The 144179-nt window shown below is 40.3% G+C and overlaps 1 protein-coding gene and 1 pseudogene across 2 annotated transcripts; one reads left to right on the plus strand and one right to left on the minus strand.

Moving 5' to 3' along the window:
• The first annotated feature begins 5220 nt into the window (after window positions 1-5220).
• Window positions 5221-81778, plus strand: LOC113201496 (centromere protein O-like; annotated as a pseudogene).
• Window positions 81779-126298: 44520 nt separating this feature from the next.
• On the minus strand, window positions 126299-141264 carry Mtx3 (metaxin 3). 2 transcript variants are annotated; one of them, XM_026415262.2, is made up of 9 exons: window positions 141183-141264; window positions 140632-140701; window positions 140179-140255; window positions 138762-138854; window positions 138119-138301; window positions 137897-137973; window positions 137250-137407; window positions 135927-136015; window positions 126299-132026 (listed from the first exon to the last, which is right to left on the minus strand). In XM_026415262.2, the coding sequence occupies exons 1-9, from the start codon at window positions 141261-141263 to the stop codon at window positions 131916-131918; spliced, it is 939 nt and encodes a 312-aa protein (XP_026271047.2). In that variant the 5' UTR covers window position 141264; the 3' UTR covers window positions 126299-131915. The 2 variants fall into 2 exon arrangements, with proteins under 2 accessions (XP_026271047.2, XP_026271049.2); XM_026415264.2 differs by lacking the exon at window positions 135927-136015 and having other exon boundaries at window positions 131941-132026.
• Between the last annotated feature and the right edge of the window lie 2915 nt (window positions 141265-144179).

Raw genomic sequence — 144179 nt, forward strand, 5'->3', positions numbered from 1 at the left:
ATGACTCTCAAATACACCCGTGGAAAGGATAATGAAGTCTGGCCCTGTTTGAAGTAAAGGCGTGGCCTGTGACTGTCCTTCTCCACCCCGCCACAGGCCACTCCTGGCTGGCCTGTGCAGACTGCTCAAGCAGAAAGAAGTCAGTCTTGGCACCATGTGGCCCTGTGTGGCACCGTGCAGTCAACCGTGTTGATGAACTGCAGGGAACATTTCCGCTGGAGCTTCAGGGGCTGTCCTAGGGGTCCTTAGGGCTGTCTCATAAAAGGCCATTTCTGTAATCAGTGTTCAGTGAAAACGAACCGTTTTCATTTATAGAAACAGCGAAGCCACCTGCTATTTAAAGACCCTCCTCCTCTTCTTCCTCACCCCAGGGCTGGATCCACTTCCAGCTCACCGCCTCAGCCAGCTGGGTCCTGTCAAAGTTCCAGTCGCCTCCCTGGGAAACATGAATCTCCCTGGCCATCCATGCCCTGTGGACTGCTTTTTATATTCTGCCTGGAGTCTCAGCTATGGCCTCACCCACAAAAATAGCTGCAGCGAGAGTGGTCAGCTGAGGAGGAACGAGGTGTACCGGCTCCAGGGAGGAGGAAAGCGATGATGAGCCTCCTTCGGGGTTCCCACACAGCCCTGGCTGAGTCAGGCGCTGACAGCTGAGAGGGCGGAGAGGAGAGCAGAGGAGAAGAAAATGCTTCAGCAGAGACGGGAGCACAGGAACCCAGAAAGAAAGGAGGGCCTCCGAGTAACAGAAGAGGCGGTGAAACCAAACCCAGATGCAGCAAAACCTCAATTAGCCAGCCAGCTTGGGGAATGGGGCATTTTGGTTAATGGAAATTTCTAGTTAACTGTAAATGAAGCCAAAGTCTTTTTTTTTTCTCTCATCTCCATTACAGATGGGGAACATGGGGTCTTACAGCATCTCAAGGGCAGCAATCTCAATGTGAATACAAATTTTGCATGGTGGTAGAAAGTCTCCCAGTCTGGCTGATATATATATATATATCAAATTCCTCTGATGATCCTAAAGCCAAACCCCTGATATAAACTTGCTTTTTCATATTTTTGACCTGTCTTAATCATGGGTTACAAAACAAGTTATGGAAGTTTCATTGCATTGTATACTCCTAATTCATACTTCAAAATTTCAACTCAATATCTCTTCCTCCATGAAGCCTTCCTGATTACTTCTTTCCTATTCCTGCCAGGCCTCCCAGTTATTTCCCTGTCCACTTAGCATGCTGTGTTTAAATAATTTGTTAACATGGGAGGTAGTGGGCAGATGGTTGAGGGAGGCTTCAGCTATGAGTCTGCTTGTTAAGAAGCTGAGCTCCAAGTCTTTGCTTGTAATAGCAATCCATCCCAATGACTTGCAAATTCTCAGAAGAAAACAAGTCATGTTTCACTGCCATACCTTCACATCATGGCCAGAGACAAGGAAATGAGGGAGGGAAGGAAAAAAGGAGGAGAAATTCTATGAATGAGTTAAAATATTTAATAACTATATTAAAGGAAATATAGTTTATAGGCATGGTGACCATTTAAATTCTGAGACTTAATCCATGTCTGTTTTTCTCTGATCCACAAAACAATGTGCTTCCTACAATATTTCTGAGTTTTGAAACACCTCAGGAATGAGCTACTTCTCTTTGCCATAAAATAATAATATTCCCTAAATGTGCCCTGGAAGGTAGGGATTCAGTGGAAGTTTTAGTGAGAAAATCAGCCAAAAATTATTGCTTCAAACTGACAAAGTGTCAGATCTTTGAAAATTGAACCTCATGATAGGTTCAAGACCAACCAAGGCAGAGGGTCTGTCTATTCCACACTCAATGTGTGCAGAGTCTGTATTCAATGGTTCATCATAAAAAGTTACCAACACAATTCTCACGAGGCCATGATCTGTTGCTAAGAGTGGAAAATCAGGAGTAAAATAAAATGGGGGCAGGACGCCGGCCTTGTTTCCAGTTGCACAGCCCATGTCTCTGGGCTATGAGACAGCTGCCTGGCCACTGGTCCTTGGGGCATTTGAAATGGAGAGTTTCGGAAGGAGTAGGCAGATTATCAACTGGGGGATTAGCTCCATCTGCCCTGAGCTCAGTGAAAACCTTGTGTCCTTCCTCTTCTCTGGACCTCCTGCTGGTGTCTGGCCAACAGCAGTCTCATGTCCACCTGGACATGATGTCAAATCTAATTTAAGCCACGGGCCTGGTGATCCTTTCAGTGGCCCTCTGGGAAGGCTGTTGCTTAAAAATGGGCAAATAGCCCTCTTACTCTGTGGGTTTTACAGATACAGGGATGCATGGTGAAGGCCTGCTCTAAGGGGTTGCAACACCTTGTCCTTTAGGATTCCTAGGATAGTGCTGGTGCCAATGCAGCAGACAACTGTCCACTCTGTGCATCAGCTGTGTGTGCAGTCCTTCACCCTCAAGCATGAAACAGGATGCATGTGGGACATTTCCTCGATGTGTCCTGCTTCCTCTGGACTCTGGGAAGGCAGGGCCTGTTCTTATTTCTGTTGAATTCTCAGCATCTAGAATAGAACCTGACAAAGGGTAGGTTCTCAACATATGCCTTCAAAATGAACATCACGATTCTATTTCCAGGATTCGTTATGACTGGATAGTCTGGCCCAATGTCCCTTTGCTTTTTTATAGCGATGAGATCATTGAGTGTCCCCACAGTTCGCAGTAACTCACCTGTTACTCAGCTGCTACCTCCTTGGTGGGAAGGCAGGATCCTTCTCATGCCAGCAAATCAGAGCAAATGAAGGTTCAGCTTAGGCCCATTTGGACTTAATTTAATTACTCTTTCCTCCCTCTTTATTTTCTTATGCTTTCTCATGCCTCCCTCTGTCTTCTGGGTAAGGTGTCCAATCACTTTGGTTCATCCAAGTCTGAAGAATTTTCCAGGTTGCAGGACTTTCAGTGCTAAAACCAGAAGAGTCCTAGACAAATCTGGATGGGTATCATTCTGTACCACTTTTGCTTTCCAGAAATATTTAAGGAACCATGGTATGAACCTTGCTCCAAATTAGACCTGGGGTCATATCAGGAACTAAATACAATCCTGCCCTCAGCAATCTCACAGCGTATTGATGGACACACAGTAGGCAAGTCATTAGGAAGTACCAAGGAGAGGCACCAAACTCAGACGGAAGATGAGAGAGAGGATGAGATCAAATTAGAAGAATCTTCCTTCAGGAAGTGGCATCAAAGGACATCAGAATCAAAAAGTTTTTTCAGATTAGTCAAACCCATCCAATCCTGGTCAGGGAGACTGAGGAGACTACTTTCTTAAGGAGTGGGAGGCTATTCTATAACAGCATTCACTTATTGGGGTGGCGTAGTACTCCTGAGAAGTCAGAGAAGATCCTTGGGGGCTGTCTATGCTGTATGTGGTGCAGTATCACCCAGACCAGGCTGGCGTGTGTCGACTGGTTGTACTTGGGAAAGCAGAACTAATTCCAGGGCCAACCTCCTTTGTTCGGGAGCAGAAAGGCTAATTGCATTTCCATCCCTCCTCATCAGTGTCATCCCTCCATGCTGCACCTATGTCCACCTTCTCTATTTCCAAAACATAAATATAAATAAGGATCTTAGCCACACCAAAAGAGAGATCACTTCGATTCCTTTCTTTTTGCACCTCAGGTCTTGATTTCCATCCTTTCTAGAACATAAAGACTGCTGAAGCTGGGGTTGGAGTCACTAGTGCCATTGGGATAGAATTTCAGATTTTGTGTTCCACATCTCCATGCAGGTAGATCTTGAGAGCAAAGTTGGGTGTTCAAGACCCCCATTCCATCCTAGGTGGGGTTCTACTCCCAGCCTACTTCTCGGGTCAGTCTTCTCATGCTTCTGTTAAAATTGGGATAACATTTGGTGTCTTTGATTTTGCTGGCTTTAGAGACACCCTGCTCTGGTAATCTCTGTTGACCACAGTGGTTGCTGAGATGGGCACTAACATATCAATCTGAATTTGAGTCTTGTAGTATTCATTCAGTTTCATATTGGACCAAGCTACTACCATACACATACCAACAGTGCAAGCCTAGGGCAGCCATCATGGCTCCACTCTATGTTGGCTTGGCTGCCCGGTGAGAAGTGGACAGAGTGCTGCCTGGGAAGTTTGCTTATTTCCATGGAGCAATCTGTGCTTAGTGATGGATCAGGCCTGTTGGGTTTCTCCAATTTTACTGGGTCCGCTATTCTTTGTAGCACAGAGTTCATGGGAATAATTAGAAATGATGTTTTGTAATCAAATTTAGAATTTTTATTTCATTCATTCATTTATTCATTTATTTTTTATTGTTTCTCCTTGCACCACATCTATCTACCATCTACCTATACCTTAACAACCTATTCTCTTCTGACTTGCACAATGGAGAGGGCTTGGTATGAGCAGAGGGTGGGATGTCTTTGTCAGGCAGGGAGAAGGCTTCCCAAGAATCTTCTTCAAGAGGACGAGTGGTCACATCTCTGGCCCCCAGCTTGGATGGCTGTATTATCTACAACCTGCTAAGCTATCTTAGAAAAGCCCAACACTACAGGAGGGGGGTCTGAGTTTCATTGTTTCAAGGACCAGAAAGCCCTTCACAGCCTACTCTTTTTATCTGCACAATAGCTACTAACTCTGTGGAGTGGCCCAACTTCCCAGGACTGAGGCCACCAAGCCAAGAGGAAGAGAAAGAGGTGGAAGAGGAGGAGAACAACTTGGATAACTGGTTAGTTGCTCCTTTCCAAGCTACTGCATCAAGAGGATAAATCAAAATATGATGAACTCCTTTTTGCTATTGAATATATTTTACCTTCAGTAAGAAATGCCATTCTCTCTGCAGGAACGTCCCGTCCCCTTGATTCTTTGAATTTCTTGTAGAACTGCCTATCAGATGCTTTCCCCTAGAGTCCCCCTCAATGTCAGTAGTCTGTGCCCATGGATTCAATAATCCATCAAGATATTGAACTGGATGTGTGGCATCACGCTCCTATTATTGGGGAGGGACGAGAGGGGCAATGCACAGAGCATCCCTGTTCTTGAAATGTGTTCAGTTGTGATTGAGGCTGGAGGATAAATGAAAAGAGTAGGCTGAAGTCATTAGGAAAAAGGTTTAGCCACTGAAACAAAGCTCAAACTCATGGAGCAAAGGGCCCCACAACCCTGGCAGAGTCCTGTATCAAAATTAAAGTGCCTTTCAATGAAAATAACTCAAATCTATGTCATGATGCCATGTCCATGGACGGCATTGATGTGGAAGGGGAGAAGGAATATGCCAACAGTAATGATGTGGTCTGAGCATTTGCTCAAATGCCATGCAGACATTGATTAGGTTACTGAAACCTTTGTTCTGGGAAGGTCTGACAGTTTTGTGGCCACTGGCCTCTTGGGTTGATTGGTAGCAGCTGCATAAGCGAGGTCAAGAATTCTGGAGTTTCATTCCAGAATCATCAGCAAATTATGCAATGATCATTTGCTAGGTGAGATGTACCCTAGAAAGAAGTGGGGAGCAAGGATTCCATGTGTTTACCATCCATGCAGCTTAAACTGGGGTTTGTTTGTGTCTCTCCTCATTCCACAAGGAGCTGAGTCATCTTAGCAGTTGTATTTTTGTGTAACGTTATTGATGAGAGCACTGTGGCTGGTGGGTTCCTTCACTGCTCTCCTACCCAACGCCAGGGACTGCCTCATATTCTGACTACATTATCTCTAATACTTCAGGAAGGCCAGGAAAGCGGCCTTTCTCACCTCCTGCCCCATTGCCCACCCTTCTCCATGCTTCCCGTGGGTGCATAGTCAGTCAGTGACAGGGCTGATGTCATGATTTCAAGTGATTTGGCCCAAAGACAACACCTACTCCCTGAATAATATCCATGAACACTTAACACAGTAACTCGGGTGAGTCACATTTTCCCTCTGGATGTGATTTGCAGATGTCGGGATGGAACCTCACCAGGGCTTCCTTCTGAAATGGAATTTCCAGAAAGCAGCAGACGAATGGCAGAACATCCTTCCCAGCAAAAGAAAAACTTCCTATAGCCTGGCAAGCGCTCCCATCCCATGAGTGTAAGCAAAGCTTCCAAAGAGATCAAAAGAATAACTCAGAGAAAAAGGATGGAAAAATTCTGTTATGGAAAGATTAAAATGTACATGTTTTCCCAGACCACATTCTCAAATACTGGCTTATCTGATTCTCACAGGAACCTGTGGATAACTGAGAGAAGGGAGAAGGGGCATCAGTGGCTTTTGTACCAGGGCATATGACTAGCAAATGACTGGAAGTGACCCAGGTCACCTGGTCACTCCTAGCACAGCACTCTCCACCTCTGCCTGCTTCTAGCATCTGGAGGTGGGCCATCTAGAGCAATTCTTTTCTTTTTTTTTTTTTTTCAGAGAGAAAGGCATCTTTAAAAGAATAACTAACAAAAATTGTATCAAATAAACATGAAAAATAAAGTGTTTTTTATATATATTTGAAGCTTTTTTTTTCTTTAAGTTAAAAAAAAAAAAACACCTGCTGAGGAGCAGGGAAAGAGGACAAAAATAAATGGAACAAGACACATCCGGAGTGTCACACATGCCCAAGACTTACATGGAGTAACAGCCCCATTGTGTGGCTTGTTAGAATACAAGAGTGTGATTATGTCTTCACAGCACTAAGTAGAATTAAGGGTAGCATTTCTCCTGGGGCCTGGTGACACTAAGGATAAAATTTGGGCCAGGGACCAGGTCCCTGAACACTGCTTCAATCAGGGAGAGACATTGTTTTGAAGTTGTCCTGCCTCAGTTCTGAGCCATAGTGACTGGACAGCGCATAGAAGCCAAAGAGGGAGAGGAAGCAAAGTATACGGAGAGGAAACCCAAGCCTCAGCCCTTCAACAGAGGCTTTAGGCCTCCTTGGACATTCCATTACCAGAAGCTTCACACAGGCGGTGCCTGGGCTCATCCCAAACCAATGGAATCTGAATTCTGGCGTGGGACCCAGGTGCTGGTCTGTAAAACTCTCAGGGTGATTCTAAGGTGCAGTCAAGGTTTAACAGCTTGGTTTAAAATATTTGTACAAAAAAACTGGTCGAAGAAAGGAAATAGGTCTGAAGTTAGCAAACATTGAATCGAGACTGGGGAGACCACTAAAACCTTCCCCTGGAGAATAGGTTGAGAACAAAGAGGGAGAGGACTCCTGCAGCCAGAACATAGGACCCGTGTGGCCAAAGATGATCTCTCTTTGATAGCACTTCTGTGGACAAAAACAAAGCAGAGCTGAGGGGCTTCACTGGAAAGTTGAGTGCAAGAACCTCTGTAGATTCTTCTCCCTCACCCTCTGCATAAGTCAGCTCAAAATGGATCAAAGACCTGGGATTAGACCAGAAACTGTGCAACTCCTAGAAGAAAATATAGAGTTAATACTCTAACATATGGGTACAGGCAACAACTTTCTCAGTAGAACCTCTAAAGCTCAGGAAATAATGACTAGAGTTAATAAATGGGATGGCATTGAATTAAAAAGCTTCTGCACAGCAAAGGAAACACTGAAGAATGTGAAGAGAAAACATATAGAATGGAAGAAAATCTTTTCTGGCTACTCTTCTGGCAGCCAGAATATATAAAGAACTCGAAAACCTAATACCCAAAACAAAAACCAAACCAAACCAAACAAACAAAAAAATCCCCAAAATCCAAATAACCCAATTAATAAAGGGGCAAAGGAACTAACTAAACACTTTCCAAAAGAAGAAAATACAAATGGCCAAAATATACATGAAAAATGTTCACATCTTTAGCAGTAAGGGAAATACATACCAAAGCTACACTAAGATTTTTATCTCACTCCAGTTAGAATGGTAGCCATCATGGTTACAAATTATAATAAACACTGTGGTGGGGTGATAAATTAGTAAACTAGTACAAGCACTATGGAAATCAGTAGGGAGTTTTCTCAAAAGACTAGGTAGGGAAATACCATATTACCCAGCTATACTACTCCTCAATATTTAGCCTAAAGAATTAAAATCAGCATACTATATTGATACATGCATTCCTATGTTTATAGCAGCACAATTCATAAGAGCCAAACTATGGAACCAGCCTAGGTATCTAGTAATGAGTGAGTGGATAAAGAAAGTGTTATATATATACACAATGACATTGTCTTTAGTCATAAAGAATAATAAAATTATGTTATTTGCAGGAAAATGGATGGAACTTGAGAACATTATGTTAAGCAAAATAAGCCAAACTCAGAAAGTCAAGGATAGTATGTTTTCTCTTATATGTGGAAGGTATAGAGGAAAGAGGAAAAGAAAGTTGTTGAGGGCATCTCATGAAATTCAAAGGGAGGTCAGTAGAGTAGAGGAAAGAGACCAGGGGAGGGAGGAAGAGAGGGAAAGGGGAAGTACTATGGAATGATATTGGTCAAATTATATATTTATATTATGTACATGTATAAATATGTAACAACAAATCCCACCTTTACATGCAACTGTAAGGCACCAATAAAAAATAGAAAAAGTCCTATTTATATTTCTCTAATCCTTTTTAATGAAATCTAGAATGGTTTTCCATATTTCTTTGTGTTCATGCAAATTTTTTGGTGCTTTATAAATTATAAGACTTTTTAATGGCACTTGTTGGTAAATGGATGGATCTGGAGACTCTCATGCTAACTGAAATAAGCCAATCCCCCCCAAACCAAAGGCTGAATGTTTTGTCTGATATATGGTTGCTAACACACAAAAGGGCAGGGGGTGGGTGATGGATTGGAAGTTCAGTGGATTAGACAAAGGGGAATGAAGGGAAGGGAGGGGGATGGGAAAAGAAAAGACAGTGGAATGAATCTGACATGACTTTCCCGTGTACATATATGAATATACCACAGTGAATCTCACCATCATATACATCTATAAGAAAATAACTTAAAAAATAACTATGAGTAAATGGCAGAAAGATCAATAGAAGGAAGAGAGCAGAGAGTGGGGAGAGCAAAGGGGAAGTGGAGGTACTGGGATCTGAATTAGAACAAGATGCACTCCATGTTTCCATAATTATGTCACAATGGATTGTTCTGTCATGTATAAAAAGAACCAATAAAAAAATAAATAAATTGTAAGACTTTTATTATTCTGCCCAACTGCTTTCAATTAACAAAAGAACATCTTTTGCCCTTCTGCCTTAGCTCATCTTTATTCCAAATGATACATCTGGAGAGCTGGGAGAAGGGCTCTGAGTCTCCCTCTATTTAGGTCTCGGCCTCGCTTTGCCTTCTACAGTCGCAGTGAAGGAGAAATTCTCACACTCTTGCATAAAACTCCTAGGATTCTCTTAAAGAAGAAAAACATCCTGGCCCTGAGTGGTCTAGCCAGGCACAAAATCCAGCAGAGGGGACCAGACAAGCCCAGAGAAAGTGGACAGGAAGAGGGTCAGATTGGAAGGGCTGCTCTCAGAGAAGACAAACAGCAAAAGTGGGGAGGAAAAGTCCATTTTCCGGATTCATTCTGAGACTGAATCAGAAGGAGGAATTTCTCCTTTTGTAATTGCTTGAGTTGAAGGTGTGAGATTTCTTTTTAGGTCCATGTTGACATCAATGCCCTGCTGCTGATACACAAGCCCAGTAGCCATGGGTATTATGACCCTCCACACAGTCTGCCCCTGGGGTGCCCCACAGGAGCCCCAGAGGTGGGTGGGCTTGCTGCTTACTCGGATCCCTGGGGTGCCCCACAGGAGCCCCAGAGGTGGGTGGGCTTGCTGCTTACTCGGATCCCTGGGGTGCCCCACAGGAGCCCCAGAGGTGAGTGGGCTTGCTGCTTACTCGGATTTTTTTCTTTTAATATATATATATAGTTGTCAATGGACCTTTATTTTATTTATTTGTATGTGGTGCTGAGAATGGAGGCCAGTGCCTCACATATGCTAGGTGAGCGCTCTACCACTGAGCCACAACCCAGCCCCCTTACTCGGCTTTTATTCCTTAAAGTGTAGAGTCCAGTACCTACTCTGGTAAGAACTGAAGTGGAGTAGAAACTTGGTGACCCAGGTGGAATGAGCAAGAAGACATGGCTAGCGTTGTCCACGGGGACTTTATGGGCCATATTCCCTGCCTCTGCCAGGAAAGCAGCTTCCTGCTCCTGCCACTGAGGCTCATGGGAACGCTCTCTGTAAGCACGGGTTCAAGGGGTGGCATTTCCACACCCCTTCTAAGCTCATTCAAAAAGAGGGCAAAGAAGGGCAAAATCTACTAGAGGAGTTATTTTTTACTGGAAGTAGGTCATATTGATGGGCATGAAGAAGGAAGAGAGTGCTGTAGAAGCCCTCAGGAGAACAGGGCCTCCTACTGGTTCAGGGCTATGATGGAGGATGTACTTGACCCCATAGCCACTGAGATGAGCCATTTCATAGCCACCATGTCTTAAAATTCATCCACATTAAACTTGATAAAGACCTTGTTCTGCAGCTTGGTGCCAAATGCTCATGGGAACCCTGGACACTTGCTCCAGAACTCTCTAAAGACACAGTGCATGCCTGTCTGGTGTCTAGGTTGCGGACAGCACAAGTTTGGAGACATGCACACCCACTGGAATGATCTGTCTTAAAGGTCTCCTATGATAGCAGCCTGTGTATAATTCTGAAAAGGCTGATGTTTGCGGTCATCACGTACCCCATGAAGAAAGGAGAATGGTAGGTTTAATTGGCAGTAGAATTTGGAAGAGTTCTTGACATTTAAAATCATAAGCCTTGGAGTTACATGACAGGAGAACCGAGAACAGAAGGTGATCTCATGGTCTGATCGCGCCCCTTAGGCCCAGGGCTGACACATTCTGGAGGCAGTCAAAGGACTAAAGTACCAGGTGTCACTGCTTCTCAGAAAACATAACTTGGGATCCAGGGAGAAGCTTTTGTGATGCTGAAACCCTTTGGGGAAGGCCTGTATCACTCTGAAATTTGGTGTCTAAGTGGGCTTGAGGACAGGAATTTTCTGTTGCGAGGAAACAGTAGGCCCTGAGTCAGGTTTTGGACTGCCTCTGGAGCCGCAGAGAGTTTGCTAGCTTCTGAACAAAGCATCCTGCATGTACCCTTAGGAACAATGATTTGGAAGCTTACGTCTCTCTTGCTCAGAGTTGGCTTTATCTCCCCCCTAGCAATATAAAAAGTTTCCAGTCTGCGTCTCCCCTGCTCTGATGTTCTTGATTAATCACATTCTGAGGGACAGCTTGGAGCCTGGCCTGGCCTGAGCTGTCAGTGAGAGGAGGCAGATATATTGGTCAGAACAATTACAAAGATGGGTCAGGGCATTAGAGGCTTTGGCTGCAAGTGCTGGCGATTAGGTTAGAGTCCTTTGGACAAGTGGATTAGCGCTGGCCGAATGGGCTCACCCAGACAAAGGGAAATAAAAGACAACTTTAATCAAGACAGCCTCATCTCCCAGCCAGGAGGAGCGTCAGTGCCTAAGAATGTCTGTTCTGGGACACAGTGGTCCAGCCCGCCTCCTGAGACAGGGCTCCGCACCTGCACTAGATGGAAACATGGTCAAAAGAGGGAAGCCTAGGAGGCTAAAATCTAGGACAGCCTCTGTGGCTTCTGGAAGATTCCAGGTCGGTGAAGTGAAATGTACTTCTCATTTGGGTCCAGATAACTACTGGATCCCATGTTTAGGAACAGAGATACTTTCAAGCAATTCATGGGGCTGCCAGGAAATACATGGTTAGTCTGAAGGTTGAGTTGTATTTGGATTGACCATGACTTTTAAGCTCTCATGTAAGGCCTGGCTGATTGGCCCTTGTCTTTCCATACTGGGTAAAGAAACTTCCAGGAGTGGGCAGGGGCTGCAATGTGTTGCCTCTCCTGCCATGTTCTCCTCCTCCTTGATGTTTCTGGAAAGAGGACTCAGTCTGGTTTCCTTGGTCTGCCTGTCGCTTTGATGGAAACACAAGGACCTTTAGAACAATCAATAATAATTCTTCTTTCTGGTTGAGGAATCAGGGAGAGAAAACTGGTCCCTCTGTTTAGAGACAGGTAGGATTTAGGCCAAAGTTTCTCAAAGTTGATAGCACCTTATGATCATATGGGGAGAGAGATTAAGAATATTAATATCTGAGGTCTGAGAAATGAGGTATTTCTCATTCAATTGTCTGACATGAGGCTTAGGCATTCCTACTCTTTCTAAATCTCTCTATGTGATGGTAATGTGTGGTTAGGGCAGAGAAGCCCTGATTTCAGGTTCCAGCTCAAGGGAAGTTGTATGTTGCACATAGATCCTGTCTATTTAAATTATGACCTCCTAGAGCCAGGACAGTGCCCATGGCATGGCCTCTTCTCTCACAGAGCTTAATAGAGAGCTGTACACATGGGTTCTCAGTAATAATTAAATACAAGTGCTTAAATGCAGAGACAGGCGGTATCATTCCCTTAAACATCTCATCCCTGGAGGCAGCGACTACTATTTTAAATGTGCTGCAATGCAGAGGCCCTTTGGGGAGCATCTGGGCCAGCTGGACCTGTCACAATAAACTCAGCACCATTCGAACTGCTTAAGAAATGTCTAGACAAAAAAAAAAAAAAAAAAAAAAAACTTCCAACTAATAAAAGATAGAAAGTATCTAGGGTGGGTTTTTAAAAAAAGTTTTTTTTTTTATGTCAAATCTCTGATGAAAAAAAAAAAACCCAAACAGAAAAGCCTTATCTTAGGCAGATTATTTGCTTCTATAACTTGCTGGGGAGGACATTCTCATTATCTGGTTTTCCTTTGGAAAGTTAGACAATAGTGTCACTTGTCTAAATACTTCTGGAAGGATTCTCCACAATTGTCCCCTGATACTAAGATCTTAATACTTGTAGGTCTGAGTACTTCCTTCTGATAAAGAAGACTTATTAAGGAAAGGGATAAGATCACCAGTCAACAGAAAGGTAAACAGGAAGAATAAGTCAGGAGAGGGTGGAACCGGAGTTCCAAACCTTCCAGTACAGGACATCTAAACAGCACTGTCATCTACAGATTTAATTTTTTTTTTTAAAAAAAGAATGACACAGGGGAGCATTTTGGACTGTAAAATGTAGCAAACACAACAAGGAATGACTACAAATCAAGAATTGATTAAAAGATGAAGGGAGCTTCACAATGAAATGCTTAAAATACCATGAAAAGTAACATCTTTTTCTTTCCTCTTTTTTCTTTTCTTTTTCTCCTTTCCTCCCTTTCTTCCTATAAACACTAATAGAGTTAAGAAAGAAAACTCAGAGTCCACATTTACTAAATGAGGTCACGACTTAATAGGGCTAGTAGGACATGGCGGTAGAAGCTCTGGCACAGGTTAGCTTGTGAGATGTGTTCAGAGTGAAGGGGGCCTGGGAAAGGACACAGGATGTTCCAGAGGGGAGAAGAAGTATTCACCAATGAAACTGGAACAGGCTCAGAGTTTGAAAGTACATCTAAGGCCCTTTCCTCCAGAGTCACTCTCAGGATCCTTAACCAATCAGGCATTTTGTGACCTTTCTTCGCTATCTCTAGTCATTCTGTTGCCAAACAGCCCCAACATTGTTAGGACAAGCAACAGACAAAACCTGTATTAGTCAGTAGTCCTCAGAGCTGCCTTGGGTATGAGACAGAAAACTGACAACCTGGCTGATGCAAAAGGTGATTGAATGCTCATCTAACTAAAATGTCCTGGAGACAGATCTGGCTTTAGGCAAGGCTGGATGTAGAGGCTCAAATGACACAATCCACTCTCTCCCGGCTGGGCCTTCCTCAGTCTTCTCTTCCTGTTCAGACAGGCTTTCCCCTTGTGAGGGCAAGACAGGCACTCTAGCTAAGAGCTTCTATCTGCTTAGTGACTGAGGTCAAAAAGAGCATCTTTCCTACTAGTCTTGGGCAACTCTCATAAGCCCAGCTTAGGTCAGGCTGGGACCCAGTCTCATCACTGTGGCCAGGGATGGAGTATACTGAGAAGCCAGGTCTGGGTTACAGGAACACCCCTGGAGTTGGGGGTGGGCCAGCTCCCCCAAAACCACTGAGACTGTGTGTCGGGATGCTCCCCAAAGTAAAATCAGGAGACAAAGACCAGAAGCAGGAGAAATAGGTGTTGAACTGCCCAAACCCCCAAAAGTCCACTCCAGTTCAAAACACATACTTCCATAAATCATAAGTAAGAAAATATTCATGGTAAAAAAGTAAAGGAGAAAAATGAAAATTCTCCCATAATTGTACCACACAGATGCACAGATGCAATGAACGTTATTTCTAAAATCTAGAATGTTTTTATTCAGTGACCCCATTTCTGCCTTCCTTAGCCACAGAGCAGGATAAACTCCCTTCAAAAAGCTGGGCACAGCCCTTTGAGTGTGTGAACATGGCTCTCATGTTCCTTCCAACTTTTCTTTTCAGCCAAATGTTCAACTGTGCCTCAGTTGTCCTGATTTCAAGACCACCCTGTGTTGTGGATATGATCCACCTTGGGGCTTGCTCCAGTTTGTCCATTCCTCCTTGACATGACTTGCCCAATCAGACCTCAATCCCTGGCCAGCATGGGTGGGCAACGGGGGTATGGCCATTTCCTTTGCCCCACATACCTCATCTCCATCACAAAACCTACCATGACATCCACTCTCTTGGCTGCTTGTTCAGATGGAGCCCAATGTCCATCCAAACTCTTGAAACTCCCTCTGCTGGTTCAGATGGAGCCCAATGTCCATGCAAACTCTTGACACCCTAAATAACCTCCAAGACAGTCTGCTTTCCTCATTCCCCCTCACTGAATTCACACTTGCAATGTCAATGCAGAATATTATATGAGTCTTTGCTGAGCTTTTTGGTTAGTTGTTCTGTTTTGGTTTTGCTTTCATTCCAGCATGAGAGGATGTTTTCAGCTCCCTTCTGCCATTCATGGGACAGCTCTCCCTGCCAGCTTCGGACCAGAGGCACAGTGACCTGACATGTGCATCTCAAGTGAAGGATGGCTGGGCCCAGTCAAGGGCTGCAGCACACCATCTGGGTGAGCAACTTGAGTTGGTATCCATCAGTTCATCAGACCTCCTGGGTATGGTGGGGTGACCAGCTCAGCAAGCTGGAACTGCATACTGTCTACTCAGTACTCCCCTGCCTACACACCAAAGCCAAGAGATGACCTTTAGACTGGGTTGAAAGTGGGTGAAATTTCAGTGGTGATGGGGAATGGAAGGGGTTTCTGGGTGTTCCACATTTAGAACACTAGGAAGAGGGGACAGGTAGGGAAGAGACAGATCATGCCAGAGTCCTGAGGGCCTAAATGTCAGCTAGAGGAGCTCTCTTTCTGGGAGTCAGAAAGGAGTTATGTCATTCAAGGTTTGTGGAACAGAGCCTGACAGGTTCAGAACTGACTTGTAGGAATATCCTGGGTGGCTGAGCATGGAGAGAGGACTAGAATCTAGATAAGGGCAGTTAAAGCTCAGAGTCAGGACACACGGGGCTGAGCAAGGTGAGCAAAGGGAAAGCATTTTGAAGACAAAACATAAAAGTCTTGACAATTGTGTGTGTTGGGGGTGAGTTGAGAGAAGGGTCAGGGTGTAGAAGCACAAGAGAGAAAGAATAATTAAGGATAACTTCAGAGTTTCAGACTAGGAGAAACTGGAAAATGTTAATACCTTGATCAAAATTAGAATAATCAGGAAGAACACTGTTTTGGGGTGGGGGGAGAAGAATTAGGTATTAGGTAAGTCTTTGGTGTTAATGGGATTCTAATGATGAATGGTAGGTGGTTTAAAAGGTGAGGGTGGGGGTTTGTGAAAAGCTGGAATTGGAGATGAGAATGTGCATCATTATATGAAAACGAGAACTGAAGTTACAGAATTAGTTGTGTTCTGTGTGGAGGGGTGTGTAGAAATTGATGAGGGCTCTGGACAGGCAGGATTCTGCAAGTGGAAATTCTTTTACTAGCATCAGCATTATGTGCATGAGATTGGAGGATAGCAACAACAACACAACGCTAAAGTCTGAGAAGGAGAATGTGGGAGGAGACCTGAGATACTGCAGCTTAATCACTATAATTAGTCAGAATTTTTTTTTAAATAAGTGATAAGAACTCAACTCAAATTGGTTTAATAATAAAAAATGAATATATTGATTCATGTAATTGGCAAGTTTCAGTTGTCCTGGCTTGATGAATTCAAGGGTCAAAGAAGTTGAGACTTAATTTTATTCTGTTTTATTGTGCTTTCTTATGTTGGCTCAGGAATCTTCTCATGGTGACAAAGTAGCTATTGGGAGCTCCATTCTGTCTTATGGAGCAGGAAGGAAATTTCCCTCCAAACCATTCTAGTGAAGGTCTCTGTAAGTCTGGCTGACCCTGGCACAGCGACTCTTACTTCCTCACCTGAAAACTGGAAAATGTTAACACCTTGATTAAAATTAGAATAATTAGGAAGAACATTGTTTTTTTTCGGGGGGGGGGGGAGAAGAATTAGGTATTAGGTAGGGCTGGGGATGTGGCTCAAGCGGTAGCGCGCTCGCCTGGCATGTGTGCGGCCCGGGTTCGATCCTCAGCACCACATACCAACAAAGATGTTGTGTCTGCCGAGAACTAAAAAATAAATATTAAAAAAAAAAAAGAATTAGGTATTAGGTAAGTTTTAGGTTTTGGTGGGATTTTAATGATGAATGGTAGGTGATTTAAAAGGTGAGGGTGGGGGTTTGTGGAAAAGCTGGAATTGGAGATGAGAATGTGCATCATTATATGGAAATGAGAAGGGGGCAAGTAAAGAGAGGCAATTCAGAGCATGGGTGGGTCATGGTGGAGGACTGACACAGTCCAGCACAACCAATCTCTGTGGCCAAGAGGTTGTTAGGCTCAGTGTTTAGAGTTAAGTCCATGTTTATCTCTGGAGTCACAAGTGGAGAGAGGGCAACACCTAAACCATATGAACTGAAAATTGGAGAGGATTGGTTCCCTCTAGGAAAACTGGGGTGCTCTTCCAAGAAGAAAATGGAAGGAGAGCCACAGAAGTGATGACTATCTGCAACAGAGGTCAAGAGAAGCTCAAGGAAGAAGTTAGAAGTGGTCAATAGTGCAAATAATCCAGAGAGGCTGAAGAAGGTAAGTGAATGGTCATAGACTTTAGACAGGCAACTGAGTGACTTTCTGAAAATTTCTGAAAGAAAACAGATTTACTGGGTGAAAGGGTGAATGGGCATAGAAACACTGTAAAAGCATGAATTTGCTGTTTTAAAGGAGTCTACCAGTGAAAAGAGGCAGAGACGAGCTTGGCCCCAATTCTATCCCACAGTCTCTGAGAGAGCGAGGCTGTGTGCTGGGCCCCCAGACTCTGAGATTAATAATTCCCCATCCATTTCCTCCAGAACCTCAGAGTTTAGAAAGCAAGAAAGAATCGTAAGTGAATAAATTATGGGGAGAAGGAATAATGACTCCAAGGTTTCTGAGTGGGAGAGTACAACTGTGAGAAGCTGACACTGAGTAGGGGTTGTCATAGAAGAGAGGATGACCACACCAATCCAGGGGTATCGGGGAAGACTTTCCACTGAGGTAGCACCTGAGCTGGGTTCCATAGAATGAACAGGAAGCAAAATGGAGAAAGGAGTGCAGGGAAAAACCCAATCATTTCCTTTAGAGGCTCATGGGTGAATATTGCTGGAGTAGAAAGTACAGGAACAGAGAAGGGCAGGTGCAGAGGACTTGTGTGATATGCTGAGGGGTTAGGGTTTTGCCCAATTGGTGTTGGGCAGGGGGCACTGAAAGATTTAAAGTTAAGGCTACACAGTGTCAGATTAGCATGTCAGAAAAAAAGGGGGACAAACGAAGAGGGGGCAATTCAGAGCATGGGTGGATAATGGTGGAGGATTGACACAGGCCAGCACAAAGACAGGGTCAGAAAAAAGGGGAAGCATGACCAAGAGCCAGGGAACTGAGAAGACTTGGTTATTATTGTTTGGGGCAGTGAGAACGGACACTTTGAAGACAGGTGATGGGGCTCAGGGAATGACCCAGCCCCTGGAGAGGGAGACCAAGATGGAGGCAAGGAAGGGATAATGGGAGGCAAGGAGAGTGGGCTCCAGCCAGTTGGTGGGGAGACAGGCTGAGCATTGAGTGGGGAGAAAGGATGGAGAGTATGGATGAGAACTGACAGTGGGGAGGACAGGAGAAGTGAGCTTCTACCTGGGAAAGCAGCACCATCACTCGGTGGAGTGCATGGGCTTCCTGTTTTCCCCTGGGTCAGGAGGATGGCAAGAGAACCAGTCCATCACAGAGTCAGGTCAGCTCCACAGGCTTTGCCCCCTTCTCTAGGCTTTTCTGCCATTTGCCAAGCAGAGGTCTTCACTAACCCCACCAGGGGGCCGGTGAGGCGGGGCGCTTGTCAGAGCCTCGGGGACCCCAGGAGCTTCTTCAGACTCTTGCCCACCCTGGAATCCAACTCAGGGGGCCTAGAGTGGCACCCAGGAACTAGTGTTTCCAGAAAATTTCGTAAAGGAGGTTCTGAAAAGTATCCTACCCACACCGATAGTTAAGAATCACTGAGGTACACAGGACTGAGTCCCGGAACTGGAGATGATGTGGGGGAAGATGGATTAGAATGGTTTGCAGAAACGGGTGGGCGTCAAGTGACTCAGGAAAGGAGGACAAGGAGAGGAGGTGGCTGTGTCTGCAGGCGCTGGAAAGAGCAGGGGCTCCGTTGTCGGTGGATCTGCCTCTCAAGACCGTTGCTAGGGCCGTGCCCACCCCTCCCCTGTGCCCTTTGTGTCACTTTCCCCCTTGGTGTTCACTTTAGCCAGTGGCAGCCTGCATCAATGTGCAGAGGAACAAAATACTAGAAGAGATTCTGAACCATCAATGCCGAGCACAATGAGGATAAGCAGGCCTTTCTGAAGTTTCATGGCCATTCTTGTAGAGGTAAGGAACGTGTGGGGAAGAAAACCCCCGAATTATTGACAATGTCAAGGCCCTGGGAATGCTCAGAAGCGTCGCAGTTCGTGCGCAGCACTGCCCTCTGCTGCTCACAGTCAGACCTGCAGCGGGATGGCAATAGCTTCTTTGACTTCCTGAGGGGACCATGGAGAAGACAGGTGAGTTGGGTCAAGTCACGTGTCATCATGAAATCGAAAGGTATGTCTCTTTAGGTACAAACTGAGTTTACAACTTTAGGTTTGGAGATTTTTTTCCAGTTAATTGTGTTTCAATAAAGACAACTCGTCTAGGAAAAACATTCAGGCCCTGAAATTTTCCCTTATAAAACGTTTTCATGTATTAGTAACCATTGTATTCCCCTGGAGATAAGCTGCAGAAAAGTAGAAATTTTTTTTCCTGAGTTTGGCAAACTTTCAGATAATGTCTAATAATTCTATGCTGTTAATAATAATGGCCAACATTAACATTTGTAGTCATCAGAACCTTCTGGGCATTACATTGATTTCACAACAACACAGTGAAACAAGAACTATTATAATCTACACTTTACAAATGAGATAACTGAGGTATAAATACCATGATTGGTAGAGCAAGGAATTAAACTCAGAACTACTATATAGTCTACTTGTTAAGGTCATGTCAACTACCTTATCATACAGACTCCAAAATTTGTAAATTGCTCCAACATCATAAATTTTTATTTCATACTCATGCAGTGGTCCTGAGCAGGGGTTTCTTGCAATTGGATACCTATCTGCTTTCACACACTGCGATGTAGAAATAAGATCCCTCTGACTTGTGATCTGCTAGTATCTGGTTCTGGTCATTTCCATACACCTCTAGCCAGTCAGAAGAAAAGAGCTTGGAGAAGGCACTCTTACTTCTTAACCTCTGTGGCTTACATTTCCATGGCAAGAACAAGTCCCTTGGCCACACTTAGATGCCAAGGGAGCTGGGAAAGGTAGTCTTTAGTGGTTTAGCTCCTCCCCAGCACCAACTCCATATCATAGAAGAGAGAGTGGGGATTTCAGTGGTTAGCTCACAATTTCTGCCATACCTTGACTCAGTTCTCACCTTTGGGCATTATCCCAGGAGAGTACTGCAGCAAGTTCCTGAGACTGGGGTCTTTCAGAAGTAAGTCATTTGTAAGGTGTTTTTCCTGCTGACAAAGCACTTTTGTACCTATTATCTCATTTAATTGTCACTGTTCCTATGAAGCAGTTAATTACTTTTATTTCACAGGTAACAGAAATAAAGCTAGTCAGGTGTTTTGCCAAAATTCTCACAGCTGGGTCAACTGATTATTTTCATGGCCAGATCCTGGAAACAGAGTGGCTGCTGCTAAGCTTAGGTAGGGCCTGACCAAAATGTTTTATGGAAGAGTGAGAGCAGTAGGCTGTGAGCAGAAAGGAATTCTAAAATTGGAGCAATGGTAGGAACAAAGAAAGGAGTAACAAGTAGAGGCTTCTAGAGAGACAGCAGGTTCTCCAAGTTTTCTTCTCAAAAGTCACAGAACCCTGGCTTTACACCTCACAATTTGAAGATTTACACTGCAGAGTTTATGTACCTTTGACCATTCTATGATGCTGTTGATTGCTATAGATTTTTTTCCTTCTGGGAGATTAGGAAGGGTCTTCACTTTCTCTCCCACCCACCCCCTCCCACTTTGGACTTATCAGCATCCCTGATAACAATCTGGTAATAAGGAGGGGCCTACCATTATTTTAATTCTCACAAAGCTTTCATTCTGAGTGAATTTAAATGTTTAAAGTTTTACTTTATGTTTTTATACAAAAAAGGAAAATAATATACAAATATATAGGTTCTCAACAACTAAATTAAAATATGATCATTTTCCAAATATCTGTTATTGATTTCAAAATTAATTTTGTTATATCGGAGAATATACTTTGCTTGCTTTGATAAAAGGAAAATTTCTTGGTCCAATTAAATGTAGTAGAATTTATTTGAGAAAAACAAAACAAATTTGCAAATCAAGTAGCTCCCAGATCCATATCAGGTTCATTTTAAAATATTTATTTTAAAGATATAAAAATTTTTTAAAAAATAAAAATATTTTAATTAATAAAATAAAAACATAAACACCATACACATTAATACCATGTGATATTTCTATATATAGATAGATAGTAATATTTAAATGAGGTTTAACATATTATGGTTTGGATCTTAAATGTCCCTCAAAGGCTATGTGCTAAATATTTGGTCACCAGGTTATGAAGCTCCTGGAAGATAAAAGAACCTTTAAGAAGTGAGACCTAGTGAAAGGAAGTTACATCTTTGGGGACATGCCCTGTCTTCTCTCATTGGTTTCTGGTCACCATGAGAGAAGTGGCTTTGCCATTCTATGCTCCCTACCATGATGTTCTGAAGTCTTACCACAGGCTCCAAAACAATAGAATCAGCTGACCTGGACTGAAACCTCTGAAACCATGAACTAAAGTAAACTTTTCCTCCTTTAAGTTTATATCTCAGGCGTTTTGTCATAGTTAACAGAAAGCTAACACACTCATCTATCTCTTCAAACATTTGTCATTTCTTTATGATGAAACTTTCAAAAATTCTTTCTCCTTGTTTTTTGAAATGTATAGTACATAATTGTTATTGCTTTGCTGTGCAATAGCACATCAGAACTTCTTGCCTCTAATTATAACTTATACCCACTGATCAGCCTCTCTTATAAGAGGGGCCTTTCTGCCCTACAGAGCTGGTTCTGAGAACTCCAGCCGACAACATCATCAGACAGCATTTATAGTAAACACAAAGGTGAGAAATAGAAAATAACTAATTTTTTTGCAGCCAGGTAAATGAACCAGTCAAATGATTGCCATTTCCTTAGTAAGCTGGCTGTCACTTCAACTAGCCAGAGCTCAGTTACAGTGATTAAACTTTATAATGGTCTGTTGGACAAGTATAAATACAGTCTATCTTGGGGTATGTTCTATATGTTCTTGGTAAGAATGCTCATTCTGTGTTGTTGGGTAAAGTATTCTATATAACTACTATTCAGGTCAAGTTGATCGAGAGTGTTGTTCAGGTCTACTAGATCCTTGCTAGTTTTCTGACTACCTGTTCTTTTGATAAATCTCTGACTATGTAATTGTAGATTTGGCTACTTCTCCTTTGAGTTCTTTCAGTTTTTACTTCATTTGTTTTGAGATTCTGTTGTTAGGTGCAAATACATTCAAGATTGTTATGTCCTGATGAATTTAATCCTTGGTTTTTATGAAATGTTTCTTTTATCTCTAAATTAGTTCTTGCTCTGAAATCTGCTTTGTCTGATGATAATATAGCCATTTCAGGACAGTACATTTTCCCCATTTTTACTTATAACCTATCACTGTCTTTTTATTTAAAGTGGATTTCTTGTATTCTGTTTTCCATTCTAATTTTTGTTCCTTTGTTTTCTACTTCATATCTTCTTTTAGATTATTTGAACCTTTAATATTGTTATTTGATTAATTTGTTTTTAATAATTAATGTTCTATTTCAATTTATCTATTGATGTTCAGGCTGTATCTTTTTAAAAAATCATTGGTGCTGTAGGAGTTAGGTATACATACCTAAACTTTCATCTCTTTAGAGGTAATCTTGTACCTCTTTAGGTAAAATATAGAAGCCTTAAAACTCTATAGGTTCCTTTACCTCCCTTCCTACACCTAGACACATCAAATTCTCCACTACACAATTTTATGATTTTTTTTTTTTGCTTTCAAAGACAGACATATTTTAAGTAACTGAAGGGGACCAGAGTTTTACATTAATACAGATATTTACTGTATCTTGCTCTTCCTTCATTCTTTAAGTTTTGAGTTTTTCTCTAATGTCATCTCTCTTTGGTCTGACAACTTTTAGCATTTCTTTTCAACAAAGTTACTGGCAATAACTTCTTGTGTTTTTCCCTCATGACTGCAGACCCCATGGGACCATGACTAGAGCCCACCTTGGGGTCAGAGGAAAAGGGGACCAACTTCTGAAAACTCATTTCTACAGTCCTCCTTTTCATTTTTACTCTCTTTTTCAATCCACCTGCTTTTCTTTATTCTTCAGAGTTCTCAGGCAGTTATCATCTGGTTTACCTAGTATTTTTGTTATAATCAATGGAATAGTCTATAATGGGTTTATGCTATTTTGGACAAGTCCAATTCCTTGGTATTTAGCTTAAATTTCTTATTCCTACCAATTTTAATATATCACATATTCATTATCTTTCAGTTTTAAAATATTTCCTAATTTCCCTCGTGATTTTTTTCTTTGACCTACTAGTTAGTTACAGGTGCCTTATTTAAGTTCTAAATATCTAGAGCCTCTTCAGATATATATTTTCAATATTAAATTTTAGTTTAATTCTGATGTAGTCACAGAACAGATTCAGAATAATTTTTAGAAATATTTTTTAGTTATAAATGGCCACAATACCTTTATTTTACTTATTTATTTTTACATGGTGCTGAAGATTGAACCCAGTGTCTCACACGTACCAGGCAGGTGCTCTACCATGGACTTAAAACTCCAGCTCCAATCAGAATAATCTTAATTCAAATTAAATATATTGAGCTTGTTTTATGGTGAGTACAATTGTCTGTCTTCATAAATAATATGTGGAACTTGAAAATAATGTGTTATTCTGCTGTTTTTGGTGTGAGGCTTTATAAATGTTAATTAGATCTATTACAGTTCAGTTCTATATTTCTACTGATTTTCTATTTGCTTGTTTTATCAGTTACTAAGAAAATGTTGAAATTTTGTGTTTCTTTTTTTCAGTTTTGTTAGGTTTTTGCTTTATATATTCTTTTAAGTTTTTTTTTCAGTGTACAGTTGGCCTTCTGTATCTAGGGGTTCTGTCTCTGTAGATTCACCCAAGAAATAAGGAAAACTATTGGGGAAAAATTGTGTCTGTACAGAAAATATACAGACATTTTTTCTTGTCATCATCTCCTGAAAGATACAGGATAGCAACTCTTTATATAGCATTTACATTATATTTGGTATTATAAGTAATCTAGAGATTATTTAAAGTATATAGGTAGATGTGCATAAGTCATATGCAAATAGTACACCATTTTATGTAATGGACTTTAGCACCCACATACTTGGGTGTCCACAGAAATGTCTTAGAATTTTTCCAATATATTCATCCTTCTTAGATACTGAGGGACAACTGTGTGTACATACAGATTTCTATCTTCTTGTTGAATTGATCATTGTATTATCATGAATTTTTATCTTTGACAATAATCATTGTCTTAAAAATCTATTACATCTAATATAAATATATTCATTCTAGTCCTTTTTCTTTGGGATTCTATTGTTTCTAATGAGAAAACATAATTTTTATCCTTGTTCCTCTCTATGTAATGTGTGTCCAAGTGTCCTGTATGTGTGTTTTCTGGATACTTTGAGATTTTATTTTTTATATATTTTTTTCCAGTAATTTCATTATGATACATTTTGGAGATGTCTTCATCTCATTTGAGTTTTGATGAACTTCTTGGGTTTGTGTGTATATGGTGTTTATCAAACTTGGAAAAAGACTGGCCATTGTTTCCTTAAATATTAATTCTGAAAAATATTGCCCCTTTCATGGGACTCCAGTTAGATATGACAATCCACAAGTTACTGAAGCTCTGTTTTTAAAGATGTCCCCCCTCCTCTGAATAATTTTAATTGTTATATCTTCAAATTTACCGATTTTTTCCCTGTAGTATTTAATCCCTGTTAAGCCAACCAATGAAGTTTTTCATTCAAACAAACCACTAATTGACCTAATACCATTTTTCCTTAATATTTTTAAATTCTACATTTATCTCATACTAAATTCTCCCAGGCATTTGAATTTAATGAACTTTCTATTCTGTTAGAAAGATATAGTCATGCTCTTTAAATTTTTGGCATTATAACTTAATATATGTTAATGTACATGTCAAAATCTAGTAGAGTTAGTCTTTTCTTGATTCTTTAGCTTTTCTTCCTATTCTTATTTTTCCACAAGACCTTTAAAGTCAGCTCCTCCAATTAAAAAATAACCCTGTTGATATTTTAAGCTTTATATTTACAAGGTAACAAGGATAATTAACGTTTTCTATGTCACATCTTCCTATGCATGAATGGGGTTGTCTTTTCCTTTTATTTTTCAAATTTTCTTTTGCATCCTAAGTAGCATAAAGTTTTCTTTATATAGGTCTCAAATATTTCTTATTTTCAGGTATTTTATGTTATTGTTGTGGCTACTATAAATGAGATCTTCTCATTATAATATGTTCTAAATGCCTTTGATTTCATATAGAAAAATGTTAATCTCCATGTTAGTTTTGTCCTAACCATTTTACTGTATTCCATTATTGTTTCCTTTTCATTTGCTTATATTTTTTCAGGTGTATGTCCCAATACCTAGAAGTGGGGCTTTATTGAATTTGCATGTTCTTTTTCATAATGTCCTGATATTGCCTGTGTCTTTTTTTTCTTTAGTTTTGAATATTTTAAACATATTTATTTTAAAACTTTTCTAGTTATCTCATTTTCTGTAGTTTATGGAGCATCAATTTTTCCCAACTATTTAATCTACTGACTTTATTTCAATAGATTATGTATTGAAATAAAACATAGAATTAGACATGCTTTGCCATGAGCTCATCTTCAGTACGGACAGTTTCCTGTTGAGTCCCACAAGCCTGTCTTTTGCAGGCATCTATATGATTTGGTTCACATTTTCCTCTGCTGGGTGCATTCTTAGATAATTTTTATGTTTATTTTTTGACTATAACTTCCCTTAGTTATGGTTTGGAGGATTTTTTGACTATCACCCACACATGGTACAATTTTGGAAGTTTGATTTCTCAAGGTCTACTCTTCCAACACCCACAACACGGGCAGATGGTCAACTTCCTGCCGCATCCTAAGACCAGTGGGCAGAGTTTTTCTAGTCCTTATTTCATGAAGGGAACATCCCTTTTTGGCTTTCCGATTTATTCAAATAGGTCAGTTCTGCTTCTTATCACACATAAGCCTAAGGCCTAATCCTCAATTCTATCCGTCTTAGATTCCCATCTTCTATGCTAGCCCCTATTTCTAATATTCCTACAAACCATTTGTATTTAGCACCTACTCAATTTTATGTGTTTAAATTTCTATTGAGAATTTTCCTTGCTTGTGGTTGAGTTTGGATAGGAAATGGTGAGGATAATAACAACACCAGCAATCACATTTTGTTATTATATTTTGTCCAAAATTCATATGGGTTTGCAGTGTATTGGGAAACTTCCCACATCAGTTCCGTCTGTCTTTCCTGGTCCTTCAAGTAGTTTAAAGGATACGTGCTCTTTCCTGTCAGAAGCAGAAATACTTAACCTCGGGATATCTTGGGCTCCAGAGTGTGAAAAACAAACCCAAACACAACAAAACTAACATTTATTGGGCACTTATTTTGTGCCAGGAACTGAGATTATTTTCTAGCATATAAAATGGAATAAAGTGGGGTCACTTTCTTATAAGGCATCCCTCTTCATGCACAGGGTAGGAGATCAGTTGGCTGTACCATGATAAGTTCTTAGAGGAAGGCAGGAACAGTGCATTTGCAGGGAAATGTCTGAAGGTCCTGTGTATGACTGTGAAACAGAGATGACTGTGCACCTGTTTTCTTCCTCTTCCTCTTCTCTTTCTCTCCTTCTGCTTCTTTTTCTTTTATATATCCTTGTAATAAGAAGGAAAAGGGGAGGTAGGCATCAGGAGGTTGGCGAGAGAGCACTGGATTGGAGGGTCAGGATCCTTGGCTAATCAGCCCTAGGGCTCTCAACCCAGCTGCCTTTCAGATGTGCCCACCTGAGGTCCTGACCTAGCAATTTTGGAGTGGGCCCAAGCATTTATATATCTAGACACTTCTTTGGGTGATTTTAATGTCATGTTGGGATACATAGCTACTATTGAAAGCAACATCACACTGTCTCTCAGCACAGGACTCTCATTTTTCACTTCATTTGAAAGTAAACTTCCATGGACCTCTGGAAACGCAGGCTCCTCTGCTCCCACATATCCCCACTTTGGTGTACACATTTCTACACTTAGAATTAGGCGTCATACTCAAGGAAAAGCCAGAGAAAATCTGAAGCTATTGAGAAGCGACTGGGGCCATTGAATTCATTTTTGGGGCTGCCATGACAAAGTACCAGTAACTGGGTGACTTAGAGCCACAGAAATACATGACCTCATTATAGGACTTTGGATATATCTTTTTAATCCTCATCCTTTCTGTGCCTCAGTAGCCTTAACAGCAAAGTTGATAATTTTCAGATCTGGAATTCTATTCCAATACACGATAGTTGCCCAAGAGAGGGCTATTTTTGTAACATTTGTTATTGTTATTAATACCATTATGCAATCTCACTGATTTTTCGAAGCTTAGATAGTATTTTCTGAGAGAACAGTTTTAGTAAGCTCAAATAACAAGCAGACTAGTTTTTCTGTCCTTCAGTGCTGTCATTTGGCTTCCCACAATTAAGTAATGATAATTGATGTAACAGCTTAGCCAGTTAGATGACCTGCTTCTACACATTGTGTTATGGAGTGACTAGGCTGAGTTTCGTGCTCTGTGGAATCTACCTTATTGATTTATAGTCACATCAGTAGTGGGGGAGGAGGTAGGCTTAAGAGCGTGAACAGTAATTGTTAGTGAACCCCGTTGGAGGATGACAAGGAGGTACTAAAAGGCCAAGGTTCCAAATGTTTCTCATTAATTATCTTCAAAACAAAACTCTCAGCCTAAAAGCCCTAATTAGGGAGTAGCACATGGCTTAGACAGCCGTGGTGGTAGATTTCCTGATGTACTGGTTTTCATTTTGAGAATTGGAGTCGAGCAATGGAAAAAAATGTGGATTCTGGAGCCAGCCAGACTGGGCTCAAAATCTGGCTCTCCCACTGACCAGCGTCAGGACAGTGGGCAAGCTACGGGGCCACTCTGTGCCTCAGTCCCCTCCTCTGAAATACAGAGATAATGAAAATAATGACACCTACCTCACAAAACTATTGCACAGATTAGATCAGTTGAGACGTGAAGAACACTTGGAACTGGGCCTGGGTCCTATAAATTTAAATGATGTAATTATTTGCACTAAGACAAGGACATAATCCATAAGAACAAATTTCAAAGAAAGTTGAGACAAATGTCAGGCTTGTGATAAGATTTAGGGTGTGTGTTGGCCATTTCTGAAGCCCTTACATGGCACGGTCTGATTTTTCCATGTGGAAAGCCAGCCTTGCGTGGAGCACAAACCATCCCAGGTGGCCAGGTCAGCAAGGACTAAATGAGGGTTCTAGAGTCGTCTTTCAGGCCTGACCCAAGGACATTGAATTGGGCAGCTCATGGCTCTCTTTCCCTTTTTCAGTACTGAGCCTCTTTCTTTCTGCTCTCTCTTTCACTCCTGTTCCATTTCCTCTGTCCTCCCCTTTTCCCTCTCCCCAGGCTAGATCTTCTCTACATCATCTTTGTAGCCCCATATGCAGGTCTGACACAAGCCCCCAACTTATTTCAGCCTTGCCCATCCCAAACTGAACCCTCCTGTTCTTCCCTGAAGATGGTGGAGACTTGCCCATGAGGAGCCTCCTGGATCCCAAACTGAAAAAAGTCATCACAGGTCACTCTTGGGAAGGGGTGGGTGGCTGCTTGGGTTAGCTGTTCTCCTGGCAAACTCCCCGCCACCACCCCCCCCACACACATACACACACACACACATACACACGCACACACACATACACACACACACATACACACACACACATACACACACACACACACATACACACACACATACACACACACACACATACACTTTGCTCAGGGCAGCTTTCGGAATGCAAACATGCCAGTTTGGCTTGACCTCTTATTAACTGGGACTCAGGATTTGTGTCCATTTTGGTTTTAACCAGAAGAACACGAAGCGTGGGGTCAACTGTGCAGAAGTAAGAAATGGGAGCAAAGAGATTAAAGCTGTGTTTTGTTCTCATGGGAAAGTTGGATACTTTGAGAATATTGAGTCATTATTGAGCCCTCCTCATTATCTCTGCGAAGGAGGACAGAAACAACCCATCGAGGGCAAACTGACTCCTGTGCCTCTTTTAATGAGTTCTTCGCAATTGGATTTAGGTACTCTCGTTTTTTACTTAAATAATTTTTATTGACCTCTGAAAACATGAGCTTCTCTGCTCACACATATCCCTCCTTGTATGTCCACATTTTCACATCTGGAACTATGAGTTGTACCAGTGACCAAAGATGCACAAAGCAGAACCTGACGAGAAGCCCGTGGGACCACTGGGTTTGTTTGCTTGGTCTGCACTAATGGTGCCTTAGAATGTCAGAAATGTACTGTCTCACAGTTCTGGGGGATAGAAGTTTGAGACCAAGGTTGGCAGAGCCAACCTCCCTCTGAAGGCATGAAGGAAGGTTCCATTCCTGGCCTGCCTCCTCGTTTCTGGTAGTTCCTTGGTGTGTGGTGGCATAACTCTGATCTCCACGTGGCCTTCTCCCTGTGTGCATGTCTATGTCCAAATTTCCCCATTTTATAAGGATGTCGGTTACATGGGATCAGCAGCCTGCCCCACTCCAGACCGAACTCATGTAGCTGGGTACATCTGTCATAACTCTGTTTCCATAGAAGCTCATATCCTGCGATGCTGGGAGTTAGGACTTCAACATCTGAATTTGGGGAATACAGTTCAATTCACGACAGCCATAGCTCTGTCCTGCAGACGTGATTCCATGGAATCATGAGGAAGTGGTTTTTGCACAGACTGTTCCATAGCACCACACTTAGGTGTTCCATGGCTGCACTTTGGATGGGATTACCCTGATACATGTGCTTGAAATCATTCAATGTGCCCAGAAATGTGGGCAGTGGCTTGGAGACAGTGTAAAGGTTCTGTATTTTATCCCAATGGCAACTGCGGTGGGGCAGGGTGGGGAGAATTGAATCTTTACAAACAGGAAAAGGGTGATCAGACTATAAAAGGATGGGTGAGAAGTCGGTGATAAGAAGTATGGAGGGGGGGAGACAACGCTGTTGTAATTATTCAAAGAAGTGGGAGACCTGAGTATACCTTCATAGTGGTAATGGGAATGTGGGGCAGATGCCTCAGAAAAATATCTGTGATTTATATATCAGGGTGCCTAGAGAAGAGAAGCTTACACTGTGTGTTATTTTAGCAAGGGAACTGCCAGTTGGAGATTGCTGGCAAGGAGAACTGTCATTTGGGTTTCCAGAGATGGGCACTTTAATTTTGGGATAGAGGCCTTGTGTTCAAACAAGTCACCAGGATAGACCATCTAGTTACTCCAAAACAATGAGTTATTCTTGGAATAAATGGTAAAGACATCACAAACCAGAGCATGGTGACTGCAGAGTGAGATGTGAAATGGTAAAAAATTTTAGAGAAAAGTGTTCCTGGATGAAGGTTGCAGATGGAATTATTGGTATCCCTATGTATTAGTTTACTCTTGGCTTCTGCAAAAATAACTACCACAAACTTAGTGATCTATAACAATACAAATTTATTTTTTTTATGGTCTTGTAGGTCATAAGTCCCACAAGGCTACAGTCAAGGTGCTGGTGTGGCTGTATTCCTTTCTGGAAGGTATAAGACTCTTCTTCCACTTCTAAGGCCACTTGCATTCCTTTGCTTGTGGCCCCTTCCTCCACCTTCGAAGCCAGAAACACAGCATCTCTCTGGCCCCTTTTCCAACATTATGTATCTTTGTATGGCCCTCTCTTCTGCCGCCCTCTTCTACTTTTAATAATACTTGTTATTACACTGGGCTCCCCTGGATGGTGCAGGGTGCTCTGTTGACCTCAGTCAGCTGATTAGCATGCTCATGTCCATCTGGAACCTTGATCCCATTTGTCACATACCCTAATGTATTCATAGACTCTGGGGTTTAGGGCATGTATATCTGTGGACACTATTATGCTGCTTCCATAGCCTACATGATTTTTTGGCATTAGTATAATGCTGAAATGCAAGGTGGAGTAGTATGGTTGTCTTCTCTGGGCCTCGGTGAATCAAAGGGTCTTTTCTTTAAAGAATTGAGGGTTCCAGATCCAATTGTGCTGGGGTAGCATGAGCAGGTCTTAGACCAGGAGAAGGAAACAAGGCTTCCTGCCTTTTGGGGTGAAGGGTTTGGAGGGGTCTAGACTCACTGTTGGCTGATTATTTCCAACGAAGTAGGGGCAGCCTGAGAAAATCTAGACACAACCCTGAGGATGGGGTTTGGAGCCTCAGGAGGAACACAGGGAGTGTTATCCCCCAGATATTCAGGGAACATCACCATCTGTCCTAGACAGGGGAGTTTCTGGGAAGCGATGTTGGGAAGGGTCTAGGGTTCATGCCCCCACTCACAGTGAATCTTCATGTGGGCAAAGCACATCCTGGAGAAAAGAGTCACAAGTGAGCTCCAGGTGAAGCGGGAGGCTAGGAGTGCAGCTATGGAACCACAAGTAGCCAGTGGGAGTGACAATTGCTTGTCCACTTGAGTTGATCCCTCAGGGATTCCCATAAATGGCAGAGAGAGATGCTGGGTGGCAGGCTAGCTTTCTGCTAACCCCAGGCAGATGGGAATGTGAACAGTAAAGAGATAAGTCTTATTTTAGGCCACTGCAGCAGATATCCAGGTTTTGGTTGGAAGGCAGTTCTCCAGAGTTTTGAAGTGAAGGGGCCACAGGAGATGGTTGTAGATGAGGAGTTTGGCTCATTCTCAGATTTGCAGCTGCAAAAAGGAATGGAATCTTGGTGTGTGGGGGTGCACTTCTGGAAAGCCTGAGGTAGAGGCGATGCATCCATTTGCCTCTTGTGTCTGGGCCATGCAGACCTGTGACTACTTGTGAGAAACCTGTGAGGTCTTGGGGTTGGAGTTGCAAGTTAAACTGAGCACCAGCTGGAGGTGAGGGGGATGAGCCTATTCACACTTAACAGGGAGAGGTGTTAGTACAAAGGCACCCTACTCTCAGGAAGTGGGGCCTCCCCGTCTCTCCCAGGGCTGTAGGAGGGAGTGAGCTCCTTATTCAGGTTCCATTTTCAAAGGGAGGTACAGTTTCTTGGGTGATCTCAGCAAGGTGACTTTTTGATGAGGGCTTTTTGTTCTCCTGAACTTCTCACCTTCCCTTTGTACTATTTCCTCACCATCATGGCTTATCTTTGTCCTTTCTCAGAGGAAGGGTTTGGATCAAACTGTGCACTTCATATTGCTAATCTTCTTTAACTAAAAGAAAAAAGAAAGAGCTGAATTTATAGATGCAAACACCTAGCCCACGGTTGTCCCTAGAGTTACTTGTTCCTTTAGTCCTGAGGGTCCAAATGCATATTGGGGAAAATACCAAATGGTTAATGGGTCAGTGATAAGCAGCTTCCAGTGGCTATAATTCCTTCAGGTTCTGGGAATAGTGAGAGTTAACCAGTCCTCAATACTGGCCCCAAAGGGCATTTTGTTTTGGGGTGTCTTTTCCTTAGGCCATGTCTAGTTGTGCCTTCATCTCTAATTTGCTCATCCAGCTTGCTGTGTCCTGTGAGTCTCTACCCTTGAGGGACTGAGCAGAGACAGGTGCTGCTCTCAGGAAATAGCTGCTGAGAGGCAGTGTGTGAGTGATCCCAGACCCAACCTTAGCAAAAGGGAGTGGAAGTTCTGTCAGAGTTCAGAGAGGGTAGAAGGGACTATAGAGGGTTTGAGTAGTTGCAAAAAGACTTTACATTTATTTTATTTATAATTTTCATCATTTTTTAAGAGAGATATTTATGCTATATTGCTCAGGCTGGTCTCAAATACCAGGGCTCCTGTGACTAGTCTCCTGCTTTAGCCTCCTGAGTAGTTGAAACTTTTTTTTTTTTTAATTAGCCCTTGAAGGATTGTCTCAGCAGAGAAATGTCTAGGACACTTTAGATGGAGTGGAGAGAGCCTAAGGGATATGGTAAATATATTTGGGATATAATTATATGTATGCCTGTGTGCACATGCACACATAATAGTTATATATAAATGGGGCAAAATGCAAAAGGTTAAAATGATCAAAGTCTCCTTGTCTTCTTGTTCCTTATTACTCAGTTCTTTCCATAGAGGCAAAGTTAAGACAAGATTAAACAAATACAGCTGGGCATGGTGGCACATGCCTGTAATCCCAGCAACTTGAAAGCCTGAGGCAGGAGTATCTCAATTTCGAGGCCAGCCTCTGCAACTTCACGAGATCCCAAGCAACTGCCTGAAAATAAAAATATAAAAGGGGCTGGGGATGGAGCTCAATGGTTAAGCACCCCTAAATGTAATCCGCAGTACAAAACAAACCCACAAACAAACAGCGACCCCCTCCCACACACACCCATGGCTGGAGGGTTGAACCATCTTTTAAGAAGTATCAAACATGCATGAGTTCATTGTTTTCTCTGCAGTGCATTATGTGGCAACTCTTTCCAACCACTAAATCCTCATGAAGGAGACTTCACACACCATTTTTTTAGGGACCAAATTCCCTTCCCAAGATGCAGAAAATTTGAGACCAAAGGTAATTATATAATGTTAGCCACACTTGTCCCCACCCAGGAATCCAGAACAGTCTCAAGAAGACTCCGGGCTCCCACAGGGTATGGGTTGTGGGTTGGTGTCCAGACTTAAGAAACTGGGAGGCTCTAGCTAAATTTAAATGGAAAAGACATTGGCTCCTGTGGAGACCAGGGCAGCCTGGACCAGAGGCAGGGCTGCCCCTGTCCCAAGCTGATGAGCAAGGCGGGTGCCCAGGGGACCCAGAGAACCAGCCCCCATGGCACTGACAGGAGTAGGTTCTGGAGACCGTGGGGAAGAAAGCTGAGCACACAGATGCTCTCCAGTTCCTCCCAGATGGGTTTCCTGACCAGAAGAGAACTCCCGCGTGGAAAGGTTATAAGGGAAAGATTCAGATTTTTCTTCCCCTGCTGTGAAATCAATTAAAAACAGGATGGATACAAAATGGTTTTATAACCTCCTCAACCTCCTGGCTTGCTTTCTTTTTGGGGTTGGGCCAGCCCAGAGTGGAGAGAGACAGGAGTCTCATGGTCTGAAAATTCTGCGGCAGTTTAAATAATAGTGACCTATTGCTCCAGCTCTCCTCAGGGGACCCGAGACTGGAGGAGGAAATGTCTCCCTGGAAAACAGACAGAGGAAGGAGGATCCTGTGGAGAAGGGAACAAGAGGGAGAGGCCTGTATCCAGCCTCAGCTTCTGCTGCCCCCAGGTTCCTTCAGAATCTGTCTAACCTGAGTTGGGGCGGGGAGAGACCAGTTTTCAAAGAAAATTTATTTCCCACCGAGTAATTTAAAGAGCTTGTTTTGCTTTCACATAATTGCTTGACATCAACCAACATCAATAATTTTCATTCCTACTTTGATCTATAAAAAATGATAATAGATAAATTTTATTGAGTACCATTTTGAGTCAGGCACATAGTTAAACACCTTGCTTAAATGAACTCTAATTCATATAACATCACTGAAGATTAAGTAATATGTTCTCCAATTTAGACAGAAGGAAAATGAGGCTCAGAGAGGCTAAATAACCTACCCAAGAGCAAACAGCTGGTAATTGGAAAAACCAGAATCCGAATCCAAGTCTGCTTCCACTCTCACTAAGTTGATGATGATGATGATAATAATAATAATAATAATAATAATAGAGTTCAACAAATTAGAACTGTTATTATTGTGTGCCTGATATTTGGCGTATCCTCCTAACAAACCTGTGAGGAAGGTTCCAAGCTCCCTTTTACGGAAAAAGCCATAGTTAAGGAAATAGCTCAGTGTCATTGAGCTGAGTTGGTGAGGTCTCGCCTTGAAGCAGGGTCTTTGGGTTCTTTAATGTCAGCATTCCGTCCAAGGAAGCCATGAACTTCAGGAACCTAGAAAGGTGTTTTTTTGTACTGGGTGCTTCCAGTGGGTACTCTGAGACCAGAGAGGGGTCCCCAGCTTGCTGTCCCTGGTGAGCTGAAGCTGAATTGGGCTGAGAAGAGCAGCCTCTGCCAACACACATTGTTCTCAGCAGCAAGAAATGTTTCCCAGCGCCTTGGCCAACTTGGCTGCGGCATCTTAGACATCTTGAGGGACATAGTTTTAAGCATCTTTAAATGGATCGACAGACTTCATTGTCAGGACATGCTGCTTCAGACTGCAGAGCTGCTCACCTTTTTCCCAATGAAGGGTATTATCTGGAACTAACTGATCATTTCAGAATCTGGCCACCTAGGGTTCTATTTGTACACCCGATGCAAAATCATGTGAATGAGCTTCCGTGGCTCATCCATCCCTCCCTAGCTATCAGACAGTTCCTATCTTGGTTTTGGCATCTCTGTCTTCTCTGAACTTCTGTTTTTCTAAAGCTTAGCCTCTCCAAAATATCTTGGAGAGTCTTGAAACCCTCATCTTCACTTACTTGCTCCTATTTTTCCCTCACCCTCAAGTCTATATTCCATAAACAATAGCAATGGAAAGACAATCTAAGGTTGCTGGCATTGAGAAATAGCCAAAACATTTTCATATCTATTATGTGTTTTAGGACTCTTAATAACCCAAAGAGAGAAATCAGTATGAACTTAGGCTTGTAAAAAAAAAAAAAAAAAAGAAGACTCTGTTAGTGTCTGAAGCAGGACTAGAACATTGTTTCCCCCTGGATCCCATAGTCCCCGTCTCTTTAGCTGCAGACCCTATTATGAGATGTAGTTAGGGAAATAACCACTGTGACTCAGGAACATTGTTTCTGTTTCCCTTGAAGCCCTTTTTAGACTGTTCTAGAAACAGCCTGAAAACCATAATACCCATAAAAGTGAAGCTTATATCTTGAACAATACATTCCAGAAGTCTCTCATTTCTTAAAACCAAGATTGTCCCACAATTTGTGGCATCTCACCAGCACCAGTGACGAGTTATTCACTCGACAAATGCTTAGTGAGTTTCTTCCTGGATTGTAGACATAACCCTAGCCCCCCTACAGTTCAGAGGGTGTGCATGGTGGTAGCAAGGGGGGTCACTGAATAGGAACTTTTAGTAAAGTTCATGCTGTGGAAGCAGAAAGTAGGGATATCCAGGAAAACCCAAGGTTTGAGATGGCTTCCATGAGAAAGAAACATTTAAACCAAGACTTGAAAGATGAATAGAAGCTGGCCAGATGGGAAAGAGGCAAGTCTTCCTCCAGGTGCGGCAGTTTTGAGCATGAGTCTTGAAGACTTCTAAGATCAAAGAATTTAGCTAACCAAGGACCCAGCTGCTGTGCTCTGCAATCGGTTACCACATCTGTGCCAAGGCCATCCTCCCAAAGGCAGCTCTCAGCCAGTGACTGGGTGTTGAGACAGGGGTGCTAGGGCAGCCCATTCCTTAGAGGCCATGAATACTCTGATGGCCAATTTTGAGTCAAGGATGCCCCTGAAGCCATGCTGAACTTTTTTTGGTTGGTGGATGGTCTAGGGTGTTTCTCCCTAGCCTTTGTCCCTTCTCTCTTTCTCTTGGCATCAGACTTGCTCTGTGCCCTTGATCCAGCCCTTCCATGGGAGTAGATGGCATTCAACAAGAAGTGGGTGAGGTGAGCCAAGGACAAGCAAAAGGGAAGGGGCTCAGGGCAGACCCCTGCATGCTCTTTTCTTCCAGCAGGAGGAGGAAGAGTCAAACAGGCAAAGCAAACAGTTTACTCCAGGGATTATTCAAGACTAGAATTCTATCCCTTCCTTTAAAATTTCAAGAACAACTCTGACCGAAAGCACTCCATTTCAGGACAGGGTTCTGTGGCACAGGGAAATTGTTTGCAAAGTTATCTTTTATTCTACACACAGGAGCTTTTTCTCTCCCCTAACATCTTTGTCCTTATGGTATCATTAGAAGGTGACTCTCCAGGATCTCATATTGGCAAGGCAATGCCAACTCTGATTGAGGAGAAGTCCAGGCAGGCCTCTGACTAGATTAGCCCAGTGCCAGGTGTGCTATGTTGGCGGCAGAGACTGCCGCATCTGCATCTGATGCTTCAACTTCTTGGTCCACTAGACGCATGCGCAGAACGCCCTGCTCTGGCTGCCACGGGTCACTTGGCAGATCTAGTTCTCATTGTGCATTAATAAATTGATTTTCCGGTTTTACTTTAAAAACAAATAGAAGAATAACATTAGCATCAAGGGAGGTTATCAAAGAGGGAAAGAGTTACATAAAAGCCACATGCAGCCTGTGGGTGTGAGGTAGAAGGTAAAGCAAGGGTTGGATTGGGGCTTTTAGGTGGGCGTGGCTACCCCAGTCAGGGTTTCAATGGTGCCTTTCAAAGCCATTCTTTATCCTGTGATGCCTGGGGGCTAGGTAGGAGTACCAACAGAGAGCAATTACAGAAAGAGGGGGAAATGACCCTGCTGGTGATCATTTGAAGAAGTATTTTTGGACAAATGAAAGGAAGTACATCTTTACACAGGCTATATTCTATAAATGGAACCCATTACCCCTATAAGGTGCTCAAGACAAAAAAAAATTAAAATGGATCCCAGAAGAGGCCACAAAAAGTCATGAATATTAATTGTAATGGTTGTTAGGGTCAATCCCTGAAGACCAAGTCACTATGTTCCCACAGAAATGTTGCTGGTGGCAACATAGAGGAACCATGTCCTAGCCACAGCGAGTTCCTGGAAGATTTCTGAAACACTGAGTCTACTTTCTCTGTGCCATACCTTTGCCACACTGAAGCCAGATTTACAGATAGGTAGTTAGTGGAGTTAGGTAAATCGGGTCTAATATCGAGTAAGATAAAGAAAATGGAGGCCATTATTGAGAATGGAGTCCAGGAAACCAGAGCAGCACTTGGGGAAATTGAAATGTTAATGTCTCCAATGCCCAGAACCCATCCTAAGGAACTGTTAATGAAACAGCTCCCAGAAAACGGGAAGTGCTAATCAAAAGCCACCCCAGGTCCTTCCTGCCCAGATGACTCCTTCAGCCCACCTATCCCCCCCTTTTGGGTCTTCCCACCTGCCTTCCATCACTGAAAGATAAAGGGAAACAAAAGACATGAATGTGGAAAAGCTGAAAGAAGACCTTAGCTATAAAAAAGGGAAGACCTCCCCCTTCCACGAATTCTACCTTTCGGGTCCCCTTCTTCCTCCGGGAAAAAGTCTTTTCTACAATCCCTTAATAAAGCTTCTACTTTCCACTGTAAAACTTGTCTCAGCGTGCTTCTTTGGTGTTATACTTCAGCATTTGGGGAAGCAAGGACTTGTTACCTGTAAACAGCGGTAACAACACTGTTGCCTTTAGGTTCCCTTGCCATTCCTCTAGGACTAGCAAACTTCTTCTTACTCTTCAAGATCCCGTTCAAATGGAGCCTCTTCCAGGAAGCCTTCCCTGACTTACCAAGGCAAGGCTGCTAACACTGTGAGGTTCAGCTTCCTCCAAAAAGTGAGGCTGGACTGGGTGCGGAAACACACCTGTAATCCCAGGGGCTCTGGTGGCTGAGGCAGGAAGATCCCAAGTTCAAAGCCAGTCTCAGCAAAAGCGAGGCACTAAGCAACTCAGTGAGACCTTGTCTCTAAATAAAATACAAAATAGGGGTTGGGACGTGGCTCAGTGGTTGAGTGTCTCTGAGTTCAACCCTGGTACCAGAAAAAACAAAAAAAAGGCTGGAAGGCAGGTGATTTTCTCAGGGTTGAAGTGTTCCTCAGACTCCTGCCCATTTAACTCCTTTTTAGAAGGAATTTTTTGATTGATTAAAGAGAAGAGAGACATTGAGCCCTATCTTATGCAGAGACCTGTGAGGTCTTCCCAAGCCCTGCCTCAACCCAGTCCCTCCCTCCCTCTCCCCACCACCAGGGCAGAACATGTCTCCTCAAGAGTTTCCTACACAAAACATACATACAACATCTCCTCCATTGCATCATAGTTGTTTGTTTGCAAGTCACTATGCCAACCCTGACTGAGGAGTCATAGTTATTTACTTGCCACAGTTCATGTTTTCTTGCGTTTCCCACTTTGTGTTCTCTAGTCCAGTTCACAATTGGACTAGAAACTTCTCCAAGGCAGATATTGTCCCTGATTCATGTAGCCACATCATGGAGATTGCCCCTGTGCAAAAAAATGCATGTTGACCGAGTGTTGAGCTCTATCAACCTGAGACAGTTAGAGATCACCACAAGGATAAAAGACAAACACAGTCTTGGACCTTAGTCCATGGTGTAATTTTTCAAAGATGGTGTAAGTTTTTCCCCTCTGCTCTCCTACCTTAATTCATAGCTTGTTAGTTGCTAAAAGCTTGGTCTCGGCCTTAGCCACTTCCCTTAAACAACCTTATCAGCTTCAGAGACTAGGAGCATCATTAGGGATGCTCTTGCCAGGAATCTCAGAAGACAAAACAAACCAACAAAACAAAACAACATCAAAGATAAAAACTGTTGAGAAGCCATCAAAATGGCAAGTTTCCTGGGCACTTGTTACTTGCCACGATTCATGTTCTCTTTCATTTCCCACCTATGTGTGTCCTCTTAATAGTTACAGCAGCTCATCCTTGTCACAAGACAGGGATGTTGACAAAGAATGCGGCAACAGTATGAAAAACCAGCTTTTGGCTCCAGAATGACCGTCTGACCGTGCCTTCCTTAAAGTTCAAGTGTGAAATGTACCTAAAATAACATTCCTAAACCTTAGCTCCCCTTGCAAACAGCACTTCCACATGAATAAAACTAACTCTCTCCCTTTGTCCAGGGAGGCAGCCTGATACTCTCCTGTCTCCCTTCTCTTTTGAGAAGCTAATAATAGCCTTGTCTCTGTGTTCCTTCACCTGACTTGTTTTCATTTCTCCCATCACCAAGTCCAAGTTCCTGCGTCTGGCAAACCAGTCGTGGGTCTCACTGCTCATAGCATCGATGGCATACTTCACGAGGCTCTGCTTTGGATATCAGTTGTACAATACTGTTCTTCCAGGACATATGCCTGTTTGTCTCAGCTAATATACAAACTTGTCTCCAAAGTGGCCATCTGTGTAGTTGAAATAAAGTAGCCAAGAGGCTTGTTGAGTTTTCAGTGTCTTTAACTGTGTCTCTCGGATGAGTGAGCCAGTTCCCCAGAAATCTGGTCTAGAAATATTGCCAATGCACATTCCAGTGACTTTGAGATGTTAGAAAAACAGACATATCACCTTCCAGGCTGAAATCACTGGGAACTGCATTTTAATGTTCGATTTCCTTCCAGATCTTTAGGTTGTGAATGACACACAGTCTGTGGAAACTTTATGAGATCACCAATAAACCGAAGTCCGAAATTTTCAAGAAGCGTTTAACCACAGATCAACCAAATGCCACATTTTCGTGTTTAAAACAAAAAAGGCCTCAGCAAGCAAAGCTCTAGTGATCAACTTGCTGTCCAAGGCAAACATTATGAGAGGTCTACTCTGATTCATACGGGGAGAATCTGAAGGTGGTGAATTACAGGGAGAGGAAGGGAAGCAGGAACCCTAGAAAATAAGGGGAAATCAGAAAAATGAGGAATGAGGGTCCTGATAATTGATTAAACAACCAGCCCTGGAGAAAAAAAATCCTGAGCTCAAGAGCCTTGGTTTCTAATCCCAATTGTAATATTTTAACTTTCTGGAAAATGCCAGTTGTTGATTTAAAATAAACATCTATGTACTCTATCAATTTAAAGGAAAATACAAAGTGCTTTTGAAGGGAGTACATGCAGATGTTCATTTGTTCCTCAGACAGTTTTTAAATAGGTAGTATGTTCAAGGCCATCTGCTGGACCCTGGAGCTTTGGCATGGAACAGGGCTGGGGTTGCCTCGGCCCTCTTGGGGTTTATAGCCAGGCAAGCTCAGGTCCTCAAGAAGTGCAGAGTGATGAGGCTTTTTTGTTTTTGTTTTTGTTTTGTTAGTTTTTTTCTAGCTCTTAAATTTTGACTTTATTTACACAATAGAAGGAAGCTCTTTACCATTTAAAATTTCTACTGTAAGATTTATCATTGTCCCAGAGCTGGAGCTGATGAAATTTTGCTTGGGATGTCCAGAGAGTTTCATTCATGCATAGTGAGGAGACTTGATCTGTTCCTGAGGGCAGGGGAGATCTCCCTGAGGAACCTGAGAAAGTGATTTTTTTTTTAACTCAGTATTGAGGTGGTAGAGAAAAGATGGGAGATCTCTTAAGAGTTGAAGATTCCAGAATTTCTGGAACCCAGAGCAACAGGAAAAATGTTGAGAGAAGACATGAGAGATAGGTAGCGATAAAACAAAAATATTTAACTACTGAGACATGAATATAAATTCACAAATAATGGCATAAACTCACGATTTTAAAACGTGTTTCATTTTATTCTCTAAATATGCTAAATTATAGATAGTCTCTTCCTAGGAGATTTAAGTAATAGTACAAATTGTTCATCGACATGATTTTTTTGTTGTTGTTTGTTTGATATAACTTCCCACTAGATAAATGATACCCCTGAGAAATGATAAAACTTTTCCAATGATTTTCCCTTTCAGTTGCTGGGCATTAAGTAGCATGTAGACTCAGGAGGAGGAGAATTCACTTAACTTCAATAGCATTTTTTCAAGATGCTTAATTTTCTTTTATTATTGGCTGGACTAACAGCAACTACACTAACAAAATTTCTTAGCCTTATAATACTGTCTTAGATTTTTATCTGTTCACTCTCTTGATATTGACTAAATCATGAAAATTTTTATTTTGGAATAGCCTACTTCAATTTTGCATCATCCTTGGGCTAGATGAGAGTTTCCAGTTGGCAGTTAGATAGTGAGCTGGAAGTTTAGAATTTTGGCTCGTCCTCTTCAGTTTTTGATGACCTCTCTGCACTTCAGTTTCGTGATATATGAAGTGGAGATTATTATATCTATAGTCCTCCACTGAATGAATATACATTTAGAACAGAGAAGGGCTAGTACTCCATACCCATTAGCTCTCGCTTTTAGAAATAAAATTAATGCTGTACATGCTCATGACAGGTGAGCCATTGCACCAAGCTCTTCGAATAAATGAAGTGTGGGAGGCCATCCTTGCAGGTGATTTGAGTTACCTCCCTGGCTGGGTGAGAGGCGCTTAGACACAGCTGTGTCAGAGCCATTCCCCACCCTTTCCCAGGTCCCAGGGCTTGTCCATGCAGAGGCGTGCCTGGCCACTGCCCTGAAGACCCAATTGTTGCCCTTGACCTTGGGATGCTGCCCCCCTTAACCTTCATTGGAAGGGATTTTCCCAGGAATTTTTTGTTCCCCAATAAAAGCCCACTCCTGGCGTGTTCTCCCTCTCTCACTAGTCTCTTCTGTAAACCTCGCCACCACGTTAGGTGTCTGGAGGCGGGAGCTAGGAGAAGCCGCCTTGGAGCTGGTGTTAAAGGTAATGAGAGTCTTGTCTCTTTAATTTAAAACTCCCTAGCAATTTCTTATGAACCGAACCTTCTTTCATGAAGCCAGCGCTGGTTGCGTGGCAGAATGAAGAATTCAACAGGGATGAATTTCACACTGATCTCCAAAGCATCCCTGTGGGTACTCATCTTTCTCAAGAGTTCTAGCATTCCTGGAGAAACCCTGCCTGCCTCCTGACCAGGGTCTGTATGGACCATACTCATCTGCTCCCTCTCTTTTTACTGCATACACTGGGGACCACAGTTCAACAGAGCTTCCAGTTCCCATGTATGGCCAGGTGAAGGCAACTCTGAGGAAGCATGGCAGGTGGCAGTAAGTCACATCCTCAGAGGGGCCTGGGACACTTTTTGTCAGGGATAACATTGTCATCAGAGGTCCGAGGAGTTCCCAGAGAAGGAACCCTGACTTTGAACAAATGGGGTTCTTGGCTTACATGACAGAAAAGAATTTCAGCACATGCCAATCACAGTCAGATACAGGCTAAGATTTATTCAGGAAAGCAGAGACGTTCAAGGGAGAGTGTGGGCTATCTTGAGAGTGAAAATCTTTGGGGGTCAAGCAAGGAATACACAGTCAAGGGAGAATGCAGTCAGTCCATCTCCAGAGCCAGAAACAACAATCAGTTGGTGTGGGGTATTAATATCTACAGAGGACAGTAGCTAAGGCTGGACTAGAGATGGAGTAAGGGTGGAATTACACAATTTCATGCCAGTTTTCCCAGTACTTGTGAATTGCCCTCAGGTTACTTTTTGCAGGCAAGGATATGGTTCAAAAGAGCATGCCAAGGGCACAGGCTGGGTTGCTCACAAATGCTTGCTCTACATTTCAAAGGTTCAGGGGTGTTCCCTGCATTTTAATGGTTCATGGACACTTCTCTTGAGATTCAATCTATCTTTCCTTTTCTGTATCCCCAAATTTCTATCTCAACATCACCTCCTTACCATAAGATTTAGAAACTCTCTGGTTAGGGGACTTCACTGGGGCAAGTTCTGGAGTTTGTAAAACATAGCTGGCATGCTAAAGAACTCTGGAATGATTTCCAAGCAACACCCACCAGGGCGGGAGCACCAAGATACAGAGGCATGAGCCAACCCTCTCCTGGTGGAAGCCCATGAGTAGTCCAGGGCCTTGCTTTTAAGAGAACTGACTGATACAAACACCAATCAATCCAAGAGATTCAGCATTAACTCTTCATTTGATAGTGAAGAGGTATGAGAGATAGTTCCAAAGTGTGGAAAAATTTTAGTATTTAAGCAGATGGTCAGACTAACTATACAGATAAACTCAAGTTGACTGTTAACCTTGGAGGTTATACTAGTGGCTCTGGACTCCATCTGAAGAACATGCAAAACCACAAGGGTTTTAAGAGATCTGAGTTTTTTTATAAATTTATCCTACTATAATATGAAGGACAGGTTTATAAAAGGAAAGACTGGAGGCAAGGAACCCAAGGATGCTCTTTCAGAAGTTTAGGTTGAGAATGAGATTTATATTATTATCATGGCTTGACAATTAGTTAGATGTGGGGGGTAAAAGAAAGATTAGTTAAGGATGTTTCCTGGAATCCTTATTTGAGAAATTAAGCTGATTACATCTCCATTTGCCATAGCGCCATAGGGAAACCAGGAGTCAGAACACCTTTGTGGGGCTGGGGATGTGGCTCAAGCGGTAGTGCGCTCGCCTGGCATGCGTGCGGCCCGGGTTCGATCCTCAGCACCAGCACCACATACCAACAAAGATGTTGTGTCCGCCGAGAACTAAAAAATAAATATTAAAAATTATCTCTCTCTTTCTCTCCTCTCTCACTCTCTCTTTATAAAAAAAAAAAAAAAAAAAAAAAAAAAAAAAAAAAAGAACACCTTTGGGGAGGAGATACAATCAATTTGGTTTTGGATATGCTCAGTCTAAGACATATTTAGGCAAAAATCCAGTAGACAGTTAGAGATAGGGGTGCCATGTTTTATTTCTAAAAGTAAGAGCTAATGGGTATAAAGTGCCAGCCCTGCTCTATTCTAAATGTATATTCATTCAGTTGAGGACTATAGATATAATAATCTCCATTTCATAGGCCTGACCAGAGATGACCACTTTGAAATCCTCACACAAAAAGCGCATGAAATTGCAGAGAGAAAGAATACAGAGTGACAAAGAGATGGGTCAGTTCTAAGTCACAACAACACATAGGGAACAGGTAGAAGATGAGGTATTATAGTGTTTGGGGAAATCAAACTATTGTTCTATAACCATAGGCAAGAGCAGAATATGTTGAGGAGGGTCAGTGGGCCCTCCTCCTCCATTCCTACCTTTAATGCTGCCTGTTTTGTCTTCCTGGACAGGTCAAGACAACTTTTACCAGATTCCCTCACAACTGAGGACTGGATACAAATTATATTCCATCAATTATGTTTACCACTCTTGCCCTAGAAGATGGAACTGAGGCAAAGGTTATATTCCCAATGTTTTTAGCCATTTTCTGTTGGCAGATATGACATCAATGATGTGGAGCTTTTCTACAGCCATATCTCAGTGTCTAGTCATTAGTTTTGTGGCTGCTCAGTTGCATGGTGGTGGTAGCAGCTTTCTCAGACTTGGATGTAGCCATAGCAGTGTGTCTGAGTCTTTCCTATATCTTCCTGATTCAGGCAAAGGTACCACCTCCCCTGGCAGGCCAGTTGTGAGGGGAAATTGCTGGAGATGCAGCTATATCTCGATAGCTCCCAACAGTTTAATAAATATTTGATTCCTAGATTAAAACCTTCATAGAATACCCAGAGCTGTTGTGTTTTTCTTATTGAATCCTGATTAATATGGAATATTTCAGGAAGGGAATAACTTATTATACTAAATACTGCGTATAGAGCAAACAACTTAAGAACTAAAAATGTCCACTGAATTTGGGAATGTAGTTTATTGGTCGTTGGTAGCAAGTAAAGCATACTGTTACTGAAGCTGAAAGGAATATGTGTAGCACTTAGTCCTTCAGACAGTCCTCAAAATTCTTGCAGGTCAATGTGGAAATGTTTTGAGGAAGAAACACTGAAGTCAGGAGACTTAGGTTCTGGTCTTGATGCTCTTACTATCAAGGTGTTGAACTTGGTATAGTCGTTTAACCTCCCGTCTTCTCAGCCGGGTGTCCATGCCAGAGCTTGCCCCACACTAGTGCCTCCTAATCCTTTCTCCAAGCTTCTTTCTGCACACAGCCTCCTTAACCCCCCAGAGCTTAACAAACACCAGATGGTGGTGGCTAAGAATACTCAGAAGGTTCAAGGATAGCAGAAGAGAAGCAGAAAAGATAAACTTTAAAAAAAGATACTAAATTATACTTCTAGAAAACATTAGCTATGCACCTCACAGAGGGTCTTCATCCCTGGTCCTTTTAAAACTTTTTAGAATATTTGAAATTAAAAAGGTTGCCCAGGCTGCCCTTAAATTTGTGATCCTCCTGCTTTAGTCTCCTGATTAGCTGGGATTGTATCCAGTAGACCTTGTCTTTTTCTCTCTCTCTCTCTCCACATTTTTAAAACTGGTACATTGTAGTTGTACATAAGGACAGAATTTGTTATTACATATTCATACATGCATACAACATAACAATATTATTTGGCCAATATCACTCTCCAATACTTTTCCCCTCCATCCCCTTCTTCCCTACCCCCTTGGTCCCTTTCATCTACTGATCTCCCTTTGCTTTTCATGAAATCCTCACACCCCTCTTTCTTTTCCTTTTTCCTCTCTAGCTTCCACATTTGAGAGAAAACATGCAACCCTTGATCTTCTGAGTTTGACGTATTTTGCTGGATATAATGGTTTCAAGTTCTATCCATTTTCCTGCAAATGACATAATTTCATTTTTATTTATGCCTGAATAAAACTCCATTGTGTATACATAGCACATTTTCTTTATCCATTCTTCCATTTATGAACACACAGGCTGACTCCATAGTTTGGCTATTAAGAATTGTGCTGCTGTAAACAGAGATATGCATGTATCACTATAGTATGACAACTTTAATTCCTTAGGATAAATCCCAAGGAGTGGTACACCTGGGTCATATTGTGGTTCATATTCAGTCTTTTGAGGAACCTCCATACTTATTTCCATAGTGATTGTACTAATTTACAATCCCACCAACAGTATAAAAGTGTTCCTTTTTCTTCCCACATCCTTGTCAGCATTTATTCTTGATGACTGCTATTCTGACTGGTGTGTAGTTTTTATTTGTGTTTCCCTGATTGCTAATGGTATTGAACATTTTTCATGTATTTTTTGGCCACTTGTATTTCTTCTTTTGAGAAGTGTCTGTTTAATTCATTTGCATATTTATTAATTGGGTTATTTGGATTTTGGTGTTAATGTTTTTGAGGTTTTGTTGTTTTTTCCTTTGGTACTGGGAATTGAACTCAGGGACACTTGATGGCTCAGTCATATCCCCAGCCCTATTTCGTATTTTATTTAGAGACAGTGGCTCACTGAGTTGCTTAGTGCCTTGCTTTTGCTGAGACTAGCTTTGAACTCTCAATCCTCTTGCCTCAGCCTTCCAAGCTGCTGGGATTACAGGCATGAACCACGGCGCCTGGCTGTTTTTGAGTTCTTTATGTGTTTTAGTTATTAATCCTCTGTCAGAAGAGTAATTAGCAAAAATTTTCACCCATTCTGTAGGTTCATTTTTCATATTCCTAATTGTTTCCTTTGCTGTGCAGAAGCTTTTTAATTTGATGTTATCCCATTTATTAACTTTTAGGGGTCTTATTAAGAAAGTCATTGCCTATACCTATATGTTGGAGTGTTGACCCTATGTTTTCTTCTAGGAGTTGCATAGTTTCTGGTCTAATTCCTAGCTCTTTGATCCACTTTGAGTTGATTTTTGTGTGGGTGACAGATAAGGATCTCGTTTCATTCTTCTACATGTAGATAATGAGTTTGGCCAGCACCCTTTGTTTAAAAGGCTATCTTTTCTCAAATGCATGTTTTTGGCACTTTTTCAAGGATCAGATGACTGTAAATGGGTGGGTTTGTCTCTGTGTCATCTATTCTGTATCATTGTTCTATGTGTTTATATGTTAGTACCATTGCAGTTTTTGGTATTATATATCTCTATAGTATAACGTGAGGTCAAATATTGTGATTCTTCCAGCATTGTTTTTTTGGCTTAGGATTGCTTTGTCTATTCTGGGTCTTTTATTCTTTCAAATGAGTTTTAGGACTAATTTTAGTTCTGTGAAGTATGTCATTGGTATTTTGATGGGGATTGCTTTGAATCTGTATGTTGCTTTTGGCATTATGGTCATTTTAACAACATTAATTCTGCTTATCCATGAACATGGGAGGTCTTTCTATTTTCTGAGATTTTATTCAATTTTTTTCTTCAATATTGTATAGTTTTCATGTGGAGGTTTTTCACCTCTTGGTTATGTTTATTCCTAAGGATTTTTTTTGAGGCTACTATGAATGAAACTATTTTCCTTATGTCTTTCTCAGAAGATTTTTTTTTTGGTATATAAGAAAGATACTGATTTTATTATGTTGGTTTTGTAACCTGCTGTTTTACAAAATTTTTGTATTAGCTCTAGCAATCTTTTGGTGCAGTTTTTTGGATCTTCTAAATATAGGATCATATCATCTGCAAAGAGTGATAATTTGATATCTTTCTTTCTTGTTTTTAATCCCTTTTATTTCCTTTTCTTGAAATAAGCCTCTGTCTTAGTACCACCAACCAACTACCCTGAGCAGGAATTCCTTTGATCCTGTCCAAAATCTCTGAACTCAGATTCCCAGCTTCTCATTTTCCTCAGGAATTAGGAGGGAATTCTCCTTTAGAGGATAATAGATTTTGTAGCATCATACTTATTCAAAAGATGATAACTCAGTATTATTTGGCAAAGCTGTTTCTTTATTATTTCCATCTTTGCATTCTTGAAATGGTTTTTTGGTCCACTTTGCAATAGCAAAAGTTGATGAGAAGGATCTGCTCCCTGATTTTAAATAGTCCCAAATTTGAACTTTACCAATTTCCCTTCAGGGGCAGGAACAAAATATATATAGATGTTTAGATTGCATTTTTCTCCAATTACAACAAAGTATAATTGCATTGCCATGATAATCTCATTGGGATTATATTGTAAAAATTTTAAATGGAATAGAACATGAGATCAGATTGCATATAAATATGTGTGTAAATGTGTATGTATGTACACACACACTCACACACCTGCAGAGACACAAATGCATGTAAACCTGGCAAAAACCAAATAAGACCTATAGTTTATTTAAGAGCAATATACCAATGCCAATTTTCTGGTTTGCTACTATACTGCAGTTACATAAAATGTCTGTTGTGGGAAGCTGGGCGAAGAATTCAAGGGATTCTAGGTACTATTTTTGCAACTTCTTGTGAGTCTATAATTAAATAAAAGTTTAAAAATGAATTAGAGGAAAACAACCTAAATTTTATTTTTCTGATATAATAACAATCTATAAAATATCTACAATGAGGTGTTCTAGCCAAGAATATATGACCTGAATCTATTTGTGATGTTAGACTTAACTTCTGGTTTACAAGAAATACCAGGGAAAAGGAACAAGTTAAAACTACAGCATGAGAAAACAAATAAAACAATCGAGCAAGTATAGAATGTGTTTTATGAGACAACTGACCTTCATAGTTATCACCAAAGATTTAAAGATGAGTGTATAGAGACAATGAGGCAGTATGCATTAAAAGACTAGAGCAAAATAATAACAACCAAATGCAATGAATTTGTTGGGTACTAATTTTTTAACTATTTTAAAAAAATTTTTAAAAAGATATGTAACATGAAATTTGCCTTTTTAATTATTAAGTATACAACTCACTAGCATTAAGCACATTTATATTGTTGTGCAACTATCACCATCATAAAAAAAAACCTTCTCATCTTGTAAAACTGTAACTTGGTACCTATTAAAAACGAAATTTTGCTTTTTGTCTCTGTGATTTTGACAACATTAAGTACTTTCTAACTGTCTTATTTCACTTAGCATAATGGTTTCACTTTTTTCCATATTGTGAAATATGTCAAAATTTCTTTATGTATTTTGATAGGCAACATAAATATTTCCAAGTCATCTCTTTTTGCTGTATTAAACCTTTAATTAATATATAATGCTCTTTATAGTTGACCTTTTTTGACTCATAGTGTGTTTTGTCTGATTTTAGTATAACTACCTCTTCTTTCTTTTGGCTGATATTTGCATGAAATATTTTTTTCCATCCTGTCACTTTTAACTTGTTTGTGTTTCTGGATCTAAAGCAAGTCTCTTATAGATAAAATTTAGTTGAATCTTTGTTTATAAGCCATTCTGTCAATCTCTGTCTTTTCACTGGAGATTTTAATTAATTTACAGTCAAGTGCTGATAAGAAGGGATTTCTATTAGTTTGCTCTTTGCTTTCTATAGGCCTTATAACTTTTTTTGTCCCTCATTTTCTGCATTACTATCTTCTTTTGTGTTCTGTTGATTTTTAAGGGTGAAATATTTTAATTCTCTTCTCATTTCCTTTTGAGTATATTATATAGCTACTTTTTTGTGGTTACCTGGGGAACACATTTAACACCCTAACATTGTTATAACACTAGAATTTGACTCTATACCTGCTAAATGTCAAAGGCATAAAAAAACTCTTCTCGTATACAGCTCTGTCCCCAAACCCTTCAATGTTGTCACAAAATTGCATCTTTATATATTGTGTCCAAAAATACAGACTAATTATTTTTAATGTATTAGTTTCTTAAGTCACATAGAAAACAAAAAGTTAGGTTATAAGTTACAATAAAACTCATTTTTAGAATTGTCTGTGTGTTTACCTTTCTTGACTTTTAATTTCTTGACTCAACTTAAAGTTACTATCTATGTCCTTTTACTTCAACCTGAAGGACTATCTTTAAAATTTCTTGTTGAGCAGGCCTAGTGATAACGAATTCCTCCAGTTTGTGTATTTCTTGGAAAAATCTTAATTTCTCCTTGATTTTTAAAGGCAGTTTTGCCAAATATAGGATTCTAGGTTGATGGGTTTGATCTCCCCCACCCCCAGCCTAAGCACATGGAACATATCAACTCATTGCTTTCTGGCAAGTTTCCTGGCAAGGAAGCTGCTGCTAGTACTCCTGGGGATCTCTTGTAAATTACAGGTCACTTCTTTCTTGCTGATTTCAAGAGTATCCCTTTATCTTTGGCTTTCAAATGTGCCTTGGTTTGGGTCTCCCTAAGTTCACTCTGCGTGGAGTTGACTGAGCTTCTCAAATATCTGTGTTCATGCATTTCATCAAATTTGAGGAGTTTTCAGCCATTTTTTTTTTCAGATGGTCTCTTTTTCCCTTTCTCTGCCTCTTGTCTTTCTGGACGTTCCACAGTGCATAAGCTGGTCCATCTGATAATGCCCCATGCATGGGTCCCTTAGGCTCTGCTTGCTTCAATCTTTTTTTCTTTCTGTTCATTAGATGATAATTCAATTGTCTTGTACTCAGGCTCATTGATTTTCTTTCTGTCTTTTCAAGTTATTGTGTTTTTATGCTCTAGAATTTCTTTCTTTTTATGTTTTCTATATATTTATTGATATTTACACTTTATTTATTCATTGTTTCTTTATTTTAATTTTACCATATCTTCGTTTAGTTCTTTGAGTATCTCTGTAATAGTTGTTTAAAAATCTTTGTTTAGTAACTTCACCACCTGTTTTTTCTCAGGGACAAAAGTTTCTGTTGACTTTTCCTTTAAATGGGACACTTTCCTGTTTCTTTGTATGCTTTTTAAATTTTTTTAAATTTTTTATTGAAAACTAGACTTTTGCATCTACAATGTCGTAACTCTGGAGATCTGACTCTCTTCCATTCCCAGGGTTTTCTGGGGTCTGTTTTGTTTCACATTTTAATTGTTGTGGGGTCTCTGTGTTGGCGATCTGAATGAGGTCTAAAACTAATGTTTACTAGGGTCTTTTTTTTCCTCTGGCATGGAGGTGACTTTCTAAATTTCCTTATAAATGTGATTGCTTTTGGATGTCTTAATCTTTAAGACTCTGGCCTCCAAAGTGGGAGAAAGAGGAGAATGCAGAGAGCAGGGAAAGGCACCCATTCTTTGAAATCCCTTGGCAGCTGTTTGCATCATCAAGGCAGAGCTGGCAGCAATGACAGGGAAGGCTGCAGAAACAGCAACCAGAGTAGAGATCTTTGATGTTAAGAACAGGGTCCCACTTGGGCTCCCACAGCCATGTGTAAGCTGCTCCTGAAACATGTGCCAAGTTGCCTACCATTGCAGTTGGGGTTGGTGATGGGTGTCCACATCAAGAACTGAAATTAACTACAGTTTACCACCTAAGCCATCCCCTGGAAGTTGCAAGCTTTCCAAATAGTTAAATCAGGTAGAATCTGCCATTAGATTCATGATCATTCCTACTCTGCCATCTTCCCAGATTCTTCTTATCTAACTGACTAATAATTTTTGAAAAAGAGTTATAAAAGATACTTGAGGATATCAATTATATCTCAAAAGTATTTCTATTAAGAGATAGTCAGGGCACATTTGGAAAACATTTGGTATGGATTATATATTAGATGAGACTAGGGATGTAGTGTTTATTTTCTTAGGGTGTAACCACTTTCTCGTCATAAAGGAGAATACCTGGGTTCTCTAGAAATAAATATTGAGATATTCAGGGGTGAAGAGCCATGATTTCTACAGCTTTCTTTCAAATAGTTTAACAAGCAAACAAGAAAAGTACAGTTCTATAAAGAAAAGATGGCAAATGTTAACACTTTTCGAACCTACATGGGGAATATGGGGTGTTTGTTGTCCTATTCTTTCAGCTTTGGGGAATGTTTAAATTTTTTCACAACAAAATTTTGTTACTGGGAGGTAGGGCATGGAGGGCAGGTGAAATCCTCTGTAGGTATTATTTTCATGACCAACTACTTGGCAGGAACCATATCCAAATTTTCATGTCTGATTTCAGCATGTCTGGGATAGTTGGGATTGTGTGACTTCTTCATGTAAAGGCCTATTATGCCACTCCAAATTGTTTCTATTTCATACGTAAGTAAGAACAGGCCCATTGCCGCAGTCTGGCTGGGCACAAAATCACAAGCCACTCACAGCCTTGTAGATTCAAACCGCAATTCTTTATTCCCGAACTCACACCGGCCCTCTACAAACATGTTCTGGGGAAATTCACGTACTGCCACAAAATTCACGTACTCCACCAGACTTTGAATCCCAAATACTTTCTGAATCTCAGGAGAACTCAAAAGGAACTCAAGGATCGGGCATGCCTGAGGCAGCAGGATACGCCCTATTCCCAGCAGGGTACACCTTAAACCTGGAACCGCCCTAAACCCAAGGAGCAGGGATACTCCCTATTCCCAGCAGGATACACCCTAAACCTGGATCCGCCCTAATCCAGTAGGATCCTCCCTAAACCCGGATCCACCCTGGTCCTTGAGCAGGGTCACCTTTCTCAAACACACATGCAATGTCACAGCAAATGTCCAAGGCAAGTCCATTTCCAAGAGTCCTTCCTCTAAGCAACATGGGGTACGCTGGCAAGGAAATTTCGATGCGTCATTCCTACTTGGCAATGGCTCTCAGCAGCCCATATATAGTTTTAAACAGAGCAAAAAAAAAAAAAAAAAAAGCATATTTGCACATTTTGGAAACATTCTGGATAGAGAATTGTTGGAAAGGCTGGGAAGGGTGTACCTGTGAAGGACTCTTGGTCAGTCTTTGGGGATAATTGTAATGGGGCCTAAACTAGGGCAGTGACAGTAGAAATGGTGAGAAAGAAGGTACATACTTGAGAATTATAGAAATATAGAATCAAATTTATAAGGTTCAAACTTCTATGAACTTTAGTTAAAACTCAAGATAGTTTCTCATAAGATTTTATGAGAATCCCTGTAAAGAGAAGGTATCATATTATTGACATAGTACTTTAAGAAATTAAGTGCTATGTTATTTATTGTCCTTCTCAGCAAAATAAGGAAGAAAAGCTCATAGAATATTTGCATTTTAGCAACAACAGGACTACGATGAAAAAATAATTCAAGTGGGGCAGAGGTCCCAGGTAAGATTTAAATGAACAGTCTCTGAATCATGAATTATGATTCCAGTTCCTCTCCATAGTTCAGCTTTCAGTGAGAAAGAGCACAGAGTTTGTCAAGATATACAACTGTTTATAAAGCTGTTATTGAGTCTCCCCAAAATACACACTTTAAAGGCTTGCAATAATCCTGGAGGGTACAAAACGCATTCTTTTAAGAATTTGTTTATTTAAGTCATAAGTGTGTTTGTTATGGGAAAGTAAATGTATTTGCGTAAACGGTAGATGAGTCCAGCAATTATATTAAATAACCCACCATTCAAAGTATTATGTTAGACAGAAAGCACCCAACTGCTTAGTCTAGTTTTCTCCTTGCAAAACGCTTGAAATTAAAGCATGTCTTTGGCCAATTCTAAACCAAATACATGACAAAGTGTTGTTCTTCTCTATGTGGTAGAATAGTCAGGACTTGGTGATTGGTTTGAAACAGTGAAAGAAAGAACCTTCCAGATTGGTGCCCAGGTTGCTGGTGTGGGTAACTAGGTAGACAGCAATGCTGTCCAGTGAGACAGGCACCCAGGTGGAGAGGAATGGTTTCTAAGGAAGAGTTTGTCTTTGAACATGAAGAATCCGAGGTGTCTGGAGGACATCTTACTAGAGCTCATCAACAAGCAGGTGGGAATATGTGTGTGGAGCCCAGGAGAGAGATCTAAAAATTTAAATTTGCAGCAAACTGCTCAGGTGTAGCCATTCTCAGTTCAGATTGGAACCTATGTAATATAATCTGACCCAAGAAGTTTCAAATATTTCTTTTTCTTTTTAAATATTTTTTTAGTTGTAGCTGGTACAATATCTTTGTTTATTTATTTTTATGTGGTGCTGAGGATTGAACCCAGTACCTCACACGCCCAAGGCAAGTGTTCTACCACTGAGCTCCAGCTCCAGCCCCTCAATGTTTCTTAATGCTTTCCTTATTTAAAATACACTGACTTTGAAAGAACGTCAATATTTATTGTGATAAATATTGCCCTGGAATAACTTAAGAGGAAATCAGCTATAGCATTGATGTTGTATGACAGAAAAATGACTGAAAGGTCACCCTTTATCTTATCCTCATCAGGCTCCAGAGTATAATAGGTACTCAGTAATTATTTGTTGAGTGAATGAATGGATAATATCTCCATTTCCCACAGCCTGTCCCCAAATACATCCACATCATTTAGTGAAACTGAAAATGCAGAGGATGGAAGTACCTTTTTTTGTTTTTTTAAATTAAAAGATAGCTCTGAATTACCCTCTGGGGTGGGTAATATAGCAATCGTCACCAGACATGCAATTCCACAGTGGCATAATTTTTGGAAAATGCGAAAACAAGTAAGAATGGGGAGAAGAGGAGAGATGGGGAGCAGTGGGGAGAAGGGAGAGGGCTGCTGACACCAGGCTACTTCCACACATCTTTTTCTTTTTCTGGGGTGGTCTGGTCTGGGTTTCAGGTCCTCCACTCTGGGCACTCTTAAAGACAAAACAAAACAAAACAAACAATCTTCCTGTCCTTTCCAATACTTGCTTTCAAATGTGCTTCTGGGAAGCCCTTGGGAATAGCAACAGAGTCTGAGGCCCGCCTACAACCACCATTTATTTATTGTTACCTCACAGCATTGATCTTTGTGCCTAAGCAGCAATTTGAAAAGCCAAGGAACAGTGTGCTTCTCTCAGCAGTAATTTTGAAGCCTCTCAGGAGACTAACAAGATCCCAGGGTTTGCAAATGGGACCATTTCTTTGCAGAGTGAGGATATGGAGATGGGAGAGTGCTGGGGAAAGGAGAGCTCTGCTCTGCTTCAGAGATCTTAACAATGGCCCTCAGCCCAGCTGCAATGAAAGGAGGGATGTGCTGGGTGGGGACATGGCCCTCACCCCCCACTCTGGTTTTAGTCCTTGCTTATTATTACATTCAAATTCCTTTTCTCAAGTCATTGTTGGTGCTGTCTTAATGAGCTACAGCTCAGAGAACATAAACCTGCCCTTTGAATGCCACCTTTTAGAGAACAAAATGAAAAATTTCTGGAATAAACTTTCCCCTCATGTCTGCACACAGACCCAAGATCAGCAATTCTGCAATAGAGAAATGGAAAGTGAGGCCATGACCATGACATTGAGGCTTCTAAAATGCTTTTCCTGGTATAAGTAGATTAATACAAACATACTTGAGGAGACGGTGGAGTTCCAAACTAAGAGGTTAACAGCTTCAATTAGAGACCTCTTCTCCACCAGCTGCCCTCTCGATGGCAGAGCTCGGTCCATACTTGCAGTGTGTACTGGAGGTCAACTTAGGTTAACATGCAGGACGTGAAGTGCCAACCAATGCATCTCCTGACTCTGCTTTGTTCCAAGAACTCTGGGGGCCCGTCTTTCACAACAGCTGGATAAAGGCTCTACCAGGTTCCTTCTCCTCATGCTCCAGAATCCTGGTGAATTCATCACCTGAGTTAAAATTATCATCCTCTTCCAAAGCAGACCCCAGAGGCTTGAGCTGTTCCAACTCCAGCGCTTCATTATAGCCAGGGCAACTGGACTTGATTTAAATCGATGAGTGAGTGTTAGTGGTGAAATCAATTACTCTAAGAATGACCAAAGAAACAGGCTGTCACATTCCCTGAACAGTGCTCCTCCCTCAGAGGATGGAGAGGTGTGGGAGACTCTTAGGTGCACCCCATCTGAACAACACCTGTTGTTTTGGAAGCTGAGGGTATGTTTGCTGAAGTATAGCTGAGAAGTCTGATTTGGTTTTCCTGTTTCCATTCTAGGCTCTGAGGATTGATTTCACTTTTGGGACTCTCAGGGGACAGGTGCATCCCATCTGCTGACTTCTTGTTGGCTCTGAGGTGACACATTCTCATTAAGACATCCTCTATTTAAATGTGTCTCTGCTGTTTCAGTCTCTCATCTTTCTCCTCTTCAGTCTTCTTTCCCTCCACAGATCCAGTAGACTCAAGAGGACTCCTTGACATTCTCCTGCTTTCAAACCTCCACCTGTATTCCATCAGGATGGAATATGGTAATTACTTGGTTCATCTTTTAATCCACTGGACTGTAAACAGGAGCCGGTGAAAGCCAACAACTCCATTTTCCATTGGAAAATGCCCAGGGGCTGGTTAACAACAGAAGTATTCACAGGAAAAGAAATTAAGTTTGATGAGATTTCCAAGTGTGTCCTGGGGAGGATCAACCAACAGGAGGCCTCTTAGCTGATGCTGAGACCATGAATATATTCTCTACCAAAACAGGATTTGAAATGCAGATTCACACTTGGACCTCATCTTTCCCTGTGACAGTTACTTCTTAGTCATTTTCTCAAAAGACGGGTATTTAACTGGGTTAGAGGAATGGGGTACACTAGTATTATATCATTGTCATCATCCATCATCATTATTGTAAAATAAGGAACATGGCTGGTCTTTGTCTCTAGTCCTTGGGAAGTAACCTCTAATTCATAGAATTTTCAGAGTGATGAGTGTCTTTGTTATTGATGGTGGGCCCCTTGTACAATACCTGAGTTGATGTTCCTGAGATGAGTCAGGAGAGGGACTGTATATGCCAGAAATACTAATCTTGTATTTAAGAGGGTTGGGGCTTTGGTCCTGTGATATCAGCCCAACCTCTGTGGAAGGAAGGAGAGGAGAGATGTGTATTCAACCACATAGCCAATGATTCAATCAATCCTGCTCCACAAAATCTTGTTTAAGCTTCCTAGATGGTGATACATTGATGTACCAGGAGGGTGAGGCATCCTAAAAACATGGAAGCTTTGTGTGAGAGTCCCTTTCAGACTTTACCTTATAGGTCTCTTCTTTTGCTTGATCCTGATTTGTATCCTTTATAATAAATTATAGTCATAAGTTGAGCATTGTCCTGAGTTCTGTGAGTCACATAATGAATTACCAAATCTGAGATGGTCATAAAACTTCTCAATTCTAGCCATTTGGTCAGAAGAGCAAGTGGCCTGGGAGCCCTGGAACCTAATAGGTTAAGTCTGAACTAAGTGGAGCCTTGTTGGGTTCATGGCCTTAAACATGTGGAATCTATGCTAATTCCAAACAGTTGGAGTCAAAACTATATTTCAGGAGTTGTCATCATCATCATCATCACCTAACTTTATTGAGTTTTTATAAAATCACACTTTGTGTATACAATAGAACCCCCAAATTTACACAATATACTCAAGCTAATTTGCCTAACAATCTACCCTCTCAGTCATTGAATAATGGGAGAAAAACAAATGGAATTTAAGCTTAGTAATGTGTAATATCAGAGTCTCAGTTTAAACGTTCTCTTATGAGCACGTGCTCAACTTTCCAGATTTCCCCTTCTCACCTCCAATCCTCTTTAAGGTGACATTTAATTTCTGGGGTAGGATCATGGCCATTTAGAGTTCTACAGTGACAGAAAAGAGAACTCAAGTCCTTGGAGCTATACTGCTCTTAGATTCGATCAAGAGGGGACCCTGTCCTGAAGGGACTTGTATTGGCTCTCTTCTAGTCACAGCCCACACCAAGGCACAAGCCAGGAAACCAGGGAGGACGTATGTCCACTGGAGTCTGCTCCTCCACTCCTGTGCCACCTTAGGGGTACTCAGGGCACAGGAATCTTTTTTTTCCAAACTTCTCCAGTCTACTTCCAGAACCTGTGCCGGCTTCTTCCCTGGGATCATTCTCCTTGGCATGAGCCTCACAACTAATATGTATACAGTTGGGCCCAGGAGATGCCAAGGAGAAGCTCTAACAGGAGAAGCTGGGAGTGGGGGTGAAGGACCCTGGGCCTGTAGCCTGGGGCTCTGTGTGCCTGAACACACCTTCTAGACCAGTTGGGATTGGGAAGAGACGAGGAGTGGGCTGGGCTGAAGGCTGTGTATATATTCTTCCTGTGGGGCCTGTCTCGGATCACCATTGGCTTCTGATGTAGTGTGACTTGTCTGATGTAGCCCTTGGACAGGTGACCACTGAGATGTCAGGCCTGCTGTGATGATGTGCTGACATCCATCAATACCTTCTCTGGTCCTTGACATGTACCTTCAATCAGGAAGTCCACATACACAGGTTTGCTTTGTCCTGACTTAAGAACTTGATTGGCAAACTTCTTATCTCTTCCTGCCCATGCCCCACTGGAGCACAGGGAAACTGCTAGAACGCTTGCATACCATATGTAAGATACCAGAAACTAAGAACACTGTGCCCTCTTGGCTATCGCTGGGCTACTGCTTACACTATACTGGGGCCCACAAGTGAGGCCTTCTTTAAAGTTGTACCATTCAGTATATAATTTACATATGGCATACAGAAGTTCTAGAACTTTCTATGTACTTGAAAAAAGTTTATTCTAAATTGAGGTGTGATATAGCAGATGGGGGTCCTATTGCATACACAAAGTGTGATTTTATAAAAACTCAATACATCAGATTTCAATGACTGAGATAAAAAGGAGTATAAAATGTCTCAAGTTTTGGGCTGGGGATGTGGCTCAAGTGGTAGCGTGCTTGCCTGGCATGCGTGCGGCCCAGGTTTGATCTTCAGCACCACAAACAAACAAAGATGTTGTGTCAGCTAAGAACTAAAAAATAAATATTAAAAAAAATTCTCTCTCTCTCTTTAAAAAAAAAGTCTCAAGTTTTTATTAATTGCATGTTATAATGATAATATTTTGGATATATTGAGTTAAATAAAATATATTATTGAAATTAATATAACATCTTTATGCAGTCTTTCTTGTTTGTTTTACTTATTTTTTTAATTATTTATTTTAAATTTTGGGCACTTGGGGTAGCCAAAGCAGAGTTTTTAGGGTTTTAACTTTGAGCAAATGAAGATAAAAGATGAATCAGTTTGCAAATAATAAAACAACTACAATACAAATTTGGCTAGACTGACATGGCTCAGTACATGGCCTAGATTCAGGGGTCCGTTGCAAACCATTGTTTCAGTGCCTTCTCTGGAAAACCTCAGGAATGCTCTCTCACTCACAGTCCTCTTATGAGGGTGGTGAAGAGTGATAGCACTTGATCTATCACTAACAGAGCAAGGGAGCCATTGATAGACCAGTAAGGGCCTGAGATGGTTTGAAACAAGAGCTCCACGTAGTAGAGTTCGCTGTATGGATGGTGACACTGTGCAACCAGATTGGGGATGCTTGATCTAAGACACATAAGAAAGTGTGTTGGTAAAGTCAGGAACAATGGGTGCAGACAAAAGATGTACATCACCATCATGGTGGAGCCCCGGACAGGGATCCCCAGGCCCCAATTCTGAAGAGTCATCCACTGACTATTGCTTTGGCAGTGTCACCAGAGCTGCTACTGGAGCAATGGGGCTGCAGCTGTACCCAGGACCGTGTCCTAGTTTCCACAGAGAATGGTCAAGTGGCCTGAAGCAACTTCCTGTGTCCTTTATTCCCTATGTAGCCTTATAATTAAGCCTGTTAGTGGAAGTAACCTAAGAAAGTCTGTATCTGGAGACCTTGAAACCCGCTAATCTAATATACATACCAATGCCACAAAGGAAGCAACCAAAGGATCTGGTCAACGTTTGCTTCCCTAGTGAAGGACTGGTGGTTCACGTCAGCACCACAAAGTGGTTCTCTCTGGACATGACTGGTGGAGCGGCTCATTCCTATCTCTCCTGATTTGTCAGCCTCCACTTTAGAACAGGAAAAATGAAATATATTTTCCAATCTTTCTTAAAACTAAGCATCACCTGTTTCTTTTTACCTTAAAGATGTTACTACAAGAAAATTCAGAATCACATATATCGTTCACATTTAATTTCTATGGAACAACTTTGTCCTAGAAACTTGAAAGCATTGACCAGACTGTCTGAGGCAGTTCTTGGGTTCTTAATGCTTCCGTCTGCCCTCCCCAGGTTTGCAGATTCTCATACAGTGCCTCTTGGCCCTCCCTGTTTATCATGTCTTTGTCACTCTCTCAGAATGGAAGGGCAAATTTTTTGCTTCCTTTTCTTGTCCTATATGAAGTTCCCCTATGTTCTATTCTCTTTCGTCCCACAGGCTTTAAGCCTCACAGCTCAGCCATAATGGTGGAAAGGATGTACTCTCTTCTCTATGAAATAAACTCTATGATCCTACCAGTTGAGATTTGCTCTTAGTGTTAGTGAATTTTGAATGTTTTTCCTTAACAAAGTTTGATTTGAAGGCCCTTATTCTCTGTGACAACCTCCAAAAGTCCTATTTAAAAACTACATATAACCTCCCACTTCTTTGGCTTCCTTTTGTAATAATCCATGAGGCAAAAGGAGATCACTGGATAAGTGAGATGAATGAAAAAGAGAAAGCCACATTTATATATTTTAAGCATGTACATTCATTATGTAAATATTATCTAATAAAATCCTCAACAATACCTATGCCTGTTTCAGTCAGTTTTTGCATCACTGTGACCAAAATACCCAGTAAGAACCACTTAGAAGAGGGAAAGGCTTACAGTTCAGAGGTCTCAGTCCATAGACAGCTGACTCTATTGCTCTGGATTCAAAGTGAGGCAGCACATTATGGGGGAAGGGCCCAGCAGAGAAAAGCTGCTCAGTTCATGGCCAAGTCAGGAAGCAGAGCAGGTCAGGGAGGAAGGGGCCCCATGGGGGAGTTATATCCTTCCAAGGCATGGCCCCAGTGACTCATCTCCTTCAGCCACACCTCACCTGCCTACAGTTACCACCCAGTCAGTCCATTCAAACTAGGATGAACCAATTAGATTACATCTCTCACAATTCAATTATTTCACCTCTGAATACTCATGCAGAAATACAAGAGCTCTTGGGTGACACCTCATTATAAAACCAAAACATTTATAATTTGCTCCATTTTGCATATGAAGAAATGAGTCAGCGGCAAACTAAAATTCTAGCTTAGATCTTTGGATTCTTAAAACCACATTCATTTAATTTGTGAAAACCTATTAACTATTTATGCCCAGCACTGTTCTAGATGTTTGGAATGTAACCATGCATAAAACAACTGCTTCATCTTCACAGAGCATATTTCTTAGCAAGAATGGACAGATTATAAACAATGTCATTGGCAGAATAAGGTCTGCCCAAGATGTTCACATCCTGATCCTTCTGAGTAGGTTACATTAGATGATAAAAAGAACTTTGCAGATGTGATGAAGATTATGAATCTTGAGATGGGGAAGGTATCTTGTGTTATCCAGTTGAGCCCAATGGACTCACATAGAACCTTAAAAGTGAAAGAAAAAGGCAGAAGAGTCAAAGAGATGTTGGGAGAGTAGGCATAAAAGATTTGAAGCATGAGTGGGACAGGTTTAGAAGGTGGAGAAAGAGGGCCATGAGCCAAGGAATTTGAGCAGATTTAAGAAGCTGGGAATGCCAGCAAGGGACCTCAGTCCTTCAACCACAAGGAACTAAATTCTGCCAACTCGCTGCATGAACAAGAAAACAGATTATTCCCTAGAGTCTCCAGAAATGAATGCAGCTCTGCCAACACTTTGACTTTGGCTTTGGGAAACTCTAACAAGAAAAAGCAGCTGAGCTCACCAGACTTCCAACCTACAGAATGGTATGATAATAAACCTGTGTTATTTTAAGCATATAAGCATGTGGCAGTTTGCTGTGATAGCAAGAGGAAATGAATACCAGCAATAAGTATGACACAAAGTGTATCAGAAACCATCCTATCATGAAAAGAGAAACCACTCTAGGTATCTAAAGCAAAGAGAGATCTAATGCATTGAACTGGTGAAAGAGCTGGGAAGGGCTAGAAGAACAGAGGGAAGGGGGTATTCCACAGTGTGGCAGACTGGAACACTGGCAGCTCCAATTCTTAACACTTGCTTCTATTTAGACCCTGTGGCATGTGACTCTAAAGTCCCTCCCATGAAAGTTGAGAGCATTTCCTCTCTCTATGTGACATGGGACAGAAGTGATGATGAGCCCATTCTGAGGCCACGTTCATGAGGACCGATGTGTTTCTACTTGTATTCTCTCACCTGACTACAGTCACCATGAGCATGTGCTCAGGCTACCTTGTAGAAGGATGAGAAATTGTGTCTCAGAGTCAAGTTGCCACAGTCAAGGCCAGCCTAGGTAAGAATAACCAGCTAACTATAGACAATGGAATCACTTAACCAATTACTAGTGGACCCCAGAAAGACAAGCAATAATTTCTTCTATTTTTTGTATACTACTGAAAGTTTAAGGTTGTGTGTTTCTATTTTAGCAATAGATAATGTATGTGCCTGAAAATCAGGAAATAATCATCAGTCCTGACTTGAAGCTGGAGGTGTAACCAAAATATCAGGAAGCTCCTAGCACCCCTGTGTTGGTGCCCACAAATCTAGTATTAACCACTGTGCTGATGGAGATGCTGTCACTACTACTAACACTTGGAGTTGGAGACAGCTAGCACTGCTGGGAACATCATCACCAGAAATCAGAAAGCTATTCCCCCCCTTTGGCTGGAGATCATGAGCCCACACAGTCTTGGAGGCACCATTTCTGTTAATCAACAGGAGTCATTAACAGATGTTAATGATCAGAAGTCGCCCCAGCTGCTGCTGCTAGAATTCTGGTCTTTAAAACTCATGTGTTTGTCTCTCAGTAGAAGACATCAGAATAAAGCTGACAAAGGAGTGCAGGAAATATAGTAGACCCTCCTCATCTGTGGGTGATATGTTCTAAGACACCAGTGGATGCTGCAGACTGCAGATCATTCCAAAGCCTATACTTCCATGCCTTTCCATTTCAAATAAGCAGTTATCACGCACTATGTCCATACCTTTTGCAGTTTGAGATGTAACAGCAAAACTAACATTAATTTCTTTTTCCTTCCTCACAATTCATCAATAGAAGATTTAGTCTTCCTGTGGATCTTAGGAACTTCAACGTACAATTTTTTTTCTTTTCTTATCAAGTCAAAAAATTTTACCCTTTCATTTAAAGGATGCACATCATAGCTTCTTTTTGACAGATCTGAATTTGTAGCATCATAACACTTGTGCTTTGGGGCCATAATTAAACAAAATCAGGGTTACTTGAACACAAATACTGTGATATAACAGTGTCAATTTGATAACCAAGAAGACTGCTAAGTGGCTAATAAGCAGGTAGCGTATATAGCATGAATATGCTGGACAGGGGAGTGATTCCCATCCCAGGCAGGACAGAGCAGGACGGTACAAGATATCATCACACTATTCAGAATAGTGTATAATTTAAAATTAATGAACTTCTTATTTTGGAACTTTTCATTTAATATTTTTGGTGGCCTCAGATACCTGAAATTGCTGAAAGTGAAACTGAATAAGGGAGACTAATGTATAGTTTATAGCCATGCTGCTCCAGTAGTACCAGAAAAATTATGTAAGACTGGATGAGGGGTATGCCAAAAGATATTATCAGGCACAATAAACTAATGATGATATATTATAAGATAATAAGTGTTTAGGAGTAAAATTTTAAATAAATGAGCATATTCTTAAACACTGAATTTTATTGTCTCCCAGCTAATAAATCCAGAGTGTTTAGGTTTTGTTGTTTGTTTGTTCTTTGTAGATATACATGACAGTAGATTGTATTTTAACACATTATACATACATGGAGTATAACTTATTTTAATTAGGATTCCATTCTTGTGGTTGTACATGATGTGGAGTTTCACTGGTTGTGTATTCATATATGAACCCAGGAAAGTTATGTCCAATTCATGCCACTGTCTTTCCCAATTCCATCCCCCCTCCCTTCCCTTTCTTCCTCTTTGTCTAATACACTGAACTTCTATTCTTCCCCTCTCTCCCTTGTAGTATGTCAGCATCCTCATATCAGAGAGGACATTAGACCTCTTTTGGTTTTAGGAGGATTGGCTTATTTCATTTAGCCTGATGGTCTCCAGGCCCATCTATTTACCCGCAAAAATCATAAAGCCATTCTTCTTTATGACTGAGTATTCCATTGTGTATATGCCATTGTGTATATATGTACCACATTTTCTTTATCCATTCATCTGTTGTTTAGCTTTGCTAAGCCATTTTCACTCTTGGTAGATAGAGGTGTAATAAAAAGGACAAGAATTTCCTGCAGGGAAGAATGGGAGAATAAGGGAGTAGGCACGTTTATAAGGAAGAGGTGAGGAAATTAATGATGAGTTTTTGTCTGGTACACCCAAACTAGAAATAAGAAAGAAAGAAAGAAAGACTGCACAAACATTGCTTAGACACTACTTGATGCCTTGTAATAAACTACTCGTTCCTACCCAGCCAGCACAAAGCACCATACTAAGAACTGTGAGGAGTACAAAGACAGCTTGGATATCAGAAACTTGCTTGTCCCTCAAGTGCTCTAACTTGCAGGAGTCAATCTGCCTGGTAAGACTTAATTAAGTTGTTTTACCTCCCATGCTATATAATTGGGAAACAGCATCCTCTAAAAAATCCCTGAAGGTTCCTCTGGGGTGTTTGAGGGTCTGGCCCTGAGTTCTTTCTTGATTTTTGACTTTGAGTTTTGCTGCATGTGTGTATAATCTCTTTACTACATCAGGTCAAGGCACTGGATACTATCATGGTCTCTTCAGACCCCAAAGGACCACTGACCAAGTCTGTGTTTGTAGCAAATTTAATGGAAGGGTAACAGCAACTGCAGGAGAGTTGACAGTGCAAAAGACAATTTAAAACTGAACATAAACAGCCTTTTTTTCTCACAATTCTCCCAGTCATGTCCCTGCCTAGAGGAATTTTCATTTACATTTTGCTTACATTCACTTTTCCTCAGATTTCCTTCTCTCTATCTTATTCCCTTTCTCAACCAGCTATATAATTTGATCTCTTCTCCCATTTATTTATTAGGTGGAGCAACTTAGCCGTCTCTTTCTCACTACAATACCATTATCTGGGCTATCTCATGTCTCTATTAAGGTATGCTCCTGAACAAACTCCTAGATCTCTCCTTAAACAAAATGCTGCATACAACCCTTAAAATCATTTTCCTCCCAGAAGATAAAACATAAAAAGTCAGACCATACACATTCATGGGTACTGCCTAGTATATATAAAATATGACTATAGAAAGTGTCCTTGGAAATGTTCCTGGAGTTTGGTCTCCATGTACTTACTATTCAGAGAGGCTAGCCTGTGAGGGATATATCTAGGGGAGCATATAATAAGATTGAGATGCTTTGAAAATGTGCACACTCATTTCATGGTAAGCGGAATTTAGGTATTTTCTTTCAAAAATAAATAGCTAGGGAACTTTTGTTTCTATGTGAAGACTAAGTAATTTGAAGCAATCCTTTGAGGGTAAACATCAACCTGAAAATGTCAGACAGCTAATAGGGTAATTAAGAATTACCTATCCACAATGAAAAAAATAAATTTAAAAAAATCTAAAAATACAAAGAATTGAGCCTGGCACTTAGGTTTTTTTCCCCTTCTGAATGTTCATTGATTCCTGAATAGACTGCTATGAGGTAGAGTAGAATTTTGAGCAGCATCAGAGAGCTAAAGGATAAAGGGTAACCCATTGCCATGCTTTGGATTGGTATCAAGATCTGAATCTTGGGAGTGAGAGTAAACCAGAAATTTTAGATTTGTATCCCACATTCAAGCCATCTGACTGGTCCAGAAAAACATCAATTTCTGCCTTTGGATTAAATATCACTGGAGCCCCTGCGCTCTAAAAAGATGACAAAAATACTTCCTGAAGGAAAACAATTCTGGTTTTAAATTGTTCACATAAACAAATTGTCAAATATCTTTCTCAGTGCAGATTAAAACCATGCAGGAAGGCAAAACAGCATACATGAGAACAATAAAAAATGGTGAACAATAGAAATAGAGCCACAAAGACTCCAACAGGGGCTACAGATTTATTATTTATGCCTACTATGATTAAGAAGATTAAAAACAAGCTTGAACTTTTCAGCAGAGAACTAAAAGGTTTTTTAAAAAATATGTTTTTATATGTTGATGGCACTATATTTTACTCATTTATTTGTATGTGATGCTGAGAATTGAACCCAGTGCCTCACACGTGCTAGGCAAGCACTCGACCACTGAGCCACAAAGCCAGCCCCTAAAAGTTTTTTTTTAAAGTGATGTAGTAGATTTTAAAAGAACCAAATAGAAATTATTAAAAAATAAAACCTAATAATGAAAATTAAAATGAAAAGGGGTGAGGGAGGAGGACGTAGAAGGATCAGATAGAACTAGAGATAGAATCCATGAACTGGAGAGAAGTTAAAAAAAAGAGAGAAGGGGCACAGAAAAGAAAGCAAGGAAGGAAGGGGAAGAGAAAGAGGGAAAAAAGGAAAGAAGAAAGAAAAGAAGAAAAAAATGAATGGCAAAGGGAAAAAATAATGGAAGAGCTACAGTCTGAGAATTTTTTGAGAATGATGAACTATATCAAACCATGGCTATTAGAAAGAAGTACCATGAGCCTCAAGAAAACTAAATATAAAGAAAACTACACTTAGCCATGTTATATCAAAATGGTAGAAAACCAAAGACAAAAACTCATAAAAGCAGCTCAGAGTAAAAAAAAAAAAAAGGATTTTTTTTTAAAAGAAACAAGTAGCCAGACAAGTCATCTTCTCTAGAGAAGCAACAAAAAAAATTTTTTTTTGAGAGAACTCATTGCCAGCAGAACTGAACCAAAGGAAATGTTAAGGAAGTGCTATAAGCAGTAGGAAAATGATCTGGAGAGAATTGTGACCCCATTCAAGGTATTATCAATGCAGTTTACTTAGGTTTTATAGCTGCAGATTGTGGCAGTGTTTGTATATTTGTCAAAACTCACAAACTATACACTAAAAAGGATGACTTCTCCTTGTAAAAATTGTAGCTTAATAAACAATGATAACAATAAACTGACCACATATTTGTGAGTCTATTTCTGGACTTTTATTCTATAGCATTGATCTTTATATCTATTCTCTACCAATGATGCAGTATGTTAACCATATTAACATTATAGTAAGTCTTAAAATTCTGTTAGTAAAGTGTGCAAATTTTGTTCTTCTTTTCCAAAATCACTTTATCTATTAACATACTTTGTATTTACATACAAATTTCGATGATTTCTACAAAAACATGCTGATTCTATATTGTGTAGAATCTATTAATCAATTTGGGGCAATAACACCTTAACAAAATGAGTCTTGCTATCCATGGGTACAATATATTTTTCCATTTATTTAGATTTCCTTTAGTATCCCTCAATGTGTGGAAATTGATAATTATTCTTAATAATTAAAAAAGTAAAAACATATACATCAACCAATAAAAGTATTTTTAAGTGAAATTATTACATATACCTACAATGAAATATTATCTAGGCTTTAAAATGATTCAGAACTCCCATGTGAAGATGGTAAAGTGAAGCCATATCAAAGAATCTGTCTCCCCGTTATCTTACAAAATGATTTTTTACACCATTACCAAAAGATAGAGAAAGAATTCAAGCTTATCATCATTAATCAAACAAGAAAAAGAGCTCAAACTTATGCTATAAAGGTCAAAAACACTGGACAAAGAAATCGCAGAAAGTTCAGTTCTCCTGTGTCACTTCTAAGATTGCTCCCACTTCCACCTACATGGGTGCTGAAGAAATCGTTGTCAGTCAGGAAGATCCTCAGGATTCTAAGCAAAATCCATCAATCCAAAGAGGAGCAGACTTATGGGAAAGGTTAGTCATACAGCACAAGGATAACCTGCTCTGCTCAAGAAGGCAACCCAAAGAATCGGAAGCCAAGGGAGCATACGGAATCATCAATATGTGTGTGTGTGTGTGTGTGTGTGTCTTTGAAGTAAAGCATGAAAAGATGTCTCAGGGCTCCATCTGTATCTCAGAAAATGGACACAAAGCAATATATAATGACATATTGTCTGGTTAAGTTATTTAATATGAAAGAATTCTTCATTCAGTCAGAAAAAGGCACCAAAAGAAGGGAAAAAAAAATCAGGATAGGCTCCAAATTCTCCACAGAAACATTTATTTGAAAAGACAATGGAACTTCACAAGACAACATTAGCTCTTTGGCTAAGAGAAGTCTCATGGCATTGAAGGTATTTTGGGGCTTATGGATGCCCTAGGATTGTGTGCTTTGTACGTAGTGTTTAATTAGTGTGCATTAAATGCTAGTTGGGGTGCTCCAGCACACCCAACACTTTTTGCATTGATTGTTATGTTTGATAATTGGTGTGGCCAAATATATACTTGCATTTATAGACAACAAACAAAACAAAAAAGACAATGGAGCAATATATAGAGGTTTGTGAGTTTCAGAGTATGAATCAAGGATGCTCGGCACAACTAATATGTCAATCATGTATAAAGGCAACAGGCACTTATTATCAAGTATGAACAGCTCATATTCAACCATGAAACATAGCTGATCTAGAGATGAGCAGAAATAAATAACTTAGGAATAAAAAATTCAGATAAAAAGAGTTGCTTTCAACAATTAGTTAATAACATAGAGAATGAAACTAAATAGCTTGGGATATTATGGTTGCAAGCACGTACATTTGTATCTATGAGTATTTGTTAATGCCTAGAAATATAAGCATTAAAACAGACCAGACATCTCAACAATAAAAAAAAATTGTTTGCAGCAATTATCTCTAGGTAGTGAAAGTAGAGATGGTTATTTTTCTTTTACCTTTCTACTTTTTTATATTTCTCAATTATTTTCTATAGTATTTAAATTGTCTCATAATAAGAAAGTATTGAATATATGATGAGAAAAAATGATGTTTTTCATTGGTAAAGCAGCGATGATTGGAAGAAAACATGGAAAAAATAACCTATTAGAAAAGAGAATTGAAAGAATTCCATGAGGAAAGTGAGTAGGTCTCAGAGATGGTAGAGAAGCCAGGCTACATGTGTAAGAAATTGTTTCTGGAACTGGGCTCTTGTAGACTTATGAAAAATATGATTTTTACAAAGTATGGTCAAAAGACTGGAAAGAATGAGTGTATGAATTTGGCACTTGGAAAGGCAAACATGATGTGGTTAAATGGCCAGTCTCCACATGGTCTTGATATTACAATATGGAAGAAGAATCATAAGACCAATCCACTTGGTGGAGAATGGAATTTTTTCAGATAGTAATAAAAATGGAAATTGTTATTTTTCCACCCAAAATTCCAAGTTTGTATATTTCTTTTCATCATTGAGGAGAAATACAGAATGTGAGCACACTTAAATATCTAGACAGAACACAATACTATTCAAAGGAATATCACATCTCCAAGGAAATGAACACAGGTATCTTAAGATCCTGCATAGAATGTCCCAGAATTGCACAAATCAAGCAGGAAAAGAAAAGAATGAAGTTATAAGCTAACTGAATGAAACTTTAAATGAAACATTTGTGCATTCTTCAGGAATACATAATAAATATCCCTAGTAAACAAAGAGTCCTAATAAATCAATAAAAAGTCTAACACACCTATAAAAAAGTGACAGAGCATATTTACAGGTAAAATTAAAATGAGAAACAAATGACCAATATACACATGAAAATATGTTCAATATTTCTAAGACCCAAAAAAGGCAAATTAAAGATAATGAGATGCTATGTCTTTGCTTAAAAAATCAGTAAAACTTAAAGAGATTGATAATACTTGGTGTTGGAGATGTAAATAATCTTATTAAGATTGTGGGGTGCATAAATGGATGCAATAAATCTTGTAGGAAATTTGGAACTATGTATCAAAATATTAGTTTCCTTTTATTCATTCATTATTTTTTCTAGGAATTTATGGTATGGTGATAATCAGGCAGAGCAAGTCTTGATATTGCAATATACATATACATATATGGATGCAATATCTATTAATAGACTGTTAAAACAGATTATGGTGCATTCTCCACATATGTAATACTATGTGATCATTAAAATTAATATGTAGTAATAATAAATGTTGGTGAGGATATAGGCGGAAAGGTACACTCACATTTTGCTGGTGGGACTGCAAATTGGTGCAACTACTCTGGGAAACAGTACAGAAATTCCTCAGAAAACTTTGAATGGAACTACCATTTGACCCAGTTATCCCACTCCTTGGTTTATACCCAAAGGACTTAAAATCAGTATACTACAGTGATGCAGTCACATCAATGTTTATAGCAACTCAATTCACAATAGGAAAGCTATGGAACCAACCTGGGTGCTCTTCAACAGTTGACTAGATAAAGAAAATGTGGCCTATATACACTGTTATGGTTTGGATGTGAGACAATGCAAGAAGGTTCAGAGGAGAAATGACTGGGTTATAATAGTCTTAACCTAATTGAATTAATCCCCTTATGAAGATTAACTGAGTGGTAGGGTGTGCTGGGGGAGGTGGTAATTGGGGCATGGCTTTGGGATATATATTTGTATCTGGCAAGTGGAGAACTCTCTCTCTGCTTCCTAATCACCATGATGTGAGCTGCTTCCCTCTGCCACTCTCTCCTGCCATGATGTTCAGCCTCACCTTGAGCCCTGAGGAATGAAGCCAACCTTTTTTGGACTAAGACCTTTGAAACTGTGAACCCTCAAATAAACCTTTCCTCCTTTACAGTTGTTCTTGTTGGTCCTTTAGTTACAGCAGTGAAAAAGCTGACTAAAACACATAGTTCATTATTACTCAGCCATAAAAAATAATGAAATTATGGCATTTTTCTGGTAAATGGATAAAACTGAATACTATCATTCTAAGTGAAATAAGCCAATCCCAAAGAACCAATACATGGATGCTGATTCACAATAAAGGGGGGGGGCTAGGAAAGAATAGAGGTACTTTGGATCAGACAGAGGAGAGTGAAAGAAGGAGAGGGGGTGTATGGGTAGGAATGATAGTAGAATGAATCGGACATGATTACCCTATGTGTAAAGATGATTACACAACCGTGTGATTCTACATCATGTACAACCAGAAGAATGACAAGTTATATTCCATTTATGTATGATAGATATGTCAAAATGCATTCTACTGGCATATGTAACTAATTACAATAAGTTAAAAAAAGTCTCCAAAAAACATAAACAAACAAACAAAAAACCCCGAAAATATTAGCAGCTATTCTATTTGTGAAGAGGAATTAAAGTGATTTTCACTTTTATATTATTTGACTTTTTCCATGGAATTCTTTTATAATCAGAATAGTAGCTAATTTCATTTTGAAATTTAAAAAATATAAACCTTTAGAAATTTCAAATAGATGGGAAACTGTTCTTTTTAGCTATTATAAAGGTCCTGATATAAAAATCTATTACAATTCTTTTTAATATGGCATAAAAAAACAGGAGACACAGAATACATTCAGTGAATAATACAGAATGATGAAAACCTAAATGAGAATAATTCATATTTCTTAACCACATGGCCAAGGACTTCACCATACCCTCATAAAAAGAGGTAATTGAGGTTAACCTCAAAGTCATATTGTATTTTTTATGGTAGGTTATAAGAACAGTCAGCCCTTCATGCTCACGGGTTCCACATTTGTGGTTCAACCAACCATGGATGGAAAATATTCAGGAAAAAACCTTGTGTCTATACTGAAGATATACAGACAATTTTTTTGTCATTATTTCCTAAAAATATGATACAACAACAGTTTACATAGCATTTACATTGTATTAGATATTATAAGTCATCTAGGGCTGATTTAAAGAACACAGAAAGATGTGCATAGGGTATCTGCAAGTACTGTCAATTTTATATAAGAGATTTGAATGTCACAGGTTTTGGTGTATTAGTCAAGGTTCTTAAGAGTGTGTGTGTGTTACCTGTCATAAACTCACAAGAAGAAAAAAAAGGCCTTCCCACTAGAAAGAAGTAAAACTATTTTTATTTGCAGATGATACAATTTTTTATAGAAAAACACACACACACTCACACACATTCTAGAAATAGAAAACAAGAAGGTCACAGGATAAAAGATCAGTTTGCAAAACTCAATCATATTTCTATGCACTAGCATTGAACAACATAAAAATAATGTTAAGAAAATTCATTTGTGGTAGCATCAAAAAGAACAAAACAGGGGCTAGTGTTGTGGCTCAGTGGTAGAGCACTCTCCTAGCATGTGTGAGGCCCTGGGTTTAATTAAAAAAAAGGTCTAAAAAAAAAAAAGAGCAGAAATTTCTATTAAGAAATAAAAGAACAAAACATTTGAGGACAAAGATAACAAAAGAAGTGTAAGATTAGCACACTGAAAACTATAAAAATATTATGGAAAGAAAATAAGTAACCCCTAAATAAATGTAAAGACAAATCCTTAAGCATGAATTAGAAGACTTGATATTTTTAAGGTAGAAAAAATAGTCTGTTGATTCATCATAATACCTATCAGAGTACCATCTTTCCCTCCCAAGAAGTTGACAAACTAATCCTAAAATTCAGAGGGAAATATAAGGGACCCAGAAAAAATGTACATTCATTCATTTCTTTTCATTATTCCTTAAATGATATAACAAAATAATCTCAAAAAGGAACAAAATTAGAGAACACACATTTTCTGATATCAAAACCTACTAAAAAGCAATAGTAATCAAGACAGTATGGTATCAGCATTAGGACAGACATAGAGATAATGGAATGAAAGTGAGAATCCAGAAATAAACCATTTATTTGTGGTCAAATGGTTTTTGACAAGGTTTTGTTATGATCTGAATGTGTCCCTCAGATTTCATGTATTGAGGGCTGGGGTTGTGGCTCAGTGGTAGAGCGTTTGCCTAGCGTGTGTGAGGCACTGGGTTTGATCCTCAGCGCCACATAAAAATTGATAAATAAAATTTATAAAGTATTGTGTCCATCTACAACTAAAAATATTTTTTAAAAATTTCATGTATTGAAATCTAAGGGCTAATAAGGTAGTATTAAGAGGTGTGCCCTTTACGAGGTGATCAAATGGAATTAGATGCCCTTAAGAAAAAGCTTGATGTCCATTCCTTTTGGCCCTTTCTGTCCCATCTACCATAAGAAAACAACATTCCTTCTCTCTGGAGAACACAGCAGCAAGGTGTCATCTTGGAGAGATCAGGCTCTCACCAAATACCAAATATGCTGTGCCTTGGTTTCTGACTCCCAGGCTCCAGAACTATAAGAAATAAATTTCTGTTCTTTACAAATTACTAAGTCTCTGGTATTTTGTTATAGCAGCTCAAATAGACTGACACACATCAAAGACAATCAAATGGGGTAAAGAATAGTGCTCTCAACAGATGGTGCTGGGACAACCTCATGCCAAATAATGAAATTGGATCCTACTACTATTATAGGCTAGGTGTGCCTTCCTTCCCCACAAAAGAAATCATACATTGGAGCCTGAACTTCCAATATAATGGTATTAGAAGATTTTAGAGAGATAATTAAGTTTAGATGTAATCATCAGGATAGAGTCCCTATAAAATGCGGATGAAGAGCTCTTCCTTTCTCTGTGCATAAAAAAGGGCTCATGTTAGCATACAGTGAGGTGGTGGCTGTCTGCAAGCCAAAATGATCTGCACATTCCTGGAAACTTGGATGTGATAGCAGGAAAAGGGAAGGAATCATAAAATAACTATGATTGGAGGTCATTGCAGAATAGAGTCTTAAAGCAGAAATTGACATACAATTTTTACAATGCAACTAGCTCATACTGTGGAATGTACAATACCATATTTACTATTTCACATTCCACTCCAATTCAGTGAGAACGTCTTTATAGGTCAATAAATACTTGTCTATAATATTATTTTTTATTGCTATATAGCATTCCACCATGTAAGCCAGTTTAATGATTTAGAAAAGTGGCAAATTCCTCCTTCCAACTGGTAGGCATAATCAGTCTCCATTATTTTAGTTATTAAGTCCTCAATTAAAAGAATATCTATATTGGAAAGAAACTTCAACTGGGTGGATCCCACCGATAAATGTAGTCAAGGATCTGGTGACCAGAGTTGGCAAACCACAATTAACTTCTTTTTCAGAAAATTCTTTAATGAAGCCAGTTGCATGTCATCTTGGCTAGCCATAATAGAGTGACTCTGCCATGTGACCAGCACGCTAGCTTCATACTAGAGGTCCTAAGCATAGAAGTTAACTAGTGAGATCAAAATAAACACACATAAACTCAATTTACCTTTTTCTTGACCAGATCAGAGATGCCCCCACCCCAGGCTCCTGCCTCAAGCCACCTGGTGGGGTAGTGAGGTTTACACAAGAGGCTAGCAGGAGAGAGGAAGGGCATGCCAGAGAGTGGCCTTTTATTGGGGAACAAGAAATTCAGGGGGAAATTCCATCCAATGAAGGTCGAGGGGGGCAGCATTCCAAGGTCAGGGTCAGTGATTGTTCTCAGGGTCAATGGTCAGTCACACCCCCACACAGACGGGCTCTCACACCTAAAAAGGGTGGGGATAGGTTCTGACACAGCTTGAACGCCTCACACCCAGTCAGGGAGGTGCCCAATCATGTGCGAGAACGGCTTCCCACAAGTGACCCTCATTCAATTCCTTGTAAAGAAAGCTCCAGAACAGAGGACGGTTGTTCAGGGAGCCTGCTGGATGAATATCTTAAGTAACAGCAAAAACCAGCTGTCTGCTCACCCTGCTTCTAAGTTCACACACGCTGTGACAGGAGGCAGGGATGTGGCAGCTCAGGCAGGCTGGTGCTGGACGTCTCTCACTCATCACCCACAGTGATGAGAGGGCAAGGAAAGGCGTGAGGGAGACTGCTGTGGTCTTCCATGGTTGAAGGAAGGATGCCTCCCATGACAGGGATAGATCCCATAGTGGTACCAACAACCATTCTATTGGCCCCTGAAGCCAGGCGAGGTCTCAGAATGGGTCAGTTATCTGTCAACTACCCCAGGATGCCAGTTTTAATCATTCCTTTATTTCTTAGGAAGGCTAACATTTGTCATGCAACAAAGCTCTTTTAATTGGAAAAAAGAAAAAAGAGTTACCCCTTGGGACTGAGGTGGTCATGGAAATCTGTGACTGGCTATCCCCAAGTTGAGTGATCACACTGACCTATCAAGTGTCAAAAGAGGTCAGATCAGAGATTAGGAGGGACAGCTCCATCCATGTGGTTTGCTGTCCATGATATACACACTGAAATTCCCAACACTGGAAAGCATTATCTTACATATTGATTAACCATGTGATGACTGAATTTGGGTTTTTGAGCAGATCCTGGGTCCAACCTTTACTTACTGTGTATACATAACCTTCCTCACCAGATTTCTCTCCTTCAATATGGGATGACTGGTATATCCGACATATAATGAGGATTAATAGCCGTGCATAAAAATGTAATACATTTCCTAACAGAATCTTTATAAATGACAACTCGTGATACTGTAAAAAAAAAAACAACTCTTTTAATTGAGATTTATACTGGGATTTCATTATGATTTTGTTGTTGTTTGCTTGCTTGTTTTTGAGTCTGTAGCTTTGAGGGTTTGGAAAGCACAGTGTGTTTAGCTCAACCAGCAGCATTTTGATGGATATGATTTGGTCAAAACAGATTTCTGTTTGTTCTCACTATTTTGTATCTTTTATTCTAAAAATCACAGGCACATTTTCTCTTCAACAAGGTCACAAGAAACTTTTCAAAAGCCTGTTTCAGTGATAGAAACAAAATATGAATTCATATTTTTTTATGGGAGAAAAAAAGTGTCATTATTAAGACATTAAGTATTAAGAGAAAAAAGAATATTTACAATATGCATTCTAATGCTAAACCAATTACAGACAAATTATTACTGCTTCACTGCTTTTTATTGCTTTAATAGTGTTGTGTTATACTCAAGGCATACTATCTTCATTAGCTGGAGGAATAAAATCAGAATCATATGCAGACTTTCTCGGTAATTCATTTCATTTCCTGTTTTCTATCTTTTTGGCGACTTCTGTAGAAGGACTATTTAGAAAGTCTCCCCTTTGAAAATGGCCCAACCAGCAAAGGAAACTTTTATTTAAATGCTTTGTGTGCCAGTGATAGGAATGCACTCCACAAAGTTAACTTCCATTCCAAACCGGGACAGGACCAAGTGGAGAGGAGGGGGAGAATGGAGTGGGGCAAGGTGGCGGGTGTGGGGAGCGGAGACTAGGGCTTGTCTGTTTCATAAGCCACAGTGATAATGTGTTGTCCACGTGTTAAAGGCTAGAATGAGTAACATAGAGCCCAGTTGTCTTAACTGGGTCAGAAAAATACCATTGACTTCAGACACTAAACAATCATAGGTAACTTGTACACATTAAAAAAAAAAATGTTCATGCTATTAAAGGTTCTTGAAAATAAGACAATTCTTCTCTTGTTTGCAAAAGAAAACCTGACCAAAGGAATAGACTTCAACCCTTCCACCCTTCCCTCGCAGCTCTCCCTAACCATCCCGACCCCATGGATGGGACAGTTGGCTTGATCACAAAGGCAGCAGAAATGAATAAAACAGCTTCATCCTGGAGTCCTAGATACCTCTGCAGTGCATTCCCAAAAGACTCCAGGCTTTCCAGGCTATAGAATCTACCCTTTAGCCTTACTCTCCTGCAGGAAAAAGGAGAAATCCAGGGAGAGGAACTTTGGGCAGCTGGGAGCACTGTATTTCCATTTACAATGCAGAACCGCTTTGAGTGGTGAGCTCCACTCGTCTTATTATTAAATGCATTATACCTTGTGACAGCCAATAGTCCTATCTGGATTTGAAGTGCAAAAGTTGATTCCAAAGGGACTGGCATCTTTGTTAAAAATAGAACACCCCTCATCCACAACCCTTTCCCCTTACAAAAGAACACTGATTCAGTTAAAGAGTACATGTCATAAAATCTGATTCAGAAAATATGTGATGAAATTTTATCCCCATGAAAAGAAAATGTTCTGTTTTTCCCATTACAAATGACTTGGTTCCTGCCAAACCTCTTCTTATCCCGGATGTCTCAGAACATCTTGGTATAACACAACACAGATAGGGCAGCACGAACATGGAGTCATAATTTAATTCAACATATACTCAAGGAGAACAGTCATTTAAGAATACCTTCCTGAAATCCCTTCTCCTGCCACCAATAAATAGCTCTTGATAGTAAAAATCTTTTTTTCCCTTTAATTTTCACTTAAAAAAGAAAAGATTCGAATATTTACATTCAGACTTTGCACACTAAGCTGGAAATGGAATATGCGGCCGGTTTTCCTATGGGCCACTCTGGACATCTGGTGGTCTAAGAGACTGTACAGAAGAGCCAACCTGAGTGTGTGACTTCCCACACCTACACTGCAGGAACTACCAGGTCTGCCATAAAGTAGGCAGTCGAGAATGTTAAAGCTTGAGACAAGCATGTTAGGATCTAAAATCTCAAGATCTAAATTATCAATATCCCCTTTACTGTCTATACAGACTCCCAGGGAAGGGGAATGTGAAACAGTGCAAGGTTTCAGTCAGGAGCAATAAGTTCAAGAGATCTATTGTACAACAAGGTGACAGAAGTTAATAACAATATATTGTATTCTTGAAAATTTCTAAGAGAGTAGATATTAAGTATGTCCACCATACACACACACAAAAGATAAGTATGATAAGTATATATGTCTTAATTTGTTCATCTTAGCAATCCACACTGTGTATATATTTTAAAACATCATGTTGTATACCATAATTCTACACAATTTTTATTTGTCAATTTAAAAAAAAAGAAGAAAGAAAAAATAGACTCATCCCTATATGTACTGGCTCAGAGAAGTTTGACAGCTTGAATATTCTTATAGCAGAGGAAGTTGTTTAAATTGAGTAAATCTCTGTTCTTTTTAAGCATGTGGTCTTTTTTACTGTGTTATTCTCCTATTTTTTTTAATGGCTTTGATTTCTTCTTGTGCTGCTTTAATCATTTGTGAAGCCTGGCTGATCTCTGAGGTTTTTCAGCCTTATACAGAGGGATCTATTCAGCAACCCTGCTTTGCAAAGGCCCTCAGGCCATGTCTGCCACCCCAAGAGTCTATGCCTGTGTCCAAGACTCCCTTTCGCTTCCTCCACACCTGCTCATGTGCCTGGCCCTGGATTTCATTTCTCTGTTTCTGACATCCAAGGAGGGAATGACATCCCGGAAACTCATTTCTAATGTTTATACATTACCTAGTGTGTCCATGAGTGTGTTGTGGAAGGGGGCGTTTCTATATCAGCTCAGGCCCTCCCTCCTACAGCAAGTTCCTTCCAAATTCCTTTGTAGTGCAGAAACAGAGTCTATGAATTCGGAGACATTAAAAGAAAGTCCAATCTTTAAGGAACAAATTGCAATAAAATTAATATGGTTTAAAGTATAATGGACTCAGTTTATACTGATCATATAAACATTGTTTCTTCATTCTAGAATCCAAAAGCTACTGTTCCCCTCCCCCACCACCACCCAATACAGTTACCTATAGGAAGAATTCTACTTATTAAAATCATAGATTTTCATCACATGAAAGGAAGCTTGGTGGCCCTCAAGGCCATGCCAGGAATGCAGATGAGTGAGTCATGCCAGATGAAAGACCACAGGGAGTGGTGTAGACTGTAGTAAAACAGGGACCCCAAGTCCCATCTATAGCTATTCAGACTCCATTTTTAAAAACCACTGAGGTCCAAGCCAAACCTTATGCAAGCTGAATTCAACCCAGAGCCCATTAGTTTATTAGCACTAATTAGTCCAATGCTCCTCACTGTGAAACAGAAAATGAAATTAGGAATGAATTATTTGTTCAAGGTCATAATACTACTCAGTGAAAAGGTGACACTAGGCTGGCCTTGGTTTCTAAGCAAGATCGGGAGCACTTTTCCCTGCCCTATTCTGGCTCTGGCTTTTAAAACAAACAAACCAAAAAAAACTTTAAAAAATAAAGGTGAACCCTCTTACGTGCTGCTCTCATTAAACACGGACAAACTCCTTTGCCCATAATTTCTTTTAACAACAAATTCTAAATAGCCTCAGAATATGGCTAAGTTGGTTGGAAGCCTGAGCAGAAAGACAGGCTGTTTTACTGAAAAGGCTGGACAATTCTTACATAAGCATGTAGCTCAGGTTTCCCAGCTCGGCACTGAACCTAAACAACCACAGAAAGCTTTGGAAATGTCTGAGCAAGTCAGAAACTCACATGTGATGGAAGGCTCCAGAAGCCCTGATGTGTCATTTCCCAGTCGCAGCATGACTCGGGGCCAGCTTATTGCCTATAGTGCACCCTGAGAAATGATTTGGGGCCCAGCAGATAAAGTGTGGTCAGAATCACTCTGACACATAGATCCTGGTGGGCCACAGCATGTGACTTTGTGCAGGGCCAGGATTTGCTTTTGGTCCCTCAGGGGCATTATATCTGTCTTAAAAGAGTTGATTCTGCAGGAAAGAGGGTGTATGGGGTACAGACCAGAACACACCTTTGGAACAAGACAGATACTACTGTGTCTTCTCTCATTCAGACAAAGAATATTCCTGAGTGCCCACTGTGTGCCAGGCGCTGTTTTAGGAGATCGTGGTGAACAAAACAGAAAAGTCCCTGCCTGTGTGAGGTTTACATTTTACTGGCAGGAAACTGACGGTAAATAAAATAAATAATTCAATTATATAGTGTGTTTGAAGGTGCCAATGCCAGGGGTAAAATTAAGTAAAAATGGAGAGAGTACAATTTAAGTGGCATGTTCAGGGAGGACTCACTGAAAAAGACTTGAGGGAGGTGAAGGAGTGCTCAAGGAGGCCAGCTTGCCTGGAGGGAACAGGCTGGCCCAGCAGTGACAGGGTGGGTGGACAGAGGCAATGAATGGTGCGCAGACCATTTTCCATTACCACGGGTGAAAGAGGGGGCTGCTGTTGGATATGTTTTGAAGAACTTCCTGATGGATTGAATGAAGGATCAGAGGAAAGGAATAGCCAGGGATGATTCTAAGGTGTTTGGCTTAAGCAACTGCAAGAAGGGAAGTGCCATTAGCTGAGATGGGAAGGTGGTAGGAGGAACGGGTTGCAGGGAGGGGCAGAGAACCAGGAGGTGATATTTGGAAACGTTAAGCGAAGATGATGAATAGAGAATTGCATGTGTCTGAAGCACATGAGGAGAGGCCTAGATTGAGGATATGAATCGTCTTTTTAAGACTGTGAAATTTACTGACAGCACCAAAGAGTGACGACAGACAGAGAAGAAGGGTTCCAGGAGCCAGCCTGGAACTTTCAATATTAACAGAGGAAGCTGTCAGGTAAGCTCTACCATGCAGGAGCTGGGCAGAGGCTGTAGGTGCCAGGTAGGGCCACGGCTCTCAATCCCCTGACTGTTGACAGTGAACCCCTCTCCAGGCACAGTCCTCAGATGAAGGAGACCAGCTACCCTGCCCCAGGAGCAGTGGGTAGTCCACGGCTGGTCCACCTGGAGTCCAAAGCCCAACCTGATTCTGATAGGCTCTCAGTCATACTGAGTTAAGGAAAGTGGGTGTTTTAGCTCACTTGGAAAGATGAGAGGCTCAGGCGAGCAAATCCCACAAAGGATCTGAAGAACTGCAGAGAGCTCAAGCAGAGGAAAGTGCTCTTGAAACCGAGATTCATCAACTGAGGCACTTTCGAGATAAACTAAGGGCTGAAGGGAAGCAAGGCAAGCCAGAGTTAAAGCATCTTCTGCCAACGTAGAACCTGACCAAACAGTAGAGATCAGTGAGCAAGATGTTTTGGAAAGAAACCAGGAAACCATGAAAGCCATTCTGCAAGCATATCATTTTACAGGGCTCAGTGGAATAGTGACCAGGCATAGAGCCTGTGTCTGTATCAGCACTGCTTTTGAGGGGAACTTACTGGATTCCTATTTTGTGGACCTTGTCATACAGAAGCCACTCTGAATCCATCATCATTCCATCCCAGTATTCATTCCTTTAGAAAAAATTGCTGCAAAATACGTACAGACTGATATTCAGCAGTTCCTCTTCAGTCTGTGTGAATACCTAAACGTTTACTCTGGGAGGAAGAACCAGGCAGATCAACTTCAGCCATTTTTCTGTTCATTTATTTTTCTGAAATTTAATGAATGGGCCCTCTTTTGGTAGACAATTTTGAGGCATCACAACTACCTGTAGGGCAGCAATCCTCCCTCATACACTTGCTTTGTTCCTTGCATTTCTAGAGTAACTTTGCAGCCCTTCTGACTGGGCCCTTGCAGAGAAACTCCCTGTGCAACTTGCTGTCATTTACTTATAAGGTGGATCTGGGGGATCAGTCCTTCCCATTTTGTACCAGATTGCTATCTAAGGACCTCAGGAGACCACTTCCAACTATGTCACTGTTACATATCAAGGAGTGGAAGCATTGTCCACTTCATGGGAAAAGCAAAGAGCATCTCATGAAACTTTATTCTGTACGAAGCCCCTGCATCAAGTGTTTGCTTCATTTTCAAGAGGAGGAGAAAAAACTGGATTTGAGTCTGACCTAAAATATTGTTTCCATTGGGAACACATCTGAAGTGTGGTCCTAAAACTGAAAACTGAAAGGCTCTCATGCCTTGCTTGGGGACCATCCTTGCTCTAATAGGCACTTGCTTCTTCATCAGAATGACAAGGAACACGTTTGAGTCCCATAGGCACTGGAATTCTTAGACAATTCTCCATGATTAATCACCTGTTATGGTCAGGATCATATCTTCTTCTGAGGTCTTAATTGATTTAATCATATATTTTAGCCTCAAATAAGACCTTTTTGTGTTGTAATAGGACATATTTTGTGAAAGACTAGGAACATTTCAATCTTTTGTGGGAGCTTCAAGTAATTTTGCCCTCATTTTCCTAAGACTTTGAAAAGAAAGTTCTTAGGACACTCTAGATATGGAGTACATCATATAGTTAAGAAGGGAAGTGTGTTTAATCTTTGATTTGGAACAGTGGCCACTGTTTTATAAGGAATATGATGTGCCAGAGTACTATAGATAAAATAATTGGGGTTTCATGTCTAATATTTTGTTTCCTAAAGCATTTAGTAGAGAACTGAATGCATAGTCACTGTGGAAAAAAAAAAAACTGTTGGAAATCTTGTAAATGGAAATGGACCCTCCTTTTTCATGTCTTCCTTCCCCCTCCTAGAAACTCCAGGCCCCGGCTGCACAGTCTCACTCTCCATCTTCAGGACCTTTCAGTGTGTTGTTTCTCCCTGTGACCGTGGGCCTCTGATGTGCTGGTACTTACTTTTCCCTGGCTTAGGGCCAGTCAACAGTTGTGGAAACCTGAGTCTGGCTGATCAGGATCTCCCATCTCAATTCTTATCCCTCCTTTGCCCAGTTACAGAAAGTAGGTGTTGCTTCCTGAGGCCCAGAGCTATATTCAGGCTTCACTCTGAAATGGCCACTTCCTAGACCTCATTAACTTGAGATACCTCTGTGTGTTTAAGAATAAAAGAGGGGCTCGGGTTGTGGCTCCGTGGCAGAGCACTTGCCTAGCCCGTGTGAGGCACTGGGTTCAATCCTCAGTACCACATAAAAATAAACAAAGGTATTGTGTTCATCTACAACTAAAAATTTAAAAAAAAAGAATTGAAATGCATTCCACTGTCATGTATAAATTAAAAAAAAAATAGCCCTCCCCCATACAAATCTCCATTACTGTTTATTTCTCAGGGATTCTGTCCTAAAACAGGCTTTGGGGCTTAGCAACTTACTTTGACAGTTTGCTCATTGGCAATGAGGTGAAAATTGTACTTAGCTGGCAGGCTGGTTGTAGGGATAAGAGGTATTTGAAGTGCCTAGAACAATGCTTAATTAATAGTAGTCCCTGAAAAGCTGGTGGCTACTCTTGTGAGAATCATAATTCTACCTTCTTAAACCCAAAAGATGATTAGAACAGGACCCATCAGGTGCTCAGGAGAGCCACTGTTCCCTCCTGAATGCCTGGATTACATTCAGCTGCTTCTTTGATGGGCTGTGACAGTACCCTCTGTTTCTCCAGTCATAATTTTATGTTACCCTCCCCTATACTATTATTGCATATTTAATTTTCTCCCACCCTGTTTTCTGCAAGTTCTGTGACTGTCTCATTTGTAGTCAGATCTCCAGGGACTAGCATGAAGTACACATTCCATAAATACTGAATTGAATGAATTGACATCTATTCAAGTTATAGAGTAAGGCCTGGGTTGGCTTGGCTTAGCTCTGGAATGACAGACCTAAGCGACCTTTATGAGGAATTTGAGCCTGATCTGTGACGCCCTAAGAAGACTCTCCATCTACCAATCTACCCATCTAACTATCAATTCAAAACTTAATTCTAGAAAACTACTCTGTGCCAAGCACTGGAAATACATTAGTGAACAAACTCTTATAGTCAAGGGATATGATAAACAATGAAGAATCAGCAAAATACTTTAAAAGCCACAAAATCTGCTATGGAGAGGAAAGGTTATGGGGGGGTTGTCATTTGGATAGCAATCAGGGACTCATCTGAGAACAGGACATTTAAGATGAGAAATGAAAAAAGAAGTAGAAGCCAGTTATGGGGAAGGTAGAAATGTTTCAGACCAAGATGGATTCGGAAAGAGGGGAAAGAGGTCAACGTGTTGAGGAAAGGAGAAAAAACCCACTTAAGTGGAGCCGAAGGAGGTGGAAGCTGAGCTGGAGAGGGTGGAGCAGGTCATGCGGAACTGTAGACATTTCATGCAGAACAGGATGATGTAAGAGTCTCATTCTTGGCACCATCTAAGAGATGAATGGGCGGGGAGCAAGTAGATGGGTAGGGCGAACTAGTCAAAAGTTGTCACAAGAAACAGCAACAGTGAGATGGAGAAAGGCAAATCCTTTCCATCTATATTTTGAAGGGAGACATGAACAGGACATAGTAAAGTGGGAGGCAAGGGAAAAGAAGAATCAAGAATGGCCCTTAGCTGCGTGCAGTGGCACATGCCTGTAATTCCAGCGGCTCAGGAGGCTGAGGCAGGAGGATCACCAGTTCAAAGCCAGTTTCAGCAAAAGTGAAGCACTAAGCAACTCAATGAGACATTGTCTCTAAATAAAATGCAAAATAGGGCTGGGGATGTGGCTCAGTGGTCACATGACCTTGAGTTCAGTCCCCTGTACCAAAAAACAAACAAACAAACAAACAAACAGAATGGCCCTTAGCTGGGTGCAGTGATGCATGCCTGTAACCCCAGTGGCTTGGGAGGCTGAGGCAGGAGGATCGAAAGTTCAAAGCCAGCCTCAGCAACTTGGCAAGGCCCTAAGCAACTCAGAGAGTTCTTCCCACAAAATAAAAACTTTAAAAGGCTAGGGATGTGATTCAGTGGTAAAGTGCCCTGGGGTTCAGTCCTTGGTATCAGAGAAAAAAAACAAAACAATAAGGATGGTCATGTGGTTTAGGGTTTGATCCACTGAACAAATGGTGATGCCAAATAATAGGTAAGACTGAGAGAAGAGAGAAGGATTTGGGGAAAGAAGCAAGAGTCCCCTGTTTTGGAAATGCTCCATTTTGGAAAACTGAGAGCAGGCAATGGGACAGCTAGCTGAAATCAGTCATCTCCCTTCCTGGGCTTGCCTGGGGTGTGAACAGAGCCCAGACTCTGTTGAGATTTCCTAAAGTTCTTGGGGACTCAGAAAACCATGGGAAGGAAGGGCCTGCAGTACTGTGGGGAGATTAAGTAACAGGAGAACAGAGCATAAAGCGGCACTGTATCCAACAGAGAGCCACACTCTATGTTCTTGGAAACCAAAGCGCAGGAGAGGGAGTGTCTGAACCTAATGACCAGAAGGAGAGGTGTTACCCAATCAGGAAGACAGCTCAAGGCCAGCTCTCAGCACGTTGCCCTCAATTCCATGAAGAAGGGTCCCTCTTCCCACACGCCCCTGGAATGGAAACCAGGTTTGAAAGCAAGCATGGCCCTGCCAGCTGGGTACCATTCAGACATCTGCAGACAATCAGCAGAGCAGCCTTCTCGTGCATTTGGTCCTGTTCACAACTGGCATCATGCTAAGAAAAGTAAATTCTTTTAGTGACCACTGGACTGTTAAATCCACAAAGTATGCTTTGCAGCTTGATGGGTGAGAAAGGTGGTCTGGAGCATTGTTCTCTTGCTTAAGTTTTGGGAGATGTGGAGCATTGAGCCCACCAGCCACTCTTTCCGGCCAAAGACAGGACCAACTGAAATCCTAATGCCATTTAGCTATGAGCAACACAGAAATCCTGACACTGGTCAGCCTGACTCAGAGAACTCCCATTCCGTTGCCCTCGGGCCTCTCTTGTGCCACTTTTTTGGCCAGTCCTCAGTGCAGCTCAAGCACACTTTCTGTACTGGGAATGAATGAAATTGTCTAACTACTTTCACTGTTCTGTGCTGGTGAATTTGCCTATCTATCTCTAGTAAGATTGCCACTGCTATTTCCCCTTTGTGATGGGGCTGTTCCTTTTAGCCAGGAAAGATTTAATACACAGTAGCCAGATGACACATAAAAACAGAACTCTGATCCACACCTGCAGTGACCTGCCCAGGAACCCAACCCTTTATCTACAATAAACAGCCCAGGAAGCCAGACTGCTCTAAGTCAAACCTTGGAGCTAGTTTGCACTTTCTAGTGACAGTCCAGGAAGCTCAACAGTCCCTTCTGGAACATCCACTTATATGGGCTTGATTAATAACTGATGGCTTTCCTAACTTTTGTCCCTGCTTCCAAATTAGGACCAACAAGAGAAAGTCAAATATACATCTTAAACTAATCACTCAAGATGCCCACTTCAATTTGACCTATCTACAGCATCCCCATTCCAAAAGGCTCCAATCATGCCTGAAATCTGACCTTTTCCCCTCTCTAACTCTCTCTTTCTCCTCTCCTTGCTTTTGAGTCTGTACCCAAATATCCATGATGTTGGCTGATTCCCTCACTATTGCCAATTCTGAATAAATACCTTTTTCTGCATTTATTTGGTTGGTCTTCATTCATTTCCACAGTCACATATTGACATTTCCTTTGTGAATTTTCCAAAGTAACTTAATAGTGAGTTTGGCAGCCATATTGAGCCCTTGTGTAATACTTAGTACAAGTTAAGCTGCTGTAATAAAGAGATCTCAAAGTACTACGGCCCAAATATGAAAGAAGTTTAATTCTCTCCTATATGTGTCTTCAGGGAGAGGGCAGTTGAGGGTGGAAAAGCAATTCTGCTCTTTGGGGCTGCTCAGGAATCCAAATCCCTTTTCTTTGTTCCTCTACTCTTCCCTGGGACATTGACCTGGCCCTCTCAATGGAAACTGGCTCACCCCCACCATATCTGGGTTCTGGCCACAAGAAGGAGGAATGACAGACGAAGGAGGTAAGAGGCTTCCCTTTCCAGGATGTGATCTGGAAGTTGCATGTATCATTTTCTCTTACAACTGGCCAGAACTTAGCCACATGGCCTCCCCCAGCTGTCAAGGGGGCTGGGAAATGTCATCTCTCCAGGTGCCTAGCCAGTGAATATTTGAGGGCAATTGACAGCCACACCCACATTATGCTGAGTACCAAGAGATAAAGATATACATTGCCTTTGCCCTTGTAAATTAACAATCAGAGATTAGCTCTGACTCCTGTGCAGGGGGAGATCTTCTAGCCAGGCTTTTAAGACCTACCATACTCTGGCTTTTCCCTCTTTTTCCAAAAGTCCCGCCTCCTCTCCTCCAGCCTGCTCCTGCCAAACAGAACCCTGCTGCTCCTGCCAGTCTGCTCCTCATCCAGGGTGTTAGGGATAAGAGCTGTCTCCAGATTCAAATTATTTCCTTTCAACATTTATTCAATCAAGTTATTTAAAGAGTTTTAAAATCCTGCCCTTCGATACAGGTGATGGGAGGGAGAGGGCAGCACCCACACACCATTTCCCCACCACAGCTTGGCTACTGTGTTGTGTTAACTCTTAGCTGTCCTCTCTTTTGCCCAGCTGTGAATTTAGTTGGAGATCCAATCTGTCTTCTGCGGCATTATATTCTCAGCACCTATCCACCCCAAATGCACAGAGATGGCATTGATAAGTCTACGTGGCCGTAGGCCTGATTTCTTAGGTGTCCTCATTAGAGTTCTTTGAACATGAACTTCCTTCACCTGGCCCAACAGTTCCCCTTGTGACAGTCCCCAAGAGCTCAGGCAGCACCTGGAGGAAGGCTGGGGAGTATGAAAGTCATGCCGTCCAATCTACGTGAGCCAACTCCAACACCATAGTCTCCAAGAAGCTCCTAGACAGGAGCGCAGGCAGTGTTCCGTCTTGTGGAAAGTGGGCAGCTCTTAGGCCCATGAAGACTGGCCACTGGCGTGAGACTTCCATCTGCTCGTCAGTCCCCTGGAACAGTGTGTTCTGTAGCTCATTTTGACCTGGCATAGACTAATCCCATCTCCATAAATTCCAGTCCAGGAATTCAATGGGCTGTGCTCTCATCCTACCACCACATAACCTTGGGCCGGTTCATCTCAGATATAGGGGTGACCGGGGACTTAGAATCTCTTCAAATCAATGAGTGTTCAGCGTCTCTTTTGAGAAGGGGCAGGTCTGCAGGTCTGCAGGGGGGACATGAAGCATACGGCTGTGGCATTCACCCCTCTGCTGTCCTAAGTAGTTGGATTCTGATCTCAACTTGCATCCTCTTCTCAGACAGAACCCCCACGAACTCTTACCCCCGAAAATGTCCCCCTTGTTCTTAAGCAGTTTATCAAATGATTCCTTTCAATTCTCTTCCTGAAAATGGTTCTGGTAAGTACTATTTTCTCCTTCCCATTTCACCTCCAGAAATGTTTTAGCATACCTTATAGATTGCTACCAAGCCCCCTAACCCAGATCTCAGACAGCTCAATACCTGCAACTGCTGATCCGCCCTGGCCCCAGCCCCAGCCCCAGCCCCAGCCAATGACGTCTGTCTCCCCCACTCCCAAAGCTTGGCTTTGCAAGTGTCTTCGCACATCCTGTGCCACCTTGGAATATTGATAGGAAAACTGAGCGCTAACAAGTTACCTGTATTTCATGCCTCCTGGCCTCCAAAGAAGCAAATTCGGGTTTTAAAATAAGACAAACTGGGCCTGAGTAGGAGTGGGCAGACTGCCAAGTACAATCTTTTAATTCAATTCAAGGTTGCTGTGAAAGAGAGGATGGAAAAAAAGACTCAAACTGTTTCCTTTTTTTTTTTTTTTTCTTTTTTGTGGTGCTGGGGATTGAACCCAGAGCCGTGAGGCGAGCACTCTACCAACTGAGCTATATCCCCAGCCATGTTTCCATTTTTAATAAAGTGAACATCTGATGTTGATTCTGAAGAAGAAGGAGGAGAAGAAAGAGGAGGAGGAGATAGAGGAGGAGGAGGAGGAGGAGGAGGAGGAGGAGGAGGAGGAGGAGGAGGAGGAGAAAAAGAAGAGAGCAGGAAGAGGAAGAAGAATAAAAGGAGGGAGAAAAGGATGGTGTGTGGAGAGAAGAAGTGGAAAAGAGATGATTTTTTCTTCATGATTTTAACACCCCAAATTCTGTTGCATTGAATCTGACTCGTGCTGGGGTGGGGACTTTTGCTGATTCAAATGGGTCCCCAGCTGCTCACTGGCTACAAACCCAGGTGCACCTCATTGCTTTACACGGTTGCAGAAAATCCACAGGCTGCCAGTGGCTGTACCTTGAAGGAATTTTCTTCAGCCTTATCTATTTAGTCTGAGTAATTTGGGGTGAAGGGGAGAGTTATTTAGTGGTTTCTTTACATTTAAATAATAACATTGTTCACATTTCAACACCTGCAAATACCTGAGAGAGTCCCAATCTATTCCAATTATCTCACCATTAACATTCCCAGCTTCCACATCTGCTAATAAGAATGAGAGCTGTGGGTTGAGATGATCCCTTAAGAAGTTAAGTTATTTTGTGTGTGCAGTCACCATCCTGGGATTATCACTCCACTCCACTGACAAAACAGAGGCATCAAGATGATGAACAGACGTTGTGCACTTTGCCACTACAGGAAGTAAATTTGGCTTCTCCCTCTCTCTAAACAGGTTATACATTCTTTAAAACCCAAATTTAAAAGCCAAGGACCAAGATGGTGCAGGATTTGTTAACGACTTAACATATTTGGTGTAAGTACTGCTCTATGAATCACTGTGCTTGTAGGAGCAGGAAGAAGGGGGAGATGGGTAAAAGAAAATTGGGGAGTAGGTGGGAGAAAAAGGAATGTGTGGGCTGTTTTAGACTGTTTCAGGCAAGCACCTGGGATGAGGCGCACCTCAAACCCATGCTGATGGTGCGTGGTGGTGAGTAGATTTAGCATTTCCATGTGCCCACCCCACCCACCCCTCCCACACCGCACAGAGATGTCAGCCTGCCTTTGGGGCGGGGGAGTGCGCTGTCTCCTGGTTCTTCCAGGAGCCCATGTAATTACATACCTTTCAACACTAGTCCTGCAGGGAGATGCACCTAGCACAAAGGGAAGGCAGGAGTAGTGACTCATTTGCAATGAAAGTTCCACAAGTATATGAGATCTTTAAAAAAAAAAAAGAAAAGAAATTGTTAGAGACTTATTGATTAATGGGTGGATTGGTAGATATGGACAGCTGTATGATGGTATAAGATTTCTAACTAACTAACTTTGGGAGAAAAACTGTTACACTGGAATTGTGTTTTTATCACTCGTTTGGGATGAACAAGTCCTGTTTAATAATGCTATGATGGAAGATAGGGGATTTGGGCTTTGATTTTTAGTTAATCTGTTATTTGGCAAGATTAAAAGTTAACTACCCCATGTAGGTTACACACACACACACACACACACACACACACACACACACACACTTTATTTAAATTTTGCAGACTGGATTTGAGAAACACCTGGCCTCAAGCTCCATTTCTCAATGGGCCTAATGAGCTGGAGCCCCATGCCCTCAAAGGCTGCTTGGAGGAGGTACCGCACCCTGCCTTCTATCTTTTTCTTTGGTGAGGACAGCCATTTGGCATTTTTAAAAATAGACTTTATACAAAGACTTGCTGAGCTCCAAGATAGTAGGTGGACCTTAACTTCTAAGCCCCAGGGAAATGTTTCTGCTGCATACACAACATCAGAGAAAGGTGAGAATTTAGCAATTTCCCTTTCTTGCCTAATGATGGTGAGGCCAAGTTCACTGAAGGGAGATTGCTTTTGTATCTGAGTTCCGTCGTGGGCTACCTAAACTGTCTTAAAACTTAACTAGATAATTGCCCATTCAATATATCATGTTGCCTATACCTCCTTTGTCATATGATTTGTCACAATAACTACTTTAACAAACAACCACAAAACCTCAGTGGACACACAACAATAAGCATTTATTTTGCTCATGAATCATTCTCTCAATGGGTGACTTAGACTGAACTTTGACAGATGAATCAGCTCTCCTATTCCTGGGCCTTCCTCCTGGAGGCTAGTTTGGCATGTCATGAATGCTGAGGGACAGGCGGCGAAGTGGAAAGGCACACATACTTTTTCCAACCTCTACTCATCTAATATTTGCTAATACTCCATTAGCTAAAGCAGGCCACATAACCTGGTTCAGAATCAGAGAGAAGGTGTTGCCAAGTTACCTGGTAAGAGCTGAGAACACAGGAAGCAGTGAAGAATTGGGGCTACAGTAGTCCCCTTAATCTGTGGGGAATACATTCCAAGATCCCCATGGATGCGCCAAACAATGGTAAGTACTGAGCCCTATATATACTGTTTTTCCCTATACACACATACCTATGATCAAGTTTAATTTATAAATCAGGCCCAGTAAGAGATTAAAATCAATAATCAATAATAAAACAGAACAATTATAACAATGTACTGTCACAAAAAGAGATTTTACCATAGTCCTCAGAACAGTACACAATTTAAAACTTATGAATTGTTTATTTTTTTTAATTTTCCACTTAATATTCTCAGTTGATCTTCAGTTGAACTTGGGTAACTGAAATCAGAAAAAGAAAAACTACTGTTAAGGGGATACTAGTGGATGAGTTAGTCTACCACACTATACTTTTTAAGTTTCTATTGAAAGCGAATCTGAACTTGGGAAAGAGGAGTCCTAAAAATAACAATTTTTCTTCCTTTCCCTTCCTACAACACACCTGCGTTCCCCCAGCAGGCAGCCTGTGAAGCTTGTGTAAGGCAATGGATATGTTTGTGGATAATGATTAATAAATAACAACAAACACCTCTCTGGAATTCCTCAGTTATGAGGAGGTGGTGCAGCCTGGTATCGCTGTTTATGTGAAATGAAGGTGTCCTTCCCATCCCCACACATCATTTGTGAAGTGTTTATGGCCAAATAAATCTGATTCAAGCAGCACATCTGTCACCAGAGTCCTCCACAGCTGTGTTATGGTAGTGGCTCTGTTGTCTCGGCTTCCACACCACCCTCAGTCAAAGCTTTGAGTAACCTGAGGTCTAGTGACAGCCTTTGTGAATGGAGACACTTCCCCAGTGATGGAGGGAGTGGTGCAGAAAGGCAGGGCCTGAGGGGAGCAGGCACTTGCAATGGGTGATGTGAACTCGATTTCTGGTTCTGTCAATCTTTAACTCAGTCTTAGGACTCTCATTTCTACTGAGTGCAGTCACCTGAAGCAAGGTTAAGACACGAGGTATCCCATGGGACAAAAAATGGAACCATAGCTGGGCTCCAGAAAGGAAATTTGCCACAGCTGACTGGAAAGAGCAGGGCACAGAGCATGTTCCCAGCTTTGTCTCACCGCTTTTCTTGGGGCCCTGCCTTGCCAGCTTCTATCCATGCAGCAGACAGGAGATGGTGGCCTCAGAGCTCGTGGCTCTACCTATATATGTCCAGCTATGAATCATAAATCAGTCCCGAATCCAATTTCCTTGGAAAGAAAATCCAGGCTTCACTTGGTTCAGTTCCCACTCCTATTCTAGGAGGCATCAAAATAGGAAAACACAGGGCTACTGGAGGCCCAAACTGGTTTCCAAAGTAGGTCAGTTCATGGTTAGCAGGACCCGTAACCCTGAGTCTACCATAATGTGGAGCAAGTGAAAGTGGCCCCTCAGCGCCAGTTTCCTTATCTGTAAAATGAAAGTGATGTTAGAAATCACCTCTGGGGACTATTGTGAAAATGGAATAAATCCAATGTGTTAATAAAAGAGAATAAAATCATAAAAAAGAAACACCTTTGTAAATTACAAAATATTGATTCAAAATGTCTTATGTAACAATTATTTTACTCATATCGTGTGAAACTACTTGGGGGGCAAGAATGGATAGGTCTAAGATCAGGGAGGTGTACCTTAGAGACGCCTATTGCTATTTCTGGAGCCCTGCAACATTTATTCTGGGCATTACCAAGTTAAAAGGACTATCCAAAGCATTAGAAATCATTTTTAATTGTCTAATTTTCTTAATTTTAGAATAGTCTATTCATACTGAAAAGCCTTCAAATAATATAGAATAATGATTATTATATAAGTAATAACAACAGTACAATGTTGAAATGTATTCAGGATGAAGTAAAATATTCTCCATTATCCACTCTCATGCCCACCCTGAAAAACCCCAGCAAAAACCTTGTTACAGTGTGGCACTTACCAGGGAGGTGGTTCTTTAAGCAAGCGCACATACCTACATGGATTCAGGGTTGTGGTTTTTTTCCTACAAAATAGAGTCAGACAATACACTCTCTTAGAACTTTTTTCTTATTACTTCTTCCCATGTCAGTATATATATAGGAACTAGTAGTCTATGACCACTACTGAATATTCATTTGCACGACTGTACCCCGAAGTATCTATGGTTAGACAGACATATTGTTATCTCGATAGATACTGCTAGAGAATATTGAAGTCAGAACCAAAATTCTTTCTTACTTTTTTATCTTTTCTTAGAACATTCTAAAAGCCTTTAGAAAAGAGAGAAGTGGTGGCAAACCCATGCAGAGACAAAGGCAAAAATAAACTCAGTCCCCCACCTTGTAGGTGGCTGAGCCATGCATCACAAGATGTCCAGCCCATTGCAGTACTGGCTGACCCATTAGAACCCCAGGCCTCAATGAATTCGTGTCGAATATATAACGGCTTCAACTTTAACTTCAGAAGTAAGAACCCAGAATAGTATCAAGATGTGTTTAGAAACACAGTTCAAATGTGCAGCCTATAGGCTTCCATACATTGTGATATCTTTATTCTGATAACCACAAATCCACTCTAAATTCATCCTCCAAATCAGACAGGCTATAAAGAGAGACAGCTTTGCACTGGTGGCAGAATGGAGCTTCTTTCCTGTCAGTCTGCTCTAGAAGCAGAGAATTTACTCGATTTCCTTCTGGCGCCTTCTCCTTATTAAGCCAAGATAACAGAAGAGGTCTTTGGTAAGGTGGAGAAAAGTGACAGTGAGCCTGATGTAAATGGGAAGATGAATCCTAATCTGTCCACTCCTCTACCCAGAGTGTGTTGAGTGTCTGTCTGCCTTATTTCAAGCCCTGTTCTAGGCAGACGGGATTCAGACCCTCAGCTCTTGGGCTTGCATTCTATAGAGGGATACAGACCAAAGCTAAAGAAATAAATTATATAGTGTATTAAAAAGATGAACGTTATGAATAAAATAGAAAAAGCTGGTGGGGAATACCAAGGTTGGGTTCTTTTCTATTTTCGACAGATAGGGTGTTCACTTCCTAGGGTTGCCTTAAAATACAACAAACCAGGTGCCTTAAAACAACAGAAATGTAAGCTCTCACGGTTCTGAGAATTAGAAATCAGAAATCAAGGTTTCAGAAGAGCCATGCTCTCTCCAAAAATTCTAGGAGAGAATTCTTCTGTGCTGCTTCTAGTTCCTGGTGTACAGCAGTCCCAACTAGTCCTTGGCTTGAGACAGTGTAACTCCAGTCTCTGCCTCCATTGTCACATGTCCTTCTCCCTATGTGTCTGTGTCTAAATTTCCCCCCTTTTATAAGGATACCAGTCAATGGATTTAGGGTTCATCCTAATCCAGCACAACCTTACATTAACTTGACTGCAAAGACCCTATTTCAAAATAAGGTCACATCCATAGGTAACCGGTGTTAGGACTTCAACGTATCTTTTAGAGGGACACATTTATTTCATAATAGTAGGTAGGACCATCTCATCAAGAGAGTGACATCTGAACAATGTCAAGGAAAGTGAAGGAACAAGTGATGCAGATATCTGAAAGAAAAGAATTCCGGGAGAGGGATTAGCAAGTACAAAGGTTTAGAGGTGACAACTGGAATGTTCCAGGAGTAGCAAGCTGGCCACTGGGGCTCAGACAGTGGACAAGTGGTAAGGTTGGAGAGGAAACCAGAGATACTAGGTCATATTGAGTAGGGTTTTGAGCTTAGTGACAGGATCTATCTACTTATGTTGTCAACGGCTGCTGTGTTAAAAATAATTGAAGGGGCAGACAGTGGAAGCTGGGAGGCCCTTAACAGTGGAAAGATTTGTCTGCCTTTGGTTGTTTTTTGAAGGCACCTGGAGAAGCTGTATCTCAGTGTTCCCCTCCACTGAGGGGGAAAACAATCAGAATGGTTCCTGAGAACTGGGGTGCTGGTCTACCCAACAGACTGCAGACAAGAAGGACTGGAGAGGAAGGCCCCAGATAGTTGACATCAATTCACTGAGATGGGAGAGAAATACAGAGCTACAATTTAAGTTCCACTAGGGTAGGATCTTTGATTCTTTTGTGTCCCAAACTCAGAGCCAAGTACCTAACACATAGTAGGCATTCAACAAATATTTGTTGATTAAGTGCTTACCTGAATGAATGAAAAGTAAAAAACAAACAAAGTTTGTTTAGTACTAGTTTTGAGGTACTAGTTATGAAGCCAAGATAGAAAGCAAAACAGGACCCTCTGGCCCCTTTTTCCCTTCCTATTCCTACACTACATACTTCATACAAGTATTTTAATAGTAAGATTTTGTTTTTTGGAATGGACAATTGAACATAACTAAGACCTTACAAAGACAGATGTGTACAACAATAAATAATTCTAAAATCCATCCAAAAGCCTCCTTATTTCCAAAAATAGTTGATTTCTCATAATGACTGAGCAAAGGAAGAATTGGTCCTGGTCATCATAGTTGGCTTAAGAGACATGTCCTTGGGGAGTGACCAGCCCAATCTTCCCAAGACTTCATGGTATGTGCCCCCGATGATTAGCAAGAGGGAGCAGGTGCAAGAATGTTGAGACAAGAAAGACAAAAATAGGAACATTCACAAATATTTTTAAGCCAATAGAAAGTAATACTTAGAGGAAATAATAGATACACTTGACTCCATTAAAAAAAATTTTCCATGGCACAAAAGACACCACTCGTAGAGTTGGAAAGGCAAAGTCTAAAGAGAAATCCTCACAATACAACTAACTTACTAAGAATTATTACTTAGAATATTTAAAGAATCTCTACAAACCTCCACCCCCCCAAAAAAAAGAGAAGTGGAAAAAATAGACAATTTACTTAAAAGAAAATATAAATTCATTTAAGAAAATATGCTCAATCTCACTGATGATCAAATGTCTAAACAAGTATTATACATACCCATTAAAAATTTTTGATGCTATTTGGATTTGACCAGGGTTTGAGGAAACAGATATACTTGTAAAATCCCAGTGGAAACTTAAATTAGCTCTACCACCCTGAAAAGCAATCTCATAGAATCTAGTAAAACAAATTAAAATTCACATACCATCTGACCTAGAAACTTCATTCCTCAGTAATCGCTCTCAAGCAACTCTCATCCTCATACACCAGAAGGTGTGTTCTAGAAGGTCCCTGCTGGTAATGATAAAAGGTAGAAAATAATCTGAATATCCAGTAATTAGGAAAGTAATGGGGAACTACTACATACACTTTAAAATATGATGTAACATTTTAAAAGAAAAGAATAGCGAATGGGTGGATCTTCAAGATGTAAAACTGAACCCAAAAAGGAAATTACAAAGACTGAAAATACTAGTTATGAAGCCAAGATAGAAAGCAAAACAGGACCCTCTGGCCCCTTTGGGTGCATAGGAATATGTGCATAACAAAGATCTGGAAGAAACACACTGGCTGATAGTAATGGTTTAACTTTGGAAAGGGAGGGAGGTGACCAGACAGAATTTTACTTTTATAAGAATTTAATCACATTACTTGAATGCTCAAAAAATAAAATACTCAAAAGTACTAAATTATCAAAATTGTAAGAGATCAATACAAGAATATGAGAAAGTTTCTGTGCTTTGTGAGAAGGAGTAAGGTCAGGCAGAGGGTTGTCAGGTGCTCTGTGGAAGGTGGGGCCTGAGGCATGGAGGTTACTGGGAGCAAGAAGGATCAGAACTAGGGGTAGTCTGCAGCAGGATGTGTTTGGAGAACATATAAGGACCCTCCTCGTTGGACTTTTCAAAAAGTGGTCACATGATTTTTCTGTGCTTATGGTCCAAAAATACCACTGGTACATAAAACTATGAGAAAGAAAGAATATCACCTACCACTCCACTCCCAGAGACAACTGTCGTAGATATTTGGGTACACGTATGCCATGGCTGCTCTTAGGGCCCAAGCACAGTGATGCCTCATTGTGCACAGTCCTAGGAACAAAATGAGCAGCCCCAGGGCTCACCTCAGCTGGGGTGCAAGCAAAGCATGTCTTCATTCCTACCCAATTAGGCTATGTCCAGAAGGAGTAGTCTGAAAATTCACAAGACTGAAGATAAAAGGGAATGGGTACAGCTATCTTACAGACAAGGATGAAGGTTCTTTCTTTCTTTCTTTCTTCTTTTTTTTTTTAAGTAGAAGAGATACCTAATTCTCAAAAGTGTACTTTACCCCATCAAAATGTGCAGCTCACATACTCAGTCAGCAAAAGGCCAATCTTTAGAGCTGTTTCTCAGGAAGGGAAGAGGACAGCTTTATGAGTGCCAGAGCATGGGATGGACCTCCTGGGCTTATTTTCAAAGTCAGTCCAAGGCTCTTGGCCAGTAGGACAAGGGAGGCTGAGTTTGAAATGCTTGGATGGAAAAGCACTTTTTTTTTTCATTCCCATGAATAACTCCTGAGCTCTTTTTGGACAGATGCTTGTTAACAAGAGAGGAATTAGTGCAGTACCTTAGGAGGAGGACTGGGCAGTTGCTGGGTACTCAGAATTGGGGCATGAACTGGAGCTGCCCGGCCAGCCTAGAGTCAGGGAAGATGTCGGCCTCACTTTCTTCCATAGAAAGATAGAGGAATACCAGGATGGTTGTGGACCCAAGTCAGCGTGCTCAGATATGGCCACATTTCTGAGACCTGTGTGATTGGGGTCAGGTAAGGAAGTGGCCATAGTTCACCTCATGGGTTCTATGTCAGCATAGGTGGAGAACACTGTGCCTTTTGTAAGTATCCCCATGTCCATTCTGCTTTCCATCCGACACAACCATAATGACGAAGTCCAACAGTGTGGATAGGGTTGTGCCTGATTCTAGAAAGGCCAAGAGAATGAGAGGCCATCCTTGGCCTCGAGAAACTTAAAAATCTAATGGCTCAAATATGAAAGGCACTGACACTAATACAAATGAAAGACATAAATGAATTATAATTCAATGTCAGGAGGGAAATAAAGGAGAAGTCTCATAGTGAACCCACCAGTTCACAAAGTGCAATCATGTAAATATACTTACTTGGCAGAGCTAGTATGGGGTACCATTAGCAGCCTGAGACTCTTGCTACCAACCAGCCAAGCTGTTTCTTGATTTATTTCAGGGCAAATTCACTGTTTCCATGGTGTTAACTCAACCTTCTCTACTTTCTTTTTGCTTCTTTCCTCTGCACCATGTTTTAAGTCCCACTGTTTGATTCTCTCTAAGGTACTGCACAGATTTCTCTCCTGTTAACAAGCATCTGTCCAAGAAGAGCTCAGGAGCTATTAATAGAAATGAAGAAAAGTGCTTTTCCATTCTGACTGACCATAGATGTTCCCAACGACCTTCCTTGAGTGTTGGGTTAAATTATAGTGTCTGTTGATCAAGTTGGATCATATGGAAGGCAAATATACACAGAAGATTATGCATTGAGTACAGAAATGTTCTACCCCTTTCCTGAGGAAGAGAACTTGCAAATGAGCCTTTTCACCATGGAGACAACTCGTGCCATTTTTCCCTGCAGGTGAGAAAATGGTCAAGGGTGAGCAATCCCTGCCTACCTCCTTCCTGGCTACATTTGGAGTCACTATACCCTGCCTGTCTCCCCTCACCTATATTTCCCAATTTGTGTCTTTCTTCAAGTTTCAGTGGCCCTAGATAGTGCATATCCTTCAGACACCCCCCCCCCACACACCAAACAATTGCTGGGACTCAGATTATGGTGCCGTTCTGCCTCATGACCTTGGAACTGTGGCCCCAGATCAAGTGACACTTGGTGATTAAAATGACCCTTTCCATGTCTCCAGCCATGCCTGGCACCAGAAACTACATTTCAGTTCTGAGCTTCAGTCATCTCTGTAAACCCCCAAGGACCCTCCCCTTCACTGTGAAGAATTCCTGATTTCATGGTTGTCCTCACGAGAACTCAGCCTCCAATTGTCTGTGTCATAGGCTCCAATTTTAGGTTTTTTTTAAAATTATTTCTTCCAGAATTTGAAAACACTTTCTGGGGGAATCCTCCTCCAGAGTCATATGAAATTATTAGCTGCTTGGCCCCCTTGGCCCATCAAGTCTAGTTCAGGCTGTCAGACGCAGCGACTCCACTGAAATGTTTTGGAATCACTTCCAGCCTTCTGACCTCCAAAGAAGAGCATCCAGTAGGCCATTGCACAATTGCCTCCAGGGAGGCTGCAGTCCTTGATTAAAGAAAGGTGCCCTCAGTCAATTAAGAAAGAATAAATAAATAAGTAAGTGGAAGGAAGACCAATGGAGTAGAGGAAGGGAAATAGGAGGAGGGAGGAGGAAGGAGGGGAGGGAAAAGGGGGGTCACCAGGGACTGAAATGGAATAAATTAAATTTTATGCATGTGTGATATGTCAGAATGAACTTAATTATATATAACTCTAATGCACTAATAAAAGCATTAAATAAAAGAAAGATGCCTTCAGTAGGCAGGGAAGAGTCCCAGAACTCCTGGAGTTGTGATCATTCCTCCTTTATCCTCCCCTGCCAGCCAGTGGGTAGAGACCCACTCCTGCTCACTCTCACCCTCCACTGTTCTTTTGCACCCCTGGAGAGAGGGAAGAGTCTGCAGCCTACTTTTCTGAGATTCCACTCATGCCCCATGTCGCACTGCACATTAGAGATCATTGAACTTTAGAACTCCCTGGAAACCTTGGACTTGAAAGTATTTTAGCCAGTTGGCATCCATTTTATCTTATTGGGGGTGACAACACCCCAGTTTCTTTGGGGAAACACCTTTTACACTGAGTATGTGGCTTGGGAGATGTACTCTCACCATCTTTCCTCAAGGGTAGGCATGTGGTCTAACCCAGGCTGGTTAAAATGTGGATATTATCATGAATGAGGCAAGATGAGAGGTGAATGTAGGAGCTCCTCCCCTCTAGAGGCCTCCTGTAGCACCCTGCCCCCAAAGACCACTAGTTAAATCCTATTAAGGATGGTGACTTCAGGCAAAAAATTCACTCCTGCCTTCAGTTTTCTCCTTGAGTAAAGGAGTGGAATTAGATCATTTGTCAGCACGCTTGGATTATAAGCAGCAAAGTTGAGTTTGGTAAGCAGAAAACTTGGTAAGTTTTGGTAAGCAGAAAACTTCTAGAACTAATAAATTAATTCAGCAAAGTAGCAGGATATAAAACACCCATAAATCAAAGGCACTTCTGTATATCAATGACAAATCCTCTGAAAGGGAAACAAGGAAAACTACCCCATTTACAATAGTCTCAAAACACACACACACACACACACACACACACACACACACACACTTAGGAATCAACTTAATGAAAGAGGTGAAAGACCTCTACAACGAATGCTACAGAATGCTAAAGGAAGAAATTAAAGAAGACCTTAGAAGATGGAAAGATCTATCTTGTTCTTGGATAGGCAGAATATTAATATTATCAAAATGACCATACAGCACTATATAGCACTGTACAGATTTAATGCAATTCCAACAAAATGACATTCCTCATAGAAATAGAAAAAGAACTCATGAAATTTATCTGGAAAAATAAGAGACCCAGAATAACTAAAGAAATCCTTAGCAAGAAGAGTGAAGCAGGTGGCATCACTATACCAGATCTTAAACTATACTACAGAGCAACAGTAACAAAAACAGCAAGGTATTGGCACCAAAACAGACTTGTAGACCAGTGGCACAGAATAGAGGACACAGAGACAAACCCACATAACTGAAGTTATCTTATATTAAACAAAGGTGCCAAAAACATACATTGGAGAAAAGATAGCCTCTTCAACAAATGGTGCTGGGAAAACTGGAAATCTATATGCAAAAAAAATAAAATTAAATTAAACCCTTGTCTCTCACCATGCACAAAACTTAACTCAAAGTGGATCAAGGACCTTGGAATTAAACCAGAGACCCTGCGCCTAATGGAAGAAAAAGTAGGCCCAAATCTCCATCATATTGGATTAGACCCTGACTTCCTTAATAAGTCTCCTATAGCACAAGAATTAAAATCAAGAATCAATAAATGGGATGGATTTAAACTAAAAAGCTTCTTCTCAGTAAAAGAAACAATCAGTGAGGTAAATAGAAAGCCTACAGAATGGGAGCAAATTTTTACCACACACACATCAGATAGAGCACTAATCTCTAGGGTATATAAAGAATTCAAAAAGCTAACTACCAAAAAAACAAATAACTTAATAAATAGGCCAAGGAACTGAACACACACTTCTCACAAGATGATATACAATCAGTCAACAAATATATATAAAAAAGTTTCAACATCTCTAGCAATTAGAGAAATGCAAATCAAAACTACTCTAAGATTTCATCTCACTCCAGTCAGAATGGCAGCTATCAAGAATACAAACAACAATAAGTGTTGGCAAGGATGTGGGGAAAAGGGCACACTCTTACATTGCTGGTGGGACTGCAAATTGGTGCAGCCAATCTGGAAAGCAGTATGGAGATTCTTTGGAAAACTTGGAATGGAACCACCATTTGACCCAGCTATCCCACTCCTTGGTGTATACCCAAAGGACTTAAAAACAGCATACTACAGGGACACAGCCACATCAGTGTTTATAGCAGCACAATTCACAATAGCTAAACTGTGGAACTAACCTAGATGCCCTTCAGTTGATGAAAGAATAACGAAAATGTGGCATATATACACAATGGAATACTATTCAGCATTAAAAGAGAATAAAATCATGGCATTTTCAGGTAAATGGATGGAGTTGGAGAATATGATGCTAAGCGAAGTTAGCCAATCCCAAATAACCAAATGCCAAATGTTTTCTTTGATATAAGGAGGCTGATTCATAATGGGGTTGCAGGCGGGGAGCATGGGAGGATTAGACAAACGCTAGATAGAGGAAAGGGAAGGGAGGGGAAGGGAGGGGGCAGGGGGTAGGAAAGAGAGTGAAATGAGATGGGTATCATTAACCTAAGTACTTATGAAGACACAAATGGTGTGACTCTACTTTGTGTACAACTAGAGATATGAAAAATTGTGCTCTATATGTATAATATGACTTGTAATGCATTCTGCTGTCATACATAACAAATTAGAATAAAAAAGTGTTCAGAAAAAAATTGACTTTGGTAAATGTAAGCTATATATATATATATATATATATATATATATATATATATATATATATATATATCTCCAGTAGTTCACCCTGGAAAATTAGGTGCTATGGTTGGAATGTGTTCCCAAAATTCATATGTTAATTGTATTTGGAGGAGAGACCTTTGGGAGGTGAGTCTGCCTTGAGAACTCTGCCCTCAGTAATACATTAATCCATTCATGGACTCAGGATTATTGAGGGAGTAGAGTGGCTTTGTTACAAAAGCAAGCTCTCTCTAGCATGCTTGCTCTCCCTTGGCATGTGGTTCCCTCCCCATGTCATGACCCAGCAGGAAGGCCCTCAGCAGAGGCTGAGAAGATGCCTGTGCCATGCTTTTAGATCTCATAGCCTCCAAAACCATGAGCCAAACAAACTTCTATTCTCTATGAATTACCCAGTATTTTGTTATAGCAACCCCAAATGGACTTAGACACTACGTTTGAAATTCAAGGGAAGACTGGACTATCCCTAATTAAATCTTGTCAACTGGATTATCCCTGAAGCTGTCCTGGTTCCTGTCCTTTTCCAAACCTGGTTCTCCAGTCTGCCCTTCAATTCTGGAGAACTGAGTCTTATCATCTCTATATCCCACCAATCATTCCTATCACGCAATGGTCAATAAAAATGTGATGAATTTATCCTCTCAACAAACGTGTTGCATATAAAACAGTGAACATATCAGCCTAGATTATATGCTGGCTTCCACCCTTGTCTTGTTCCTTAAAATCGATTCTTCTTGTTTTCTACTGAGAAATTCTGGTTCCATCTACCCCCAACTTCCTTCTGCCTCTACTCTTACTCATTGCTGGCTTCCAATTTCATCAAATCACATTTTGTCAGACTTGTTTCCTATGCTTTAAAGAACTGAAGCACAGGCACACTTGTAACCTGCTAGGATGCCTTCTTGATTCCTTTCTTTTCTGTTCCTTCTCAGAAGCAATGACTTTCCTAAATTTGGTATTGACGTATTTTATGTGCAATTATTCTAGACACGGCTCAGCCCGCTGAACTGACACCTTGAAGAAGCCTGATGCCTCAGCAAATAAATAACATGTAGGCATTTATAACTGTGGTGTGGCTGGAAATTCCTGCACGGCAGGCAGCACATTGGCCTCCAGCCTAAAATGGTGTTAAGAGAGTGGGCCCATGGTTAAGGGGCCCTGTTGCCCATGGTTGGTTTACTCTGAGGGCTGTTGAGACCACAGAGCTTTGGGCATGTGTTCTTGAGGAGCAGTGTCCTGGGGAAAAGGCTCATTCCTCACTTCCACGCAGCTTTGGAGGTACACCAACATGGGAGTCATCGCTGTGCTCTCTCCATCCACCAGTCTCTATAGTGGGGTCTGGTTCATGGTGTCTCCATACTCCACAACACAGCACAGTGAGTTTGCATTTCTCAATTTTTATGTAAATAATGTTCTATTACTGTCTGTACCATTTGGCAACTTTCTTTTTTAAAAAATTTTTGCTCTTTATGTTTTGAAAGTTTATAACCATTTGAAATCTCAAATAATGTAATATATAGTGTCGATATATAGAAAAAATGTCTTTTTTCCCTAGTGAGAATTACTCACACTTTAAATTCTGATAAACAATACTGCAGTGAATATTCTTGTCCATGTCTTTGTTAATCCATGTGTTTTTTGCTCTTCCCAAACTTTCTGCTCTGTATCCATCGGATGGGAATGTGCAATGGTGTCTCTTTGTGATTATGCATTTTTTTTTCTAGAAAGGATCAAGCCATTGAGGTAGGAGGGTGACAGATGTTTGCTTTCAGGGATCAAATAGTAAATATTTAAGGCATATAGCTTATACTTGACCCTATCTGGGTACCAGAGAAAGCAGCCAACACCCATGCATAAGCTAATGGTCGTGTTCCAATAAAATGTGATTTATGAAGGGAGGCAGCAGGCTGGCAGGCCATAGTTTTCTAACCCTTATTCTAGATGGACTATCTGAAACACAAACCAACAGAAAAATAGGCAATATCCGAAGAAACAATATACAGAAGGCATTGTCCAAATGGCCAATAAATACACACTGTACATAAAACCAGTGGTTACAGCACCTTGAAGCTGATTTCTCCCCTTAATGAAGGAGGTAGGCCCTCTCTGTTCTTATTTACACTGCAAATATCCAGAAACCTCCCGAGTACCCTCAGACGCCTGTGAAAAATGCTTCTCTTGCCATGAAGTAAGTGAAGGAGACAACAGCAGCTGGTGAAGCCATTGATAAGGGTCAGAGAAAATTTCCAGACCATTTTTCTTGAAGGTTAAATTCTGTCTTTGTGAGAGGGGAATGGGACAATGTGATAAGAGAGCAGATGTGAAGGTTTCTTTCTGCTTGGTCAGCTGTAATACGTTTCCTCTGAACACTGCTGATATCATACATTTTAAATGAGTCTGACTTCAGGAGAGTTTACCATGAGAAGAACATTCCACTGCCCCGAAGGGTGATCAGTGGGGAAACTAATAGCTGCAGAGTTTGCAAAACAATCCATCTTCCTGGGGTTAAGTTTGCAACCTGGGAAAACTCTAGGAACAGATGGTTCAGGATCTGGGTTTAACAACCTGAGAGGAGCTAAATTGCTACCTGCCACAAACTAATAGAGGCTGTGGAAGAGTCCTGACTACATTGGTGCTAAAGTCAGGAAGGACCCCGAGCACCAGGGCTCTAGCACACAGGAATATTTCACCAGTTAAGACAGTATTAATCTTGCTCTAAGCTGTCCACAATGATTTGTAAGGTCAAACAGCTCTTAGCTGGATGACATGGTAGGTTGCCTTGGTCACATCAGACTTAGACATCTAAGGTTTGAACACAGGCCACTCTCCTTCACCCAAGGAATATAATCATACATAGTCCAGAAGTCACCACTGTGGGATAGTCCCCCATCCCCTTCTGCAAGAGAGCAAACTGCTAGAAAACATCCATCTGCGAACACTGCAGCAGAAGCTGGCCTAGTGCTTCTTTTCTCTTCGGATTCTTTAATTAGTCACTGAGGTCAAAATGCCCCCCATATACATTTTCAATAAGACACCAATTAAATTCCCTGAGAAAGGTGATCGGGGGAGAACTCTAGCTCTGTCAGTGATCACTCAACAAATGTCTTCCTTAGAAACTGGTTTATTTATTTATTTTTTTTCAAGGTGATGTGATCCAAGTTGCACCTCAGCTCTCATCAGAACACCAGAATAAAGGGGGTCAAGGTGCTAGTACTAACTTGGCTCACACAGGCCCTTATCCACTCTTGACAGGTTGACAATTGGGCAACCTGAAACCAGCACTGGCATTCCCTAGAGGCGGCTAGTCATGCCTGAACAACTCCTTTCTCACTACTCACATGACTCCATGTCTACCAGGAACCCTGCATCCCACACTGGGCAGCAATGGCCCCCACACCCACCAGTGGTCTACTCGCCAAGGGATAGAGTGGTCCACTAGACCATCGGGCATCAGTGGTCCCCTGTTGACAGAGTGGGGGATGCACACCCTTACATGTCCAGCCTGCATCCTTCCTAGTATGCTCCTGACTCTCTGTCTCACTTTGCTGTTTGTACTAAGGTGGCACCACTTACACCCCAGGTCTCACTGAGCCTTTCATGAAACAACTCAGCTTCTGTCTACAGCCTTTTTCTCTGTAAGATACGGCTGCTGATACCATGGGGTTAAGACATCACATGGCCGTCTGCACTCTTTCTCCCTCATCTCCCATCTGTTCTTGAACCTACTCAGGGGCCATGTCAGAAGTTCTCCTGCAAACTACCTCATAAAAGGTGATGCCACCAGGGCTGCCACCAGCTCAGGAGGCATTCCCAAATGTGCTGGAACATCAATTTGATCCCAAGATTAAATACCCACACCATGGAAGAAAATCAAAATAGCAAAAGCTCACTGGACTCTAGGGAAAGGTGGTCTGAAATACTAAGATGCCTAAATTTCACAATTGTAAAGAAATATGTTTCCTCATTTATTCACCAACAAATATTTATTGAGTATTTACCCTTCCAGGAAAACAGAAACATAATGATCATGCTCTCACTTCCCATGAGAAGACATGGCAGACATAACTAGTCCATCAGATTCTTATCTGGTATCTTTCTCAAAACACTGTTTCAGGCAACAACTACCAATCAATAGAAACTGGCCTGTGAAATAAAACCCAATTTGCTACTCCTGATCAATGGCACATCGATCATATTAGATCCTAGAGCTCTCAAGATGATTACAGATAAGGTGCCTGTCTTTGAGCATCAGCTGAATAGCCACACATGGCGCCTAACTGTCCACACAGAGTTTGAGGGAGGAGGGCCATGGTGTTCAGGAGAAATGTCACCAAGGAAGTGATATTTGCATTAAAAAATAGGAAAATATCACAGTGGGAAGGAAGAAGTTAGGTGGTCCAGGCAGACAGCAACGTAATCAAAGGCAAGGGAACATGAGTATCCATGGAGTGTTGGGAGAGGGTTTCATGGGGAAAGGCTGAAGCACCCCAAGGGAAGTTGAGAAAGGCAGGCTGGAGCCAGATTTGAAAGGCTTAAGAGATGGAATGTTAATCAGAAGTCAAGGAGGAGACAACTGAAAGTTTCTGAAAAGGATAGTGATTGGATTGGATCTCAGTTTCAGAAAATTGATTCTGCCATCATGATGGATAGGAGATTGTAAAGACATGTGACTAGAACCCAGGGGCCCAAGTGGGAAATGAAGTTGACAGATTAGGCCAGTGGTTTTCAATGAATATTTATTGAATGAATGAATGAAGATAGCAGGGGTGAGCCAGCAAGGATTGGGCCCTCACCCTGCTCCAACAAAATCGATCCTCCCTTATTTACAAACTGGACTTTCATTTAGATTTTGTTCAAAGGAAATATTCTTTTTTAAAAAATTAATTAATTAATTATTTGTTTAAAAAAAAATGACAGCGGCATTACAATTCTTATTACACGTATACAGCATACTTTTTCATATCTCTGGTTGTATATAATGTATGTTGACACCGATTCATGTCTTCATACATGTACTTTGGATAATGATGTCCATCACATTCCACCATCCTTGCTAACCTCATGCCCCTCAACCCCTCTGCCCTATCTAGAGTTCCTGTGTTCCTCCCATGCTCCCCCTCCCTACCCCACTATGAATCAGCCTCCTTGTATCAGAGAACACATTCGGCATTTGTTTTTTTGAGATTGGCTAACTTCACTTAGCATTATCTTCTCCAATGCCATCCATTTACCTGCAAATGCCATGGTTTTATTCTCTTTTATTGCTGAGTATTCTTTAACAAGAAGTCTGACAGTTACACATTGGGCAGGAGGTAATGAGGGCCTGAACTAAGGCAGCAAGCTTGAGACAAGAGGGACCGAAGGCAGGTTGAGAATTCCAGAGCAGAGAGCAGGTGGCAACCAACAGCAAGGGAGGAGGAGTTTGTATTTTTTTTTTAATTTTTCACTTTCAAGAACAGAATAACACAAAGAGTACCAAACAAGCCCTCCCCAATCTGTCTCAAAAACATTTGCATTTTTAATGCAAATTAACATTTAGATATTATTTTTAAAATCACATTGCCAGGTAGATTAAGGATTTCCCTATAAATTTGTGTGAGTTTTGATTTGCTTAGTCACCCCTCCCCCCACAGTACACATCCCCATCCTGACTGAATTATTAGTCTCTATCTGAAATATAATACATTTCTAATTAACCCCAATTAATAAAGTTCATAAAAGGTACCCTGGGGTCACCCACTGTCTCTTAAGCCATAGAAAAAAATAACAATCCATATCAGCCCCTCCTTTGAGACATTTAAATCATCAGTCAGTGAGCCGTGTGCTTTAATGCAACATGGTCAAAGACTACTATTCTAGACCAAATGTTTGTGCTCCACCAGAAAAATCCTTATGTTGAAAACCCAATGTGATGGTATTGGGAGGTGAGGCCTTTGGAAGATATGTGAGTTCGCTTTCTGTTACAGTCATAAAATACTTGAGACAATCAGTTTAAACAGAGAAATGGTTTCTTTTGGCTCACAGTTTGGGAGTTTTGGTCCATGGTTAGTTGATTCTGTTGCTTTGGGTCCTGTGTCAAGAAAGTACATAACGGGAGGAACACAGGGTAGAGGGAGCCCATTCACCTCATTGTCAGGAATGAAAGTGAGAGGAAGAGGAGGAGCTGGGTCCCTATAACTCCTTCAAGGACACACACACCCAATACCTAATTTCTTCCTACTAGACTCCACCTCTTAAAGGACCCACCTCCTCCCAATAGTGCCGGGGCCTAGGGACCAAGACTTTAACACATGAGTCTCTGGGGGGATTCCAGATCCAAACTATACCAGGTGGTAATAAGGTCATGAGGGTGGAGCCCTCATGCACAGGATTAGTGCCCTTGTAAAAGGGATCGCCACAAAGCAACAGAACAGACACTTCACAGAAGAAGAAATACAATTGGCCAACAAATATATGAAAAAAATGTTCAACATCTCTAGCAATTAGAGAAATGCAAATTAAGACTACACTGAGATTTCATCTCTCTCCAGTCAGAATGGAAATTATCAAGAATACAATAAATATAAGTAACAATAAATGTTAGCAAGGATGTGGGGGAAAATGTACATTCATACATTGCTGGTGGGACTGCAAATTGGTGAAACAAGGAGTGGGATAACTGGATCAAATGGTGGTTCCATTCCAAGTTTTCTGAGGAATCTCCATACTGCTCTCCAGAGTGGTTTCACCAATTTGCAGTCCCACCAGCTATATCAATGTCTATAGAAGCTCAATTCACAATAGCTAAACTATGGAACCAACATAGGTGCCCTTCAACAGATGAATGGATAAAGAAAATATGGTATACATACACAATGGAATATTACTCAGTCATAAAGAAGAATGAAATTATGGCATTTGCTGGTAAATGAATGGAAATAGAGACTGTCATGCTAAGTGAAATAATCCAGTCCCGAAAACCCAAATGCTGAATGTTCTCTCTGACATGTGGGTACTAACACACAATAGGGGGTGGGGGATAGAAGTTTACTGGATTGGACAAAGGGAAATGAAGGGAATGGAGAGGGGATGGGAATAGGAAAGACAGTAGAATGAATCTGATATGACTTTCCTTTGTTCAGCAGCAAAAAGCAAGAAAGTCATCTCCAGAGTAAAGGGTGATTCTTTAAATCACATACATTTTGCTTTGTGTAAAATTTTCTGCACTAGAATTAAATGATCTACTTCACTTTAAACCAGTGAGACCCCTGCCAGTGACCAGCACAGCCAAGGACAGAGTGTGACAGTCCCCAGAGAACACTGTTAGCAAATTCTCTGACCCTGGGGGAGAGCTCCTGCTTGTTCCCCAGATCTCAAGACCCAAGCGTCCAGGAAACCGCAAGAGAAACTACTGTTATTCAAACAAGAGGAAGCTATGCAGCTGCTATATGAGATGGAACTTGGAATTTGCTTTTCTTGAATAAAATAGTTCAAAATGGTGGCATGTTACAGTTGGAACGGTCAATAGTCAGGCAATGTTGTATGTTAAACTTCTCTAAACTGACCTGGGAATTTAATCACCACTTATATCATTGTTTCTCTCTGAAGTATAATGGAATATCCAAACAGATGACTTGGAAATGAATTCTGAAGCACAATCTGATCATATGTGAAGGCTGCCCATACTCCTGGTCTCTTTAGGGTCAACCTTCAGGGCCATCATCATTGCTAATACCAGATGCAAATATTGACCAGTGATTAAAAGGCATCTTTTCACTGATGGACTTAGAGCACTTTCTGAAAATGTGTGCTCTTGCACAGGGACCTCTCCCTGGATGGTGGAAAGGGTTCAGCCAGGAGTTGGAGCCCTGGGTTCTAGTGGTGAGTCTGTTGTGTGTAGCTTTGAGTCTTTGACCAGTGGGAGGTGATGTGCTACACTTGTGAGTTCCTTCCACAGCCAGCATTCTGTGAGTCAGGATTTTATGATGAGTAGGTCTTGGATGGTGACAAGATCTTTCCATAGCTCTCTTTTTTTCTGGTCAGAATGCAGTAAGAAGAGTCCAACTACTTTACTAGGACATCTTTATTTTTATGACTTTTCCTACCGAATGCATTGCTTTCTTTAGTTGGCTTGAGGTGAAGGGGACACAGATTTGGCTACGTCCGTCCACAAATGCTCTTGACAACAGGCAATGGGGGAGGTAGGAGCCAGAAGCTTGAAAGTTTCATAATTTACCGTTCCCACCAGGATTTTGACTCGATGGACCTGTCTCACCTTAATAAATTACTGAGGCTTCTCTTTCCTCTGAACCTTTCCTGGTGCCTTTGTTCCAAAACAGTACAAAGAATATGCTCTAGAAATTGGCCATCTCCCTGTTTTGAAGGTGAAAGATGGCTGGGTGTCACCCTGAAAAGGAGATCTCTCTATTAGATGTTTCTGCGGTTCCAAGCCCACTGTGAGCTGCGCCTTTGACTTGGCAGAGGATTTCAGTGTTTGAAAAGTTATTTCTAGCCCAGCACAGCTGTTCGCCGCTGAAGTTCAACAAATGCCATCATTTCTGCAGACTCAGTCCCCATTGCCCAGGGAAATTATGGCAACCCCATGTGTGTGACTTTGATAAGTGAACAGAGTGACCACTTGCCCAAGGTCTCACAGAAGTCACCCAATGGACATTTGGTTGTCCTCTCTCTTCTCATCTGGCATAAAGGAGACTCTGAATGAGGAAGTTCCCAAACAGGCTTTTAGCCCTAGGTTCCTGCTCTGATCTCTCACTGGTGAAATCAAAGAGTCAGATGCTAATAACAACAGCCAGTTTGGGAGTTTATGGTGTACTAGATACTTTAAAAAACTATTATGCTCCTTTACAGGTGAGAGAAAAGAGGCTTTGTAAGATCATGTAATTCATGGGAAGTAATAGGTCTAGAATATAAACCCAGGTCCGCCTGGGCAAAAGGCTCATCTTATTCCACAACGATGCACGGACTAAAACACTGAGGCAAAGAAACAAATGTGACATGGAGATTTGTACCTGCCTTTCTTCTGTACCTCTATAAACATCCATGGGGGTGTCGGTAGCAGAAAGTGGCTGCCCATATAACTCACGTGACTGCTTGCACTTTTCCCATCCCTCTCTGCTGTCCTTGAGCAGCCATGTGATGTGACCGTAGCTTCCACAGACCTGCAGAAGCTTCTGTGTGGCATTAAGCTACTTGTGACCTCTACTAGACCTTGGGCCATCTCTCTTCCTTCTCCAGATGCTTAAAGGCTCTTGATGTCCCTGATCACCACAAGTCTCTGGCTGGAGGGGAAAGAACTCTGCCCTGTTCTTTTGTGTTTCCTTTGGCCTGGGTTTGGCAGGGGTGGGTGCGTAGGAGATGCAGAACAGTCGTGCTTCACCTGGGTCCCCTCTGGGGTTACAGTTCATGCCATTCTCCCCACTCAGCACAGGTAACCACAGGTGGGACTGGGCCCAAATGACTCACATGGTGGCCTGCTACACTCCGACACATGGCTCTGGTTTTGGTCCTGTGGCTAAGTTGACTTGTCCAGGGCTCTTTTCTTGGTTAAGGGGATATTTGTCTCCCAGGGTTACAGCCCTTCCCTGTAATTCGATGTCTTTGTATGGGAACCCACAGGCTTCTGGGCCCACAGAAATCAGGCAATGTGGCTAGAGGGGTTGAAGTAGAATTTCCTAACAGACACTGGGTTTCCAAATCTCAGGGGGAAGCCAGGAGAGGTGTGGGGAGTGATGTGCTGGCTGGATAATATTTTGAGCTAGCTACCCATGGCCATTTTATCTATTTTATCCCTGTTTTTCTTCTTTTTACCCCACTCCCCATTTAAGATCATTGCAGATTCTGTGTTCTGGCCTCCCAGGAGGATTGTAGCAGGGCACAAAGCAAAGACTTGCCTTCCCACCTTTGGAACCCAAATCCTACGCCATTAACAGAGAGGATTCAATTAAAAAAAAAAAAAAGTGCCCTGAAGAAACAGGGAAGAAGAAATTTCCCCTAAATATAGAGATGGATTTGTGAGCTTCAGGAGCAGGGAGCCGAGCCCCACTTCCTGGGAGAATGACATCGGCATGACACATAGGTGGCCTTGGCAGGGATACTTGGGGGTGGGGGCAGTGACTGGACCTTAGAGGGAGGCCAGGCAGGGAGGGAAAAGCTGTCTGAGAGATAGATGGTGTAGACGCGGAGGGCAAGGTGGGCCCCACCCCAGAGGCCTTGGCACTATGTGAGCTGCAGAATTACTGGCATCAGTAACCACAGGGAGGGGACCCCAGGGAAGACTGAGGTTATGCATTTTTCATTTCCTTTTATTTTTTTCTACCAGCCAGAAGAAATAAGAGCTTGGCATCAGAAATTAAGTTGTTATAGAAAACAAAGAAAGTGATTCTTAAACCTTCTGTTTGTGGGCCGGGATTCATGGCCTTGGTCACCTGCCCCCGAACCCTGTGGCTTAACCCCGTAAGCAGGAAAAAGGGCATGCTCTGGCCTTGGCGTTTGACTGGAATTGGACCAAGAAGAAGTGGTCCAGATCACGAATGCCTTCACATTGTGCTTTCTTTTCGTTTCCATAATCATTCAACCAAACAGTTTTAAAAAGAAAGCACTGAATGAACATCCGTCGGTTTTTCCAGAGCCTAAACTTCTGAAGGAAGCCACAAAATCATCTTCAGAAAAGTTTATGAGGCTTGTGAAGCTGAGAAAACAAGTTGTCAAGAAAAGCGCTAATTAAACATGGTAGACCATTGTAGTTCCTGCCTTGTAATTGTGATGAATGGTATGGCTTTGTTTTTAAACAACACCTAATCTTTAAAATGACTCTGCAGAGAAGCCTTGCATTTTTTCCAGAATATGTCCACTGTGGATATTAAATTGACTAAATGTTCAGAAGAAGGAACACAAATCAGACCCAGGAGAGTCTGTTGCACAGAATAAGTAGGAGGGAGGAGAGATGTTACCAATACCGAAAATACACTAAAATTCTGATTAAAGTACCAGATCCAATTCCACGCAAGCCTCTCAGGAACACTCAAATGGTTGAAAATAAAATGGAAAAAAATGATTACCCACTGGCATCAGCATCTAATTGTTTAACGAACATTCCACAGCCTGGATCCTATTACTAATGCTTCTCCTCTTCAACATACGTCCACTGATGAAGGAAAGTTCTTTTTTGGTTGCAAAGTGGCCTTAAGAAGTTGGATGCACTAAGAGATGACAAACAGGCAACATCATTTTCTTCTTGCTCACAAGTAAATTTCTGGCAGTTTTTGACAGGTCATAAACACACATGAAATGCTAAACTTAGTGGGTTGTTAGATGTTTCCTTAAAGTTGAAGAAAACACTTTTTAAAATAAATTTTCCTTATGTCTACTTTTTTCCACATTCTCAACTCTGACATTCAAGTGCACTTCACCAACCAACATGTAATAGCACTTGAAAACCAAATGCAGAAAACCCTCAAGAACCCACTTTATTTTTAAAGAACCCATAAGTGTCAGGCTAAGCTTACCTTAGCATTCTTGAGACAAACAAATGAAATGCTGTAAATAAGATTAATTAGTGTTGACTTAATTAAGACAAATCTTCATGTCTCTTAGATATCCACAAGCAATTAGTTATGTTTGCAGTGGTTCTTGTTTTCGTCTTTTTGTTGGAGCATTGACACTTATCAGACCTTTTTGGAGAGGGTGTCATCCATCACTCTTCCTCCGGTTTCCAACTGCTCTCTGGGTACCCCTTCTCAGCAAGCTCTTCTTCCTTACCCAGTGAGGTTACTCAGGATCCCATCTGAGCATCTCTTCTTGTCTCACTGTCCACAGGCACACTATCAACCCCAACGACTTGAATTAATTCTCTGCTGAGAATGCACACATCCCTCCTCCAGCCCAACATTCTCCCTGAGCTTCCTCATGTCCATCCCATCTCCCTGGGTGATCCCATTCTATTTCTGGTCTAAGCCTTAAGTCTTGACATCTCCTTAATGCTTCTCTCTCTCTCTATCTCTGTTTTAAATTTTACTTGAACTCGGTCACCAAGTTACTTCTGCCATCATCATTGCTCATTCAGATTTCCATTGCAATCTCTTAACTGGTACATCTCTTCTAATATGCTTCCCTCGCTGAACCCAGGGATCTTTCTAGAACCTGTCATTCTCTTGGTGAAAATCTTGTTCAGAGTTCTGTCCTTAAGAGAAAGTCCAAATGTTGGGTAGAGGCCAACAGGGGTCTTCATGATGGAGACCACATTCCTCCCTCAGCTTAATCTTCCCAATATTTACACACCAGACTGAATGCACTGCTTATATTTTCTGCTTCCTCTGCCTAGAATAGCCTTTCCCTCTCCTTTGCTCCCTCCTGGATCTATTAAGCTTTCTTCCAGCTAGGAAGAAAGTGCAGATCACCTCCCCCCGAAGCTTTTTCTGCCTTCCACGGGCAGCATAAAGGACCTCTCCTATATTCTCCTATAGCACTTGGCACTTCCCTGTGGTGGCACTTCCCCATGGTGGCACTCAACACACTGAATTGCAATAGCAGCTCCACTTATCAGTTTTCTCCAGTGAACGGTAAATGCCTTCCAGGAGAGCTGTCTAGTTCATATATATGTCCCCAAGGATCAGTTCCTTCTAGATGCTCAAAAATTATTCCAAGAATGGATGAATGCAGTTACCTTTAAAACCTGTTTCTCAATTTCCTGATACTAAGTTATGCTCAGGGAGAATCTAATTTGCCCCACTGGAGTTAGCACCCATCCCTTGTGCAGTGAACTGACCAGAGTGTAAGAGTAGGGATGGAATTTCTTAGAAAGGAGTTGGGAGGGTGGGGTGTGGAAGCAAGGGGTGGCATGCTTATTAGAATTACACAATGTTCTTTATCGAAACAATAAAACTACATTTTATTTTTTAAGACATGCATTGCACATTTGTCACGACTTCACCCAGCCTCTTCCAATTAGCCCAACATGAAGAGGTAGAACTGTACTTTCCTTTTAACACATAAAATAAAAATTATACGTCACTTCCTAGTCAGTATTAGTCACCCATCCATCCACCCTTCCATTCACAAATATTATTAAGTATCTACTATGTGCATAGCTTTGCGTTAGATAGTAGAAAATAAATCAAAACCCCTGGTGTCCTGGTGCTTACTTTAAAAAACAAAAACAAATAGATCGTTTTCAATTATAAAATTTAATATGGAAGAAAAGAATAGTGCAATGGGAAAGAATACTGGGGGTGGGGAGAAGGTTCTAGGAGTCAAGGAACGCTTCCTGGAAAGCAGAATACAACTAAGCAAAGACCTAGATTCTCTGGGAAGAATGGGAGTAAAGAGTCAGAGGGACGTGGGAGGACAGAGTAGAACTGGGGACTCTATGGATCATGATGAGAGACTCAGCTAAAGGCTAGGGTGGTGGCAACTGATGGAAAGAGGTAGAAGGCTTCAGGATATTGATTCAGAAATGGAACTAACTGCACCTCTGATGTATGTAGGGGTGAATCAGAGGGAGGCGCCAAGCATAACAGGTTAAGCATGTCAACTTTGAAGGTGGAAATTATCTGAGTTTAAACCCAGTGTGACCTTGGACAGATTATTTAACATTATTGTGCCTTGGTTTCCACTTCTACAAAGAAGGTGATAATAACAGTAGCCTACCTCAAAGACTACTATATCTAAAGTTACTAAATATAAAATGTCAGCACATGGCAACCAATGACAGAGGCAGGAGATGGCAAGCAAACCCCGGATCAGCAAGCTTTCCTTTATTCTGCAGAGAAGTCAACCCATCAGGCATGGGAGGGCTCATTTTCTGGGTATGGGAAGGAGGTTACAGAAGGAATCTGGGCTTTATAGTTTACAATGAAGGTGAATTAATCATTGGCTACTGCAGATAGGAGGTTTGGACAGTCAGGTTTAACCTAGTTGTGCAGGTTAGAATTTTTAACTCAGGAAGGCAGTTATAAAAAGTTTTATGCTTGTTGTCACAGGGAAAAGCTCACAACTGGATGTTCACTGCTATGTCTATTACCTAGAGCTTCACTATTTGCTTTTCTCCTTCCAAGAGTCATCTGCAATGGGAAAGGGTAAAAGTCCAGGGCCCAGCATTTCAGTATTTGCCTCTTTCCTTTAGGACCCATTGTGGTTGGGAAGGTGTAAGTGTTTGCTTTTGGTGAAGATGATGAGAATGAACCTGGGAAGGAATGAAAATTTGCTTTTTCCCTCAGGGTCCATTGTTAAAGTTTGGCTAATTTTCCTCCTTCCATATTGTCCCTCCATTTTTCTTGGGAAGCTATCCAGTAGGAATATTATTTTCCATAACCCTTCATAAAATATTTCAGATATTATATACATGAAGTTTTCCTTACAAATTGAATTGGAGAGGCAACTTTCCAGGTCTCTGGCTTGAGCAATGGAATGACAAGGGTGACATTTATTGAGAGAGTAAATTTTTAAAAAAGGATTTGGATGAAGTAAAGATCAGAGTTAAGTCTGGTAGGGCTGCAGACCTTTGGGACACGGCTTCTTGGACAGGGGTCTGATCTCAGAAGAGATGCCTGAGCGGAGGTGTCAATCTCTGAGACTTCAAAATATAGGCAGTATTTAAAGCCCAGGAAATGGAAAAGACAGGCAAGGGAAAGTTTGCAAAGTGAGTAAGGTGTCAAAACAGGGCCAAGGACTGACCATGAGTGATCTCAAAGCCAAGGGGAGATGCCAACAACTAGCTCATGTGCAGAGCTGTTTATACATACACATTAGACAAGGGGGAAGAGAAACGTGGCAGAATGTGGACGTATGGAATACTGAAGCAAAGAATGTCCCTTCCATTTCTATTTTAATGGGACTTAAAAACGAAATCCCCTGTTTAGTCTCATCTTATTGAATTTGTAAGCTTCTCCTATTACTCCTTAGAGTTTCTTCATCTGAAGATTGAAAAAGAAGTCTAAAGGTAGAAGTCTAGAATATTTGGAGATCAAGGTGGATGTTTGGTAGTGAGGTTTGTTTGATGGTCAGTCGGCCAGGAAATCTTGTTTATAGTACTGGCAAAATACAACCATCACCCAAACTCTGCTTATCACTTCCTCAGTTACCATCCTGATCCATCCACCATCTTATCTTGGGCTCAGAGGACAGAAGATGAGGCACACTTAGACGAGAACCAGAGAATGTAATATCTTACACTGTAGGATGAGGTGCTTGGACTTGATAACAAGAAGGCACTGTTAAAGGGTACCAAGCAAGGGGGAAGTGTGATCATTTTGTACTTTGGAAAGATTGCTATTGAATGATGTGGAGACTGGGTTGGAAAGGAGAAAACCTGGAAGCTGGGAGACCAGCTGTACATCTACTGCAGTGACCCAGGAGGCAAAGCTGGGCTGGGGTGGGGGGTGGGGGGCAACCATCCCAACTGGAGCAGTGACCCCGGAGAAGAATGGATGGGCGATGGGACTGACTAGCTAGAGAAAGGATATCACCAAGGCTTCTGGCTTGTTTTCTGACTGTTCTTTCCCTTTAAAACATTACATGTTTTCCTAACACACCCTTATACTTCACACAGTACCTTCAACACTTTCTAGAGTGATAACCCTTTAATTTTCAAATATGTTCTCATTCTGTCTCCTGATGAATGCACACAGTCATTAAGTAGCTCAAAGGGAGAATAAAGATGCAGATTTACTTCATGTAGGCTCAGTTCTCTGAGCCCCAGGCCTAGGTAGAGGAAAGAAATTCTATTACCTAAATTACAGAAGCTGAAATTCTTCACAAAGTAGAAAATATACCAGTGACTGACTTGATCTCTATATCATCTGGCTTCACTCATTATAAAAATATTAATATGCTAGGCCTTGTTTATAAAATAAAATAATGTAGCTCATCATTATGAGGGAAAGGCTGTGGTTCAAATAGCAATTTTTCTGTTTAAGACATCCTCTTACCAACTTTATTAAACCCATTTGGGTGTCTGATAATGGGGAAGATTTCCTAATGACCTAGCAACAGTGCTTTGCACCTTGACTTGCTTCTCAGCTATACATAGACATACATAAACAAACAGGTGGCTGCTTCCTTGATAGGCACTTGAGAACCCAGGGGAAGGCAGCCTATCCTCTAGATACCTTTCCCAGGCCTGTTACGCTGCTCATAATGATCCTATTCATCATTCGTTTCTTCTCACTTTTCCCAATTCCTCTCTTTCTAGTCTCTCTTGAACCTATTCTTATCAGGTTTGCACCCCAACACTACATCAAAACTGCATGCCAAGGTCCTGGATGGCCGCCATTTTGCTAAATCCAATGGTCACATCTCAGTCCTCATCACACTGTTCCATCCACTGAATTCAATGCGCAGCCACCATCCTCTCTTAGTACACATTCTTCATTTAGTGTCAAGGACAATGCACTTTTGATTTTCCTCCCTCCTCCTTGATCTCAACCTCCCTTGCTGGTTTTTTCCATGATGTTCAAAATGCCCCAGAGCTTACTTTGGTCCTTCTTCTGTTCTCCATAATTTCAACACTTGATAATTTCATCTAGTCTTATGGTATTAAATAACACCTTTATCTTGACAACTCTTCAGTTTGTACCTCCTGGATGCCAGGCTTATATTGCACTTAGGTGTCAAACTCAACCTGTCAAAAGGGATTCCTAATCTCTCCACAAAAGCCATTCTACTTGCCTGTGTGGTGGTGCATGCCTGTGATCCCACCTACTTGGGAGTATGAGGCAGGAGAATCACAAGTTTGAGGCCAGTCCATGGAACTTAGCAAGATTCTAAGGATGTAGCTCAGTGGTAGAGCACCTCTGGTCAGTCGGCCAGGAAATCTTGTTTACAGTACTGGCAAAATACAACCATCACCCAAACTCTGCTTACCACTTCCTCAGTTACCATCCTGATCCATCTAAGCCATCTTATCTTGGGCTCTAAGTTACTGAACTCCATTTGCCTTCCTGCTCTATCTTCAGCATCTTAAGTAAACCTTTTGAAAAGTAACCAATGGCATCACTTATTTACTCAAAACTTTGCAATGGATCAGAGTTAAAGCAAAGCATTACAAATGCCTGCAAGCTCTCACCTGGTCTGCTCACACCTGTGGCTCATTGGCCTAATTGCTTTCACTCTTCCCTTTGCTCCTCAATGTTTTTCAGACAAGCTGTTTGTACCCTCTGCCTAGAATGTTCTTTGTCAGATATCTGGAAGGCCGGGCCCACAGTTCCTTCAAGTCTTTGTCCAAATGCCATCTTCATGATGATGACAATCCTGTCAGATTTTTTCTTAATATTTATTTTTTGGTGTAGATGGGCACAACACAATGCCTTTATTTTTATGTGGTGCTGAGGATCAAACTCGGGTCCCGCCCATGCTAGGCGGGCACTCTACCCTGAACCACAACCCCAGCCCCCTGTCAGATTTAATACCACAGCTTGTGTACCCCAAACCCAGCACTCCCAGCCCTCTTAACCTGCTTTACCTTTTTCTTTTTCCATAGCATTTATCACTTTCTACTATATTATGTGATATGTTTATTTATTAGTTCATTATTAATTGTGTCCCTCTGCTGGAATCTAAATATCACGAGAGATCTTTGTTATGTTCACTGATATCTCCTGAGCACCAAGAAGAGTGCCTAGAACAAAGGAAGTGCTCAGTAAATATTTGTTGAATGAATGAGTTTTTTAAGTCTTCAGCCACAAGGGACTTGGGTATACACAAGTGCTTACTAAGCATCTCCGCTTGCATATTAAATAGACAAATGTTCAACAAGGCAAATTGGGGACAGGTATTTTAAGGTAAATATTATTGGGAACAAGTGATACATTCAGCTCCAGTCTTCTATCCTGAGCCATTAACATATCCTACAAACTAGAACTGGAACTACAAGTGAGGTGTCTCGTTTCCAGCTCATTCCTTCCACATACTCTTCACATCAGTGCTCTGGCTCAAAGGGGAACTGGCTGCAGTCAATGGTGCCCTCTCAGGATTTGTCCTTCCCAGAACAATTTGGTCCTCTTCCTCCTCATCCCCATGGCATCCTCATTGCAACCCAACTCCTCAAGCCCTGATAACAGGGAAAAAAAGTGGTGTCTCCATTTCTTAAAATATTGGAGGTTCACAAATTAAGCCAATACGACCAATAAGTCCTATTCAGTTCATTGATATCTAGAGGAAACACAAATGATCACTAGACTATGGATAGCAGGAGAGAAGGATGAGGGGCAATAGGAAACCCGAGCAAAGGGCTGGGAGTAGAGAGAAGATGGGCGCATATGGAAGAAGCAAAACTCTTCCTGGGACAGTCACCATTAGACACAGCGTATTTTTTGCCTAAGCTTAACTTCTGGGCCCCACCAGGCTGCTGATACCGAGGATAGCCTGGTGGACTCCACTCCAAGCATTCTTGGAAACACCACTGTAGAAGAAATGCTCAGGCAGGTATGTGGCCAGTAATCACCTGGAGCTTTTCTGGAGATTCTGGGCCACTTCTGCATTGCTCTCTACACTGACAAGCCTCTAAACATTAAGATCTACTACAGGGAGGTTGAGCTTTTGTTTCATTAAGTACTGAGCTCTTATCATAATTAATCCTCAAGAAAAATATTTGTTGCACAGCACCAGATTGCTTCAACTTGGTCAAAAAGAAAACAACATGGTAAGCATTGGGCACATAGTGGGCATTGAACAGTCATTAGTTCCTGCTTCCTACCTCTCTCTTATTTTCCTCTAGTATGCTTCCAATCTCCTCCAAAATGACTATTTCCCATGTTTGTCTCTTTCATGGCATATCTGTATTTCTTCTTATTTGGCCCCAGATGTCAGATTGGCTTGCATTACTCTAGGATGAATCATTTGATTTCCTGTCCATGTTCCTAACCTTTCCAGATCCTCTTGTATCATTTCTCAGTCATTCCTGCTGTTTACAATACCTCTCAACTTAAAGCCATCTGCAAATCTCATTAACAAACCACTGACTGACTCCTTCTCCCCCGCGATCACAGGACGTTGAATAAAACAAGGCCTGACACCAATTCTCTCTTCTCCATTTGAGGCACCACCTCTCTGGGTCACGTTAACTTACTGCCATTTTTATAAAATTTTATTATTATCACACATGTACTTCTATAGGCAAATCTAAATATGCGAATATGTAAAGATCATTTTTAAATTATTCATTTACAAGAAAATGAATGACTTCCTTTAACTAGTCACCTTTCCTAGGATACTTAAAATACTTAGCTTAAAAAAAATTTACCCTACTTTTCAAGGCTTTTGAATATAGGTGTTTCATATCCTTTAGCCACTTCAGTCTACAAGGAATCATTTCTTGGTAAATCATTGAAAATAATTCAAATACTTTTCATGTTAATGGCAAGCATCTGAGAAATCTACTAGTTTTTCACTGCTGATTCATTAGACTCATCTTTTCCATCTCTGTATCCTGACATACTCAAAATGTTTCCAAATCTTGCTTATTCTTCTTTCCTCAAAAACTTTTTGAGTGCCTTCCATGTTCTAAGTGCTGTGCTAAATGCTGGGATACAATAAAGAAGAGTCTTCGCCCTTTAGGATTTCTTTGTCCAGCGAAGAGTATGAAGAGAAGTACTACTATTGATCACTTGATATATTCTGGGTGGGTCTGTTATGGGTGTTATCCTATCTATACACAACCAAAACCCCATCTTAGAGCTGAGAAAGCAGGGGTTCAGAGAAGTAATTTGACTTTGATGCAGAATATGAATGGACAACTATATTTGACAGTTTTCTATTATCATAACAAAATACCTGGGCTAATCCTTATAAAGGGGGAAAAAGTTAATTTTGGCTCACAATTTTGGAGGTTTTAGTCCATGATCAGGTGACCCAATTCCTTTGGGTCTGTGGTAAGGCAGCATACCATGGCAAGAGTACATGTCAGAGTATAACTGTTTACCTCATGGCCAGGAAGCAAAAGAGTTTAAGAATATGTAACAAGGACCATTACAAGAGGAACTAACTTCAATGTCCATCACAAAGGAGTGAAATAAAACAATGCTACATGCATAAAATGATACTGCACATAGCCACTAAAAAATTAGGTAGCATATGTAATGATCTATAAGGATTTTCCAAATATTAAGTGAAAAGGCATATTACAGAACAGGATATACTATGAGCTTATAATATACATAGCAGTGTGTGTGTGTGTGTGTGTGTGTGTGTGTGTGTGTGTGTATAACATAAACTACTAGAGAAATACATACCAATAACTTAACAGAGGTTATATGTAAGAGGGAATAGGGCTCTTTCTACTGGTATCTTCTAAATTTTGTTAATTTTTAAAAAATCAAATAAATAGAAATGTTCATACATTCAGATTTAGTTATGCCTCTGCATTGCAATAAACAGCACTGTGGACTAGGAGTCAAGAAACTTGCTCAAGATCACCAGTCATGTATTGTATCAAGCCTAGCTTTTTCACTTCAATTTCATTGTCTTGCTACATCCCATTCATCTTCAACCACAGAACCCTGATTATATCATATCTTGAGTAATGTCCTGATGACCTGTCTATTTCAGCCTCTGCTTTTTATCACAAGATTAATTACTCCCATCAAGATGGCTTGCTCTTCCAAACTCTCCAACCTGGCACTCTTACCATACATAGCAAGCAACCCTCCATTTTTTCAAAGCCTGCTGGCAGGTCGTCCCAAGTTTTCATTACACACTTCTGCTCTGTAAAACCAGATCAAGGTTTACAATGTCTTCAGCATCTCCCAATGGCACACTATTTATTGGTATTTGAATTTGGACAATTCCTTGTTGGGCAGGGACATCCCCACCCTGGCCATCTAAATACCTCCAGGACTTTACTATAACAAAATTACAACCACCCATTCATTTCCAAACACATCTCTCAAGTGCATAATAGAGAACTACCCTTTGATGGGCCCTGGCTAACACACCAATTTCATCTTTGTCTATTATTCTACCATCAGAGAGTTGGATTAAATTTATTGAAATTCTCATTAGGCCACATACTTCTTCAGTGATTAAATTTTTCTGCACATTCTGTTAACATTTGTGTGTATATATGTATACATGTATATATGAGTGTATACGTTACATAGTCTTTTGGTTCAATGAAGGCAGTCTCTACAACTTTGTATATACAGTCTTCATTTATTATTATTTATTGTTTTGCAAACTGGGAACTGAACTCAATGTCTTATGTGTGTTAGGAAAGAACTCTCTGAGCTACAACCCTAACCCTTTTTTAATTTTATATATACATTTGTGTGTATTTTTTTTTTTTTTTTGTATTAGTGGATTGAACCCAGAAGTGTTTTACCACTGAGCTACATTACTCAGCCCTTTTATTTTGAGACAGGGTCTTGTTAAGTTGCTCAGGCTGGCCTTGAACTTGGCAATTCCCCAGTTTGGTAGAGTCCCCCTGAACCTGAGTCCTTGGCATTATAGGGGTACACTACCATGCCCGGGGTTTTTTCTTTTTCTTCTTAACTTCTGTATCAACTATATCCACCCATCCTCCACCTTTTTCTAAACCATGAAGCAGTGGTCACCCTGTGAATTGGATGTTATCTACTACATAAAATGTTAATCATGTTCATTAGATTAAAAAGGCAATTTTCCCTCTCATGGAGAAAACTGGGACAACATTATCAAATTGGGCATAATCTGACAGTCTTCAAAGTCAGTTTGCTTTTTGCATTTCAAATAAGACTTAAATCTGTTTGGTCTTAATTATGAGGTTTGGAAAGTCTCGTCTTTCTTCTATACCAACTTTTTCAAAATATGAACTCTTCAGACAATCACCTTCCCCCAACTAGGATCTAAGGAATCAATCCTTAATTGTATTTATAAATGCTAAAGCTTCCCTGTTCTTTCCACTCTCTTAAAAAGTGTAATAAATATAATAGTTTCTTTCCCACTTGGAAAAGCACAATTTTTGGAGCCTCGAATTGGCTGCGTTAGAAATTAGCAATGTCTTTGATGATGCACAGCTGTCTTCATTTCTTAATCGCAGATGTCTAAAGCATTCCAGGAGGCTGACTCATGTACCTGGAGAAAGAGACCATGACTTCTTATTCCTTCTCCTGAAGCTTTTGTCAGATCAAGAAGAGGTTAGTTTCTCCTTTATTGTACAACTAGAAACTTAACTGCAAGATTAGGAACTTAATTACCAGATGACCTGCAGTCCTGACCTTTCTTTCTGATATTTTCTTCATCATCATTTCCTGCTTTATCTCATACATTTGTGTCAAACCTAGGTGCGGCATTTGGTGATCTTACTGTCTCTCCTTTATTTTCCCCCTCCCCCTATGGATATTCATTTAAGATACTAAAATGTCAAAACTTTAGTTTTCCTACCAATCGCTGCCATTTTATGGCAAAGGGAAAACAGAGCATTGTGTTGTAGCCTACCCTTCGATGCAGGACCCAAATTTTGTTATTTATGATACTGGGGATTAAATCAGGCCCTCATACATACTAGCCAAGCGCTCAACCACAGTACCACATTTCCAGCCCACCCAGGAATTTTTGAGCATGTAAAATAGTCCAAGAAAGCACCAAGTCTGAAGTGGGCAATTAAGAGCACCAAGTCTGAAGTTCCTTATTGAATGGTTCTTAGTTTTGTGACTCCAAATAACCGCCTCTCCTCAAAAGGATTCTACTACTCCACATCAGCAACCCTTCCTTCCTGTTCTTGTATAGAAAGTAGATGATCAAATCTAACCCCCTTCCATCCAGCCAAGGACCTTTTATCTGAAACCCAATAAAATGTGTATTTCTTGGGGACAAAAGTAACAACCAAGATACAGACAGCTACTCTTGTGAGAGAAATACTTATATACCTGAACAGTTCTACTTGAAAGAGCTATTTCACTATATGTAAATGATGCTTCAATTAAAAAAAAATCTACTGGCTAAGACATCTGCTCATAACAGCTATAAATAATAGGATTCTCTATACCCTTAAACACTACCTCATAAACAAAGCAGCAAAGATATACATATCTTCCCTTCTACCTAAAATCACATATTTTTCTTAGAGTGTCTTCTATTCAATTAAATGGAGTACCTCTGGACTGGCTGGGTGGGCAAAGTGAAAATAAAAATAAATAAATAAATAAAAAACTGACAGCACTGAGGAATGAGAAAGTTATAGCCCTGAAAAGTGGTTTGAGCATTGAGGTCATACACTAATTAGAAGCTTAGAGAACAGATCTCCAACCCTACTTAGCATGGGGTGCAAATAGCACAGGTGGTTTCACTACATCCTAGAAAGAATGGACGTAAAAACAATGCCAGTCCTTAGTACTATTTTCAACCACTAAAATATATTCATGAATATATTCACCTCAAGGAATAGATACTACATTAAGAATGAATAAATGGGGCTAGGGTTATGGCTCAATGGTAGAGTGCTTGTCTAGCACATGTGAGGCACCAGGTTCGATCTCCAGCACCACGAGCACACACAAAACCTAAATAAACAAAATAAAGGTATTGTTTCCATCTACAAATAAAAACATTTTTTAAAAAATTAATAAACATTCAGGTGGTTTGAGATTTTATTGAGAAAATAGCTATTTTGACATTATATCCAGTTTCTCATTCATCAGAATAAACTCTTTACAACATTAATCATCATTACCACTTCTGGGTATTTATACATCGTCTCTGAGTGAAATATATTCACACTAGCAAGGCTAGAAATATTGAAATTATGACCAACATTGTTTATTTTAAGATCACTTATAATGAAACTATAGTAGTTGCACACTAGAACAGATGTTTAGATGTTTACTATACAAAGACAGGCTTGGTTAACCAATAATGCAAACATATATCTCATGTCTTCTTTACTGTCAAACATCCAAAAAGCTAAAGTTACAAACACCTCAAATATCCACTTCAAGATGGCCAGAAATGTGGAAAAGCATTAGCTCCTATTTTACAAAATAAAAAATTAAGTCAAAAGGGGAATAAAGGTCATCTTTATGCATTCAATGTAAAAGTTTGAATATACCCCTTCTTCTCCAAGATAAAGACTCCAGCAATGCAGGAGAAGCAGCAACAGTCCAAAGAGTAAACGGCCAGCCCAGCTTTCTCTGCAGTGCATGACATGCTGAGGACTGATTCAAACTCTGGCAAGTCATTTTTTGTGATTTCCAAGGATCTGGGATATGTAAACTAAATGATTAAAAGGCATTTCTCTGACTTTGCAAGAGGAAAACTGAAGAAACAGAACAAAGATCCAACTGCTTTTCATGTGGTTAGATGTTCACCATCACATCACAACTCAAAGCCCAAGGGCAAGCTTTTTTAAAAACACATCCAAAACATGAGCTGTATACATTGCAACAAATGAACAAAAAACCAGCCTTATGTCTCATTAGAGATCTGGTTTTATACTTTGAAATGAAATAAAACATATTTAGTTAGCTACCTCAAATTTGAAGTCCAGTGAGGTTTTAACTCTTTAGGAGTAGAATCTGCTGAAATGTAATGAAAATACGTGCAAGTGTGCTGCACACACAATCCTCATTTAGGCCATGTTTTCTGTTATAAAACAAAACTTGAAAATATTAAGCTTCCTTTGCCTTGTCATGGAAGCAACCGAATGCTTTCTTACATATATAATAAAAGCCCATTGTCTTCTTTGGCACTTTTAAAGCACACCCGGAAAAGATATGGAAAATTGTTCTGACATTACAAGTTGATTCTGTCTCGTGAATGCCTAGGAAGTGATTAATTATCTGAAACCACCAGTTCAGACCCCTGGACCGCTATTCCAGGCTGACTGCAACTCTAGGGGAATGGGCTGGACTGACCAGGGTCCCACATGTACCTAAATCACAACCTATCAACACCCAAAGTCACCCTGCTCTCAATTCCATAGTTAAAAAGTTCTGACCCATTTTATCACCATCACTGGAGGAGCACTCAACATAGAAAGAAACTTCTCAATGAAAGCAAAACATCAAAAAGACTCTTTTCCTAAGTGTATTTCTCAGAACACAAATCCCACAAAACATCTACTTCAACACAAAATCTACATTTAAATAAATTAGGGAAATGATGTATAAAATAGAGGTGCTTAATGGAAATTAAGAAATGCATGTGCAAAAGCACATGTACACAGACACGTACAGTCCCTTTGGACTATGTCTTTAGTAATAAAATAAAACTTGGAAATCTGGAAGATTGAAAAAGTAATTAGCACATCAAAAGCTCTGAAAAGCCTATAGAACTGAACTATGTCTAATAGAATATTTTCCAAACTTGTTGAGCTAGAGAATTCTCTATTCATATAACAATATATTCTGCCAAAATGCACCTTTAGGAATTACTTTTCTGATAAAATAAAACTATGTGTTTTAAAAATATTTTTATTCCAAATTAATAATAATGAGGGCATAGAAAAACTATCTTCTTGCCTTTTGTTTTTAAAAAGAAACTAGTTTATTTTACTCTGATAATCTTCTATTACAACATCTTCCTTTTTACTTACAAACATCCAACTTGATGTTATCCTTCTATTATATCATACCATTGTTCAAGAATGTTAATTCTCAGGTGTGGCAGCACACCCTGTGATCCTAGCTACGTAGGAAGCTGAGGCAGGAGCATCACAAGTACAATGCCAGCCTCTGTAGCTTGGTGAGACACCATCTCAAAATAAAATTTAATAAAAGACTGGGGATGTAGCTTATTGGTAGAGTGCCTCTTAGTTCAGTCCTCAGTACTGAAAAAAGAAATGTTAATTCTCACCAGTAATTTATGGTATACTTTTCTGGAAAAAAATAATTTTCAAATCCTTTTAAATTCCCCTACCTCAATCACAATTTTCCTAAAGTTCAGAGCTGGTAACCTGGTCTCCTAGCAATCACTATATCCCAACAATAGTTTCTAGGCTAAATTATTTTGCAAACCTTAAAACCAAAAGTTAAAAAAAAAATCCTTACATCTCTGTGAAAATTAGCATTTTGAAAAGCTAATGGAACTTCAGTTAAAACTTTGAGAATATTTAGAATTACTGATCTTTGATTTCATGTAAGGACAAGTGTTTCTAAAAATATGTTTAACAAATATGGAAGCATTAAAAAGTAAATATAAATTCCACAGAGCTTAACAATAGCCAAAAATATTTTTTTAAAAAGGCAAAAAATAAAAATTCTTACTGCATCCCAAATTATCTCTGTTGCTCTGCTCAGAATCTCAATTATAAAAATAACCAAACCAAGAAAAAGCCAATTGCTAACTCTCTTTGAGATTAAAACAAAAAGCACACAGACATGTCACTCCTTCATGAAAGGGTAGTCTTCGTGCATTTCTTGTCACGTTGTGTGTCTAGACAATAAATAGAAAACAAAGAACTCCCATGTGAAGAGACTGAAGAACTACTTCAAAATATTTTATCCTCAAATGTGAACAAAGGTACCACAAGGAAAAAAAAATTTTAATTAGAAACATAAAATCACATAATTTTTGACATCATAGGGAAAATAATTTCTTGATTTTAGGTCATTATTTTTTCTCTTTTGGTAAGGCAAAGTAGATCTTTTGAAAAACATTTGTTACACACCTGAGTTTTCTTCTTTAAGCCCAAGAATGAAATTAAAATTATGCTTAATTTATATTCTGTATTTATTCATCTGGAGCCAAATACTATGTTTGAAGCATAGAATCTTAAATCACAGTAGATGGTAATCAATTTACTTTAAAAAAAAATAATAATTATATACTTAGAAGATGTTGCAAAAATTGTAGAACAGAGATAGCCCATGTCCTATCCTTAGCTTCCTGTTTATACTAAAGCACTTTTATTTTGACTTTAAAAGGGTTAAGATTATTGATAGCTTATGAAAAATTGCCCTCCCAATCTAACAGAACAAATCAACGCATATTTTTGAAGGAAGTGCAAAAGAAACTTGCAAATTCAAATATCAATTTCATCATATGAAGCTACCTGAACAAATTGGTTTTCTAAGATACCATCACTGTGACTAGTTTGAGCTTCTTCTTATTTTTTCCCAATTTTATAGACTTCCAAGAATTTTAACTTAGCTCTGTTGAAATATTCCTGTTTCTTCATGTTAATGTATCCTAGCAATATGAAATGGACAGAAATTACAAAAGGAAATAAAAATGCCTGCTTCTGTAAAATCTCTAATCCTCTAGTACTCAAAAAAAATTCAAACATATCTAAATTGAAATTTGATTTGTTAATGCCAACCCTTTGTGAAATCAAAAAAACAGTTTTGGAGAAATGATCATCTTCAATGTCCTTTATGGTTTCTTTGGTGTTGTTTAAGCAATCCATGTTATGGATGACTGTGAAGTTTGTTGATGGAGTGGCTTCAACTTCTGGGAATTATCTAACCAATTTTTCTAAACGTGTTTTACTAACAAAAATAAACATAAGCATATTCCCTTTATCACATTATCCTCCACCATCACCTCCAAAATACAGTGGTTCACAGTATTTTATTTAAGGCTGCAGGCCATTTTTCCCAGCAAACTCAAACTTTATTCAAAAATATCCTGAATAGGAAGGTTCTTTATCCATTCTAAAAAATTGTTCCAAAAGTTTCCTATGTGTTTGGCTGGCCCTAAAGATTTTCATGCTCAGATATAGATTCCTGTCATCTTGTTTGCTTATAGAAAGCTAGCTCAACTAAGTAACCCAACATATAAATTCTTAATTACTAAATCATATTTTGCCTGTTAGGAAAGGTAATGGTCTGGAAGCATAATGGATTATATAAGGCCACAGGCACATTCAAAGCAGGGATGTCCAAATGGCAAACAAATCATATTTATAGTCATCCCCTCTACTAAAAAGGATAACTACTTATTATACTAAAATGACCACTTTTGATTAAAATTTAAACACATAAAACATTACAGTACACTTCTTGGTTGAAGTCTGTGTACTGTAAGAACATGATCTTCTACATTCTCATAAATATTTAAACACATTTTTCTTCCACATACACATTAGTAATCTTATTGAAAGGACTTATTTAACCCAGCTTTACCTTTTGACTTTATCCATAGAGAAACTTGAAGTTAAATTTACCATTCAATGTTATAATCTGTTAGTGCCAATATAGTTTTTTCCTACAAATTTTTAGTTTTTCAAAAAATAATTGTAACTGTCCTGTTTTACATTCGTTTTACAATTGTAAGCCACTTCTAATGCTTTTTGAAAGGTTTAATATAAATCATAATTGAAAATGACTAACCCTGACTAAAGCATAAACAGATGTCTGATTAATGTGCGAAACCACTCTTCTTCAATATACATCAATCCTAGAGAACAATAAAGTTTCATGCTCATGATTTTCAATATAAAATATTCATACATATTTCAGATTGCTCCAATCTAATAACCTCCCTTTGAAGATGAACAAAACATACATACACCTCTGTTGGAGAAGCAATGGGAAAATCAGTAGGCACTTTCCCTAAACGCTTCCAAACAGATGAATATGATTGTGAAGACTATCTTGTTTCTCATTCAGTTAAAACTTTCAAGAAAAAATATTTAAAATGACTTAAAGACACCTGTATAAATAGCTACCTAAAGACAGAATAAATTGGGAGGATGTTGGTCAAACACAGCTGAGCTGCACTCAACTAAAATTAGCCCAGTCTCTTGACAACAAAGCTCATTTTCTTAACATGTGGGTTTCTTCAGGACTTGATATGATTTGCTGAGCACCATAGTAATCTTTTAAGACACTAATCAAAAACATGGTCCTATATTTAAAAACCCCAGAAGTGGTTTTAGGACAACAGAAGCACCTCAACCACTAAAATAAGCAAATTTCTATTATAAGTAAAATTACCACACAGCAAATCCTGGAACAGTTCAGCAACCAATAAATAGAAAATAGTCTTTAAAAGCTGCTATTTCTGATTATTCCTTTGGATCCTTCAACTATAGTTAAAATATATGGAAAATAATTGGTTGTCAGAAAGCTCGTGACTACATGATATGCTTCTTATCAAAGAATACTGGCCTGAGTCAAGAATGAACAACTCAGACCAGATGCACAGTGGGTATTTCTATTACCTGGGCCTTGGGCTCCTCCTGAGTAGTGTCTAACAATTGGGCAAGTTTCATTAAGATTTCACAGCCTAACATAAAACAATGACCAACACATTTAGATCTCCTGGAATCAATACAGGAATGAGACAATTAAAGATGTGCTACAAATAAATAGGTCTAAAGCTGCCATATCCACCCAGCAAACTCAAAGAGCCCTTGCTAACCTACACTGAACACAGCAGCAAATACTAATGTTATATTGAAGTGCATATCATCAGATTATATCTAACCACCTTTAATATTTATATATGTGGTACTAAACCCTCAGAAGATTAGACTTATGAGAGCATAGTTTAAAAGCACATTCCTCATTGCTTTTTAAAGTTAATTACAGGCTTTTCTGTTGAAGTAATTTATATTTTCCCTACTTCTTAAAAAAGGCCTAGGATTTCTAAACTGAAGAAAAAAGTCTCAAAGAGCCACATATGTACTCAGACAGGTCAAAGAAGTAACTAAGTTAGTAAATTGAATAAGTTAACTTGAATAAATTAAAAATGCACATTCAGAACAAAATTGTAGTTTTGGTCAGCAACATGTGAACCAAAAGCAAAAATCTGCCAAGGTTAAGGCAGGTTTTTTAAATATACAGTACAATGTGTTCCCCCCCACACCCACAAAGTTCATTAAGCATTCACCTTTATTTAAAATGCAATGCCAAGCTAGAATACAAGCTTACAAATTAAAAATATATATATATATAGATGTCACAGAAGTCTCCTTCTGTTTTATAGTCTTCCTTATACCTAGAAATGGTATTTCCCTTTTGCCTTCACACAGTGGATATAAGAGATTACCAAAACAATCAGGACTTTAACCACAAAGCATGACCTCTGTCAGGGTGATAGCCGTTGTAAGGAATTACTTTCTTCTTCAGCTGGAGTTAATTTGAGTGTTGGCAGTTTCCGAGGAGGAAGCTGAGGGCTTTGGCGAAGATTGTCATCCATCTGTAGAAGGTACAAAAGATACAACTAAGGCTGTGGCACCACTTACGTGGACTGTGCCGTCCCCATCCAAACTACAGACTAGAAGAACACAGAACCATATGTTTCCTGGACCGCTAGAGAAACCTTCATTTTAACAAATAATCTTTCAAGAATTCTAAATGTCATACCTCAAATACCAGTTGACTCAGTATCTGTAAAAAGCAACATGGCTCATCCTTGATACCATCACAAAATTATAGTAATTCTACAAAATGAATATTCTACTGAACTCAACCATAGCAAGACTTAGTTTAAGAAGTCTTCTAACAGTACAAGTCATATACTAAGTGCCATGGTTTATAAAGTATATTCATGTACAATATCATATTTGATCTTCCTAACACACTGTGAAGAAGAAAAGGCAGACATCATCCTTCTATGTTTTACAGATTAGAAAAATGAGGCTTGGAAAGGCTAAGTGGTTTTGTCCAGTTCACAAAGCTAGTATCACAGCTGAAACTTGAACCCAGGTCTTCCAACTACAACACAATTGTTTTTTCAACTCTACATTTTTGCCTGACAGCAACCTGTACTGCACTCAAAAAGACCAGTTCTTTTAAGTTGAGTATGTAGTTCAGGGAAGCTAGGAAAAGGGGCACAAAGGAGGTCAAATTCCTCAGATCCAATCCAGAGGTCTTCCAAATATTGGATCAGTCCTAAGTCTGCCTTTGAGAAACAAATTAATATGGAGCATATTTATAACCAAGAACTCCAAACTTATCCAAGAGAAAGCATATTAGTACTCTTGAAACACTAATATATGGATTATTGAGAATTCAGTCAGACATCAGAAACTATCTTTAATCAGACCACCCCACAAGGTACAAGATTCAGGTTCTGGTGCTGAGTTTACTATCAGTTGAACTTCATAAGAGACCTGAAAGCAGCTGCCTTCAAAACCACAAAACCAACAGAAAATAGCATCCTTCCACCAACTTCATAGGCAAACTGTTCTAGAATTTTACAAGATGCAGACCATTCAAACTCTCCCTTATCTTCTCAAGATGCTTAAAAAACAAAAATTTTGGCAGAGGTACACAGGGTTTGTAGGAGAAGAAAGAAAATAAAAGTTCAACTTTTTAAGTTTTCCAGTGAAAAAAATATTACTAGTGAATTTTTAGATCAATTATGTTAAGATGTCTTTTCTTTCTTGCAAGAACTAGTTCCTCAAGCATGATTTATTTTTAAGCTCTAGATTTTCTGTCCAAATTGTGGACAGTGGCAGCTAACAGGGTTTGTTGTCCTGTCATTCTGCAGCAACCAGTGAATCAGATACAAATGGGTGGGCAGCAAAGGGAGGGGAATGCCGGACTACAATGGGTTAGAAAACTTTCATAAACTGGTGATGACCCAAGATGATTATGTACAACGTGGTGATGGGCCTCCTGATTTTACCGTCTGCATATGCAGGTATTTCATAGGTCCCTTTTCATGTCTGTCCTGAATTCACCACACAGAAATGGAAACTCCACCAGATAGCCTTCATGTAGTAGACAGTGATCTTTCCTTTATCCCCACTTAACACTTCATCTATTTGCTTTCATGAGATTTACTGAACTGTGCAAAGAATTGAGTCAGACCTGGCTTTAACTTCAAATACACCAAAACTTCAATAATAATAGCACTTGTAATTTTACTATCCAGTTTTATTCACTTCTCAAATTACAACACACAAAATACTACAAGAAGAAAAAGAAGGTCATCCCAGAGAATGACAGTGATAAACCTAATTGCTACTACTCCAGTAATAGACATAATCTCATCCATGAGCTAGGCAGTGACTACTTGGGGGTAACTACAAAGCTCATGCTAAAGTCTTATTTCCAGGGTTCAAGTGTGCTCTCAATTTTTTGCCAGCTGAATGACCTCGGGCAAGCAACATAAGCTACTCTCAAAGCTTCAGTATCCTCATCTGTAAAATGGGGACAATAACAGTATCTGCACAAAGAATCTACTGTGAGTTTTAAAATCAGAAGTTTTTCAAAAGAATAAACACAAATGGTCAACAAATGGTGCTTGTAATATGGAAAAAAAATGTTCAACATTTCTAGCAATCACGGAAACACAGATCAAAACAACACTAAGATTTCATTACACTCCAGACAGAATGTTAATTATCAAGAACACAAATAATAAATGCTGGCAAGGATGTGGGGAAAAGGTACACTGACATGCTGTTGGTGAAACTGCAAATTAGTACAACCACTCTGGAAAGCAGTGGAACCACCATATGACCCAGTTATCCCACTCCTTGGTATTTATCCAAAAAAAACTAAAATCAGCATCTATAGTGATGCAGACACTTCAATGTTTGTAGCAGCACAATTCACAATAGTCAAATTATAAAATCAACCTGATGCCCGTCAAAAGATCAAGAAAACGTCGTCTATACACACAATGGAGTTCTACTCTGCCATAAAGAAGAATGAAAAAATGGCATTTGCCAGTAAGTGAACAGAAATGGAGAAAATCATGCTAAGTGAAATAAGCTGGACTCCAAAACTCAAGGGTCAAATATTTTCCCCCATATGTGGAAGCTAGAACAAAATAAAGGAAAGAGGTGATGTGGGGCGGGAGCAGATATCATAAATATATCAGGAAGATCAGTGAAGCAAGAGGAAAAGGAGGGAGGAAGGAAGGGAAAGGGGACAAAATAACGGAATAATTTAACAAAATAATGCTATATGCATATATAAATGTAGCAAAGAGAATTTCATATACATATGTACACAAGAAAGTACCAATCAAAAATAAATAAATAAAGGAGTGAAAAGAATATCAGTAAAGGAGGGAGACTAAAGGGAGGTAGGAAGGAAAAGTTGGGGTGGGAGGGGATAGAAACTGTTCAACATATTTAAAGGTACCATGTTTAGGCCTCTCTTTCTTAAATTTAAAAATGGCATTCATCTTCAAAGTTCTGCAAAATAAACCAGTATAATCTTTGTACTTAGAAAAAAATGCACATAAGCACAGAGAAGATGCCAAATTCTCACAATTCCATCCACAATAACTGTGTCATCCTCGCCCTTTTTTATTAATAAATGCCTATATCTGTTGTTACAAAAATAAGTCATGATTAGTACATGATGGTAGATGAAAAAGAGATAAACCATTCTATGCTTATGGTATCATGGTATTTGTTAGACCCCGGAAACTGCTAGCTAGTGTTATGAGGCCTCAGTGTCCTTGAAAAAATGAAGTATTATTTACTCACAAAAGAAAAAAGTGAGTTCATCAGACACTTGGGGAAAAAATGTGCAACCTTTGCATACTTTTCCAATTACAATCACTCTTGAAGTTTACATTGCTGGTTCTCTCCCTTACCTGTTTTTCAATATCTCTTTCACAAAATGAATACCTCAAAGAGGGAAAATATATACACTGGTGAAACACTGTAGACTACATTCAGAACAGAGAAGGACAAGAAGGAGAAAAACTAACACAGATCATGTGCAAGAAAGAAAAAAGACATCATGGTGCTTATAATAAGAAAATATATGTACTAGTCCAGGTGAATATAATCCTCAGGACAGAGAAAGGCAGACAAACAAGCAAGAACTGCTTTTGGTTTTGTTTCTTTTTTAAAGTCAAGCTTTTGGGTCTTCTAGCTTGATATGTACAAATTGTGTGGTAAAAATAAACATAATAATGTTATCTGATCTTTCCCCATAGTAAACAGGCCACTATAGGCTCTAAAACACTGTATTATATACAATTTTAGTAAAAGTATATTTAAACGGTTTTCTATAAACTCTTTAAAAAATTTCAAGGGTAAAGTTAACGTATCACCCAAATTACAACATTGACCACAGAATGGAAAATACTAAACAACTGTAAAATAATCATCGAAGTAAACTTGACCTTTTCAATCAAATTGGATTCCTTATTTACAAGTTGTGTGAGTTTCTGCAGATTTGCATCTACTGTTTCTTGTCCAGCTGGAGAGATGCCTATGAAGCCAGGGCAGAAATCAGAGAAAGACAGGAAATTTTGAAAGCCTTTAAAGCAGTTTTAATTATTAAAAGAATTTTGAATCTACCCACCCTCCCAAGTGCCTCACCCTCCAAAAATAAAAGACAAAGAGAAAAATCATTCTAGATTCAAAAGCAAAATTAGGAAGAATAGTAATGCTCCAAACCAAACCCTCAACAAAGGAACTAAAATTTCTCCACATAGAAGACACTGTGAGCCAAGTGATATGCAGCCAGCCACAGCAGTAATTAGTAAAAGCACAGCAGTCCATATTTCCTTTTGAAATTTAAGTTGGACCTTTTCTTCACCCTTTCAAATAGATCTTTGGTCACAACTATTTGGAAAGCTTTTTGAACCACTGACTTCCAAATAGCTGCTCACAAGGCACCCAAAATATTTAAAGGGCCTTTAAACACTACAGCTTTCTGGAATCAGTCCCTAGGTGATTCTAATGTAATAAGTCTAGAAGAGGACAAGATTTTTATTTGTTGTTAGGCAGGTTTGCTAACCTCTGCTTCAAAGTAACAAGGTTGAATGTTAGTTAGCTTCAAGACTCTCAACCACTAATCCCACCCTAGGTACAAAGCACATCAAAAATAAACTTCCACCTATGCCATCTATCTTTATAACTTTTACTTCTTAAAGGGCGATTTCAGCCAGCTCTCCCAATACAAATTTAGTATCACAATCACTTAAGCACAAGGCCCCACACTCAAAAGAATTGAATCTTAAGTGACAGGTTCCCTCTACTTACTATACCTCCAGTTTGATGCAATGATTTTTCAAGTACTGGAATCATGGGAATGCACCTCACCAAAATCAATCTGCTACTAATTTCTGTTCACACAGGAAAATGCTAGAAGCAGGTAAAAATCATTTAAAGTAATTGTGCATTTGCATTAGAATAAATACTATTTTTTTAAGCAGGGACTTAATACTTATCATTTAATCTTCCAGAATAAAATGTTACCACTTCAAAGGGTAACATTTAAAGAGACAAGAAATATATGAAATCATGAGGAATACAAAATAAATGCCTATTTCTCTATTTTGTGAAGGAAATGAAATTGGGAAAATGCTTCTTCTTGAAGTGTGTAAACCAGTATTTATAGACAATGTACACTTTTTTTTTATTAAAATAAGAAAAAAGCTTTGCTTATGCATCCCCATACTCTATGCAAACAAATATTAGATGAAGAAGAAACAGCTTACCTCCAAGATTAAGCCTAAAGTAACTGTTTAGGATATCATCACAAAAGCGACACAGGTTGGACAGCTGTTTCAGATGTTCTTGTAACTGAACTTTAGGAAACAGTACTTTGTAAAGAGGTGCAAGAAAACCAAACACATAGGCATCCAAGGTAGAAGGCCTAGAAATAAATTAAGAATTTTTTTAAAAAATACATAAGAAAATATTAATTGGGATTGTGTTTAAAATTTTTTCAAATATTTGTCAAGTATGACGTATACAATATTGTTTTAAAAACCTCTACTACCAATTTTAGTTTATTAAGATGATACAAAAAGAATTTTGCCCTTTACATAGTTTTTTAAATACTCCATTTTATTTAGAAGAAAATAAACTTGTAAATTACAGATATTTTTACTCACAAGTGTTAAATAGACAGGAGATAGAGTGGGAACAATTGTTTATGTTTTACATTCACTTATATAACATATTAAGCCAATGTTTGATCACTACTGATAGAAAAAGTTTTCTGTAATAAAAACCCATTAAAATCTCTTTTTTTTTTTTTAAAGTGACTCATATTTGGAGGGAATAGGGAGACTTGCTCTAAATAACTGCTCTCTGACCATATAAACACAAAATGTCAATATTTCTAAGGGCATGTACTCACGTATCTCCAAAGAAAAACTGAGATGTTCCCAATCTGTTTGACAGAAGATTTAGGCACTCCTTGGCATCTCTGTATATCTAATAAAAATGAAATTAGATCTCAAAAGTAGGAATGATGCTCTGAAACTGCTCTTGAGATAGCATCTCTAGGTAAGTCCCTCTGTGTTCTCTCTCCTATCCCTTCCCTGGGGATCCCTCACTTGGAGAATAATCCAGACCATACCTGAGCTTCTACTTCTTGGACACGGTAGAGGGGAGGCTCTCCTTTTGTCAGGAGAATTCTATTCAATGCCCCTCTGGACATCCTTCCAGGTAGAATCAAACTCAAGGGAAAAGGAATTCGTGAAGCAAACCATGGCTTTGTTACAGTAAAGTAATTGTCACTCTCAACCCAGAATGTGTGAAGCTGCAAAAGGAGAAAGAAAACATTCCAATGATGTCCTTTAACAAGAAAGATAAATCAATCATATGTGAGTTTTTCATAAATATCTATTAAATGACTTCATACCACTTAGAATGCCTCAAGATAAAACAAAATTTTTAATGTGTGTGTTTCTGCTAATATCCCAAGAACCGGGAACACGGCCTAGCACATTGTAAGTGCTCAGTAAGTATGTGCTGAATGATGAATTACAATTCAACCAATTCTATGCATGGAACAAAAAGTTTCATCTCCCACAAAGAATTTTCATTTCCAAAATGATATAATCTTTCATTTTGATGTATCATATACTTGTTTAATAAGAAAGAATTAATATTAAAACAAATGAAATTCCATTAAGTCCTTTTCATTGTTTTCCTTCTAAACAAACTGAAAATATTTTCAATTAAGCCACCAAAACACTGTAATATTCGTGAATGCTCACCACAGCAGGGAGAAGCTTCTCTTCAAGGAGAGCAATATAAGCCAGTGTATCTGCCCCTTGCTTTGCTGACAGTTCATAATCAGCATTATATTTCTATTAAAAAATAAAACCAAAGAACCTCAGAAGTTAAAGAACATCCCAAGGATGGCTAAACAAATTAGGATTCCTATTCTTTTCCTCATAAGTGGCAAACATGACATTAAAAGGGAAAAAGAAATATAAACACAGTAAAACTGTTGCTTAATGCATATAAGGTTCTCAGCACTATATCATGAAAACTATAAATAGTTATAATTTTATATATTAATATTATTTCAATACTTGTTAATGACCTAGTTCAGAACATAGAAGTTAATACAAAGTTAATAAACAAAAGTGAGTATTATTATCAAAAAGAAAAAAAATCCACTTGGTTTAATTTTTCTCCATGAAAAAAGATAGGAAATCTTCAAATTTAGAAAAAAACTGTATTAACTCAGATTTTTTTTTAAAGTATTGGCAAACCCAATTATAAACTTCTGCACTTATATAAATCTTCCCATGTTTAAACATTTTGGATACATTACTTAAATATTTACATGTTCAAACATTTTAGTTACATTGTTTAATTAAACATTTAACATTATCCAATAAGTGCTTTAAGAAATAAACAACTGCAGCTGGGGTTATAGCTCAGAGGTAGAACACTTGCCTCACACATGTGAGGCACTGGGTTCCATCCTCAGAACCACATAAAAATAAATAAATAAAGATATTGGGTCCATCTTAAGAAAAAATTTTAAAAAACAAAAAGCAATAAATAATTGCTATTTGGTGGAAACTCAGATATTATATCCAGCTTAAAATGTGTAGCAACTATGTGACTAAACTGTGTAATTGTGAAAACACCCAAATTGAATTTTCTTATATATAAATTTCAATAAAGTCCAGCAAAGTATATGAAAATATTTACTGTCTAGCACCATGGCACCTGCAGGCCCATAAACCCAGGCACTAGGGAAGCTACAGCAGGAGGATGGCAAGTTCCAGGCCAGTCTGGGCAACCTAGAGAGACCCTATTTTAAAATACAAAAAAATTTAAAAGGGCTAGGAATATAGTGGTAAAGCAACCCTGGGTTCAATCCCTGATACACAAAGAAAGAAAATATATAATTTCTAGACAGATAAAAAGAAAAGAAAGAAAATATATATTGTCTGGACCTCACCATATGATTTTCAAATTACAGTAAAGCTCATGGTTGACAGCAGTGATTCTCAAGTTTATTTTTTGTTAAATCCCAGGTATCACCAATTATCTAATCAATTGCAAAAAAAAAAAAAAAAAAAAAAAGAACTTCTACACTTTACAATGTTTCTTCTTGCTGTAGTTTAAGTAACACCCAGGAATCTATAATCTTCTTCAAAAAGAACCACCCACCTGTTTTCTTAAAAAGTTTAGTATTTTTGCCGGCTGAGAAACAGTGTTGTCTTCAGTTGTCAAAATTGGCACATCACCTACAATTCAAAAAAAGTTGACATACAAAAAAACCATTGTGTTTTCTTTTGACTAGATTCCAATACCCTGATAGCTACACTAATTGCACATTTACAGGGGGTGGGGTGGAATTAGTAAGTACGCCTTAGTTTTTTGCAATTTCACAAAAAGCAGTTCTAAAGAACATTTTCATTTCTCATAATTTCCACTGATTTGGCTTGAACTTTGAGTTATTACTCAGAATGATCAAACCATAAGCAACACACTGCCAAGGTCATGGTAAGAATAAACTAAACCCCCAAGGAACTGTAGGACCATATGCTTCATGACATTAAATGAAAGGGGAAAAAAATTTTTTTAAGGGGAGAAAGGGTTGTCTAAAAGTTTACACTGTACCTCTTGAACCTCTCCAGGTGTTATCTATGAAATTGACTTTCAAGGGTGCACCAGAAAATTTGGCATAAGCCTGAAACAGAGTTTGCAATAAAACATTTTAGACTGAGGACGTAATGCAAATCTGCACAGCAGCTTTACTTCACAGTCCCGTCCCCCAAGGCAGAAGGCGCCCGCTTGACACAGAGGCCGAGTCCCTCCCATTGATCTCAAGTCCGGGACGGGCGCACCAGCCACCCGGCATTCGCGAACCTTGTTCCCCAAAAGGTCCCGGGGATGCGGAGCGCAGCAGGCTTTCACGGCACGGCCCAGACAGCTTTGCAAAGCTAAGAAAACTCGCAGCCAAGCAGGAAGCCATGATGCTCCCGCCGGGCCACCGCGGGGTCACAAGGCCAGTTTGTGACTTGTCCACCGAAGTGAGCCCAAAGCAAGTGCAGCGAGCAGCGCCCGGGCCCGCCACGATCCCGCAGCGCCGCAGAGAACCGCGTCAGGCTGGCCTCTCGCCTCTGGCCCCGCCCCTGCTTCCCGCGCCCTGGCCCGCGAGGCGGCCTCACCATCACCACCAGGGACTCGCTGTGGACGGAGGGGAGCCCCCAGCCGCCTCCCCAGCAACTGAGCTCCAAGGGGGCCGCCATCTTGCCGGGGCCGACCTTTACCACCCGGAAGTACTTTTGTCGCCCACTTTCCGGCACGTGGAGACGCGGGGGCGGGACGAGAGACGGGAGGGACAATTTGGGGTACTAGAAAAAGGCGGAAAGGACCCCTGAAGAAGTAAAAGCCCATTTGGCATCTCGGTGTGAGGGTGGAGCGTCCGGGGTCTTCAATCAAACAGAGTCAGCATTTATTCCTCAAGAAATAATGATGGCTGCTGTGGGCCAAACCTGTGGACAGTACTGTGCTGGGCTGAAGAGTGTTTAAAGTGGTGACAGGGGGAAAGAACTCAGCACACGATAAGGACTTTGTTCAGTCCTTCCCCACATATATTGGGCCTCTGCCTGTCTTCATCCTCAGTCTCAGTTGTCATCCTTATATCCCAACTTCCTTAAAAGCAATCCTATTTTGAAATTTAACAGGTGAATTCTGCCTGCCTTCAGTGGTACCCCTTCCATCGGGAATATCATTCTTCTTTCTTAAACTGATCCCTCAAAAATGAGCTTGACTTTCACGCTCCTTGGGAAGTCTTTACACAGGAACTTCTTTGGGGTTCCAACAACTGCTTGTCTATACTTGAATTGTAGCTTCTAGCCATAGTTACTGATCTTTGGCTTTCCACTGTTCAGAAGCTCTTTGAGGACATAGCAGCGTCTTGTTTATTTACAAGAGCTGGCTTCCTAGGTGTGGGACCAGTGGAGTTACACAAGGCCCTGTGCTGAGAAGGTTTCTCAGTTAGCTAATCCTGTACTGTCACTGTGGGCCGACTGGGCATGGACTAAATATTTCTTGAACATTAAACCTGAAAAATTCTCAGAAAAATCATAAAAAAGAAAAGGTAGGCAGCGAAAATACCAGTGATCCATGTATACTTACTGGCTTTTAGAGTCAGGACTTGGGGGCTGGGTTTTTCTTTTAAATAGCATAGTCTTTCTGAGATATCCTCCTATTATGCCTGTGAATTCTCTCCTTTCCTGCGTCCCAGGACACAGTGTAGTTTGGTCTCCTTAACTGAAAGCTTGAAATCTCTGCAAGTCTTCATAAAGTTTCTATTAAAAAAAAAAAATTGCTAGGCACTCCCTTACTATAGCCATCTAAATTAGAGTGCCAGTCTGCTCAAGACTCTTTTTCGTGTTCCAAAAGCGAAAGTTCTCAGAAGTGAAAACGCAAAGATGTGTCAAAGATATGAATCCATAAGTGGGAAATCCTTAGGATATGTACAGTTAAAATTAAATAATTATAACACATTTATTGAGCATATACTATGTCCCAGACACCATAAGGCTGTGGGAGAATACAGAGATATATAAGGTATGAAATCTTCCGCAGAAGTTTATATTATATAAAGAAAACATACAGCTAGGTGTAACAAGCCAATTTGTCATGAGTAAGTTTAGAGATATAAATAAAATACTACAGAAACACAAAGGAAGGACAGAGCACCCTGTGGAGTCTGTCTGCTGAATCTGCATTATCAAGTGGGTAACACAACTTTCAGATTCAGGTAATAAAACCTTTCTGTTTTGAGGATTAAAATCCCAAGCCATAAAGCTCAGAGGTTGCATACTACATTCATACATTTAAAATAATCACCCACAGAGAAGTGGATTCCCTGAATTGTGTTTGTAGTGAGGGGGTGGGGGAAGTGTTTGATGAACACGCTTTGTGGACACATAATGTAATTACTCAGTTTGGCCTTCTCCCTTACTGCTGATTTTACATATGACAATTTCATTTGCATTAAAGAGAAATTAAATCTCTTCTCTTAGTGTTGAATTGAGACGGGGAATAGCATTTCATTGCATTTGATGAGAGAATCCTTACACACAGGTTTATTTGTGCCTAGTTAATAGCAATCTTTTATTGCTGTAATTCCTCTTGAGAGTCTATATCTGCTAGATTGAATTTAAAAACCCTGGCATAGCTGATTGCACAACCAGGCTGAATACTGTTCCAGAGAACCACACAGAAAGCTGAAACCCACAGAAATTATGCCTGGTATTGGTATTTGGCTCCTGAGCCTTTTCCTGGCTGCTAAGGAGTATTGTTGAGAGTTCATCAAAATCATAATTTCAGATTCTTACCAGGAAGGATACTATCTGCAAAACATTCAAGGATGTGTGGGATGGCCTGAATCACAGTTTTATAATGAATATTCCAGACAGTGTTTTCCCTGAAAAAGAAATCTTATTTTTCAAAAGATGAACATTAAAATGGTCCAGTGGTGGTCATCTGAACTCCAGGGACCTGACCTTGGCATCCATTCCTGTACCTCCTGGGTTTCTTAACTTGGGAATCCTAGCGCAGGTTCTGTTAGTATTTTTTTTTCTTTTCTGTATGATTAAGAATCTGTAAAATGGACTGTTTGCAAAAAATACAAGGTTTGTGACAAGTGATCATGCAGTATGTTCCCTTATGGAAAAGTTAAACTGAAGAGACCTGAATGTCTCTTACAACTTTAAGGGTCTATAATTCAGTCCATGTTCATGTGTAGAAATCTTTAGGGAGAAAAACCTAAGTACTGAATAGGAATCATGAGAGCTGTGTTTTGACATGGCCTCTAAATTAGCCATATGTCTTGAGCCAATCATTTTACCTTAATTCCTCACTCTCTTTTCACTTATAAAGTGAAAGTTCTTTAACCTCTGAGGTGCTCTCATTCTATATTTAATAAACACTTAGTAATAGCTGACATTCAGGGAGCAATTTTTACATGCTCCAAATTGTCTTAAGTATCTGACAACACTCAGTTGACTTCCTAATGGCTCTATAATGCAGATACTGTTGTTTTCTCTTATTTTCAAGGAAAGAAAATGAGGCACAAAAACATTAATTAACCTTCCCAAAGTCACACAGCCAGTAGGTGAGAGTCAGAATTTGAACCCAGGCAATCTGCCTTC

The sequence above is a fragment of the Urocitellus parryii genome, chromosome 1 (assembly GCF_045843805.1).
Source record: "Urocitellus parryii isolate mUroPar1 chromosome 1, mUroPar1.hap1, whole genome shotgun sequence".
Lineage (NCBI taxonomy): Eukaryota > Metazoa > Chordata > Mammalia > Rodentia > Sciuridae > Urocitellus > Urocitellus parryii.

What these genes read in the sequence shown, in the direction of transcription:
- Mtx3 (XM_026415262.2), bottom strand. Translation starts at nt 141,263, where the DNA reads ATGGCGGCCCCCTTGGAGCTCAGTTGCTGGGGAGGCGGCTGGGGGCTC. An exon ending in TCCAAGAAGTAGAAGCTCAG is followed by an intron (nt 137,974 to 138,118) that starts GTATGGTCTGGA and finishes CATTTTTATTAG; the next exon opens with ATATACAGAGATGCCAAGGA. An exon ending in CTTTAGGCTTAATCTTGGAG is followed by an intron (nt 136,016 to 137,249) that starts GTAAGCTGTTTC and finishes CTGGCTTCATAG; the next exon opens with GCATCTCTCCAGCTGGACAA.